Source organism: Leptodactylus fuscus, chromosome 4 (genome assembly GCF_031893055.1).
Source record: "Leptodactylus fuscus isolate aLepFus1 chromosome 4, aLepFus1.hap2, whole genome shotgun sequence".
Lineage (NCBI taxonomy): Eukaryota > Metazoa > Chordata > Amphibia > Anura > Leptodactylidae > Leptodactylus > Leptodactylus fuscus.
The window spans coordinates 207,667,721-207,796,839 of NC_134268.1; the positions used below are offsets into that span (position 1 = coordinate 207,667,721).

At 44.1% G+C, this 129,119-nt stretch overlaps 1 protein-coding gene across 1 annotated transcript; it reads right to left on the reverse strand.

The window, feature by feature from the left end:
* Positions 1-804: 804 nt before the first annotated feature.
* Positions 805-81,879, reverse strand: LOC142201184 (macrophage mannose receptor 1-like). Its single transcript, XM_075272012.1, is given in 31 exon segments — positions 805-1,034; positions 1,913-1,948; positions 3,315-3,500; positions 4,703-4,819; positions 5,165-5,314; positions 17,835-18,000; positions 20,501-20,730; positions 23,796-23,895; positions 24,773-24,927; positions 25,848-25,962; positions 30,185-30,327; positions 33,595-33,695; positions 35,036-35,103; positions 36,653-36,819; positions 39,822-39,854; positions 41,757-41,898; positions 43,033-43,112; positions 43,598-43,601; positions 45,885-45,924; positions 46,734-46,861; positions 47,077-47,270; positions 48,485-48,633; positions 48,840-48,955; positions 49,554-49,667; positions 52,189-52,346; positions 52,575-52,757; positions 60,216-60,359; positions 69,510-69,623; positions 78,812-78,973; positions 80,880-81,053; positions 81,378-81,879. Coding segments are annotated over 31 exon segments (4,401 nt in total).
* Positions 81,880-129,119: the final 47,240 nt, after the last annotated feature.

The window sequence follows — 129,119 nt, forward strand, 5'->3', positions numbered from 1 at the left end:
CTTATGTCCATGTGCCTCCTGCTATACCTGTTTGTCTTGTTCTGTTAATTGTTAGTTGTTTTGCCTGTTTACTTGTCTGTCTTGGTTTTACTCCGTGTACACATCATACATTTTTTATCCAATTCGGCCTGGCCAGCTGCTGCCAAATGGGGCCACCACAGGAAGTAGAAGCCTGACAGACTCCCCAAAACAAAGTCCAGATCCCCATACCAGGGAGTCTGATGGGATAACACCCTTAGAGGTGGCCACAAGCTAATCCGATTTGGCAGCACAGCCGATCCACCATCCCCTGCCCGTGACAGTCATCCATTTACATAGGGTTTAATAAAACTGATCTGTCACTGTCTTTATAATAACTTTGTAAAATATCTTGTCAATGAAAAATACTTCTTTCTCCTCTTATTCGGCTGTTTCTTCCTCTTCTCCTAAATTGACTTTACTGAAATGTCACCTGAAAATACAAGTAAATTCTAACCTTTTCTTGGATTATTTAGTACTAGATGAAAACAGTATTGTAAGGTATAGAACATTCATTGTGTATACAGGGTAATATCACACAAAAGCCATCAGAGGGATTTATCCCATACATTTACACAAAAATACTTAAGTAATATTTAATGTATTTATATTACAAGTGTCATCTATAAATGGAAAGGAGAACAGTCGAGTTCATTCCAACTATAACATTGTACATTCATTTGTATTCCTTCAGATCATTCAGTCTTATGTAACCCTTGTAGATGGGGAGGGTCCATGAGCTTGTTACAGGCCGGATATTATTGCACAGGCATGGTTGGGTTTTTATTAAACATCTGCATCTTCATTTCTCTCAATGTCATTTACCAAAACACATTTGTCATGTGCAGTATCTGCACGACTGCTGTCCATGTATAATCTATTGGGTAAACCATTCTCTGGTTGTGGCTTGTTCCCTTTTCTCTTATATATGAAGACAACCGCAGTGGCGACTCCAGCAATGCCAAGAATGACAAGTAGAACTATGCCAGTGGTCAGGCCAGGTGAGGACCTTTTTTCTGTAAAGGCAAATATGGATTAGAAAGTAGTTATAAATCCTACAGATAGAGGTCTTACTAAATGTTCTACAGATCGTTAATAATACATCACTTAGTATTTTTGTAGTAGGTTATACATTGGATATATACAGTCATACGCTCCAACAAACAGTACACAGGAGAAAAAAATATTAACATCTAATAAAAATCTTTATTAAATCCAGAAATGCTACCCCCCCCCCCCAAATAAGAAAAACTATACAATTTGTAATAAAAATCCAAGTCACACATAAAAGACGTGCTCCTGCATTTCTTATTCATATTGTTTGGCAGGGCAGGCCATTTTTTGTCTGTTTGTTGCACTTGCACTTTTGGGTCTGTGTGACTGACCTCCATTTTGGATTGTGCACACTACTTATCTGTCTAAGGTTTGGTGAACTACACTCCCCTATTCATACAGAGGCCACAGGCCCAGAAAAAGGAGGCTGCTTGTGGTGTATGCTAGGCATAATATGTCTGAAATACACTTGACCTTTAATCTTGGAAGGCCAAGGCCATAAGAAGTGAGTGATTTTAGTGGCGGGAACCATCTGAAATAAGTCACCTTGTTGACAGATGGGCTTAAATGCAGTTTGAACAAAGTGTAAAAACCAAGAACCTCATTTTCATGTATTTTTATACAGTCGGTATTTGCAGTCATGCAGCAGAGGGCTGTTGTAACTTGTTGTGTTTTTAGGATAGGGATTCAAGATCAATTTTGAGTCCAACATCTAGAACCTCCATCTATACATTGCTCTTATCTGATCTCAGCTATCAATATAAAAAAACAAAACAAAGAACCCTAGAAAATCCCTTATAATTTCCCTTTATAATATCAGAGTGAATAAGTGATACTGTACCTGGTGTCACTGTTGTCTTTACCGTGGGCAGTGGAGCTGTAAACACATCAAACAACAGGTCAGAAATCAGATTTTTGTGTATTTTCTATGTAAATCAGCTAAATTTTCGAATTTCATTGTGTTTCAATAACACAACGTCTTGATCTCAACATCATCCATCTTATTATCCATCTTATCCCAAATATTCCCGGCAGTCATACATTTCACCGGGTGCTGAGAACTGTCAGAGCTGCGGGGTCTTAGAGGATCCAGATCAGCTCTGCCTTGTATATGAGGAGGTTGTATTCCTCCTATAACTGAGGCTATAGTATCAGACCCAGTTACAGAGAAACTCAGCCATGAAAAAAGTGCCACCCAATGGTTTATGATGTAACGGATCTTATGGGGGCACAGAGTGTATATATAAGAGACAAAAATATACAAATTAAGTATCACTATCAAGTTCACATCACAGGTTCTAGCCCCTCCCCCAGCAACACAAAACTATGTGTCACGGAAAAATATGTTAAAAAGTATTTCAGCAGCATTTCAGCAGAAAAAAAAAAAAAATGTTTGTAATAATGTGAAAAAACAGCCGCACTTCACCCTACATTTTCCCAAATATTAAAAAAAAAAAATACACATGCCAAAGCAAAAATGACATAAAAATAAAGCCACGTGTATCACTGAAAAAGACAATGAAAAGTTTTATTTGAATAACCTGAATGAAAAAAATGTTTGTGCATTTACCATGAAACCCAAAAATGTGTGCGGTCATGAACCAGCTAAAAATGGATGAATTTCTTTCACAGACCGATTGACTTACTTTGATGCAATTCATCTATTAAAGGGGTTAAAGGTGACCTCCACCAACTCCATCCCTTCACATATTTTAACCCACTATTGCCAGCGCCGTTGAATTTTTCTTCTCTGGCTCTCACCATTCCTGAGCAATTGGTGCTGTTAGTTATAGCAACCAATAGGCTTATTTGGCTCTGTACCGTAAGGAGGGCAGTCCTGAGCTGGAACTGGCAGTCTAGAATCGCTGACAGTAGAGGATCTAACTAACATATTGGGTGTTAAAAATGACAGCATTGATTGCTGTGGAATGGTGGGGGCTATAGAAAAAGTACAACTGTACTGGGATTAGTGGAGTGACAACTGTTAAAGGATACAAAGAGTTAGAGTTTGTGAAGGTGAGGAAATGTCCTTTAAATGAGGATGTACATGGCTTTATAGGCTAAGATTAGATGGATATTCTATGCCATTCCAGTATGGAACCTGTACCCATATCCCAATAATTAAAATGATGCAGACAATGGTGACAATCCTGTGCGATTTCTGCTTCAGCAACATATTATTATTATTATTATTATTATTAATTTAAAAATATAAAAAAAGATGCAGGTTTATGATGACTTACTTTTTAAGGCCTTACATATGTACCCTTTGCTTCTATAGCACCTTTCGGTGCTCCATGTTCCTTTTATCGCATCCATCATCACACACATGGAAGATGTATCTATATAGGATCCACCACCTTCATTAGGTACATTATTGTTCCAGTTTACAAAGTCCATGGGTGTGTTGTCTAACCAAAGTACATTGCCTACAAAAAAAAAAGATTTTTTTATTTAAGAAAACTTGACATTTTCAGAAGTTATTTTTATTCTATGTTATAACATGTAATTCAGGCAAACTTTTCAAGATTTGTTTAGTATTCAGTATCTCGGGTTCCTTGTTTGTTTCAGTTCAAATGACACTTTAAATTGTGTTAAAATATGGTGTAAAACACTTTTAGGGTACCTAGGAACCTATCTATAAAACATAATGTATGACACTGTCAGGGCTCCTAGGAACCTATCTATAAAACAATGTATAACACTGTCAGGGCTACTAGGAACCTATCTATAATACATAGTGTATGACACTGTCAAGGCTCCTAGGAACCTATCTTTAAAACAAAGTGTATAACACTGTCAGGGCTCCTAGGAACCTATCTATAAAACATAGTGTATAACACTGTCAGGGCTCCTAGGAACCTATCTATAAAACATAGTGTATAACACTGTCAGGGCTCCTAGGAACCTATCTATAAAACATAGTATATAACACTGTCAGGGCTCCTAGGAACCTATCTATAAAACATAGTGTATAACACTGTCAGGGCTCCATAGACTATAATGGGGTCCGTGCGCTTTAACTGCACAGCACTCCTCCTAAACACTCTCCTCCTTCTACTCGTGGACTTGGTGACTCTCCTTTAGTCGAATAGTGGTTTCCCCTGAAACGAGCATTTTTTCCCATAGACTATAATGGGATTCGATATTCGATCGGGTAGTTGAATATTGCGGCTCTACTCGAAACGAATATGGAACCTTGAATAGTTCACCTTTCGCTCATCTCTAGCTGCAATGAATCACTGGTAAAATACACTGTTATGAACCATATTGTACGGTGTACTCCAGTGTATTATATTTGTGCTAGGCAACCTATTATTATTGTCTCTGGCAAAGCTTATTCGGTGTAGCAAGATGGCAGCCATAGGGGTCATTATTAGGCCCCTTCCTGCTATAGCAATCCAATTTCAATGGACTGTTACAAAAACAGTTGAATTTCATAGATTCATTTTCAGTGGATGTAACTGCAATGTTAATAAGTTTTTACGTCTATTAAAAATGGATCCATTGATTTCTATGGGGTCTTAGAGTCTGTTAAAAAATCAAGTAAAGCAAGTCTGATTTTTGCAACAGCCATTTCTCAGTGTTGTGTGAAGACGACGTTAGGTTCTGATACTATAAGATACTATACCTTCCACATTATGGTAAAGTCCAATCCAAAAGTTTTTTTCCTGGCTGCTGAGTAACTCAGTATGTCGGAGGAGGAAATTCAATTCAGTAGAGTCTTCAATTGAAGTTAAACTGGCACCTAGAAAATTGTCATAGTGAATTAGTGAATGTGTGTCTTGGAATCCTTTCCTCTAGGTACATGGTATTACACAACATAGTCAAGGATCTGATGCTTCTTAAATTGTAATTTACAACTAACCCTTTCAGGACCAATACCTTCAGAATATCCACAGCAAAAGTTTGCCTTTCGGAATGCCTCATTCTATGGTTGAAAAATGTTTTTGGTCTGTTTTTTTTGTGGCTAATTAACCTAAGTTAATGCAGCTACAATGTATCAATCAAAATGTCCATATTTAGATATATGAACGCTTGATACAACTCTAGAAAAATTCTACTTTTTCTAATAAGTATTTGTGTAACTTACCATACTGAAGACATTTTAGGGATGCCTCGTACCATGACCTGGTAGACGATGATTGAAAAATATAACAATGGCCACGGAAGGTAATCCAGGACTTTGAAGTTACGTTTGGGCAGGTTCCAGGTGTTTCAGGTGGGTCAGTGGGAGGGATGACTTTAAGACAAAAAATTATAAAACAACTTCAACTATAATATAGAGTATACAGTTTATTACATATATTATATTATTATACTTGATCACCCCAATGCATTTAAAATGAAAAATAATCAACTCTGACAATAGTTTTTCTATAGCCTTCTTTATCATTCCATACAGCTCCTGTGTAATCCTATGTGTCTTCATGGTAACAGACTACAATTAGTCGTGTATAATCTAATATTTCTTCTGTTTCCATCTATTTTGCTAATCTATTACATGGAGATCTTCTTCGTTTGTGGAGGAGAGGGATAGCATGATGAGTCATGTACATCTGACGGGAATCAATTTAATACATTTCTAGGAAACCAAGAAACCTAAAAACTGATCACAGAAAAAAACCACATGGTCCTTCAATCATCTTCTTCTTCCTCCTGGTTATACCTTTAGCTATACAGTCAAGCATTCAGCTAGTTATTCCTCTAGCTATATGTTGGAATAATGCATATTTGTTTATATGTAAGGCAACAACTACTACTGCTGTGTTACAGTATATGATGAGACAATCTGTGTTCATATTGTTAAGTTGTTAACAAAGTTCTGCTGAAAAAAAAACCCACTCACAGATAGGATGTTCCTCCCCTTCTTCCTGTGTGTCTCTCTCTCTCTCTCCATCCACATGTCATGGCTGCACAGGCTGCTGCAGTGTCTCTCTACAGAACTGGACTTTATAACAAGTTGTAAGCTGTTTGTTGTGCTAAATAAATACACATTGTTTGCTACTCAAGTGAGACTAAGTGCTGATTAATACTGCTGCTGACAGGTTATGGGCCCAGTCAGGGGTGAACCTGCCCCTTTCGCCGCCCGAGGCGAAGTGCAGAAAGCCCCCCCCCCCCCCCGGCCGGGGGAGGGGGCGGAGCGGGGGCGTGGCTTAGCGGAGGGGGCGTGGATTAACAGGGGGTGGGGCTTAGTGCCGTTCGCCGGCAGAGAGCAGGCCCGGAGACTGCCTGCGCTCTGCCTGAGCGTGCGGGGAGGCTGCCGGAGCAGCGCTGCTCCAGTGGCCTCCCCAAACCATCGCTCGGTGCTAAGCCAGTCCAGGACAGCTTGTCCTGGACTGGCTTAGATTAGCAAAAATGCCGCCCTCCCTCGCTCGCTTCAGGTCGCCTCATGGGAGGTGCAGCACTGGCAGTCTCACAGAATCCCAGCTCACCCAGAATCCTAGACTCTCACAGCTCGCCCAGAATCCTAGACTCTCTTCAGAGCGAGCACAAAGAAGGAAACAGCAAATTGACTCTAAGAAGAGATGGCGTCTAACAGTAACGCAATGAAGTTCACAGTGCCAAGCCTGACTAACCAGAACTATCAATCTTGGAAATTCAAGATAAAGATGCTGCTGCTAAGAGAACGTGGAAATATACACAGGAGCCTAGACCTGATCCGGTTCCACAAGACTGGGCAGAAATGGATCAGAAAGTACAGAGTACCATATCACTCAGCATAGATGATAATCAGATTGTGCATGTATGTAAATGTGAAACTTCAAAAGAGATGTGGGAGCAACTGCAAAAGGTACATGAGAGGATTAATCTAAGCAATAAGCTCTATCTAATGAGAAAACGGTACCAGTTTAGGCTACATGATGGTCAAGATATACAGGACTATATAAGGAACACTCTAAAGACTGTAGAGCACCTGCGAGGCATTGGGGAAAATCTGAAGGATTTCCATGTAGCCACATTACTTCTCAGCGGTCTGCCAGAAAGTTATGACACACTTGTAACTGCATTAGATGACATTGGAGTATGTCAGAGGAAAGTTAGTAGATGAATATAAGCGCAAGACAGAGAATGCAAGCAACAAGTCACATAACACAGAATCTGTCTTAAAGGCACAGGATCAATATGACAGTAGAAACCACCTAAAAGAAACACGTGAATGTTTTGTATGTAAAAAGCCGGGACATTTAAAGAAAGACTGCAGAGTTTGGAAAGCTAGAATGAAAAAGCAGAGCAGTCATCAAAGAGTTAAAACTGCTAAAGGTGTGCAAAATGTCTCTGAGAATACTGAAACTGTATTTGCTGTCGGTACATATACATCAAACCACGTGTGGTATATAGACTCTGGAGCAACTAGTCACATGACCAATAACAGACTTCTTTTCTAAGCTTGACCAAAGTAAGTCAGATAAACTGATTATGGCCAATGGTCAGCACATGAATTCAGAAGGCAGAGGAGATTGTTACATCGATTGTCAAATCTCTAACTCAAAGCAGAAAGATCCCAGTAAAGGACGTGCTGTATGTGCCTAACCTAGAAGGTAATTTATTATCTGTGAAGAAACTCACAAGACAAGGAAATGAAGTTTCTTTTAAACATGATAGCTGTATCATCTCAAAGCACGGTCGTATACTAGCAAAAGGGAAAGTCAAAGATGAACTGTATCAGCTGAATTATAAAGAGTGTGTGTACAGTGTTAAACAAGAGCAGCACAAGAACTGTATCTATGTGTGGCACAGGCGTCTTGCACATAGAGACCCGCAAGCAATAAGAATGGAAGATTATAAAGATAATCTGTTTTCCCTTAGCCCAAACAGCAGCACAAGATGGGGTATTCCTGCCCCTGTGTGCTGTTAGGACAGGTGGAACTTTTAATTAGCTAACAGTTTTTCCCCCTATAAGAGGCCAGAGCGACCTCCTCCCCCCTGTGTTAGTCAAAAAGTATAAAAGGCAATATAACAATACAAACATTACCATAAACAATGGGAGGGAGCCTTGTGCTGCGGTTTGGGCTAAGGGAAAACAGATTATCTTTATAATCTTCCATTCCCCCTACGCCAAACAGCAGCACAAGATGGGGATCTAGCAAGTAAAATCCCAACTAGGGTGGGAGATCTTGGCAAGCAGATGCCAAGACAGAATGTCCGAAGGCTGTGGCCTCTGAGCTGCGCCAGTCCAGTCTGCAGTATCTGGCGAACATCAGATGAAAACTCCAGGAAGCAGCGGAACATATCTGCTCTAAGGAGAGCGAGCGTCTCTCTGACCGGGAAGTTGGTCCAATTCCGGTACTGGTAGGTCTTGAGCGCGAAGAGAGCAAGCGATGGCCTCCCTGATCCATCTTGACAGGGTGGCTTTAACACCTTTGTTACGGCCGTAGGTATTGATGAGCAGGTTCTTCGAAAGGAAGCTGTACAATCCAAATATATGCGCAGATATATGCGACCCTAGGACAAAATCCCTGGATGAACCCAAGTTGAACCCTATCAGGGAAAAAGGTAATGAATGGCTCCGAGGCAGCCAAAGCTTGTAATTCTCCAATCCTTTTGGCAGAGGTAATTGCCAACAAGAAGGTTACCTTGTAGGAGAGATATCTCCAGTCCACTTCTGTTAAGAGTTCAAACGGGGGAGAACAAAGCCCCTGAAGAACCGCAGCCAAGTCCCATGGCGGGACAGGGGGCTGCATCTGAGGGCGGAGCCTAGAGGCCCCTTTAAGGAATTACTTTAATAGAGGATCTTGTTATAACCAGGTCCCTAGAAGAGCGGAAAGTGCTGAAACATGAACCTTCAGGGTAGCTGGAGTTAGCCCCTTATCCAGGTCACTCTGTAGGAACTCCAAGACCGATTCGATAGCAGAGTTATTAAGCTGCCTATCCAAGATCCTTTGGTAACTCCTGTTAGTTGAATCCGCTCTTGAATGGGCCAACGTTCTTAGAACGGCCTGGGATAATCGTCTATCTCCGTATACGATGCGGTCAACCTCCAGGCCATGAGGTTGAACCTGTCCAGGTCCTGGCAGAGCTGTCAGTTCAGAATTACCAGGTTTTGGACTTGTGGAAGCCTCCAGTAGGTCCCTTGACTCATTAGGATGAGGTGGGTAAACCATGCCCTTTTTTGGCCAGAACGGCATGATCACTATTGCCGAAGTCTGGTCCTGCCTGAGTTTCGCCAATACCTTCGGAATCATCAGAATAGGAGGAAAAACGTATGCCAGTTTGAACCTCCAAGGTATTGACAGGGCATCTACCGCCAAAGGATTGTCTTCCCGGTAGAGGGAGCAAAACATTGTCACTTTGGCGTTGTACTGGGTGGCCATCAGGTCCACCTCGGGGAGACCCCACATCTCAGTGAGATGATGAAAGATGTCCGGATTTAGGGACCATTCGCCTGTCATCACCAGGCCTCTGCTTAGCTGATCCGCAAGGATGTTCAGCCCACCTTGAATATGAACCGCTGATAGTTGTGAAAGATTCCTCTCCACCAGGAGAATATTAGATTTGTCACCTGCAGAAGCGAGGGGGATCTGGTTCCCCCCTTGTTTGCTGATATATCGGACTGCTGTTAAGTTGTCTGTTTCACTCTCACAGCTTTCCCTTGCAGGTGGGGTGCAAACATTAGAAGCACACGGTGCACCGCAGTGAGCTCTCGCCAGTTGGACAAATGAGCCTTCTCTAAGCTGGTTCCAGGTCCCACATACCGGGGTCTCCCCCAGAAGCACTCCCCATCTTGTGAGGGAGGCATCTGTGGTCAACAGGGTCCAGGATGTCTGGACCGTGGATTTCCCGTCTCTGAGCTGGGACCACCAAGCCAGTGATCGACGGGTTCTGATGGATAACTGGATAGGCTTCTGTAGCCCCGAAGGACTGTGGTTCCCGACTCTCAGGATCTCGCACTGTAAGGGGCGCATGTGCCATAGGGCCCACAGAACTGCCTTGATGGCTGCGGACATGAGACCTAGGACCTTCATGGCGGTCCTGATAGTAAGCTTCCGGGTTGTGGATAGGTGATGAGCCGCTTGACCAATCTTCTCCTTCCAAGGAGGAGGCAGGGAGATCATCATGCTGAGAGAATCCAAGATAAACCCAGAAATTGAATCGGGGTAGATGGAACCACTACTGACTTCTGCCAGTTTATTAGCCAGCCCAGCTCATTTAGGAAAGCCACAGTGGATTCCAACTGTGTGGCAAGCACCTCCTTTGACCGGGCTTTTAGGAGCCATTCGTCTAGTTATGGGACAATAAGATCCCTTGGAGGCGCAGGGCGGCTACGACCGGGGCCACTACCTTTGTGAAGGTGTGGGGGGCCAAGGATTTGCCGAATGGGAGAGCTGTCTGGATAAAGTTGCTTGATGCCCTGGAGAGGGAGGGTCCTTACGTATTTGTCTGGCTTGAACAAGTTGAAGGACCGATGGATCTTGGATAAGCCGTGATCAGGCGGACATATGATGAGACCAAATAGCCTACCCAGCCGATCTAGATGTGCTCTCCTCAGAGAGGGAGGCATAGGTAGTCAACAGGGTCTGGCATTAGATGGACCATGGCCACTCTCCACCAGAGAGGGATGCATCAGTGGTCAACAGGGTCCAGGTAAACTGGACCGTGGACTCTACATTCAATTTCATGTTCCTCCTATGGAACGCTTATCTGGATGTGCTCTCCACCAGAGAGGGAGACATAGGTAGTCAACAGGTTCCAGCCTTAGCTGGACCGTGGACACTCTCCACCAGAGAGGGATGCATCAGTGGGCAACAGGGTCCAGGTAAACTGGACCATGAACTCTTCATCCAATTCCACTTTATTCCTATGGAACTTTTCTCTAGATTCGCCCCACTAGTGAGAGAGGGGCGTTTATAGTCAACAGGGTCCAGCGCTAGCTGGACCCTGGACATCCCGTCCTTAAGATGGAACACCACCTGGATGAAAGACAAATTTTGAGGAATAACTAAATTGGCTTGACCCAGACTGCTGAGTTTTTTGTCAGCTGGATGACACAGCCTCCTCCATCCAATTCCTCATTGCCCGTATGGGAATCTCCTGTAGATGCGCTCTCTACCGGAGAGGGCTGTCTCTGTGGTTAACAGGGTCCAGACTATCTGGACATGGACATCCAGCCCTTAAAATGAAGCCCCTCCAGGCCCCACGGGTTGTGATTCCAGGCCTCAGACTTACCTTCTGCAGGCCGCATGCGCTATATGGCCCAAGGGACTGCAACTGCAGACCCTGACATAAGATCCAGTAACCTTTGGCAGTTAGGATGGAAACCCGCTGTATCACCTATAAATAATGCACTGCTGATATGATCTTTTCCCACCTAGAGGAGGGAGATTTTCAAGCAGACAGAGTCCAGCATGAAGTTTAGAGACTTTCTCTATGTGAATGGACCATGAGAACCACAAGTACCTTATTAACTTTTTTTTTTTTTTTTTATATCACAAATGCAAAGTGCAACTGGGATTGAACCCAGGATACTGTGGATTCAGGCATACAAGTCTGTAACCCTACAGCTTGAGCCACTAGGGCTTCTATTTCTAAGTAAGACCTCTTATGAAAACTGGGAGAGGGAACCTTACCAGAAATCTGCATGTACTCCTTCACCCAGGAGATGACAACAATAAATGAAGGGCTCCTAGCTGGAGGACCCCGTACTGACAGCAGTGCAGACATGCATAACCTTACAACAAAATGCCTTAGAGCATCCACCATCATGTGAGCAATAAGCAAATATGCACCTAATAAGTAATGACAGTACATAGGTATCTGAACCCTTCTTTTAGGTTCACAGCATATAGTCCCCGCTTAGGAATTAAATGCACATTGAAAAACCGCAAGAAATACAAAAATTTGGTTGGATCTTACCATAATGGCGGTGAATCGACTTCGATATTGTGAAGTTGACAGAGTGCCCATAGCAAATAGAAATTAGTGCTTTTAGTCTCTGCAGTGAACACAGAGGGAAAGCTGAAAGAGGACACGGCTTACCTTACTGCAGGCAGTAAATGAACTGCAGCTGAAAAAGTCAGTAACCTGCACAAGGCAGGTAAGACAAAAGACTGCAGTATAAACCTAGATCTTTCACTCAGAAAGAAGGGAAAGAGAAGAAAGGATCTAAGACACCTTATTCTAAACCATAGAGGAGGCCACAGCCTCCTCCACCTGTCCAGTCGCACAGGACAGAAAAAAACACAGGGGGGAGGAGGTCGCTCTGGCCTCTTATAGGGGGAAAAACTGTTAGCTAATTAAAAGTTCCACCTGTCCTAACAGCACACAGGGGCAGGAATACCCCATCTTGTGCTGCTGTTTGGCGTAGGGGGAAAGTTAGTTCAAGAACAACTAGCTGAAGGTATCGGCATTGATCTATGTAACCAGACAATGAAGTATGTGAGCTGAATTAAAGGGAAAATGTCCAGAAAGGCCTTTCCTAAGAAAAGTACCACAAGAACAGAAAAGCCAATAGATTTAATACACACAGATGTTTGTGGTCCAATGAATACTCAGACTCCTGGAAAGAAGAGATATTTTCTCACATTCATTGATGATCATTCAAGATACACAGTTGTCTATCTGCTTCACAGCAAGGATGAAGTCCCAGAGAAGCTTGAAACATATCTAGCTGAAGTATACAATAAATTTGGGAGAATGCCAAAAATCCTACATGCAGATAACGGGACTGAATATACAAGCAATGAAACACAGAGTATTTTAAAGAAAAATAGAATTATTTTTCAAACCACTGTACCATACAACCCTAAGCAAAATGGTGTGGCCGAAAGAAAGAACAGGACACTCTGTGAAAGTGCAAAAAGTATGTTATTTGATGCAAACTTGCCCACAACATACTGGGGTGAAGCCATCATGACAGCCTGTTATCTTCAGAACAGACTACCAAGCAAAGCTACAGAGAATACTCCATTTGAACAATGGAACGGCAGAAAGCCAAAAATACAACACATAAGAATATTTGGAAGTAAAGTGTTTGTACATGTTCCCAAAGAAAATCAAACTAAGGGTGCATTCAGACTACGTAACGCCGGGCGTGTATGAGAGCCGTACACGCCGGCATTACGGCAGACTGCCGAACACTTCCCATTCACTTCAATGGGAGCGCTCGTAAACGCCGCTGTTACGAGCGCTCCCATTGAAGTGAATGGGAAGTGTTCGGCAGTCTGCCGTAATGCCGACGTGTACGGCTCTCATACACGCCCGGCGTTACGTAGTCTGAATGCACCCTAAGTGGGAATCTCATGCTAAGGAAGGTATCCTAGTGGGCTACAGCCAAACCCAGAAAGGTTATAGAATTCTACACCCAGAGACAAACAAGGTCACAATAAGCTGGGATGTGGTGATTGATTAAAACTTTGTGTCGCCCAAGTTTTGTGACATCACACCAATAATGCAGATGAAGCAGCAACTACCACAGTCAGAAGACAGCAAAAAGGAGGATGTTGACATTTGGTTAGACTCTTCAAACACTGAAGGAACAACAGAAAGTACAGATGAACCTGAAGTTAGGAGATCATCAAGACCAAATAAAGGTATACCAGCCAAACGCCTATCCTATATTGTCAAGGAACTACCTGGGCCAGAACCACAGTCATGGGCTGAAATGCAAGGACTACCTGCTCATGAAAGAACAAAAGTGGATTATTGCCTGACAATGAGAAATATCAACAGGCAGTGGTGGCTCTTCTATACAGGACAACCAAGGACGCATTAAACTTGCATGCAGTGAGAAGATCAGTGCTAGGACCAAGCACATTGATGTCAAGCATCATCATTTGCGTGACTTGATAGAACGTGACGTGATTCAGTTAATCTATTGTGAAACTGATAAGATGATAGCTGATATTATGACGAAGCCACTGCCTAGAGTTAGGTTCCAAGAACTGAGGACCATGATGGGACTGACAGAATAAGGAGTTGTTGAATGGGGGTGTTGGAATAATGCATATTTGTTTATATGTAAGGCAACAACTAATACTGCTGTGTTATATGATGAGACATTCTGTCTGCGTTCATATTGTTAAGTTGTTAACAAAGTTCTGCTGAAAAGAAAAAAACAGTCACAGATAGGATGTTCTTCCCCTTCTTCCTGTGTCTCTCTGTGTGTGTGTCTCTCTCTCCATCCACATGTCATGGCTGCACAGGCTGCTGCAGTGTCTCCATAGAACTGGACTTTATAACAAGTTGTAAGCTGTTTGTTGTGCTAAATAAACGCACATTGTTTGCTACTCAAGTGAGACTAGGTGCTGATTAATACCGCTGCTGACACTATATAGCGAACATCCTACTAGTTATACCTCTAACTATATAGCCGAACATCCTACTAGTTATACCTCTAACTATATAGCCGAACATCCTACTAGTTATACCTCTAACTATATAGCCGAACATCCTACTAGTTATACAGTACATCTAACAATACAGATGAGCATCTTACTAGACAACTGAGTATCCTACTTGCTCCCCCTGCTGTTTGGCTGTACTATTGACTCATTGTGAAGCTGTAATATATTAGGATCCCTAAAGCCTTGTCTTCTGAAGTTTTGGCTAGCACAGCACTACCAATACAATACTTGGGGAGGAATAATTTTCACAATGTGCATTATTTTACATTGAACTTCTGCTTTCATTGTTTGGACCATTTACAGCGGAGGAAATAAGTATTTTATCCCTTGCTGATTTTGTAAGTTTGCCCATTGTTAAAGACAGGAACAGTCTATAATTTTAAGGGTAGGTTAATTTTAACAGTGAAAGATATAAAAATTAGAAAATCCAGAAAGTCACATTGTATAAAATTATTTGTATTTTGCAGAGAGAAATAAGTATTTGATCCCCTACCAACCATTAAGAGTTGTGGCTCCTACAGACCAGTCAGGGACAAGATCATAGACCTGCATAAGACTGGAATGGGCTACAAAACCATAAGTAAGATGCTGGGTGAGAAAGAGACAATTGTTGGTGCAATAGTAAGAAAATGGAAGAAATACAAAATGACTGTCAATCAACATCAATATGGGGCTCCATGCAAAATCTCACCTCGTGGGGTACCCTTGATCATGAGGAAGGTGACAGATCAGCCTAAAACTACATGGGGGGGGGACTTGTTAATGATCTTAAGGCAGCTGGGACCATAGTTACCAAGAAAACCATTGGTAACACATTACGCTGTAATGGATTAAAGTCGTGCAGTGCCTGCAAGGTTCCCCTGCTCAAGAAGGCCCATGCGCAGGCCTATCTGAAGTTTGCCAGTGAACAACTGGATGATTCTGAGAGTGATTGGGAGAAGGTGCTGTGGTCAGATGAGACAAAAATTGAGCTCTTTGGCATTAACTCAACTTGCCATATTTGGCAGAAGAGAAATGCTGCCTATGACCCAAAGAATATTGTCCCCATTGCCAAACATGGAGGTGGAAACATTATGTTTTGTGGGTTTTTCTACACTAAGGGTACAGGACCACTTCACTGCATCAATGGGAGAATGGATGGAGCCATGTACTGTAAAATCCTGAGTGACAACCTCCTTTCCTCCGCCAGGACATTAAAAATGAGTCGTGGGTCTTCCAGCAGGACAATGACCCAAAATATACAGCTAAGACAACAAAGGAGTGGCTCAAAAAGAAGCACATTAAGGTCATGGAGTGGCCTAGCTAGTCTCCAGATCTTAATCCCATAAGAAAATTTATGGAGGGAGCTGAAGCTCCGAGTTGCCAAGCGACAGCCTCAAAATCTTAATGATTTAGAGACAATATGCAAAGAGGAGTGGACCAAAATTCCTCCTGTGTGTAAACTAGGGTTGAGCCAATCTTGAGATTTCAGGATCGTTTTTAAAATCCGATTTTTCCATCTGAACCCTATCCCAATTCCGATCCTAATGCAATTCAATGGGATGTTTTTTAATGATTGAAGATTGGATTTTAAAAACGATCCTATTCACTACAAAGCATGGAGTCCAAAAATTGAACACTTCAATTTTTGGACTCCATGCTGTGTAGTGATTGAAACTCCCTTCCCCTCCGGCTACTTAGTCCCCCCCACTTACCTGCACAGAATCACTGCCGCTCCCCGTTCTTCTTGCTCCTCTTCTTTCTCCTTGACATGCCTTCAGAGTGTCGTGCGTGCCCCCGCCTCCCAGGCTAGTGTTAAAGATGCTGGGAATAGCTGGGGCTTGTTGTGCCGTAGGAGAGTGTGGGCGGGGAGATATGAGTGCATCACTCACGTCTCCCCTCCCAGTACTCACCCACACTCTCCTAAGCCACAAGCCCCGCCTTCTCCCAGCATCTCTAACACTAGCCTGGGAGGCGGGGGTGCCCACAAGACTCTGAAGGCATGTGAAGGAGTGCAGCGGGTGCGGCCATGATATGGACGTCGCTGCCTGTTCCTCTGCACAGTCCAGCGTTGCAAGGGTTAACCTACCTTGCAACAGCTGGGCGTGGTCGACTTTTTGACGGACTGGGGTGTCGTCCAATGACGTTTTGCGTGGGCAGCTGGGTTGTTTACTTGTGACTGCCCCTTGTCTATATAAGGGGGCTGGTCTGGACACCTGGCACTCAAAGATAATTTCTTAAACCCTAATAATGTGTGTGTGTGTGCATGGGTTCCAGCCTGAGCAATTATTAGTTGGACTAGTTAGCAAATAACCCCTGAGATAGCAATGCCACTGTTAGTTGGGCAGCATGCTGCCTTGTGTGTTGTGCGAAATATCTCAGTAGGCCATAGCTAGTGTTCTCCTTATTCAGTATTCACAATGACAGCTTGTTTGGCTGTAGCTGCCTTGGTGGTTGGGTGGAACTGGAAGTACATAGGGTTTAGGCGGGCTCTGTCTAGTCCAGGAGTTCTGGCTAGACAGTTTAAGTTTGTTGTAGCGGCTGCTCTGAGCTGCAAAAGTTGCTCTGTGATACTAAACAAGAGCACACCCAGTTACTTTAGGTTTCTGGCAGTGACACTAACTGCCAGACTGTATTCACACTTAGGTGTTAGCAGTCAGAGTCCAGTGGGCTCCGTAGGGTTTTCGTTTATTTCATGGTTTTTTAATAAACCCTGCTGACCGTAAAAAGGAGAAAGAAGGGGAGCGAAAAGAACGGGGAGCGGCAGTGGCAGCGGATCTGTACAGGTAAGTTGAGCGATCGGTGTCGGAATTCCATTCCCGGTCTTTTTTAGGCGGGATCGGAACCCGATCACGATCGTGAAATTTACTCGATCGCCGATCGAGATCCGATCTTTTCCAATCCCGATCGCTCAACCCTAGCGTAAACCTCACCGTCAACTACAAAAAAAACATCTGACTGCTGTGCGCATCAACAAGGGTTTTGCCACCAAGTATTAAGTCTTATAAATACTTATTTCTCTATGCAAAATGCAAATAAATTCATACAATTTATACAATGTGATTTTCTGGATTTTCTTTTTGATATTCTACCTCTCACTGTTAAAATTTACCTATCCTTAAAATTATAAACTGTTCACGTCTTTGTCAGTGGGCAAACTTACAAAACTCAGCAATGGATCAAATACTTTTTTTCAAACTACCATTTGCCCTTCTGGTGTTTCACACACTTTTGTGTGATATGACTTTATGTTTCTAGGATATGCCATAAATGGCCAAATATGAAAACCCCTTTATGCTAGTAATGGCCACAGTGAGCTTAAAAAATATCTCTATGCCTATGTATTAAGAATATGATCGGATCTGAATTTTTGAAGGATGGCATATCAAACAATGAAATAATACAACACACTTCATTTATTCCTGACAGTGATCATCTTACCAGTTGTATGTTTGCAGATAGAAGAATAACTCTCATTACAGGACGACGTCTTCCATTTTCCATCCGTATCCACATATACACAGGACTTGCTCATTCTTGGCTCCTCAGCAGCCCATTTAGTGTATCGAACTCTCCAGTTATCAACCCACTTGTATGTATTTCCAGTCTGAAAGAATTATAGTTGTAAACATCAAAAACATTACAAATGGGTGCAAATGCATAAAAATATCCTAAAATACAAATCACTGTAGGGTCTGATCACATATATTCAGCACCAATATCATTTTCCTGCCAGTGTGGTGCACACAAGTGATGCTAGAACAGACCCTTTGGTTTTCTATCGGATCTATGGTGCCTTGTGGCCCCTTTTTCTCCTTCTCTGGCCAACCTCTTCATGGCTTGGTGGGTGGAGTTTTTTATTTTTTGTTCACACAATCCTTTTTCTAATTTTTTTTACATTTACCAATGTTACACTGATGATATCCTAATTGTTGGATTGGAGATGTAGTGCCTGTACCAAAGTTTATTGATTATATTAATTATAATATTAATATAAAAATTAACTTTTTCCATGCATCCTACTACTATAGGTTTTATGGTACAAAATGATAATATGTCGCTTGTTGTGGATACTTCTTGATACAGGAAGCCGACAGCCATCGTCCAAAATATACGCTAAAGTCCATCCCCGTCGGAAATTACAGTAATAAGAACAAAGCGGGCTTCTTCCCAAAATGTAGATTCCAATGTTCAGAGTAAACTTACTATAGACAGACTAAGGAAGAGAGAGGTTAAATGCTTTTCAAAAGAGAATCAGTTTGGTTTTTACAACTCAATACCAGATCCCCTAATGCACTTCTTATTAAAACAGATCTCTCTTATACTGTATTTATTAATGAATGGGTTTATTTAATTAGATGCCTTTTTATAGGAATTCATGTATTTTTGTATCTATTTTTATGGATTAAGTGTTGTTACGCATTTTCTTGATGAATTCCTATTTTCTTAATTTTTTTTCATTATATATGTGTTATTATTTCTTATTTATGTGGACTACTGAGATGACTATGACCTTTGTATGTTGGGGCGGTGTATGCAGTCTTTTGTACGGTTTCACAAATACTGGCATCTTTCTATGTAGTACTCCTTTCCCGCTCTACTTTTTGAGTCTATCGTGTGATTTCATTATGTGATTTCTACATATTGTCCATGTTTTTGGTATTACATGACATCCTGGTTTACACCAACAGCTCTGGTTTAGTGCCACATGAATGTAAGTACTGTATATACTCGAGTATAAGCCGACTTTTTCAGCACATTTTTCATACTGAAAAAGCTTTCCTCGGCTTATACACGAGTTAGGGTCCACGGAGCACAGAAAACTGGAAGGGGGAGGTCCTTTAGTGCTACTACTCTGTGATTGGCTTGTCATGAGGTCACGTGACTGTGATGTCATCAAAGGTCCTGTAACCACTGGTATGTAACATCTGCAGATAAGGTGGAGTCTAAATCCTAGTAGCTCCGCCCACACCAGAGTCCGATCACATGGTCATGACGTCATCAGAGGTCCTTTAGCACACTAGGATTTAGCATCTACCCTGCAGATGAGTGGCCGGGATTCATTGTGTCTTATGGAAGATGTCTGTTGTATGGAGGAGAGGAAGCTCCAGTAACGTGACACACAGGGACCTTCCTTTAGTTACTCTGCCTATTAATGTCAGTCATTTGGGGTCTCGGCTTATATTCAGGTCGGCTTATACTCGAGTATATACGGTATGATGATTTAGTTATGTATTTTTGTCGCTTTTCTTTCTTTTTTTTGTTTTGTTTTTGTGGTTAGGCTAAGGCCCCACTGCGTGTAAACGCAGTGATAAAGCGCTGCGGGAGGAACCGCTGCGTGATCGCATTGTGGTTCTTTCCGCAGCACTTGGAAGAGAAAGTTCACGGAGTTTTCCACTGCGGAGTTTCTCTTAACATTATATCTACGGGAAAGCCGTTGGCGTTTCCGTAGATATAATTGACATGCTGAGATTTACAAATCCGCATTGCGTTTTTCATTACAAAGTGGGCAAGGGATTTGCATGAATCTCATCCCCTTTGCTTGCACTGTAAGACACCGCAATTTTTCCCACAGCGTTTCCGCCACTGTAGATAGTAGATAGACAAGTCAATGTATAGTAGTATCTATCTACTAGTGAACTTGCCTCGTCGTCCTCACAGTGATTTACCGCAGCCTGCCACTCTTCTGTTTCGTCCCTGTTTTACCGTATATTCAGCTGAGTATAAGGTAAAACAGGGACAAAGCAGACGAGTGGCAGGCTGCGGTAAATCCATAGGAATGAATGGACGCAGCCAGCACGTAGGGGGTTAAGCGGCCTGCCACTTCCATTCATTCCTATAGGTGATAAGCTTTTCCCACAATGATTGGCCAGTAGCCAAAGATTGTGGGAAATAAGCCCCGATCTCAATCCCGATCTTTTCTGATCCCGATCGCTCAACCCTAGTCCTGAGTCATCCAGAGCAAGAACCTTCACTTGTTATATTATTGTACTTATGTATGGTCTGGAGACTTTAACGTTGCGGCATCTTGCTTGTTTACACATCTCCACATTTCTATCCGTTAGCAAGTAATTAGTAATAATAAATGGCAATACAAATATTCCCACCTCGTTCCTACTATACAGGCCAATCCAGAAAGGCTCCTTATGTTTAGCCAGGTGCAGTTTTAGGAAAGATGCGGTGTACTCGTCCAAGATGCTGGCTAGTTGTGAATTACCCTTCAGACACTCCTGACCGGCCTCATCCCAGGTGCTTTTGGTTGTGTCAAACCAGTAGGTGGCGTCTCCATATTTATAGTAGTCTGAGGGACTGGTGGGGTTAACAGGTAGACTCGGATCTAAAGAAGAAATGAAAATAAAAGCGTCACTGTACATGTAGTGGAAGACGACAGACTATTACCTGGAGGGGAGTTTAATTTATGGTAGTTTTTAGAAAAGGTCACTGCAGTTTTTGATTCCCATTTTTGAGGCCAAAGACAAAGGTGGAGACCACGGGAAGGAGAAATATAAGATCTTCCTCTGTATTTACTAGAGATGAGCGAACACTAAAATGTTCGAGGTTCGAAATTCGATTCGAACAGCCGCTCACTGTTCGTGTGTTCGAATGGGTTTCGAACCCCATTATAGTCTATGGGGAACATAAACTCGTTAAGGGGGAAACCCAAATTCGTGTCTGGAGGGTCACCAAGTCCACTATGACACCCCAGGAAATGATGCCAACACCCTGGAATGACACTGGGACAGCAGGGGAAGCATGTCTGGGGGCATAAAAGTCAATTTATTTAATGGAAATCCCTGTCAGTTTGCGATTTTCGCAAGCTAACTTTTCCCCATAGAAATGCATTGGCCAGTGCTGATTGGCCAGAGTACGGAACTCGACCAATCAGCGCTGGCTCTGCTGGAGGAGGCGGAGTCTAAGATCGCTCCACACCAGTCTCCATTCAGGTCCGACCTTAGACTCCGCCTCCTCCGGCAGAGCCAGCGCTGATTGGCCGAAGGCTGGCCAATGCATTCCTATACGAATGCAGAGACTTAGCAGTGCTGAGCCATTTCTGCTCAACTACACATCTGATGCACACTCGGCACTGCTACATCAGATGTAGCAATCTGATGTAGCAGAGCCGAGGGTGCACTAGAACCCCTGTGCAAACTCAGTTCACGCTAATAGAATGCATTGGCCAGCGCTGATTGGCCAATGCATTCTATTAGCCCGATGAAGTAGAGCTGAATGTGTGTGCTAAGCACACACATTCAGCACTGCTTCATCACGCCAATACAATGCATTAGCCAGTGCTGATTGGCCAGAGTACGGAATTCGGCCAATCAGCGCTGGCTCTGCTGGAGGAGGCGGAGTCTAAGGTCGGACCTGAATGGAGACTGGTGTGGAGCGATCTTAGACTCCGCCTCCTCCAGCAGAGCCAGCGCTGATTGGCCGAATTCCGTACTCTGGCCAATCAGCACTGGCTAATGCATTGTATTGGCGTGATGAAGCAGTGCTGAATGTGTGTGCTTAGCACACACATTCAGCTCTACTTCATCGGGCTAATAGAATGCATTGGCCAATCAGCGCTGGCCAATGCATTCTATTAGCGTGAACTGAGTTTGCACAGGGGTTCTAGTGCACCCTCGGCTCTGCTACATCAGATTGCTACATCTGATGTAGCAGTGCCGAGTGTGCATCAGATGTGTAGTTGAGCAGAAATGGCTCAGCACTGCTAAGTCTGCATTCGTATAGGAATGCATTGGCCAGCCTTCGGCCAATCAGCGCTGGCTCTGCCGGAGGAGGTGGAGTCTAAGGTCGGACCTGAATGGAGACTGGTGTGGAGCGATCTTAGACTCCGCCTCCTCCAGCAGAGCCAGCGCTGATTGGCCGAATTCCGTACTCTGGCCAATCAGCACTGGCTAATGCATTGTATTGGCGTGATGAAGCAGTGCTGAATGTGTGTGCTTAGCACACACATTCAGCTCTACTTCATCGGGCTAATAGAATGCATTGGCCAATCAGCGCTGGCCAATGCATTCTATTAGCTTGATGAAGCAGAGTGTGCACAAGGGTTCAAGCGCACCCTCGGCTCTGATGTAGCAGAGCCGAGGGTGCGCTTGAACCCTTGTGCACACTCTGCTTCATCAAGCTAATAGAATGCATTGGCCAGCACTGATTGGCCAGAGTACGGAATTCGGCCAATCAGCGCTGGCCAATGCATCCCTATGGGAAAAAGTTTATCTCACAAAAATCACAATTACACACCCGATAGAGCCCCAAAAAGTTATTTTTAATAACATTCCCCCCTAAATAAAGGTTATCCCTAGCTATCCCTGCCTGTACAGCTATCCCTGTCTCATAGTCACAAAGTTCACATTCTCATATGACCCGGATTTGAAATCCACTATTCGTCTAAAATGGAGGTCACCTGATTTCGGCAGCCAATGACTTTTTCCAATTTTTTTCAATGCCCCCGGTGTCGTAGTTCCTGTCCCACCTCCCCTGCGCTGTTATTGGTGCAAAAAAGGCGCCAGGGAAGGTGGGAGGGGAATCGAATTTTGGCGCACTTTACCACGCGGTGTTCGATTCGATTCGAACATGGCGAACACCCTGATATCCGATCGAACATGTGTTCAATAGAACACTGTTCGCTCATCTCTAGTATTTACCATTTCTTTTGAAATCTCTTCTGACATTGGCTCAAAAAATTCAGTGTGTGAAACTGCCCTTAGGTTACCACTACACAATATTGTACATGTAAAATTAATATGCTGTGTTTAAATAAAATTTTATTGTCTTTGCTGGGATTATAACATGCAGCATTTTTTTCTGCTGGATTTCTTCAGTGTGATCTCAGGCTTATGCACATAAATGTAAAATCTATCTGAGGGTGAGTTCACACGGAAGAAACTGGCGCGCAATCTGGCACGTATACGCGTGTCAGCAGATTACGCGCTCAAAAAGCTCCCATTGATTTCAATGGGAGTTAGGAGCGTATAAGCCGCGTTATTTTGCGCCTGTGATTTTGCCAGATTACGCTCCACTTTCCTCCGTGTGAATGCACCCTGAGATGTGTGACCTGTTTTGTGCAGCTCCAGACTTACCAAAGCCAACTAGTATAGAAGAATCTATGAGACAGTCCTGTACCCTCATCGATACATTTACCTTGATAGGAGGAGGGTACGGCCACACGGGGCAGCACTGAGATAGGTGCTATTAAGTTGATTAAGTATACCTATAATATTTCTAAGAAACCTGTAAAACCTCCAGTGTACTTGCATTGTGTTCCCCAGTGTGACCTGCCCTAATAGATGACGTCTCTCTGATGGAATTCCTCACTGCTGATCTCTGACTATGGAGAAAAGTCTCCCCGATTAGAGCAGCAGATAAAAGAAATGTCTCCGCCATAACTGATCTTACCCTTATATCTCTGGCAGATGTATCCTCTCTCCAGACTACAATCCTTCACAATCCAGGTACCAGCGCTCAGTATAGTCCCACGTTGCAAAGCCACACAAGCCTGTTTAAAGGGAAGACATTAGAATGACAGATTTTCATGTACAGCAGGTCTTAGGTAGGAGTGGAAACATGCTGCAAAGTAAGAGCTAGGGATGAGTGAACTGATATGACGGAATCAGATTCAATCCATATATTTGAAAAGTTCCGGGTTACACCAGAAACTTTTTGGGTTTGTCACCCACAAAACACTATTATATCCTGTGGTCTCCTCAGACCCCAGAGTACAATAATACAGAGTACTGAGGACTTTTATAGGCCTCAGCAGATCAACCCAGAACATGTGATGTCAACCACAAGCCAGAAGAGGATATTGAACAGATTGCCCAGGAGAGGTGAGGGCAGGTGAGATTACCTGTTTATTATGTAGCTGCACCTCCCCTGGGTCTCCACATATTATACAGACCGCATATCCAAACCCCATATTCCCTTATCAATTCAGCCACCAGATTATATTAATAGCAGAAGGACGACCAGAACGAAGAGGCTCCGCGCTTACTCCAATAAATTTTCGATAAACACCAACACACGACGCTAAGACAGAGTTTTGGGGTACTCCCCTTTCTCAAGTGGGATACAATTGCACAAAAAAGTGCCTCTTCGTTCTGGTCGTCCTGCTATTCATCATCCCTCATGGGTGTAGAGCGCTCCAGCTGCTGAATGCCTCTCCATTTCATCACTATCCATGTTATCCAGTGCTCTAGAAGACCTTCTTAGCGGATAACAGACGTTTGCTCGGTACCTAACTTTGCAGATTATAATAATATCCCTCCTGGTTTGGCCAAAATGAACCAGAAGGGTCTGATCGCCCAACCCTACAGTGATGATGACAGAAGAATTGTTAATAATAATTCTATATACAAAGACAATAAATGACTTACAGATGAACTTCCATAATAGCCGGGTTCCCCTTTGGCCCAGTTTGTATAATACACTTCACGTTTGTCTTCCCAGAAAAACGTGTGAATCTTATTCTTGTCGTGTAATCCGATCCAGACATCAACCGTAATGTTTTTTAAATGTGACATCAGAAAAGCTGTAATAAAACATATGATATGTATGTATTATATATGTATCGCCATGTAGTGATATCTAATCCAATGCAGAGGGGCAAGAGGTAGGGATTGATGATTGGCGACTGGGATGAAATGAAACACAATTGAAAGAAATGTATCACCAAAATCTTTTTTTTTTTTTTTCTATAGAAACTTGTTTATATTTTCAGATTGTAGATTTTTTTCTTCTATTTCCTGTACATGATTATGGAGGCGGCCATCTTGCATTTAGTGATACACTTTAGAGCACTCTCATGGCCATAGGAAAAAATAAACTGTATAGTATAGATATGCTTTGAGGAGGAGAAGATAAGCTGTAATCTTCTCTTAAATGCTCCATGATATCACTGACTCAACTCTACTCCTGCTGATTGTACATGGAGTAGTGCAGGATTGGTCACATGACTGAGCCTTGGAGTCTTAGCAGGGGAAGCAGAGGAACTGCTGCTCTCTGCAATACTAATAATCAGTGCACCAGGGAACTCTCATGTATTGAGTAGCAGGTTTATCCACTACATGCAATGCACTGGTAAGCTTTATTTTTCACTGCACAATCCCTTTAAAATTTCACACATCATTACCTACATGTAAGGGTCCCTTTCCTGCGCTGTGAAGTACATATGTATGGCGGTGCAGCGCTAAGCATGGAAGATTTGTCATCCAACACTAATGACCATAACTGATAAATATAGATCAGGCTGGACAATATAGATCATGCATTGAAACTATTCAACTGGTCGCCATATTGGAAGATATTGATAGACCATTGATGTTCTATCCTAATGTTAAACTATCAATGTTTTAGTCCTGAAGAATCTCCACAATGGTTATAATAAAGGATATATACATTAGGAAAACAGTACAATATACAGTAAAATAAAAAATTCTGTCCATTACTTACATTGTAGCAAATCATCATATATAGTGGCCAGACTTCCTCCCGAGGACTGACAGGCACGTCTGGCATTATCCCAGTGAACCCCTTCATCTTCCCCTGTGCCAAATATCCTGTAACACTTAAACAGAATATCCGAATATGGTTATGACATAAAAACCATAAAATAATAATCATAATACAAATATATGGCAACAAAGCTGAGAGGTGCCATGTCAGATAGCAGTCTATCTTTGGTTACATTGTGTAACGTGTACAAAAATTAATCAACGTACCGTGGATAAACTCTGAATTGTTCCCTTTAAAGGAAGAACCCAGTATATCAACACAGAACTGAAGGAGCAGATGACACATATTCGTTTGTAGTCTGTTACTTTGGAGACACATAGGTCTGCTTAGGAATTTAGACATGAAATAGCATGGGGTTTTCCAAGGGAGTCTTTCACCAAAACCCAGTATATCAACCCAGCCCTGCAGATAGATAGGTTAGGTTAGTCACAGCCATCGAACATCCTGTGGAGTCAAACAGTGTGAATCGGCGCCTCCATTGCTGTTATTGTCAATATATAAATTAGATAATTGGAGCAATGAGGGTGTTGCCATTGCTCCAAAGACGTAAGCAGTAGAGATGGGCCAATCGGCTCGTACAGAGCCACGTTCGACTGAAGTATTCCAAACTGTTTGGTTTTTACCAAAACCGAACTAGTTGTAATTCCTCTAAAATTATTATGCTCTGAGGTCTCGTCATGATACTTGGCATGCCCATGTCAATGCTGAGGCCCAATCACAGGCCTCAGTGATAACCTTGGGCACATGATGTCAGAGAATAGTGTCAGACGTCGTGAGGAGGAAGACACAGAACGCCTTGTGGAGGCCCAGAGGAGCAAAAATGTTCTTTTTTTTAAATTTTTGTCTCCAGTCATTATACTCCTAAGTCTGAAGAGACCCCAGATTGTAATAATTTTTCTTCAGTTTATATTTGCACAAGTTTAGACCAAACAGGGAGTTCACTTCATTCGAACAAAGGGGACGAAACAGACCTTCTGGGGTTCTCCTATCTTTAGTAAGTAGTAATGCAAACAGAGATATACATCAGAATCTGCTTGTTTTAGGTGACCTTTTGGCATACCAGAGCCCCGCTCATCACAACTACCAGTGGTGGTAACGTGGGACAGCACCAGCGGCGTGCCCTCATGCCCAGAGACCATGACAAGTCTACGCTGTCTGCACCCCGCAATCCCAACCGCAGCGTTACCACCCATCTGGTCACCGCAACCCAACATATCTGTCAGTGGGGCTGGGTTGCTATGCTAGTCCGAGTGATAGACTTGTTAGACGTGAGTGTTACATATATTAACCCCTTCCTGACATCGTCAGTAATAGTACGGCGCAGCCGGGAAGGGCTTCCCGCAAACCGCCGTACTATTACTGCGGATGCATGGTGCGCACACAGAAACTGTGTGTGCACCATGCACTGCGAGTGTCAGCCGTAATACACGGCTGACAATGCTCCGTAACACCCGCGGTCGGAACCGGGTCCGATCGCGGGTGTTAACCCCTGATATGCTGGCGGTCAATATGACCGCCGGCACCTCCGGGGTTTCGTTCTAAAATGGTGCCGATCGGCACCCCCCGCGCCGGTTTCGGGGGGTGCCGGTGTTCGTAGGGGGCAGCCCGGGGTCTGATCAGTGACCCCGAGTCTGGCCCATCACTTACCGCCTTCACTGCGTGGTTGATCCTGCCTAAAAAGGAAGCTGTCAGCCTGTGCGTCCACACAGGCTGACAGCTTCCTATACAATGCAATACACGTGTAACACGTGTATTGCAGCGTATATGTAGTGAAGCGGTGATCAGCCGATCACTGCTTCAATCCCCCATGGGGACAGAAAAAAAAAGTTAGAAAAAAGTAAAAATAAAAAAGTTTAAATAAGTTTAAAATAAAATAGAAATAAATAAAGCCCCAAAAATCCCATTTTCCCCATATAAAATGTTTTATTATGTAAAATAAAGAAAAATAGAAAAAAACATTACATATTTGCTATCGCCGCGTCCGTAATAACCGGAACAATAAAATTAAAACATTATTTAACCCGAATGGCGAACGCCGTAAAAAAACCCGTAGAAAACCGCACAAAATAATGATTATTCAACATCTTTCCCTTACAAAATGTTCAATAAAAAGTAATCAAATGGTCAGATGAAAACCAAAATGGTACCAATAAAAAGAAGAGGTCTTCCCGCAAAAAATAAGCCCTCAACCAGCTCTGTCTAGTGAAAAATAAAAATGCTACGCCTTTCAGAAGATGGCGATGCAAAAATAATTGATTTTTTTTTTCCCTAAATTGAATTTATTCTGCTCAAATAGCAAAGCATTAAAAAATCATATTAATGAGGTATCGCCGTAATCGCACCAACCCGCAGAATAAAGGCAACATGTTACTTATGCTGTACGCTGCACGGGAAAAAAAAAAATGCTAAAAAGCAATGTCAGAATTGATGTTTCCTTTTACATCCCACCCAGAAAGAGTTAATGAAATGTAGTCAATAAGTTACAGGCCCCAAAATGGTGGCATTCAGAAGCACATCTAATACCGCAAACACCAAGCCCTCATATGGCCACATTGCTAGAAGATAAAAATAAAGATCTAGCTTGTACAATATGAAGACAAAAACCCCAAAAGTCGCCAAATCATTAGGACATAAGTGGCTGCGACTAGAAGGAAATGTATAAGCGGTGCGAGCGTTTTCAAGGGACCCCCCATATTTAGAGCTTATGAGAGATAATACACCAGCGCTGATCCCCCAGAATGCCCCTCTTCCCCGTCCGTGTCATAGGAGCTAGTGGGAAACTATAATGGGATTTGGTGTACCCAATTTACTCCGCACAGCTTACACATTCACGTCGGGGTTACTAATGCTCACTACATCACTTGATAAATTCTTTGAGGGGTGCGGTTTTCAAAACAGGGTCACTTTCTAGAGGTTTCCACTGTTTTGACTCCTCAAGGGCTTTGTAAATGCGACATGGTTCCTGAAACTGATCACAGCCAGATCTGCCCTCTAAAAGCTCTTTGGCGCGCCTTCCCTTCTGCGTCTTGCTGTGCGTTCATATATTAGTTTAACCCCACAAGCGGGGTACTATGGTAGTCGGGAGAACTTGCATAACAAATTGTGGGATGTGTTTTCTCCTTTAACCCCTTGTGAATGTGCAAATTCTAGGGCTAAACGAAAATATTAGTAAAATAAATTCAAATTTTAAAATTTCACCTCCATTTTGTATTAATTCCTGTTAAGCACTTATAGGGTTAAACTGCTAGGTATATGTTGTTTTGGCTTATTTAAGGGGTGCAGTTTTGAAAATGGGGTGATTTATGGGGGGCTTTAATACAAGGGACTTTCAAAACGCCTTCATAACTGGATTAGTCCCTTTAAAAAATGAGTTTTGGAAATTTCTTGAAAATTTTGAATATTGTTGTTTCACTTGTAAACCTTATAATGTCCGTAAAAATTAAAAGGGCACCTAAAGTTTGATGCCGACATAAAGCAGAGATCTGGGACATGAGATTTATGATATTATTTTGGCGGTCTGACTATCTGTATGTAATGTACATCATTTCAAACTTTATAAAATGCATATTTTTAAAAATTTCCACCAAATTTCCAATTTTTTCATAATTAAACACAAAATATATCAACCAAAATTTACAACTAACATGAAGTAAAATGTGTTACGAAAAAACAATCTTAAAATCACTTTGGTAAGTTAAAGTGTTCCAAAGTTATTGCCACATAAAGTGACACATGTTAGTTTTGAAAAATCGAGCTTGGTCAGGAAGTCAAAAAGTGCCATCGGCGGGAAGGGGTTAAACATCCTGTGGATAGACCATAAATGTTCTTAATGGGGTATTTCCCATCTTTGACCATAGCAATGTAATAATATAGACAGATAGAGCTACAGGGATAGGCCCGCATGACTGGGGTTTGGAGGAAGGGTCGCATGGCTACAGGTGGGCGAATGAAGTTATAGGACATGTAAGGTTTCATAGGAAGAGTCAAGAGTTAAGCCTCACCAATACCATCTAGATTGTCAATTTATAATAGGGGTGAAGAGGTAGCCCACTTGTGTCCTGGCCACTAATGGGGCTCAAATAAAAATAAATGGCCCTTGTAGGAGGGGGTGGGAGACTTTGCTCATGTTTGCCTGTTCATTGTAATATTTTATGTATATTTATATATTTATTTATATTTATTATATATTTAGGGCTGGATATACAAGTTACTATTGTAGTCCTGTATGTTCTATATTCTGTATCCTCTAGTAATATTAATATTGATGAAATTACCTTCTGTCTAAATGGCATCCAGTCTTCTGGACATCCACCTTCTGGGGCAGGAAGAGTTGGGGCAAATGTGGCATTAATGGAACTATTTGTCCTTTCACAGATAAATGGAAGATAATTCCCACAATATAAGTCATTCCAACGCCCTATAAAATAATAATAGAAAGAAATAGCAAATTAGTCATGGGTAACCATTAAGGAAAGGGGTCCCCTGAATGATGGGGACGAGCATGGTGGTTAAACACCTTTTCTTTGTGGGAGCTCCGTCATCCCCCTGTAGAGTATGGCTGGTGGTACTGTCCTCCTGTCTGTCTGTATTTTCCCTAAGACCATATAGTCGTCAGAAGATCGAGGCGGTGTCAGAACAGGATCTGGGTGAGGGTGAGGTGAGTAATGCTTTTTTCTCAGCCCCTTCAGCCCATTTGCTTTCAGAGTTTGTTCTGCTGGTAAATCCCTTAAACCTGGTGAAGGGTCTCCATGATCTATATTTATTGGACTTGCCCCCTTGATAGATTTTGACAATTAACTGAGAACACTGAGGCAAAGTTACTAATTCTGCCAACTCAGCAACCTAAAGTCCAGCCAGTCTAAGGATGTGCCAAATTTATTACAGTGGATCCTCCTGGATAATAAATTCAATAAATTATTATACACTTGTTTAACTTCTCAATTGTCCTAGTTTGCGCCAAAATTTTTGAAACATGTTGGCACCTAACGGGAGTCTGTTATTGAATAAATCGATTTTGAACTGATACCACAGTGGAATAGTCTTTATAAAATCTATTCATCTCATCCCTTTGCGTTCCAGGTCCTCGCTGCCATTTCCAAATGATGCCCGTTTTTGTGTTTATACAAATTATGCTCAGTAACCACAGGGGGCGCTTCCTATGCTCTGAGCACAGCCTCGTCATCCCCCGCAGTGCCGCCTCTGTCTCTTCTTCATGATGCCCCCTGCTTCTTTTCCCTCCCTCTTTGTTGTATGCTTGTGTAGTAATAAAATAAAGATGGCGGCTAGGGCATGCACAGTCAGCTCTGCCCGATCCCAAAGTGGCAGAGCCGACTGAGCATGTATGAGATTTCAATCACAAAGATAAGATGGTTGGTTGCTGATGAAGCAAAGAGGCAAGGAAAGGAAGCAGGCGGCATTATCAATAAGAGACAGTACACTCCTTACTGCCATGATGGGAGTAGTTGTTCTATGGTATAGGCTTTCTCACAATGTACCAGTACTGGGTGTCACTATGTCTATGGTATAATCTGTATTTCCTGTGTACTACACTGTGTTCATTGCCATGTACTACTCTGCTGCCACCTATGGTTCACTCTATGTAGCTGCATGTGATTCTAGGATCCCAATCACTCCATACACAGCACGAGCTTCTACAGAGAAGCTTCTAGCAAACTGTGGGCGGAGCCTTTAGCCCCGCCTTCCTCTTAACAGGTGACAGTAAACCAGTCCAGCCATGTCCTAGGGAGTCTGGTGTGTGAGGTAAACAGAAACTACTGCTAGGCCGACACCGAGCTGCATGGAGAACCTCACAGCCCATGTAAGGTACAGATTCTCCTGGTAGGACCCTTCCCCAGTCCATACAGAGGGGGTGACAGCCATATTTCTACTGTCTCCAAGAAGGAGAGAACCTGACAGAAAGCAGCAGCTAGAAAGGAGCCTTCATGTATTCCTGGACCTTAACATAGGCCTCTGGGCAAGTCCAGTGCTCTGTGGTCTCCAGGTCACGTGTCTGTTGGGTCTGTATTGCTATCAGATACCACGGCCCAGTAACCATAACTAAATTTACCTCAAATTAGTCACCCGCCCAGAGCCAACTGGTGATAATCCCTCTTCTGTAGCTATAACATGGACTGTATGTCCCCATAACCATAGACTACTGAATCTGAGGAAAGTTCTGTCAATATCAGCCCTCACCAGTCAGCTAACAGGGAATCCTCCTCACATGCACCCGCTGTATTGTACATGACAGACTATGGCGGTGATATATATATATATATATACACCATGCTAGTAACGGGTTGGACCCCCTTTTGCCTTCAGAACTGCCTCAATTCTTCGTGGCATAGATTCAACAAGGTGCTGGAAGCATTCCTCAGAGATTTTGGTCCATATTGACATGATGGCATCACACAGTTGCCGCAGATTTGTCGGCTGCACATCCATGATGCGAATCTCCCGTTCCACCACATCCCAAAGATGCTCCTCTATTGGATTGAGATCTGGTGACTGTGGAGGCCATTGGAGTACAGTGAACTCATTGTCATGTTCAAGAAACCAGTCTGAGATGATTCCAGCTTTATGACATGGCATTGCATTATCCTGCTGAAAGTAGCCATCAGATGTTGGGTACATTGTGGTCATAAAGGGATGGACATGGTCAGCAACAATACTCAGGTAGGCTTTGGCGTTGCAACGATGCTGAATTGGTACCAAGGGGCCCAAAGAGTGCCAAGAAAATATTCCCCACACCATGACACCACCACCACCAGCCTGAACCGTTGATACAAGGCAGGATGGATCCATGCTTTCATGTTGTTGACGCCAAATTCTGACCCTACCATCCGAATGTCGCAGCAGAAATCGAGACTCATCAGACCAGGCAACGTTTTTCCAATCTTCAATTGTCCAATTTCGATGAGCTTGTGCAAATTGTAGCCTCAGTTTCCTGTTCTTAGCTGAAACGAGTGGCACCCGGTGTGGTCTTCTGCTGCTGTAGCCCATCTGCCTCAAAGTTGGACGTACTGTGCGTTCAGAGATGCTCTTCTGGCTACCTTGGTTGTAACGGGTGGCTATTTGAGTCACTGTTGCCTTTCTATCAGCTCGAACCAGTCTGGCCATTCTCCTCTGACCTCTGGCATCAACAACGCATTTCCGCCCACAGAACTGCCGCTCACTGGATGTTTTTTCTTTTTCGGACCATTCTCTGTAAACCCTAGAGATGGTTGTGCGTGAAAATCCCAGTAGATCAGCAGTTTCTGAAATACTCAGACCAGCCCTTCTGGCACCAACAACCATGCCACGTTCAAAGGCACTCAAATCACCTTTCTTCCCCATACTGATGCTCGGTTTGAACTGCAGGAGATTGTCTTGACCATGTCTACATGCCTAAATGCACTGAGTTGCTGCCATGTGATTGACTGATTAGAAATTAAGTGTTAACGAGCAGTTGGACAGGTGTACCTATTAAAGTGGCCAGTGAGTGTATATATAGGTCTGTTAGTGCTATTAATGGGTTAAAAGTGCACCCATATACTTTTAGCAGTGTTTTGAGTGATTTCTAGGTGTCTATGGTATACATGTGTAGCTTCCTGCTATATACAAACCCTCTGTTGGCCCATAAATGCAAAATCTATCCTCATGATATTGTTTCACATAGAGAGGTCATTGTAGGTTTAAGCCTTACCCGTGCGTGTACGCATCTGTGTACAAAACTCATTATTATCGGCAAAGTTTGGCTCATATGCTTCCCAAGCGACAAAGTCAACTGGAGAACCGTCCATCCATCTAATAATAAAGAAATGGCGCTGTCAAGATGAAAGTGTAATACACATGCTTAAAGGAGATTGATCAGACAACATACAACAGCAGACACAGCCCACCGATAGGAGTGCGGTTTTTATAGAAAAAGAAGGCCCCATTTTTTGCTTGTTTTTATCATTCCGGACAACTCCTTTCCACAAACAATCCTTCATTAGAGATGGGCGATCCGATTTGTTCAAATATTTCAAATTATTTGTTTTTTAACAAAACTGGCCATTTGGCAATTTGTCTCGGACAAACTAAAATGGCCACCGCAATGTGCATTGGAGTAAATTATTATTCCTTGGGGTCTTTTTGGACATTTCCTTTTTTAGGTAAGAATTCCTACAGTAGTGGTATTACAAATATGGCATCTTTAGAAATATAGGGGCCCAATCTGTGTCTTTCTGTGTCCCAGTCACACAGTGCAGTGAATAAGACTGGTGATTTGCACAGATGTGTTTTTGGTTGTTGTTCTGACACAGACACTTGTGCAAACTGTGAGGGTAAGTTCACACCTGGTTTTTTGGTCAGGATTTTGAGGCCATATCCACCTCAAAATCCTGACCAAAAAGACAAAGGTCAGTTCTTTTTTCCAGGAGCTGTTTGTTCTGGCTCCCGGAAAAAAGAAGCGAAGTACTCCTTCTTCAGGGGGATTCTCCTCGCGAAATCCGCCTGAAGACACTCCCTCCCGACTGGGCTCATTCATTCGGGCCTAATCTGGAGCGAAGTGCGCGACTGGATGCCGAGGCACTGCACTGGTATATAGTCGCAGCTACCTTTATTTTGGACTGGAACCTGAGGCGTCCTCCCGCCTCAGTTTCCGGTCCAAAAAACCCTGTGTGAACATACCCTGATTGTTATAGTCCATTCCATTAGGTGTTGATAGCGGAAAAAGGAACCCATTGAAGTCATTTGGAGACTTTTTTTCCATATGGATTCTGACGTGGATTCAGCGTCAAAATCAACTTCCAAAAAGAGCCTCCCAATAGAGTTTTATTGGGAGGCTTTTTTTGGAGGCAGATTTTGAGGTGGATTCAGCGTCAAAATCCTCGCCAAGAAACTGTGTGCATTGACCCTTAAATGTGGCCCAACAATGTATGGCAACACCAAAGGAAAAAAAAACAAATATATTGCCCCACAATTAGATTGGTTATCACTTTAGTCTTCAATATTCTATGTACACAAACTATACAAACAACTGCTATATCCTTTATATAGTCCTTTATATAGTCCTGTATATAGTCCTGTATATAGTCCGGTATATAATGCATTCCAATCAATAACAAAAGTAATATCAGAGACTTTATCTATTAAGTACTTACTTAAATTCTTTATCCATTCCCAAAAGTAGGCCGATGTAAAAAGAGTTTTCTGTTCTTTTGTTAGAAATCTAAAATTGGAGAAAGTAAGATTGAAGGGGTTGTCCCATCACAAGGATCCTATCTATACTGCTTGTTAATGTGGATATAAGACTTTTCCTAAATACACTGCTTCAGTAAAACTGCTTTGTTTGTCCACTATCTTACTTTATTCAGTTCATTGTTGACACAGCCCTTGACTTATCTGCTCAAAAGTCAAGTGATGTATCTGCTGCTCTGAGGGGGGAGGGAGGAGGGGCTAAGTGCAGGGAGCGAGCCTGTGTTTCTAGCTATTCCTGTGTCTACACCACGTGACCTAGCTCCCTGCTCTCAGATAGGGGAGAGGAGCTGCTTTCATTTCTTCTGTTCTCCCAGTTATCAGGCTTGCTAATTCAACTGTGTTCATTATGGCAGAGACAGGCAGTCTCTGTATGTAACACAGAATGGAGTTGCTGCTGCCCGTACTTCATAGTCCAATATGGGTGGGCGGAGCTACATGCTGATTTGGGGCGGAGCTCAATGGCAGGTTGCATGTGAAACTCCGCCCACCAAATGATGCAAGAAACTAGGAAGAAAGAAGATTTTACAGCAGTGAAGACTGGTGAGTATGCGACGTGGGAATACCCCTTTAAAGGAAATAAGGCTCTGTTTACACTAGAATCATGGCATATACTATTAACCTCTTAAAGATAGCTTATAAAGAAAAATAGAGAACTGTAGATGGCACAGCTTATAATTCCAAATGAAATGTAAGGTCAGGACAAGCAATAAAGATCAGCTAAAGTCCTTGGAGTATAAAAGAGCCAAGGAAAACGATGGAGGTGCACAACTACCCGGAAAAAAGCTGAACAGGTGATAGAACAAAAAAGAGCAGTAATGGGTGGGCACTCACCAAACATTCTCCAAAGGACGACAGTCGTCTTCTCTTTTCTCTAAAACATATCCTTTTATTAGGTGCATAAGTAAAAGAAATCCAAAGGGAGGGAGTGATAGCACAATTGGCAAAAAAGAGGCAACAGCCGTTTCGCGTTCACAGTCACGCTTCTTCAAGCCTAAGGTGCAATAGTAATAGTATTGCACCTTAGGCTTGAAGAAGCGTGACTGTGAACGCGAAACGGCTGTTGCCTCTTTTTTGCCAATTGTGCTATCACTCCCTCCCTTTGGATTTCTTTTACTTATGCACCTAATAAAAGGATATGTTTTAGAGAAAAGAGAAGACGACTGTCGTCCTTTGGAGAATGTTTGGTGAGTGCCCACCCATTACTGCTCTTTTTTGTTCTATCACCTCTTAAAGATAGTCTGACAGCAGAACCCAGCCCCACCTGAATTGGCTAACCTTAGGTCCTCTTGGCCAAATGCCCCATAGACTACTGGGAATAGTGCCCAGGCCTGAGGTCACATTATATTCACAGTATTACCACTGGTGACCACGAATATTGTGTGACCTCAAAGTCTCCTTCATGGGGAAAAAGTTTGCCCAACAAGTGTAAGTCGATTGGCCACAATTGTTCGATAAATGTGTGATAAAAGTCCCTCTGACCATAGCCTAAAATGAGAAGAATATTCTTAATCAGAACTTACATATTTCCAGAGGAATCTCCGCTCAGATTCACTGTTAATGGTGACAAGATGGGAAGATTTGCGCCTACAAAATTCGTGAGCTTTTCCCAACCTCATTTGTTCTTTGCTAACATAGTATTGGCTGTCATTGTAGATCAACCAACCGTCACTTGTAAATGTGTATGATTCTATGATATAAAGGAGATACAAATATATTATTATAATATACAAGTGGGAAGGATTGACACCAGAAATCGTAGTGACACATGGAGCAATGGATTGTGCTACAGTACTACATTTGTTCTGCCATTTTTCAGTAGTCTCTCACTATGGACAAAAGCAACATGTTTGGAGAAATCACTTATTGCCAGATAGCCCTCTGTCGTGGGATTTTCTCTCTATAACAAAGAATATCAATCCAGCCCTGCAGATGGATAGGAAACATTTACATAACAGTACTGTATTTATGGGGTATGGTAGGGTATGAGGTCATTATCAGGGGATTTGGTGTGTATTAGTTTAGGAGGTCTACTATGGGATCTCTATTAGTTTAGGGGTATATTCTAAGGGTGCGTTCACAAGGAGTAATGTGCCGCGCCGTATACGCTCCCATTGATTTCAGTGGGAGCCAGGATTGTATACGCCGCGTTATTTTGCGGCCGTGATTTTGCGTATACGATCCCGGCTCCCATTGAACTCAATGGGAGCGTATACGGCACTCAAAATCTCACACGGCGTATACATGCCACATCATGCGGCACATTACTCCGTGTGAACGCACCCTAAAACAGTGATGGTGATCCTTTTAGAGAACGGGTGCCCAAACTGCAACCCAAAACCCACTAATTTATCGCAAAGTGCCAACACGGCATTTTAACCTTAATAATGTGCGGATCCACAATTGCACACAATTAAAGACCTGCAAAATATGGTCATACATATGGGGCTTTATAGAGCTTTCTGCTCCACTGTGACCCCCCCCCCCCACAGTACAATATGCTCCACATTGGCCCCATATAGTCCAATCAGCTCCACAGTGGCCCCCACACACACAGTTCAATTTGCTCCACAGTGGCCCCCACACAGTATAATCTGTTCCACAGATGGGTGCCCAAAGAGAGGGCCCGAGTGCCACCTCTGGCACCTGTGTCATAGGTTCGCCATCACGAGTCTAAGATCTCTATTAGTTTTGTAGGTCTAGAGTTGGGAACTGTTACTTTAGTGATCTAGTCTAGTGATCTGTATAAGTTAACCCTTTCGTGTGTCTGACAATTTTTGTTTTTGCATTTTTTTCCCTCTACCCATTCCAGGAGCCATAATTTTTTCACTTTTCAGTTCAGACTCACAAGATGGCTTAATGTTTGTGGGACAAATTGTACTTTGCACAGGATATTGAATGATGTCACTACAATGTACTGGGAAGCTGGAAAAAGAATTCTGAGTGATGTGGAGAAAAATAAGTTTGAGACAATTTCTTATCGGTTTAACTTTTACAGAATTCACTAATATGGTAAACATGATATGTTATCTGTATTCTGGGGGTCAGTACAAGCATGGCGATACCAGATTTATATAGTATTTGTAATGTAATGTAAATTTGTACCTTTTGAAAAATTTTAAACTGTGCAAAAAAAATTTTTGTGTCTATATGTTCTGGCACTGGTAACTTTTTTATATCTATGTGTATTGAGCTGGGTAAGGCATGTATTTATGTGGGACAAGATAGTGTTTTTAGGGTATGTTTACATGGCAGAAACCATTTTCGCCGTGTGAACTCTGTGCGGCTAGCGCGACGGGCTGCTGATACAGTGCATCGGCATCCCACTCCTGATTAGGCCCGAATGTATGGGCCTAATCGAGAGTGAGTCTTGTGCCGCGGAATCCACAGGAAGATAGGGCATGTCGCTTCTTTTTCCCGCTAGCTGAAAAAAATCGCTGGCGGGAAAAAGAAGCGAGCGGCTCCCGTTGAAATGAATGGGAGCCTTTTTTGCAGGTGGATTTTGAGGCGGATTCCACATCAAAACCTGCCTGCAAAAAAAACCTCTAGCCCTTATTGATACCATTTTAGGGAAGTTCTGATGTTGATCTCTTTTTATTCCATTTTTATAGGGGCAAAGTGTTTGAAAAAAAAAAAAAAAAATTGACCATTTTGATTTTTTTTCCCCACGGTCTTTCACCATATGGGATAAATATTTTTCTATTTCAATAGTTCGGACATTTTGGAGCACGGGGACAGCTAAAGTTTTAATGTTTTAATCATTTTTATATGTGATCTTGGGGAAGGGTGGGGAGGATTTGAACTTTTATATTTTTAGTATTTTTTGTATACTTTTAAAAACTTACCTCTGCCAGGTAAGTCCTCTCTGCGCCAAGCTGACGAGATGCAAAAACATTGAAACAGTTGTCCTTGGCTGAGAGACTACCTGGTAAAATCCCAATGTCATTGCAAACAAAGACCTCTAAGAAGGTCCACATGATGTTAAAGGGAGCGCCCTCTATTGGATTGCTTGACTGAGGCTCTGTCTTCCTAATTACATCATGGAAGATAGACTTGCACATTCTCAGTGAGCGCCCTCTATTGGTGTGCATGCCTGAGGCACCGACTTCCTAATTACATCATGGAAGTCAGATTTGCATATTCTTCCCATGTTCCTTTGCACAGTGGAGCGCTCATGGCTTAATAAGACTCCACACACCTAATTGGTGGTCTCTCCCTATGGAGTGACGATATCCCCCCAACTTTAGGGATCCAGTATGGTACATGTATTAGCTTAGAAGGTCTAGTCTGGGATCTCTATTAGTTTAGGGGTAAAGAATATGATTTATATTGGACGTTTGTATGTGTGTTTTGGATATCTACTGTGGGAACTGTATTAGTTTAGGAGAAAAAATCTCGGATGTGTATTAGTTAAGAAGGTCTAGTTTTAGATTTGCATTAGTTTATGAGGTATAGTCTAGGGTATGTATGAGTTTAGTAGGTCTACTCTGGTATCTATAATAGTTTAGAGGGTCTAGCTGGGATCTGTATTATGTTAGGGGTATAGTCTGGGATATGTTTTAGTTTAGGAGGTCTACCCTGGGATATGGTCTAATAAGTTTAGGCATATGGGCTCTTGTGTTATATATTTCTGCACTGATTCACTGACCAGGTTAGTCTACACTTTTAAAGAATGAGAAATACATGACTTACCAATAGTTTTTGGCTCTTCCTTTAATTCTGCTCCTAGAAAGAGTTTCAACAAAAAATTACACATGTATAAGAATCTGTATTAATATTTGCTCTGTGATATGGTGCAAGTTGCCAGTTAGTACTACAGCTCTTCATATCTATCTATCTATCTATCTATCTATCTATCTATCTATCTATCTATCTATCTATCTATCTATCTATCTATCTATCTCTCCTATCTATCTATCTATCTATCTATCTATCTATCTATCTATCTATCTATCTATCTATCTATCTCCTATCTATCTATCTATCATCTATCTATCTATCTATCTATCTATCTATCTATCATCTATCTATCTATCTATCTATCTATCTATCTATCTATCTCCTATCTATCTATCTATCTATCTATCTATCTATCTATCTATCTATCTATCTATCATCTATCTCCTATCTATCTATCTCTCTCCTATCTATCTATCTATCTATCTATCTATCTATCTATCTATCTATCTATCTCCTATCTATCTATCTATCTATCTCCTATCTATCTATCTATCTATCTATCTATCTATCTATCTATCTATCTATCTATCTATCTATTCATCTTCCTAAAAAATAGAAACTAGGGCAGCAGACAGTGCACTGGTGGTCTAATAAAGTCCTAGTTTTTTCACTTCATTTGTTGTGCTGGCCTAGTCTTATTTTTGCTCTCCGTAGTGGAAGTTTTTCACGTCGGACCAACTTTTTTTTATTTACATTTTTCTTTGTATGTCCCTAAGTCCATGAAAAAATGAATGACACACGGATGTCATCCATTTTCTCTTTTTTAAAAAAAAAAAAAAAAAAAAAAAAAGAGGTGCTTTCATTGTATGGACATTTGAATGAACACATGGAAATGTATTGGTACGTATAGCATATGTGAAAAATGGAAAAATGCAGAAGTCACACTTTTGTGAGAAGTGAATATATGAATAAGGGCTATAGAGGCCCGTTCACACGGAGTAAACGCACGTGTATTTTGGCAAAATACACGTGTAAAAATAAGACTCCCATTGACTTCAATGACATTTTACACGTGTATTTTGATGTGTATTTTGTAAAAAAAAATGTCATTGAAGTCAATGGGAGTCTTATTTTTACACGTGTATTTTGCGTTTACTCCGTGTGAACGGGCCCGATTGATAGGTCTGGTTTGCTCAATTACTGGAGTAGTAGGTATATGAAAGTGTTCCTCAAATTGGGTCATTGTAAACCTGCAATCAGTCGACCAATGGAGCACACTTGGATGAGAAACATCAATTTTCACGGTACGCTTGCATTTGAGTATATGGAGGGACCTGTGAAAAGGGACAAAAATAGAGCCCTGGATGGATGGTCTATTGTAAAATATAAATAGCCCCCATTTACATGAATGAATATTAATGCAGCCGTGTGACAGCCCTTAAAATAAATGTTGCCTTATATGAACAGTTTTTTAAGAGCTGTCACACGTCTGCCTTAATACATTACTATTCAATTATGTGAATAGGGGTTAGTCACATGACCAATATTTTACAATGGATCAAAACATAGGTCATGCTCTATTTTTGCCCATTTTCACGGATCCCTCCATACACTCAAATGCATTTTGGGTGCAAAACTGCTGACTTAGAAGTCATGATCGATTTGCCCTAGAGGGTGTAATGTGACTTCATTTACTGACATTGCAGAAGATGCCGAGGGCAGACCATACGTTTTGTAGTGTAACCCTGACCTTAAAGCCACTGAAGGATTTGGCCACAGTATGTAGACTTGGTAAATCTCATCCATTATGCTGTAGATGATGGAGGGTTAGATGCTGGGAAGTTCACAGTGATGAATCCCCCTGTGTCCCTGACCTTCATGACGCATTATGTTAGAGTGCCATATTGATATAGGTGGACATTCTCTTTACTATTAACATGTTTGTACCTTTCTTTAGCTCACAAATCCATTCCAATGCGCTGTCACAGTGTAGATCATTCCAATCTATTGTATACTCAAACAGCGACCCACAAGATTCCTCTTCCAAGAAGTTGTCAGGTTGCGAACTGCCCCAATTCTCATAACTTAACTAGTTAAAAGAGAAAAATATCATTAAATGGCTAATAATGAATTACTTTTCATAACATAAAAGGGGTTATCCAGTTTCTAATATTAATTTTACTAAGGATATCAATATTAGATCTGTAGGAGACCAACACCCAGGACCCTACAGATCAGCTGTACCTGGACCATGCGACTCCAAGTAATGTCTACATTCTGGGGTCTGCGCTACTCACTTATTATATGATTTGTAACAGCTGTTGTTGGTACTGCACCACTCCTCCATAGACTTCAGTGGGGCAGTACTTCCCTACCAAATCCCTACCAAACTGCTACAGTCTGTACGGCGAGTGAGCAGCGAGGACCCCAGAATGTAGACATTACCAATAGCTGTGTTGTCCTGGGACAGCTGATCTGTGGGAGTATAATTGTAGAAACCGGATAATACCTTTAAACCCCTAATTTTATTTTAGAGTTTTTTTACGGATGTAGTGATACCAATTGTGTTTTTTTTTGTTTTTTTGGGATAGGGGGGTTTATTAACAAGTGGGGAAAAAAGTCTATTTTTACTTTTTTTTTCAGTGAAACAACTTAGGGCGTTAAATCGCATTGCTAATGGGAGTGATATCTTTAAAAACTTGGCATCCACCGTTCTATTACAGTGGATGATGGGAAGGGTTTAAAGAGACTGTCCCAGAATCAGCTTAACACCTGTCCAACGGACAGATTATAAGTATCTGATCACAAGAGACCTCTGGACCCCCACCAATCACAAGAACAGGGGTCCCATTTCTCTCATTTCAATCATGCGCTATCATTCCATTCCATGATAATAATGGGATAACCGGGACTGCTCTGTTCCCCGACATATATTCCCAGACATATACAGGCATACATCGATATGTCTCCTAGTGACCAGAGGTCGGACAATCCGTAAATGTCCAATTTAATGGCAGCATGTTATAGAGCAGGAACAGCTGAGTAGATTGACAAGTAGTGTTGTAGAAAAATATTAGAATTTATCAATTAAAAACTTGGCCCTTGTATGACCCTACATACAATAAGAGATGTAAACCCCTGGGTAGGACCGTCCACTGGACTAAGGATAGAAAAATCTGAGCTTTAAAAATATTGTTTTAATAAAACACAAGACGTTACTTACAGGTGAGCCATCTGACCACGTGAAGCCTTCACCAGGATTCCCCTTCACTAGACCAATCCAGATTGATTTATGGTAGGGAGCTTTGGATCTTATGTAAAGATAAATGAATAGATGAACACACAGCAATGATATATCCTGTACGTGTTTGTAACTAACAGCAGACATTTCATGGTCTGTACAAAAATTCCATAATATTTTATTGTTGTTTTACTTTAAAGGGATCCTATCATTAAAATGACTTTTTTTTTCTGCCTACCACGTAGGAATAGCCTTAAGAAAGGCTAGTCTTCTCCTACCTTTAGATGTCTTCTCTGCGCTGCCATTCGGTATATAATCCGGTTTTCGTTGGTATGCAAATGAGTTCTCTCGCAGCACTGGGGGTGGGCCCCAGCGATCAAATAGCAATGGGAGCGTCCCCAATGCTGCGCGAGAACTCTCTAGCGACGCCTCCATCTTCTTCAGGAATGGGTCTTCTTTGTGTCTTCTTCCGGCGGTGGCTTCAAACTTGTAGGCCTCGAGTATTTGACTGCGTATGCCTGCCGGCCACAAGAAAATGGCCGCTTACAATACTGTGTAAGCGGCCATTTTCTTCTGGCCGGCGGGCATGCACAGTCAGCTTTGCCCTAGGCCCGAGGCCTAAAAGTTTGAAGCCACTGGAAGAAGACGCGAAGAAGACCCGTATTTTTGTCTATACTTTCACATTTTCTCAGGGCTGCTTTAACCATAGGGCCAAAAGTGCACTTGCATTGGGCCCTATTGTTGCAGGGGCCCCTTGGGACAGTCCTGCATTGCTGTCCAGCTGACTTTGAACACCGATGAGTCAAAGACAATGGTGAGGCAGGGAGTCATCTACTCTCTGCTACACCTTCCAGCCACTGTCTTTGCTGCCGGTGTCCTGGGATCAGGAGGCATGATGTAGTGATGTCATTTACATCGTACCTGTTGCTCCCTGAGAGAGAAGAGAACAGGGGATTGGGAAAGGTAACTATTAAGGTTTTGTATTATTTTTTTTCTTCATTTGATATTCACAGTGGGGGCAACTGAAAGAGGACTTGTAACTGTGGGGGCAACCTGGACAGCTACATGAAACTTTGCAGCAACCTGGGGAGGACATGACACTGTGGAAGAAACCTGAAGTGCTACTTGAAACTATGGGGTCAACCTGAAGGTTGGGGATATGAAACTGGGGGCATCCTGGCGGGGGGAGACATGATGCTGTAGAGGGCAACCTGGAGGGCTACATGAAACTATGGGGGCAACTTGGAGGGGGGCATTATAGTATAATGTCTGAGGAGCCAAATGGAGGTGGGACAGGTTAATGTCTGAGGGGTCACACGGAGGCAGGTTAAAGTATCATGTATGCAGGGGCATATGACTCGTATGACTATGTGATGGGCCACTGAGGAGCCTCATATTGTATGGGGCCACTAAGGAGGCATTATACTGTGTGAGGGCCACTAAGTGACATTATATTATGTGAAGGCTACTGAGAAGGTATTATAATTTGAATGGGTCTGATATTTCTAAATGGTGGTGATGGGGGCGAGCCCACTTATGAAACCTTTGCACTGGGCTCACCAATGTGTTAAATGGGCCAATTTACTTCCAAGGCACATGCTGTTTACAAGGTGGTCTCTGATATAAAGATGGGCATTTTTTAATTTTTATTGATTTTGGTGCATTTCTGATGCATCTAAGGCCATTCGGAATAAAGTGTCACATATTCCTGCATCATTTCTTTGGTAACTTAAGTTTTGCAACAATCTACCTTCAAATGTGAAATAAAGAAAACCTTTCTATAAACCTTCTTGAGGCTGGAGCCCCACGTAGTGTAATTGCCACAAATTGGCCACAGCGGAAACGCCACGGCAAAAACCACAGCTTTTTACATTTACAGCAAAGTATATGGGATTCTAGCTAATCCCATCCACGCATTGCAGAATATAATCTGCAGCGGAAATGCTGCAATTTCAAAAACTCATGCGTTTTTGCTAATTGCAGCATGTCAGTTATATCTATATATGCCTATAAGTATAACGGAAGCAAAATCTGTGGGCGTTGTATGAAAAGGGGCCTACCTGGGGCCTTAGCCTAACTGTTATTTATCTTATCTTTTTTTTGTTGTATTTGTTGTTTTACACCTTAGGCCACACTCACCTTCTGATGAGCCACACCTCCTTTTCCATATATATTGCATAGAAAGTGTCTAAAACGATTGATAAATATGGCGCTAGGCTGTTTTTTGGAGCAAATTTTACCAGAATATGGAAGGCAGAATTGTGTCAGTAAACACATTTCTTCAACTGACGTTACAGCAACATAAGTATGTAGCTCTTTTTATCATGGTATAACATATGCAATATATACACTGCTCAATATTGTCACTGCAACACCAAGAAGAAAAAGTCTTGGAATTTTGGGAATCACAGGATGGATAAATATGATAATACTATGCAAATCACATTTTAGGTTTATTTTGTACGTGCGGTTTTGAGGGCTGTAACATTTTTCTCGTATGTCTCAGTCAACTAATTTTTGCGTCTTTTTACGGGGACACATAGGGCTTTATTTTTATGTTGTTTTTATTTTCGAATGTGTTTTAACTTTTTTTATATCCGGGAAAATATAAACATAATAGGAGGGAAATGTTGGTATATACATATACATTAGATGGCGATGTTATTATTGTTATGTGCTGAATACATGTAATGATATGCTATGGAGACTTGTCTGTATCTCACATTGCTGCATCTTTCTATGGTTAGTTCTTTCCAGTGTGTTCCTTGTTGTATTGCTATGTAGACATGCTGATGATGTTACCTCATGTTCTGATAAGTAAATTGAAGATTAACCCATATAATCTACTCTGAAGCTTTCTTCTGCGACTGAACTCTGCAACAGGAAATTGTGTCTGGTTTTCACTTTATTATTTATTTTTTTATTTAATAACACAAAGTGTCACTGAAAAACTTTATAAAATAGTTTTTCCTCTCCGTTACGGTAATTTTTATTTTGTATGATGTTGTCAGGGGTGGGGCTATAATCTTTAATAATGTCGTTTTATTAGCGTATTATTTTATTTTTTATTATTTTATTTACATTTTTTAAAAACTTTTTTATTATATTTTTATTTTTTATTTTTTTCAGATAGTGTCCCCATAAAATCATAAGAGACCTTTGGGGACATCTGATCACTTTTTATTTGTACTGGAGGCTGATTTCCCCTATAACTGAGGCTGCTACATTTAGCCCCAGTTGCAGGAGGAATCCAGCCTCCTGCATGCTGTATCCTGTATACACAGCGATCGAGAAGGCAGGGAAAGGAATAAACCTTCCCTGCTTTCTCTTTGGGAGCTCCGGCTGAAGTTACAGCCGGCTCCCAGTGTCAGCAACTGCATGATCTCCGTGCAGCTGCTGTGTTCTGACTGGACGTACCGGTACGTCCTGTCAGAACTAGGCAACCACTAACCGGATGTTTATAGTCTATGGGCGGTCCGGAAGTGGTTAATGACATTTGATAATTGAATAGCCCCGCCCACTGGACTCTGAAACACAAATCTATATATCAATCTGTTCTGCTCCTCCTGCTCTATAACCTGCTGCTCACAGAGAAGACCCCATGGTCAGTGTGACAGGTTCACTGTAACAGATAGAACTCATTGTGTCTATGGTCTAACACTTGTAGCAAGATCACGTCTTACCTTATCAGTCCTTCCACTGCCTCCTCCTTGTTCTTGCTGGTGATACTAAGTAAGTCACCTCCTATAGTTATGCAAAAGTCTCTTGCTTCAAACCAGGTCCTTTTATCATAATTTTTAGCTGAGTAAAACTGTTGGAAAAAAACAATAAAATATTTTACTTCAGCCTAGTTAAACCAGTTCAGGGGTAGGAGTATACAACCTATGAGGAGCGGAAGCAGAAACGGCAGAAGAGGAGAAATAAGATGGAGGAGGAGGAGGTGCACGGTGGAACAGATTTATGTTAGCTGAGACCACCAGGAGGAATGAGATGCCAGTGACCACGAGCCGCCATCATCACACTTACCATGAAACATGAGTGGTCTGATGAAGTCCAGTTACTTGGACATGTTGGTTCTGGTGTTGTTGTTGGGATGGGCGGCGGTGTCACTCCTTGTGCCCACTTCTTGCACACATACTTTGTTTTCTCATCACAGTTTATAACATCCCATAATCCAGCTTGGTTTCCAGTTGCCATAGCAACACAGCCCCGTCTTCTGTCTATGAAATGTAATTAAAGGGATTGTCCACAGGAATCATTTTATATTGCGCCGACCCCCCCCCCCCCCCCCTAATAAAATAATTATTTAAAGGGGTTTTCAGGAAGGAATAAAATGGTGACAGTGGGCTAAAAAAAACAATGTTCACCTCAACAATCCCCTGCTGATCCCATTCTAATCATGCCTGGTCCCCGTCTAGACTGTATTTCCTGGGACACACAGATAATATCTACTCAGCCAATCACTGGCCACTGTAATAAAAAGCATTGGTATTATTCCGTTATTGGGCCAGCAGCAGCGCAGTTCAGCACTAGCATGGGGACAGCAGCGGTCAGCAGTTCAGCAGCGGGAATTACAATGACATCCAAGGACTAATGGCCTGATGCTTGTGCCCAGTAGCCATTACATCGATGCCCCCCATCCTCCTCCTCCCAGTACTGCCCCCCAGCTCTCCTTACATCTGCCCCGTACCCTCTCCCCGCCACACGACTAGCCCTCACCTCGGCACTGGTACCAAGACCGGAGACCAAAAGGAAATACATCGGGGCTCAAAGGTCTAGGGACGCGCTGACGCCGACCATAGGAACGGGGAGCTACGGCGAACCGGATGGACAAACTTTCTGCAGCGTCTGGCGACTAACTAGTAATGTTCGTTGCTCAGGATGTATGATCAGGCCTATTACGGGGAGAGGGTACGGAGCAGATGTAAGGAGAGCTGGGGGGCAGCACTGGGAGGAGGATGGGGGGCACGGATCGATGGGTACTATTCCGTTCTACTAGACACAAGCATCGGCCTCTATTATCGGGCCAGTATCAGCCTAGTCATGTGGCGGGGAGAGGGTACAGGGCAGATGTAAGGAGAGCTGGGGGGCAGCACTGGGAGGAGGAGGATAGGGGGGTGGGCGGGGGGGCATTGATGTTCCAACTACTGGCCACAAGCATCGGGCCAGCAGTCCTCGATGTCATTGTAATTCCGTCTGCTGAAATGAACTGCTGTCCGCTGCTGTCCCCATGCTAGTGCTGAACTGCGCTGCTTCTGGACCGATAACGGAATAGTACCAAAGCATTTTGTGTGTCAAGATGGGATCAAGAAGCAGGAGACCCGGACAGTACAATTTGGTTAACACCATTTTGGTTGCTAGAACAGCAGATGGAGGTGACATATGTTATATCTCCATGAGCATTGACCGTGATAAGAGTGGACAATGGACTTACCTGGCATGTCTGCGTTCCAGTGCGTGTATAAAACGTCTTGCCCGTTGGCCCATGTGAAAGTGTTCTTATCCTTGGTGTCTGAGAGCCCTGTCCAGAAATATTTCTCTGGTCTAAACCCGATCAGACTTGTTATATAGGCCTGTTCAAACCTGCAAGAAGCCAATATTAGTAGTAGAAGCCTTGTAGTTTGTGGAGCAGAGATCAGGATATTCAGGATTGCTGTTTGATTTCATTCCATAGGAGATTTCATTGTTTACTCCAGTATGGACATGTGGTGGACACAGAGGTGCCGATAACATGCCCCTGCTAACCACATGACCATAACTAGCCCGTACTATGTATAAGTAATAATCACCTGTCTTCTACAGTCAGCACGAAGGCTCCATTATTATTACATGTGCTGCTCGCTTCTGTAAATGTACCAGGAGATTCCCCTATTACATAGCAGTAGTAGCCGTGTCTCTTCCAGCCCTGGTGACAGAGAGATCAATAAGAAATCATTATTTACTTCTATTGACTCCCCTAATACTTAACCCCTTCCCACTGCAGGCATTTTTTTTTTTTTTCGTTTTTGACTCCCAAGTGGCCGCCATCCGCTGTACTAGTACAGTGGATGTCGGGAAGGGGTTAAAGAGAATTTTCCAACCTCTGATATAATATAATAGAAAATAATATGAAATATAATATACATATGTTATTGCCTATATTTATATAAATTGTATTTTAGACTATTTTATAGAATATAATATATGTTTTATAATATTTTTTTGCCATATAACATGTATATTATAATATATATAAAATATAGCTACATATGTCATTTTATTTAACTCCTCTGAGATTGGTGAAACCCAGTAATAGCGATCAGTAATACTGTGTAATGTTATTGCCGGGGGAAGCTCTGGTTTTACATTTTAATTGATGGTTGTCCATGTACTGGTAATTGATGACTGGGCCAAGTCTACCAAGGACAGACATGGTTTCTTATGATGCCCCTATACTCTAATAGGCCATATAGATTTTATATATAGAGTCCTGATATTATAACCCCACATATAATGTTCTTTACCTTATCACATCCAGGGTTGACATTGATATCTTGCTCTGGACCATTTGGCAATGAGTTTCTTTTGCAAATATATGGAAACTTTTTCTCACATATCTGGTCTGACCATTGTCCGTCCTGTGTAAGAATGTATTACAAGGTGAGAACGTTCCCATCATCTTCATCTTCATGATCTCCAGGTTCACTATCCAGTCTACTTTAATCAAACATTGACCATTGCTGTTGAATAATCCCCTACTAGCAAAATCCCTCCATAGACAAGCTGGGGTAAACTTTAGGAGAGTAAAAACCCTTAAAAATTATTTTGAACCAATTAAATGACATGTTATCCCCCCAAAAATGGATTTGACGAACGTCCTCCATTGTAACGATAATGTAGGATCTTTTTGTTGTAACCACAAAAAAAATGTAAATGTTGTTTCTCCATTTCATAGTGAACTAAGGTTGTAGCGAGCTGTGTTGTATGTGGCCTTCAGTATGCAGGTAGGACAATACAACACTTTAGAGACAGTGTCAATAAACACAAGTCTAATGTACAGAACGGAAACATTAAAGGGATTCTACCATTGAAATGATTTTTTGGCGATCACACGTCGGAATAGCCTTTAGAAAGGCTATTCGTCTTGCTTTCGTAGTTCAATACAGGAGCGGCCTCCTGAAAATGGCCGCCGGCCGGCATGTGCACTCGGCTCTGCTGGTGTCTCACTGGCAGAGCCAACTGCGCAGGCGTCGGAGGTGACGCAGAAGGAAGACGACGTAAGAAAGGGAGGATCCAGCCGAAGATAGAGGAGTCGCTGGAGCGTGTTCTCGAGCAGCAGTGGGGACGCCCCCATCGCATTTTCGCATCATCGCTGCGAGAGAACTAATTTGCATACCAGTAAAAAACGGTATTTCTAAGGAACAGCGCGGCGGAGACCACGTCTAAAGGTAAGAGACGAATAGCCTTTCTAAAGGCTATTCCGACGTGTGATCGCCAAAAAAATTCATTTCAATAGTAGTATCCCTTTAAACACAGTATCGTCCGGCACTCATGAGAGACATATGCTGAGTTTTAATGGTTTGAAGTTGACACCTACTGACCAGATCTCTGACAAGATATCACATAGATTGGAGGCACTCTGCAGGCATGAGATACTGGATCTATAAACTCAGTACACTCCATCTGGAGGATTCAATGAGGCATTGGAAAATATTGCAGATGCCACAAAAACCGATCCCACCCATACATTATACATTCATAGTAATTTATACCAATTAACTCTGATCTTATTCTATTCACTGTAATATTCTATTTGTAATCTTAGGTTTTATTTGATAATATGATATTAGAACATTATTGTGTGAATATCATAATCATTTATATGTTGTAATATTTCAGTTTTGATGTTTTTAAAACCAGAATAATATTGTGAGTGAGTCGCCCCGGCTCGGCCCCTATGGATTCACGGTGCAAGCAGGCCCGACACCGGGGGCGGCAGCGCCTTGAAAAAGGGGAGTTTTAACCAAAAATGGATTAAAAAAAAAATAATAAAGAAAAATAAAAGTTTGTCGTGACGCCAGTTGGGGTTTCGGCTTGGAGTGAAGTCGGGCACTGTAGACAGGGCCTCTGGGAATAGGTGGTGATGCAGTGCCAGATGTTATACCCTCTCCAACAAGGGCAGGTCCCAGGGCCAGATGATATAGGTGAGGAAGGGGAGATTTCCAGGAGGAGTAACAGGAGGGATGATCAATGAAGGAATACAGTCCAGACAGGGGTTAACCAAACACTTACGATTTACTTCTGTAGTCAGCAGGAGATAACAGATGTTACAGGAGGATTCACCTTGCTCCAGTATAGTGAGATGCCAGTCTTCCCTTTTACCACTAGTATGATTCAGCCTTCCACTGCTGCTCAAACTCTCTAATAGGTTTCCTCTGGTCCTGGGTTCCAGGAGCTCAGAGGTTAAGTACAACTGGGTAGATCCCCCTTCTGGACAACAGGTAATGCGAGTTTTCTGGGATGCTGGATGCAGACACTCACCCCAACTCTGTATGTTACTGAGCCTCCAGGAATCTTGCATTCACCAGGCCTGGGTCCAATGGGTTTCTCAATATTCTAAGAGTTTCACACACTAGTTAGGAATTGATGGTCCTATGACTGCAGCAACCGCACCTGCGAGGTCTCATCTCACCTCTGCAGAATCCCGGCCTACTCACTGCTGCTTCTCACACCATGCGGCTGCAGCACACACTGCACCTCCACACCTCCTGCTCTCCTTCAGACTCTCCTGCACTCTGACCTGAAACTCAAAGAGAGACTCACATCCAGTTTGTAGCCCCAGCCCTCTTCATAGAGAGGCAATGGCTGTGGAGCTTTGTGTATGCTAACAGGTTGTCTGGATCTCACTATACCTTCACAGTACACAGTGTAGATCACATAAGATGACATTTGTAGTGGCCCACTCTGTGGGGCGCTACATAAGTACAGAGAACTTAAGGTGGTGAGAGTCCAGTTTTTCTATATGTCGCTATAGATGCGTACTCTCCTTTCTTTTTTACCAGCATTTCCAGAGCACCATATATTGGTGTAATATTACACTATGTGCCGTCACGTTGTTTTCTGTTTCCTAGTATTACTTCCAGGTGCACAATGTCCTACCTTAGTGGATAAGGCCACACAATCCTCTTGTCTATTATTGAGTTGAGATGGTTCTCCTCTCTGCCATGTTGTATATGTCACCGGGGATCCATCACTCCACTCAAAATATAGCTGTGTCTTCAAGTCATTCAACCCAAGCCAAACATACTCGGCATCACCTAGAAGAAAATATCATGTATTTGTAATAGTTAAATGTGGTCATGTGACCTCCACCAGATGGCCATACTAGTACATTGGGGCCGTACTGAAAGAAGTTGTCTGGGATTAGAAAACAGCTTATTCCCCCCTCCCTTTAGAGAACACATGCACACTCAGCCATGTTGTATATGTATGGAGGGTCGGGAGGAATAGCTGTTGACCAAACATTGCCACCTTTAGATACTCACCAAATGTAAGCTGTGAGGTAACAGCACTCGCTTCTTCAATATTATGCAAACTTGCAAGATCTCCCTCCTTGCTTCTGCAAGATAACATGGCCTCCTCCCAAGTCCTAGCGTCCCTATCCAAGTAATAGCAGTGTCCATTATAAGGAATCCATGATGAAGGACAAAAGATGGGGTCACTGGTGCCTGTAACAGGACAGAAGAACTTCCTGACCATCATATATAAGTGACATGTTTATTGGAATTCTAGGGTTATTCTGGTCATTACGATTAATCACCTACCCGCACCGATCACGAGATTGGCAGTTCCCCCATATAAATAAAGCAGCAGGTTGTACATGGGGGTTGAGGTTCCATTTAATTCTATAGGATTCCTGAAGATAACACTTGGCTTCTCTTCAGCAGTCCCACAGAGATAAGTGAAGCAGCAGTGTGTATGGGCCCCATTGTTACCAGTTAGGGTGCATTCACACTGAGTAAACGCTAGCTTATTTTGTAGAGTAAAATTACACTTGTAAATTTTGCTATCCCATTGACTTCAATGATATTTTTTTACAAGTGTAAAAATACGCCTGTAAAAAATACGCCTGTAAAAATACGCCTGTAAAAATACACCTGTAAAATGTCATTGAAGTCAATGGGATAGCAAAATTTACAAGTGTAATTTTATTTTACAAAATAAGCTAGTGTTTACTCAGTGTGAATGCACCCTTACACGGGATCCTCATTCTCATGATAGGTTGGGGTGTCAAACACCCACCAATTGGTCGAGTCCACCAGGACAGAAGATATTACAGAATGATTTCCCTTTCTAGCCCATAGAGGAAAATTAGAGCTGTCCTTCTGGTACAGATGTGAATAAGTCCTTTATATTTATCCAAGATTTACCCCATTTAATTAATAAGACTAAAAGTTAAATCCTAACTATAACTGTATTGTATGGTAAGGTGCAAAGGTTTAAGCATATGTGAAAAATGCTGGAAAGTAAGAATTCTTTCAGAAATATAAGGGTTAATAGTTTATGTTTGTCAATTATCAAAATGAAGTGAATGAAGAAAAGAAAAATGGAAATTCTATCAATATTTGGTGTGACCTTTGCTCTTTGGAGGAGGAGTCCTGGAAGTGATGGTATGACCCCCACAGATATAGCCCTGATCTCATCATCATCCAGTCTGTCTGGGATTACATGAAGAGACAGAAGGGTTGGAGCAAACCTACATCCACAGAAGATCTGTGCTTAATTCTCCAAGATGGCGGGAACAACCTCCCTGCCGAGTTCTGCCAAAACCTGTCTGCTGTTGTCTGTAACTTGTCACTTGAGACTGTAGAGAGTCCGCTGGTTTTTGGTGATTCCACTACCAGAAATCCCCGAGATCTTCTGTCCCTTTATCACCACTTTCTATCTCCCCCATGACGTCCATTATTTCAAGACATCACCTCTTGAAAAATAGTAATGATTATTATGGTGAGTCCCTTTTTGAGTTGAATATATTTTTATTGGTTATTAACATAAAGTGTTTTTATACATATACAATCATTTTAATGAGTGGTAAATTTCATGTATCATTATTTTATGTATTATTGTTTAATAGAGGACTAGATGTGTCTATATTTGTAGTGCTCCATAACATCTGTTTTTTTGCTTGTTATGGGTTCAGATTTATAGGAGCCGGTATGTTCCGTGCACATGCGTGTTCTGGGTCTCGGCTGCTTTGACACCGCCTTTATGAATCGCTGAGAGTCCGTCGACACACATGCACACGTGACCCCGAATTGGGTTTTTAACATGTAGTCTATGCGGTTTACTATTTCTAACTACATCCGGTATATGGAACGCATGTGCGCTCCAAGAGTAGTTCCGGCATGTGAGACACATATGCGTCCCAAGCGATGGGCTATGACGCATAATTATACTTTAGGGCGGGCTTTTTATGAATACATGCGCAGGTAGATATGCCTGGATGCTGGAGAGATTTTCAATATACTGCATAAATGTTTGTAGTTTTTTATTGTATTGCTGACATAATGTTAGTCTTATTCTGTTTCTTAACTATTTATTGGTTGTCATTTGTCCATTTGATGTTTTTTTTGCTACAATTGTAAAATGATGAGGTCACTATGGGGGCGCATGTTCTATGCTCTCAGTATCTATGTCCTTTGTGCACCTGAAGAAGAAACCAGCTTCCGGTTTCGAAACGCGTTGTGTGTGAGGCTTTAATAAACGAATGCAACAAGAACTACGGTTGGTAAGCGCGGATCCTTTTATCCATTTGATACTTCTGTAGAAGTTGGTTGGATAGGTCCTTTTCTGTATAGTACCATGCATACGTGTTTTCACGGTTAAGATCTGCCAGCTACTAGCCATTTTGTCTATGAAGTGATATTTGAGTGCTGTGATCACTTCACAGCGCTTAAAGGTGATTATATGTTGAATAATACTTTGTGGAATCACTTTAAAAGGGTAATGCACAAGGTGCCGCGCGGTGCTCTCTCTTCTGTTTTCTTGTAGTTTTTACCATACGTTACGTTTGGCCCCGTGACTGTGGATTAAGAAGTATATCATCAGGACTCTATCTGTTTCTTGATACCTTCTTGAGTACCTGCTGCTGGCTTTGAACTGATTTCCTATTGGTTTGATAATCAGATCATTATGGAATTTATTAAGAAAAGGTTGATCACCAGAGATGATTTAATCGAACATTATACTATGGCTCCACCTACAACGACCAGTAGGTCTGAGATGGATGTAATTACAACTGATTGTGTGGATGTAATTGATCGTAAACAACTGGATGATTTATTTTGGGAATTGGAAGATGCCTTGTCTAAGGAAACAAGACATGCTATGGATTTTAAATATTTATGTATTTATTTGAAAGAAGGGATAGTCCCTAGAGGACTTAGATTGAAACACCAATCCCCCTTCCCAAATGACTCAGTGTTTTCCAAACAATGGGATTTACTTCTACATCAATGTGAAATGGAGCTAATGAAGGTCCTGTCACAAAAAAGACATAACCTTGCATCTGAGTGTAGCTCAATAGTGGATGTTTTGGTACAGAATTTAGATAAACACAGTCATCATACTGATTTTATCCGGCTATGCCGTTTGTTACAGACAAGAACCTTAAATTATGAAAGGGGTATTTTAGAAACAAAAACTGATAAATTAAACAGAGATAGAAATGACTATCAGAATAATAATATTAAATATTGGATGAAAGTGAATGACAGAACAACAGACCCCAATATGCAAACCAGGAATATACCTAGAGATAGGAACCCAATAATAAAGAAAGGTGGAACTAATACACCCAGTAGCAACAGGAAGAAATCCTCTTCTGATCTAAGAAAGAAAAATCCCCAGTCCTTGAGGAAACAAATTTTTACACGTAATTATCCGGCTAAAAACCATACTAATAAGATTCTAGGCCCTAACCGGCAAAGGTCAAAATATGACCATACTAATAGGTTTCAGAATCCGGAAAAACAACGATGGGAGGGGAGAGGTCGAAGGGAGGGTATGGTAAAAGATGTGATGAGTGCCCCAACAGCTGGGAGGCTCAAAGAGGGGGCCCTTTCGGATAAGAGTAATCTTAATAATAAAAGATCTATTTACAAATGGGATATGGTAGTCCCGGGAGCACAACAACCCATTTCACTATCCCTTCCTGCCACCTCCTTTGGTTTTACCACCCCTCTGGACAAATCCAAGAGGAGTAGCAGAACGATCACCACGATAGCACAAATACATGCTACTCAGTATTCCAACGAAAAGAAGGTGGAGACCTCTGAAATGAGGTCTACCGTGAATGTAGAAGACTCCATAGATTGTGAATTGGAGGATTCACTTTACGGAACCCCTCTCTCAACAACTCAAATCGATAGAGCTCTACAGAGCCCCACCCATGAAATTTCTAAACCTCAAAAGAGTCCTTTTTTAGCGCTACCCAGGTGCCTCACTCCAGATCTAGCAATACATGTCAAGGAGGCACCGCTTTATCAAAGAATAACAAAAATCTCGGACTATTACAGTCCAATACGACCAAAACGCAAAGAGCGGGAATCAATAGAGAGTATAAATTCAATACAAACGGATTCAATAATAGAATCCGACATAGAAACAGGAAAAGAGGATCAAGAGGAGGTAGATACAGACATAGAAGAACGAATGGCATCCCCCCAGAGTCCAAACCACAAGAGAAACAGGGTCTGAAGAGCGTAGTCTATAATCTTTCCAAATATTGTCTCACAACATCAGAACTAAGTCTATTATCACATGGCCTTTCCTTTTGTCCTAATCAGGAAATAAATGAAGTACAATTATATATTGATTTAAATCAATATATTAGGAAATTGACACTAGCTAGACACTTTGACATCGCCTCTAGAGGCTTAAAAAATGTAGAGGAGATAGCAATCGAAAAGGAGCAATATTCCCAGGATCTTAATCAGCAAATGTTAGAAGTTTCAGGAATAGTCCACACGGACTTAAGACCGAAATCAAAATTTTACCCCTTACATCACAGGGGCAGTGCACTTGAAACCTTCTTTGCATTGGTCTCAAAGGAATTTAGAAATATCAATGAATTGAGTGGTAAACGATATAAGAATCTTACTAGAGCAGAAAATGATGCATTACATTCTTTAATGAGAAATAAACAAATTGTTATTCGTAATGCGGACAAGGGTGGGGGGGTTGTGGTACAGGACCGTGTGGATTATGTAGGAGAAGCACAAAGGATTCTATCTGACAACACCTATTACAAACCCCTACCAAGTGATCCCACTAAGGAACATATGCTTCAATATAAACAGCTTGTTGATTCAGGTTTTCAGTCAGGAGTCCTCTCTTCTAAAGAACGAGATTATTTGATGGTAAGGGACCCCACACCAGGGGTCTTTTACCATCTTCCAAAAATTCATAAGAGCGTGGAGAACCCACCAGGCCGCCCCATAATATCTGGGTGTAATGCTCTGACACGAAATTTGTCAGAGTATGTAGACTTGCAGCTTCAAAAAATTGTTGTCAATCTTCCATCTTATTTGCGCGATTCCACGAGTCTACTCAATGATTTATTATCACACCAATGGAGTTCAACTTTTTCATGGGCAGTTTTGGATGTGACATCATTGTATTCAAATATTCCTCATGCGAAAGGTTTAGAAATTATTAAACTATCTCTTGATAGTAGATCAACATTACCAGAAATACAAAAAAAAGTTTATTCTTAACAGCATTAAGTTTATTTTAGAGCACAATGTATTTCAATTTCAGGATCAGCTGTTTCTACAGGTATGTGGAACAGCTATGGGGACAAAATTTGCCCCTAGTTATGCTAACCTTTATGTAGGGGAATTTGAACAGCAATTTATATTTGATCATCCAGTATGGTCAAATCATATTATATTTTTTAAGAGATATATTGACGACCTTCTTTTTATTTGGAGAGGTACGTCCGAAACTTTTAATAATTTTGTTATATATCTAAATGATAATGACTGGGGTTTAAAATTTTCAGGGAAAATTAATGATACTTCAATAGAATACCTGGATCTGATTCTTATGGGAACGGGTGACCACATTTCCACTAAAACATTCTTTAAGAGTGTTGACTGTAATAGTCTTTTAGATTACAACAGTTCACACTACAACAAATGGAAGAAAAACATTCCGTTTGGGCAGTTTAAACGCATACGTAGAAATTGCACCACTGAACTGGATTATCAATGCCAGAGTGAGATTCTGAGGAGTAGATTTAAGGCCAAAAAGTACCCTAGAGCTATTATCGATTTAGCCAAGGAGAGAACAGATCGACTCACTCAATCAGATTGTTTGAAACCTAGAATTAGGGATAATGTGGACTCGTTTAAATTTAATTTTTTAACTACATATAATGGAGCTCACATGACCATCCGTGACATCTTGCATAAGTACTGGTACATTCTACAAAATGACCAGTACTTAAAGAATCTTCTCCCTAAGAGACCGAAACTTATATTTAGAAGGGCTAAAAGTGTTAAAAATTTAATAGCCCCAAGTAGACTCAAATCCATAGCTCCCAAATCTGATACTAGTCCTACAACTGAAGGAAATGAAAAAGGAAGCTTTAGGTGTGGTAACAGGCGATGCAAGTGCTGTCAATGTATAGGTCACGAGGTCCAAGAGATCTCTAGTAGATCTACAGGTAGGACTTTCCAACTTGATTTCCGTATGGATTGCTCTACGCCCTATGTCATTTATTTAGCAGAATGCCCTTGTGGCATGCAATATGTAGGGAGAACGATCATGAACCTACATATTAGAATAAATAAACACAGGTCAAATATAGTAAATGGGTACTTAAAACATAGCGTCTCAAGACATTTTTTACATAAGCATAATAGTAATTTTGCAGGGTTTAATGTTGTCCCCATAGACCACATCCCTTCGAATATACCCAATAGATTCGAAGTCTTGAAACGGCGTGAAATCTACTGGATATACCAGCTGGATACTTTGAGTCCAGCTGGTTTGAATGAGACATTGGAAGACATCACCTCTTGAAAAATAGTAATGATTATTATGGTGAGTCCCTTTTTGAGTTGAATATATTTTTATTGGTTATTAACATAAAGTGTTTTTATACATATACAATCATTTTAATGAGTGGTAAATTTCATGTATCATTATTTTATGTATTATTGTTTAATAGAGGACTAGATGTGTCTATATTTGTAGTGCTCCATAACATCTGTTTTTTTGCTTGTTATGGGTTCAGATTTATAGGAGCCGGTATGTTCCGTGCACATGCGTGTTCTGGGTCTCGGCTGCTTTGACACCGCCTTTATGAATCGCTGAGAGTCCGTCGACACACATGCACACGTGACCCCAAATTGGGTTTTTAACATGTAGTCTATGCGGTTTACTATTTCTAACTACATCCGGTATATGGAACGCATGTGCGCTCCAAGAGTAGTTCCGGCATGTGAGACACATATGCGTCCCAAGCGATGGGCTATGACGCATAATTATACTTTAGGGCGGGCTTTTTATGAATACATGCGCAGGTAGATATGCCTGGATGCTGGAGAGATTTTCAATATACTGCATAAATGTTTGTAGTTTTTTATTATATTGCTGACATAATGTTAGTCTTATTCTGTTTCTTAACTATTTATTGGTTGTCATTTGTCCATTTGATGTTTTTATTGCTACAATTGTAAAATGATGAGGTCACTATGGGGGCGCATGTTCTATGCTCTCAGTATCTATGTCCTTTGTGCACCTGAAGAAGAAACCAGCTTCCGGTTTCGAAACGCGTTGTGTGTGAGGCTTTAATAAACGAATGCAACAAGAACTATGGTTGGTAAGCGCGGATCCTTTTATCCATTTGATACTTCTGTAGAAGTTGGTTGGATAGGTCCTTTTCTGTATAGTACCATGCATACGTGTTTTCACGGTTACGATCTGCCAGCTACTAGCCATTTTGTCTATGAAGTGATATTTGAGTGCTGTGATCACTTCACAGCGCTTAAAGGTGATTATATGTTGAATAATACTTTGTGGAATCACTTTAAAAGGGTAATGCACAAGGTGCCGCGCGGTGCTCTCTCTTCTGTTTTCTTATTTGCTTCTTTATCACACATATCTCTGTTTCCTACCTGGAGAGGGGACATCTCGGGACTTCTTGTCGCCTTTCTCACAGATATAGCCCAGTTTTTGCTCGCACTCTTTGCTTTCCCACTTTGTATTTTCTTCAGGATTTACCACTACACAGTTTACACCGGGGACATCTGATGGATTTCCTAAAATAAGCGACAAATTTAGGTAAAGAGAAAAGTCTTAGCTGCCCTGCAGTTATTGTGGTCATTTCCTCATACCCACCATGTTATAAAAGGAGAGGACCAGTCCAGCACTTTTAAGATACATTATATTTTGTGTATTTGAATTTTTTTTTTATTATACAGTCAGGTGACTACTCCAGTGTCCAAGAATGGCCACCCCTCATTGACATGTCCATGTACCTGGTAATCTCTGTTTTTATATCACATATTTTTAGTTTTATTTATTTAATTTAATTATTTTTAATTTGTATAAATTTATAATTTTTATATAATTTTTAAAATTGTACTGTAACTACAGACTCAATAGATTTTCCCTATTTATTAAATGGGTTTCTCGGCTAAAGGTAACGACAAAATATCCTAAGGATAGGTCATCATTATCAAAATGAGTAGAAATCCGAAACCCAGCACCCCCACTGATCAGCTGTTCTCAGCTGCTGATACACAGAGAATAGAGCAGGAAGCAGACAGCGCTGTTCTCTGTGCAGTGGCAGAACTGTGTCACTGCAGCTTAGTGAATGGAAGCTGATCTGCAGTACCTGGTCTGGCCACTGAACAGAGAGAAGTTTGGGCAGTTTCCTGCTCTGCTTTCTTTGAGTCAGCTGCTGAGAACAGCCGATCAATGGGGGTCCCGGGTGTCAGACCCTCACTGATCTGATATTAATGACTTTTGTTTTCCCAGGATTCACTGTAATACAGCTTACGCTGGAGGCTTGTGAAGGATTTCTCTAAAAATTTTACAAGGTTAGGTAAGAATGTCTAGGTTATCAATATTTTTAACCCAGATAGTCCTTTTAAGTGCAGGCTATATATATATCTCCCTATATTATAAAAATGAATTTCTGTCTGTCTGTCTGTCTGTCTGTGCTCTAATGCGAACCAAACGACTGGACCGATCTTCACCAAATTTGGTACAGAGATACTTCAGGTATCCGGGAAGGTTTAAGACGAGACTCCAACTCACTCGGATGTACCGTTGCTGAGATACAGCATTCCAAACACAGTGCCCCCCCCTTAGCCAATACAAACCTGCAAGTCTTTCACTCATATTCCAACTGCAATACACATGGTCACTCCACATGCACAATACAACACTGATATCCAAACTGAGATACACGCATCAGAGGATTAGATGCACAGATCAGGAAACAGTATCACACTCCAGAAGATTAGATACACGCGTCTGCACACAGTCCCACAAACCAGAGGATTAAATACGCACTTCTGCACACAGTTCCACACACTGAAGGATTTGATACGTGCGTCTGCACACAGTTCCACATGCCGAAGGATTAGATACACGTGTCTGCACAAAGTACCACACCCCGGGGGATTGGATACATGCGTCTGCACACAGTACTACATGACAAAGGATTGGATACACGCATCTGCACACAGTTTCACGCACCAGAGCATAAGATTTGCACGTCTGCACACAGTACCACATGTCGTCGGATTAGATACGCGCGTCTACACACAGTTCCACACGCCAGAGGATTAGATACGCACGTCTGCAGACAGTTGTACACGCCATAGGATTAGATACACGTGTCTACACACAGTTCCACACACCAGAGCATAAGATATGCACATCTGCACACAGTACCACATGCCACAGGATTAGATATGTGTGTCTACACACAGTTCCCCACGCCGTAGGATTAGATACGTGCCTCTTCACACAATACCACACAGGGGAGGATTAGATACGTGTGTCTGCACACAGTACCACACTTTGGAGGATTAGATACATGCCTCTGCACACAGTACCACAAGTCAGAGAATTAGATGTGCGTCTCAGCACACAGTACCACACGGGGGAGGATTAGATACGCTCATCTGCACATAGTACCACATGCCAGAGGATTAGATACGCGCATCTGCACACAGTACCACACAGGAGAGGATTAGATACGCACATCTGCACACAGTACCACATGCCAGAGGATTAGATACACACATCTGCACACAGTACCACACGCCAGAGGATTAGATACGCGCGTCTGCACCCAGTACCACATGCCGTAGGATTAGATACGCGCGTCTACACACAGTTCCACACGCAATAGGATTAGATACACGCCTCTTCACACAATACCACACAGGGGAGGATTAGATACGTGTGCCTGAATACAGTACCACACTTTGGAGGATTAGATACATGCCTCTGCACACAGTACCATAAGCCAGAGAATTAGATATGCGTCTCAGCACACAGTATCACACGGGGGAGGATTAGATACGTGCGTCTGCACACAGTACCCCACGCCAGAGGATTAGATATACGCGTCTGCACACAGTAACACATGCCGTAGGATTAGATACGCGCGTCTACACACAGTTCCACATGCCGCAGGATTAGATACGTGCCTCTTAACACAATACCACACAGGTGAGGATTAGATACGTGTGTCTGCACACAGTACCACAAGCCAGAGAATTAGATACGTATCTAAGCACACAGTACAACATGGGGAGGATTAGATACGCGCGTCTGCACAAAGTACCACATGCCTCAGGATTAGATATGTGCCTCTTCACACAATACCACACAGGGGAGGATTAGATACGTGTGTCTGCACACAGTACCACACTTTGGAGGATTAGATATATGCCTCTGCACACAGTACCACAAGCCAGAGAATTAGATACGCGTCTCAGCACTCAGTACCACACGCCAGAGGATTAGATACGCGCATCTGCACACAGTACCACATGCCATAGGATTAGATACACGCGTCTACACACAGTTACACATGCCATAGGATTAGATACGCGCCTTTTCACACAATACCACACAAGGGAGGATTAGATACACACATCTGCACACAGTTCCACACCCCATAGGATTAGATAAGCACGTCTGCACACAGTACCACATGCCGTAGGATTAGATACACGCGTCTGCTTACAGTTTCACATGCCAGACGATGAGATACGCACGTCTTCACACAGTTGTACACGCTATAGGATTAGATACATGCGTCTGCATACAGTACCACATGCTGTAGGATTAGATACGCGTGTCTACACACAGTTCCACACGCCGTAGGATTAGATACGCGCCTCTTCACACAGTACCACACTTTGGAGGATTAGATACATGTCTCTGCACACAGTACCACATGCCAGATAATTAGATACGGGTCTCAGCACACAGTACCACACTGGGGAGGATTAGATACGAGCATCTGCACCAAGTACCTCACGCCAGAGGATTAGATACACCTGTCTGCACACAGTACCACAACGCCAGAAGATTAGATACGCGCATCTGCACATAGTACCACATGCCGTAAGATTAGATATGCACGTCTGCACACAGTTTCACTTACCAGAGGATTAGATACGTGCGAAGCCGGGTCCTCCCTCTAGTATATATATATATATATATATATATATATATATATATATATATATATGTGCACTGCTCCAAAAAATAAAGGGAACACTGAGGGTAAGTTCACACGTAGTTTTTTGGTCATGGTTTGGAGGCCGTAATTGCCTCAAAACCCTGACCAAAAAGACAGCTCCCATTGAAATCAATGGGAGCCACTCAGGAGCTTTTTCCGGGAGCCGTTTATTCAGGCTCCTGGAAAAAAGAAGCGAGATGTTCATTCTTCAGGCCGAGTCGCGTCGCATGAAACTCCCTCCTCCAGACTATACCCATTCATTGGGCCTAATCCGCAGCGGAGTGCGCGGCTGGATGCCAATGTAGTGCACTGGCTTTCTGTCGTGGCGACCTGGACTTTGGATCTGAACCTGAGGCAGAGGTTGCCTCAGGTTCTGATCCAAAAAACTATGTGTGAACTTACCCTTAAGCAACACAATGTAACTCCAAGCAACACTGATTGACAATCAATTTCACCTGCTGTTGTGCGATTGGAATAGACAACAGATGGAAATGATCGAGACACACTTAATAAAGGAGCGATTTGCAGGTGAGGACCACAGACCACATCTCAGTACCAGTGCTTTCTAACTCATGTTTTCATCACTTTTGAATGTTGGTTGTGCTTTCACACTCGTGGTAGCATGAGACGGACTCAGGTAGTGCAGCTCATCCAGGATGGCACATCAATTTCAGCTGTGGCAAGAAGGTTTGCTGTGTCTGTCAGCGTAGTGTCCAGAGGCTGAAGGTGCTACCAGGAGACACGCTAGTACACCAGGAGATGTGAAGGGACCAGCAGCGGGACCACTACCTCAGCCTTTGTGCAAGGAGGAACAGGAGGAGCACTGCCAGAGCCCTGCAAAATGACCTCCACTAGGCTACACATGTGCATGTGTCTGTACAAACAGTTAGAAACCGACTCCATGAAGATGGTATGAGGTCCTGACGACCACAGATGGGGGGTTGTGCTCACAGCCCAACACAGTGCAGGATGTTTGGCATTTGCCACAGAACACCAGGATTGGCAACTTCGCCACTGGTGCCCTGTGCTCTTCACAAATGAAAGCAGGTTCACACTGGGCACGTGACAGATCTGTCAGAGTATGGAGACACTGCGGAGAGTGATCTGCTGCCTGCAACATCCTTTATCATGACCGGTTTGGCAATGGGCCAGTAATGGTGTGAGGTGGCATTTCTTTGGAGGGCTGCACAGCCCTCCATGTGCTCGTCAGAGGTAGCCTGACTGCCATTAGGTACCAAGATGAGATCCTCAGACCCCTATTGCGACCATATGCTGGTGCTGTTGGCCCTGAGTTCCTCTTAATGCAGGACAATACCAGACCTCATGTGGCTGGAGTGTGTCAGCAGTTCTTGCAATATGAAGGTATTGAAGCTATGGACTGGCCCGCCCGTTCCTCAGACCTGAATCCAAATGAGCACATCTGGGATATGTCTCGCTCCATCCAATGAGACGTTGCACCACAGACTGTCCAGGAGTTGGCAGATGCTTTAGTCCAGGTCTGGGTGGAGATCCCTCAGGAGACCATCCACAACCTCATTAGGAGCATGCCCAGGCGTTGTAGGGAGGTCATACAGACACGTGGAGGCCACACACACTACTGAACCTCATTGTGACATGTTTTAAGGACATTACATCAAAGTTGGATCAGCCTGTAGTGTGTTTTTTCAGTTTAATTTTGGGGGTGACTCTAAATCCAGGCCATCATTGGGTAATACATTTGATTTCCATTGATAATTTTTGTTGTCATCACATTCAACTTTGTACAAAACAAAATATTCAATGAGAAAATTTCATTCATTCAAATCTAGAATGTGTTATTTAAGTGTTCCCTTTATTTTTTTGAGTATATATATATATATATATATATATATATATATATATATATATATACCTCCCAACCGTCCTGATTTCCGCGGGACATTCACGATTTCGGTGACGTGTCCCGCGATCCTGGTTGGAGGGAGGTATGTTCCGATTTCAACTAAGATCTGCATCCGGAGGACGCAGATCTGAGTTGAATACAGACGCGGCTAAAGCAAGGAGCTGTTACAGCTCAGCTCCTTGCTTTGCCACTGCTAGTCGCTGTGTAGACTCAGTGTACACATTAAACTTACGTTCTCCTCGCTCCCCCGCCGCTCTCTCTCTCCGAAGTCTCGCTAACAGTTGTAGATGTGATGTGACGTCATCACATCACGTCTACAACTGTTAGCGAGACTGCGGAGAGAGAGAGAGAGCAGCGGGGGAATGAGGAGAACGTAAGTTTAATGTGTACACTGAGGTGGAATGTGAAACTGGGGGCAGAGATGGGGGGGGACATGATTCTGGGGGCAGAGATGAGGGGACATGATTCTGGGGGGCAGAGATGGGGGACATGATTCTGGGGGCAGAGATGAGGGGACATGATTCTGGGGGCAGAGATGAGGAGACATGAATCTGGGGGCAGAGATGAGGGGACATGAATCTGGGGGCAGAGATGAGGGGACATGAATCTGGGGGCAGAGATGGGGGGACATGATTCTGGGGGCAGAGATGGGGGACATGATTCTGGGGGTAGAGATGGGGGACATGATTCTGGGGGGCAGAGATGGGGGACATGATTCTGGGGGCAGAGATGGGGGGACATGATTCTGGGGGCAGAGATGGGGGGACATGATTCTGGGGGCAGAGATGAGGAGACATGATTCTGGGGGCAGAGATGAGGAGACATGATTCTGGGGGCAGAGATGAGGAGACATGATTCTGGGGCAGAGATGGGGAACATGTTTCTGGGGGCAGAGATGAGGGGACATGAATCTGGGGGCAGAGATGGGGGAACATGAATCTGGGGGCAGAGATGGGGAGTGTATATGAAACTGGGGGAGAGATAGAGGGGGGACATATAATTTATGGGGGACTGTAAGAGGATTATACTGTGTGGGAGCACGTGAGAAATGAATGAGAATGGGCGGACATAATTCTGGGGGCAGAGATGAGGGGACATGATTCTGGGGGCAGAGATGGGGGGACATGATTCTGGGGGCAGAGATGAGGGGACATGATTCTGGGGGCAGAGATGGGGGACATGATTCTGGGGGCAGAGATGGGGGGACATGATTCTGGGGGCAGAGATGAGGGGACATGAATCTGGGGGCAGAGATGAGGGGACATGAATCTGGGGGCAGAGATGGGGGGACATGATTCTGGGGCAGAGATGGGGGACATGATTCTGGGGGCAGAGATGGGGGGACATGATTCTTGGGGGCAGAGATGGGGGACATGATTCTGGGGGCAGAGATGGGGGGACATGATTCTGGGGGCAGAGATGAGGGGACATGATTCTGGGGGCAGAGATGAGGGGACATGAATCTGGGGCAGAGATGGGGGGACATGATTCTGGGGTCAGAGATGGGGGACATAATTCTGGGGGCAGAGATGAGGGGACATGAATCTGGGGGAAGAGATGGGGGGACATGATTCTGGTGGCAGAGATGGGGGACATGATTCTGGGGGCAGAGATGGGGGACATGATTCTGGGGGGCAGAGATGGGGGACATGATTCTGGGGGCAGAGATGGGGAACATGTTTCTGGGGGCAGAGATGGGGAGACATGATTCTGGGGGCAGAGATGGGGGGACATGATTCTGGGGGCAGAGATGAGGAGACATGATTCTGGGGGCAGAGATGAGGAGACATGATTCTGGGGGCAGAGATGAGGAGACATGATTCTGGGGCAGAGATGGGGAACATGTTTCTGGGGGCAGAGATGAGGGGACATGAATCTGGGGGCAGAGATGGGGGAACATGAATCTGGGGGCAGAGATGGGGAGTGTATATGAAACTGGGGGAGAGATAGAGGGGGGACATATAATTTATGGGGGACTGTAAGAGGATTATACTGTGTGGGAGCACGTGAGAAATGAATGAGAATGGGCGGACATAATTCTGGGGGCAGAGATGAGGGGACATGATTCTGGGGGCAGAGATGGGGGGACATGATTCTGGGGGCAGAGATGAGGGGACATGATTCTGGGGGCAGAGATGGGGGACATGATTCTGGGGGCAGAGATGGGGGGACATGATTCTGCGGGCAGAGATGAGGGGACATGAATCTGGGGGCAGAGATGAGGGGACATGAATCTGGGGGCAGAGATGGGGGGACATGATTCTGGGGCAGAGATGGGGGACATGATTCTGGGGGCAGAGATGGGGGGACATGATTCTTGGGGGCAGAGATGGGGGACATGATTCTGGGGGCAGAGATGGGGGGACATGATTCTGGGGGCAGAGATGAGGGGACATGATTCTGGGGGCAGAGATGAGGGGACATGAATCTGGGGCAGAGATGGGGGGACATGATTCTGGGGTCAGAGATGGGGGACATAATTCTGGGGGCAGAGATGAGGGGACATGAATCTGGGGGAAGAGATGGGGGGACATGATTCTGGTGGCAGAGATGGGGGACATGATTCTGGGGGCAGAGATGGGGGACATGATTCTGGGGGGCAGAGATGGGGGACATGATTCTGGGGGCAGAGATGGGGAACATGTTTCTGGGGGCAGAGATGAGGGGGCATGAATCTGGGGGAAGAGATGGGGGGACATGAATCTGGGGGCAGAGATGGGGAGTGTATATGAAACTGGGGGAGAGATAGAGGGGGACATATAATTTATGGGTGACTGTAGGAGGATTATACTGTGTGGGAGCACGTGAAAAATGAATGAGAATGGGCGGAGTCAACATAAAAGTGGGTGGAGACAAATTTGCCACGGCGAGCTGTGCACGCCGCACATTTTCTCCCTCTTTCTACTTTTCAAAACTACTTTTTACTAATGGTTATTTGGTCATACAAGTGCCTTATAAGTTATGGTTGATTGTATATGTTGTCATGTTCATACTGTACTCATTTGTGACATGTTCTCAAGCTATTGTTCTCTGGTTTAACTTGTCGTAGTGAGCTGTGGTCTCCATAGCAACACACACACAGTGGGTGGATCTGTAGCTGGAACAGGATATAGTCATAGAAGAGAAAAGAAGTAGAATCCTGTAAGCAGCAAGGGAAGAAGGAGCAAGGAGAAGTGTGGCAGTAGCCATCTTGTGTTTCAGACACTGTGTGCTGTGAGGATTGCCACAGCAGCAGCAGGGCAGAGAAGCTGTGTGACAGTGCCCTGCACCACCATCAGTAAGAGGACAGGATTATATCAGGCTAAGCAGAGCTATAACCCTGGCAGCCTGCACCTACCTCTACTAGGTAACTGAACTCCTGCAGAAGTTCCAGAAGCTGGACCTGCAGTATCTTAAACTCTCCTCTAATGCATGGGATTTTGTCAGCCAGCTACAAGCCACTGTGCCACAGCTCACTGCTACAAGGCCAGTAAATCAGCAGATGCCCATTACAATAAAGCAGTGAGTACTTCAACTGATCCTGGCCTGGACATTGCCTTCCTTGCAGCTAAGCCCAGGGCAAAAGCTCTTTGTTGGAGGGAGCACTGGCACCCACATCACCATCTCAGCCCAGGGACCAGCGGTTGTCTCAATACTCCAACTGGCATCACATCTAACTGAACTGACACTGCCTATTACCCTGTGCACCTCTCCTGGAAGTTCTGGTCCCTATAAGGTCACCGTGACAGTCCAGCTTCCTGCACAGTTCTCCTGGGGTGGTTGCATATATAATCATTATCAGTAAAATAGTACTCGAAGATCCTCCTTAGTAGTTACCTGGAAACCAGTTGAGATATCTAAAAGGGTCTCCACCGTCCCATCTCCAGCCAGCATTGAAGTCCAGACTATTGAGCCCAATCCACAAGGGTGTGGTGAGGCGGTTTGTTAACCCTATGAGATATAGACAAATAACATGATGAATTATATACAGTCCAGCCATAGAAAAGATCAATTTTAAGACATAGATATTAATCTATAATATGTGATTTGGTGAATACAAAGAAAGAGAAGTGGAACGCGCCTTTCTAGCTAATATATGTAGCAGGGTCATCTGAACATACCATATATACTCCAGTATAAGCAGACCCGAATATAATTTTACTACAAAAAAACTAGGAAAACTTATTGACTCGAGTATAAGATGGGGGGGGGGAGGGGAATGCAGCAGCTACTGGAAAATTTCAAAAATTAAAATGGTCGGAGTTTTTGGGTGCAGTAGATGCTGGGGAAGGGGAGGGGGTGTTCTGGTTGTCTGTCTGCCCCATCCCTGAGCTTGAGGACTGTTTTTTTTTTCCCCACTTGGAGTTCAGCCTGGCTGGCTATAGGGTATCTGCAGTGCTCCTATTAACCCATTCGCAACAGAATAGGAGCACTCCAGATACCCTATAGTCAGCCTGGCTGTAGTCAGGGTGAATTCCAAGTGGGGGAAAGAAAAAACAGTCTCAGGGAAGGAGCAGTTAGACAACTTATTTTTCCCACTACGGCGTTTACCGTACAAGAAATATATTTTTATAGATTTGTAGAGCGGGCGTTTTCGGACACAGGGATATCTAACATGTATGTGTTTCACTGTATTAACAGTATTAGTTTTATATGTGTTCTAGGGAAATGGGGATGATTTGAATTTTTAATACTTTAATACTGCATTTATTACACCCCCTAGGGGTCTTGAATCCCAGGGGGTCTGATAAGGTGATAAGAGACCTTTGGGGACATCTGATCACTTATTTTTTTGTACTGGAGGCTGATTTCTCCTATAACTGGGGCTGCTACATTTAACCCCAGTTGCAGGAGAAATCCAGCCTCCTCCACACTGTATATACAGCTTACAGAGCTGATCTGGTCCTGTAGGACCCAGCAGCTTTTGCAAGACTCTGCTCCCAGCGGATCACGTGTCCACCGGGTCAGAGGGCAGCTGAATTATGGCAGCGTCCATAGCTGTGTATACAGCGCTCATTGAACGCTGTATACACAGCGATTGAGAAGGCAGGGGAGGTAATAAATCTGCCTTGTCTTCTCTCTGGGAGCTCCGGCTGAAGTTACAGCCGGCTCCCAGATTCAGTAGCTCCACGATCTCCGTGCAGCTGCTGTGTTCTGACTGGACGTACAAGTACATCCTGTCAGAACTAGGCAACCACTTCCCGGATGTATATATTCTATGGGCGGTCCGGAAGTGGTTAAGAGGAATATTTATATTCAGTTTTGCTGGCTTTTGGATTGGCGCAATTTATGCCATATACCCATTTATAAGAATGATAAAAAAAATTTAGTGAAACTGTCACTCACTAATGAGGATATCTACAACTAGATTTTAGTGGAACCATTAAAATACTACACTGATATTCCTAAAGTCAAACTTGGCCTCTAATAGGGATAACAATATCTGTAGCTGAATAGCCCTATTATAGAGTATAGCTGTTTGCACCAATTGTAGTGTTCAAACACTCGGGAGAAAGGACATGAGCTGAATTTGGAAGGCTCAATGCCCTTCTGTAGTTTAGAAAGATAAATAAACTACTCCATAGTCTGAACTCCCATAGACTGATGTGCAAAACATGGCACCAAAGTTGAAGGAACAGGAGCTGAGATATACAAAAAAGCTCAATGCTCCTACGTAGCTCAATTGTGATGCAGGAGCCTAATCTGTAAAAATACTTCTCCTTAACTAATGTGCCAATAAAAGCACTGAAAAAATGAACAAACTCTCAACCTAACCAACTAACGTGTATCAAAAGTCAGAACCATAATAGGTCTGACTAAATTATCAGAGGTGAATCTCTAAGTACAGGAAAAGAGTTTTTACCAGAGCAGCATAGTACCGTATTTTCCGGACTATAAGGCGCACATAAAAACCTACAATTTCCTCAGAAATCGTAAGTGCGGCTTATAGTCCGGTGCGCCTTATATATGGATGGAAGCGGCGGCAAAGTCTGCGTGCTGCTTCCATACATACATAAAAGGCACCGTAAGGGGGCATTCACACTACGGAACGCCGGCGTGTATCACAGCCGTACACGCCGGCATTACAGCAGGGCTGCCGGACACTTCCTATTCATTTCAATGGGAGCCGGCATGCGAGCGCTCCCCATAGAAATGAATGGACAGACACTTCCCATTCATTTCTATGGGAGCCGGCATGCGAGCGCTCCCTATAGAAATGAATGGAAAAAAGCAGTCCATTCATTTCTATGGGGAGCGCTGGCATGCCGGCTCCCATAGAAATGAATGGGAAGTGTCCGGCAGCCCTGCTGTCACGCCGGCCTGAAACAGAACGTGAAACTTACCGAGCGGTGCAGGGCGGGCATTCAGGCCTCCTCTTCCTCCGATGTCCTGACCACTTCCTCCGGCGCTCGCGATCTGATAATGGCCTGGGCGCATGCGCAATATCATAATGCTTCTACTACGGCTACTGCGCATGCGCCTAGGCCATTATCAGTTAGCGAGCGGCGGAGGAGGAGGACGGAACATCGGAGGAAGAGGAGGCCTGAATGCCCGCCCGCCCTGCACCGCTCGGTAAGTTTCACATTCTGTTTCAGGCTTTTATTTTAAAATGGGGGGGTAGTTTAATCTAACTTTTACGGTTGGGCTCTATCAGCATGATTTTGCTGATAGAGCCCCTCCTCGCCTGCCGAGCGCTTCCAATAGAAGCAAAGTCTGCCTGCCGCCGCTTTCAATAACATATAATGCGCACCGGACTGCGGCTTATAGTCCGGTGCGCCTTATATATGAACCGAGACGAACTATAAGGCGCTCATGGGCCATGGGCCTTATAGTCCAGTGCGCCTTATAGTCCGTAAAATACGGTATCTCCTGCTCCCACCCGCAGCACTGATGTATAGTATCCCCCACTCCAATCTGCAGCACTGATGTATAGTATCCCCCACTTCCACCCGTGGCACTGATGCATAGTATCCCCCGCTCCCACCCGTGGCACTGATGTATAGTATCCCCTGCTCCCACCCGCAGCACTGATGTATAGTATCCCCCGCTCCCACCCGCAGTACTGATGTATAGTATCCCCCACTCCCACCCGCAGCACTGATGTATAGTATCCCCCGCTCCCACCCACAGCACTGATGTATAGTATCCCCCGCTCCCACCCGCAGCACTGATGTATAGTATCCCCCGCTCCCACCCGCAGCACTAATGTATAGTATCTCCCACTCCAATCTGCAGCACTGATGTATAGTATCCCCCACTTCCACCAGTGGCACTGATGTATAGTATCCCCCGCTCCCACCCGCGGCACTGATGTATAGTAACTCCCACTCCCACCCGCAGCACTGATGTATAGTATCTCCCACTCCTATCTGCAGCACTGATGTATAGTATCCTCCACTCCCACCCGCAGCACTGATGTATAGTATCCCCCGCTCCCACCCGCAGCACTGATGTATAGTATCCCCTGCTCCCACCTGCAGCACTAATGTATAGTATCTCCCACTCCAATCTGCAGCACTGATGTATAGTATCCCCCGCTCCCACCCGCAGCACTGATGTATAGTATCCCCCGCTCCCACCCGCAGCACTAATGTATAGTATCTCCCACTCCAATCTGCAGCACTGATGTATAGTATCCCCCACTTCCACCCGTGGCACTGATGTATAGTATCCCCCGCTCCCACCCGCGGCACTGATGTATAGTATCTCCCGCTCCCACCCGTGGCACTGATGTATAGTATCCCCCACTTCCACCAGTGGCACTGATGTATAGTATCCCCCACTCCCAACTGCAGCACTGATGTATAGTATCCCCCGCTCCCATCCGTGGCACTCATGCATAGTATCTCCTGCTACCACCCACAGCACTGATGTATGGCCGTGAGTGTAATGAGGTCAGGCACTTATTTAACACACCCAAACTCCTCCCACTAATTTTTTTTTGACCAATCAGAAGAGGTTGTAATAAGACAATGGCAGGTGAACACCAGTAATTTATCGGTTATAGTTACACAGACCAGAAGCGCTGATACCTCATGGCTCAGGCAAACAAAGCGCAAGGACCTTTTCAAATCTCATACAAAATCTTAAGGACCTTTATGACATCAGCACTAGCTTGCTGAGCATTCCCAAAGCCTTGTAATACGAAAGGATCTTTCTAACACCAATGGACTAATTAACATGAATCCCATGGACCATTAGCCAAACACTATGACAGGTACAGAGCCCCTCCCACTGCTGGTATAATGTAAACAAACTGCACTGTGGCTTTATTATTAGTGGTATAGTATTTTCATCATTCCAATAATATCTAGTTTTAGACATCATCACTAGTGAGTGACAGTTTCACTACATTATTTTGATCAAACCCAGGAAAGGATCCAAAAGGAAAGTAGGGAAAAAAAAGATATTTAAAAAAATCTGCCTCAAATCTGTATGTGTGTATTCAGCCCTATCTATCTATACCTTTTGTACTCTACCTGAAGACTGGATCTGCCTGCTGCCATATGCGGCGTCTGCCTGCCACTTGCCTACTGACATCTATTGTGTCTGCTTGACTACCTGAACTCATCTCATTGTTGGCGGCATCTGCCTGACTCGGCTACTGGCCTCCTAGGGGTGGCTACCTGCCTTGAGTACCTGCTACCTCTGCTCCTGTGGGGAGCATCATGAGCAGAAACATCTTGCAGGCACAAATTAAAGACCGTCCGCAAGGAGGTTGTTTGGTGAGTACTGATCCGGAATAAAAGTGGAAGTATCTTCCTCACTTTTCCACTGGGAAAGTTCACCTAGGCTGCTGAAGTCTATCCGGTCAAGAGGGGACCTGGATGTTGTGGGGGAAGACTCCGTGTCCACCTCTGGAGGCAAAGGACCTTCCAAGCAGACTCTGCTCTGACTGCGATCATGGAGCATGAGTGGAAACAGCCAGAAAGGGCACACTTGGCCAGTAGAGTTTCCAATTGTACCATCCCAACTGGATCGGTGGGAACCTCCCCCTGAAAGTGGATCTTGCGGTGATAAAATTGTGACGTAAAACGGTATGGAAGATGGTTCCAACTTGCCAGATCCCTTAGACTGTAGAGTGGATTCCACCTTGAAGAAGGTCTACTCAGCCACGTCAGCTCAGGCGTCAGTCACCATTGCTCGGCTGAAGTCTTGGGTGATTTACGATCCCGTCTAGTGCAATTAGAGAGGGACATTGACACAGGAGTTTCCCGGGAGGACATCTTGGTAGAGTCCATTCAGATGGTGGCTGATTTCGTGGAAGAAGCATTGAGGTAGCAGTTAAGGCTTGCCTATACGGTCAGGGCCCAATCGACCGCTGCCAGGAGACCCCTTTGGCTTAGGCCATGGAGGGCCGATACCGCCTCCAAGTACACCTTACGTGCCTTCCCTGTGAACCCGAGAAGGGTTTTGGCTGTGGGCTGGATGACCTAATGGAAGGGTTGGTAGGAGGTAGAATAGATCCCTGCCACAGTCTTTCCGAGGTAGAAGAGCTATCCATTATAGGGGAGGTTCCTCCTCCCAGGCTGCTCTCAGCCTCAAAGGCATAGGTATCGCTCTAGAAGAGCGGGGCATGGGCTCTCCTGTGAAGAGCAAAGAGGAGACCTAACTTTTGAAGGGCTCTCTTTGGCCAAAGGCCCTGTGGGAGGTCGTCTTTCCCACTTCACCACTGTGTGGCACCATCTGGTAGAAGATCCTTGGGTCTTGCGGGTTGTAGAGTATGGTTATCCCATAAAGTTCATCTACCCTCCCTGCAATCACTTCCTCCAGCAGAACGAAGTTATGATAACCCTGGATGTAAAGGACGCCCACCTTCACATCCCTATCTATCATTCACACAGGAAATATCTCAGGATTGCTATCCAAATTTCTGGCCACAGAGAACATTTTCAGTTTGCCGTACTTCCATTCGGCATCCCCTCCTTCCCATACGCCTTCTACAAGGTGGTCGCACCTGTCGCTGCCGCCCTCCGATTATGCGGTCTGTTTATTCTTCCCTATCTAGACAACTGGCTCATAAAAGCTCAGTCTATCCTGGGTCTCCAACATCATCTTCAGATAGCCATTTCCTTCCTACAGAGGTTAGGATGGCTCATCAATTGGTAGAAATCAGAAATAGTGGCATCTACCCAGAGAACATTCCTGGGATTTGTCTTGGATTCACAAAAGATGCAGGTCTCTCTCACCAGCCCAAGGAAATTACGGATAGAGGTGGCCACCCGTTATCTCTTCAGGACCCGGTAAGTTACCATCCGCACCGCCATGAGAGTCCTCGGACTGATGTCATCTTTGGTCAGAGCGGTCCCATGGGTTTTATGGCATTTGCATCTCCTCCAGATGGAAGTGTTGAGTGCCTGGAACAGGTCTCCACGGGGACTGCACAAGAGAACCTCCCTTTCTCCCAGTACCCGTCTTTCTCTCAGATGGTGGATACACCTGAAAGACGGAAGGTCCTTGGTCCCATAAGTGTGGACCCTGTTGACAACAGATGCATGCCATTGGGGATGGGGAGCACATCTAAAAGACAAGATCATCCAAGGACGATGGAAAAGACCAGAGGAGGGAACATCCAACCTGAAGGAGCTCAGGGCAGTGTACCTTCCATTGTGTCACTTCTCCCCTCTCCTCAGAAGGAAAGCGGTCAAAGTCCGGTTAGACAACATGACCGTGGTAATCTATATCAACAAACAAGGAGGTACCAGGCCTTCAGCCCTACTGAGAGAGGAAAACCTGATTTTTACTTGGGCAGAACAGAACCTGTCCCACTTATCTGCTGTCCACATCAAGGGCTCCTTGAACACAGTAGCGGATCAGTTGAATCGGTATTACCGTATCAGGAGAATGGTCTCTCCATCCAGATGTGTTTCCTGGAGGTCGATCTTATGGCAACCTGACTCAACGCCAAGGTGGAAATGTTCTGCTCACTGTACCAGGAGGACAACCCCTTGGCAGTGGATGTCCTGTCCATCCCATGTAGGTTCAGACTGGTTTACATATTCCCTCCAATTCCCATCATACACAGGGTATTGATGAGGATAAGACAGGACCAAGTCTCGGGAATTGCCATAATTCCGTTCTGGTCAAAAAGGACTTGGTTTACCGAACTCATGAGGATGAGTCAAGGTGTTTATTGTAGGCTCTCCCCCCCAGACCTGGTAACCTAAGGAGAGCTGAGCTGCCAGGATCTGAGGAGACTCAACCTGACAGCCTGGAGGTTGACCAGTCCCTGTTGAGGAATAGAGGACTGTCAAGAGCCGCCTTGAAGACTCTTGCTTGTTCCTGTGTGGACTCTGCCAATAAGAATTACCGCAGAATCGGTAACATCTTCAATTCCTGGTGGTGGGAACATGAAGTGGACTCCTCCGATCCCCCAATAGTGGCGATCCTGGATTTTCTTGAGGATGGGTTCGACAAAGGGCTCTCCGCTTCCACCTACAAGGTGCATGTAGCCACTTTGTCCACCTATCTGGGGAGGCGTCTGTCTCAAGGACCTTTAGTGAGCACCTTCATGAAAGGAGTAACTAGGTTGAGACCAGCAGTTGCTGCTCCTGTCCACCAGTGGGTCCTAGGTACAGTCCTAACGGCACTTTGTAACTCACCGTTTGAGCCTCTGGAGGAAACAGAATTAAAATTCCTCACCTAAAAATGGCATTCCTTCTGGCAATCACATCTGCCAAGAAGGTAGGGGAATTACAGGTACTCTCCTCTGAAGATCCATACATCATGTTCTCCGAGGATAGAGTTCAGCTCCAGTTCCTACCAGGATTCTGACCTAAATTGCCTTCACTATCCATGGGCCAGCTAATTTCATTGCCTGTATTTTATCCCTCTCCTTCCTCTCTGGAAGAACTCAGGATTCACACATTGGACCTGGTTAGATGTCTCAAAATTTATCTGAGACGTATAAGTGGTTTTAGAAAATAAGAGAATCTTCTCATCAATTTTACTGGTCAACACAAGGGCCTTAAAGCCTCAAGTCCTTCCATATCCCAGTAGGCAAAGGAAGCCATCAAAATTGCCTTCTCAACACAGGGCTTACCTACTCCTGCTTTACTCACAGCACACTCCACAAGATCGGTCTCTACCTCCTGGGCGGAGAAGAAGGCTTTGCCGCTGGACCAGATCTGTGCCACAGCCTTCTGGTCATCGGAGTCTACTTTCATCAAGCACTACAGAGTGTGCACTTGTGCCACAGAAGCCACTACTTTTGGGCGAACTGTGTTAGCCTCAGCGGAGTGAGGGTCCCTCCCTAGAGGGATTGCTTGCTATCTTCCCATATTGTGCCGCTGGTGGGATGACAGGGAATGAATGCTTATATAGATAATCTGTTTTCCCTTAGTCCCAACAGCAGCACAAGGCTGCCCTCCCTATATTATATTTGTCATTGTTAAAATATGATGTTTTATTATTACACTTGTATTTACACGCGAGGGGGAATTCCCTGTACCCTTTTATAGGGTTGTAGCCATGCATATGCTAATTTTGGCTTATTAAAAATTTTGCCTGTCCTACCAGCACACAGGGGCAGAAATACTCCGTATTGTGCCACTGTTGGGACTAAGGGAAAAGAGATTATCTACATAATCATGCATTATTTCTAGCTATACCTTTACCTTATCAGGATATGCTGGACATGATAATGTTGGTTCAGTCTATGGGTATAACTATAGGGGTGCAAAAGTAGCCACAAGTGAGTAATAGTGAATGGGCCTAAGGGCAGTCTGCCACATATGGAAGCAGCAGTTAATTTTTGCAAATAATCCCTAAAAGTCAGACTACTGTGCAATTAATTTTACAACAAAATTCAGCAGGATTATACATGGCACATTGTAGGTTGGGGCCTTGTTACTGTATTCACATTTGGGCCAAGATGCCTTTGACGGAGTCCATGTTTGTGATCACACAGATTGTAGTAAGGTCATGGGACACTTTATATCAATGGAAAAGTAGATAATTTGGGGGATAATAGCAGAGAAATGGAGGCTTCAGTGTATGAAGATAATCTGATCTCCTGTAAAGAATAGGTTTAGACAATCTGTGATTCCATGCAATTCATCATACATATCATACTATTGTCCTAATTCCTGTAGATCTCTGACGTGTCCCTTCTGATTCTTCTCTACCTTGGTTCTTACCTGCAATGAATGATTGTTCGTGTAGTTCGGTTATACTTAGCAGTTCTGCGCCTTGTTGCTGGCAGCTTTTTCTGGCTTGGTACCAAGTGAGGGCTGAATCAGAGTTAATCTCATAGAAGATGCCAGTAACAGGATCTGCTTTCCACAAGCCATCAGATGTAGCTGAGAAGAAAAATGAGCAATACAATATATTAAAGGGAATATAATCCGAAAATGGCAAATTATATAAATCAGGTTATTTCTTTACTATTGATTATCATTAGGGTTGAGTGATCGTGTTCAGAAAAGATCGGATTCCGATCGGCGATCGAGAAAATTTCACGATCGCGATCGGAATTCCGAACACGATCTTTTTAGGTGGGATCGAGATCGGTGATCTTTTCCCACAATGCTTTGCTTAGCCTTCACACTGACTATACGCTGCTTACTCAGTGTGAAGGCTCCGCTGCGGGTCCATAGGAATGAATGGAAGCAGCCGGCACACAGCCTTAACCCCCTGCGTGCCGGCTGCCTCCATTCATTCTAAAGGGAGACTAAACTAAACATCTTTAGGAGCTACTTACCTCCAGAGATGGCTGGTCCGGTGCCCAGTGTGTTCTCCTTCTTCTTCCTCTCGCTGCTGCTCCACGCTGCTCTTCTCGCTGCCTCGCCTCCTTAGTGTTTAAAGAGCTAGGAAGGCGGGGCTTGTGGCTTAGGAGAGTGTGGGCGGGTACAGGGCGGGAGACGTGACGTCTCTCCTCCCAGTACCTGCCCACACTCTCCTAACACGTCCACACTCTCCTAACCTGGCAGGGAGGGGGCAGCGAGGCCAGAAGAGCCTGCATGGAGCGGCAGCGAGAGGAAGAAGAAGGAGAACACACCGGGCACCGGAGCAGCCATCTCTGCAGGTAAGTGGACACCAGGGGAGACTAAGTAGCCAGAGGATTAAAAAAAAAAAAATCCTCTGGCTACTTTAGTGATTCAACAATTGTTAGATTCCATGCTGTATAGTGAATAGGATTGCTTTTAAAATCCGATCTCCGATTAATAAAAAAAATCCCATTGACTTGCATTGGTATCGGAATTGGGATCGAGATCGGGTTCGAATGAAAAATGATCAGAAATCGGATTTTAAAATCGATCCTGAAAAGTCAAGATCGGCTCAACCCTAATTATCATACAATTACAATCCTACAGTAATATTTCAGTTTTCACAATGCCTGTTAGAGGATTCACCATAGGTCAACACTTCCTGAGATCTACAGCTCACCTGTTAGCTTTACTGTGCAGACTAGGACAGCACAAGCAGGGGAAGGAGATTTAATGACAGTGCTATTGAACAGCTTGAGACCTTTAATTGCACACAGATAAGTGTCTTCTGTGCTGTCCATACCACCCCTTTTTCTGTGGGGCAGGGTCCTGTACTTTATTACCAATAAATTTCTATCAAACCATCAGATTACAGCGCAGGAACATGGGTCAGTCCCATTGTGTCTGAGTATAACCTGTGAGCTCTGCTTTGCTGTGGGATCCACAGGGCTGGTATTTGGAGAGGAATTTGTGGCAGAAGACTTCCTCTAATTCATCTGTGTGAACTTACCCTTATATTGCTGGTTATTATTAGTAAATGTAGCATGAGACAAGTAATGTTTCTACTCCATATGAGTTTTTGTCCTTTATGTCTAAAATTTGTACATTATATTGTCAGTCCATCTATGTCAGGAACTAATGTGAGTGGTTACAATGTGTGAACAGTGCTGTGTACTAGCAGATCTGAGGAACCATAATGGACAGGTGAGACCTCTCACAGACTGGTCCCAGCACTAGTTTAATGGGTGGCATCTGGTCAATTCCTCATAATATTCACTTCTGTCCTAGATTTACTGCAACTCACTTTACAACCACTGGGAGGCCGTAAATAGCCACTTATCGCATAGACATCTTGTTGTGACAGAGTATCAGAAAATCAGGCTGAAAAGTTTATCATCTTGTGAATCAAATATTTGAACACATCCAGCCTAGAGGAGAGGTAAGGAAGGACACATCTGTAATAGACAACGGCGTCAATGTAAATCACTATTACACTTACATTCAGATGGACAAAATCCAGACAGCTGGTCTGTGTCATAATCTGAGGTTGTAGAGCACCAGAGATATCCATCAGATTGTCCATCACTTGTACAGTCTACATAAACCTTGTTGTTGTACTTGAAAGGGAACTTGCAGGGCCGACCATTACTATTCCCCCTCAGAGTGTATATTTCTGTGGAAAAACAAATTATATCATTGTCCTCATGGTAGAATTATCATTAATTGTGATATATACAAGGAATGACGGATTTAGCACAGCTAGACATTTGATACTGGAATAATTGTGATTTTGTAAAGCTTATCTAAGGCAAGAGCTACTAGTAATAACAAAAGGGTGAAAAACTAAAATAAAAAACATAAATTTTGCTGCAGTGTGTGGGGGTTAAAATAAGGGGGAGAAGCTGAGCTCTGTGATATATAGGGTTATATGATATAAAGTGACCAATACAAGGGCAAACTAGATTGACCACATGGTCTTTGTCCATCTTCTCCTTACCTTCATAAGAATTACTACATAAATCCTCCTTTGTAGAATAGATTCTCCATTGGCTCCAGTCTCCTGTGCTATTGGAGATGATGATTTTCTTTCTATCTCTGCAGGTCATGTATAGATCACCATTGGTGACTCCAAACAAAGTCTCATTTTTACATTGCCATTTCTGGAGGTCACTGTTGGCGTCACATGTATGCAGCCCCACTGCTGACCCTTCTGTTATAGACGCTACAGACAGGCAGTGTGATGTCCCTACATTTATAAGCTGCTCCTCAGAAATCCATTGAAATTTCTGCATAATAGAATTCCCATTACATTCAGCCATGACGAGGGAAGAATCCTCTGCTTGTAGACATCGCTTGTCGGGGGCATTGTAGATTAATAATGTTTTGGCGCCTGAAAAGAAATATGGATTTATCAACACTTTTTTTGCAAATCTGACAGCTGTAGGCACAACGGGAGGTACTTTGCAGGTGGTGTTAGTTATTACATGTCTGTAATCCATATAAACCAGTATAAAGTATTGTAACACCCTCCAGACGTTCCAGTGACTATTACATCTCCTCCTGCTCTCAGTGCACTGGACATATCTATAGGTGTATGTAGGTGTCCGGCGTAAGGAGTGATAGATTATTATTTACTGTTACATAAACTCCATAACCTATTATATCACCACCAGTCTGTAAGATATGGGAGGTCAAGAACATGTGAAGTGATGATGTCTCTACTTACATTCTGTAGTCCTATAAATAAGAGGATATTACAGTCATACTCTGGCATTGTTTTAGCCATAAAAATAGATACATAATATACTATTGCTGTTTCTGTCACCCATGTCTAGCACCTGTATCCATGTCTAGCTCTTACACCTTATGGAATAAACTGAAAAACATGTGTTCATACAGTACAGACCAAAAGTTTGGACACACCTTCTCATTCAAAGATTTTTTTCTGTATTTTCATGGCATGTTCGTATAACGCGTGTCTTTTTGAAAAAAAGACACGCTTTATACGAACATGCCATTGAACTCAATGGCTAACTACATTTTACATGTGTATTTTTACACGTGTAAAATGTACAGAATACACGGAGCGTATACTCAGTGTGAAGGGGCCCTTACACTTATTAGAGCTCTTTCCTGTGACGAGTCCTGCACCTGTATGTCCATCACATGACCATTAAACTATGAAGGTTCCTACTGAATGGAAGCAAGCAGAGATTTCTAAACCCTGAGGAACTTACAGAAAGTATGATAGAAAACTTTGTAACTTTTATTTGCTAAAACCAGAACATCCCTTTAAGGAAGTATCTAAACTGGTCAGTTAATGCCTTGAAGAAGTAATTTTTTTAATGGCTTCTAAAAAACATCCTAATAAAAAACCCTGAAACACATATTACATTGTGGTCACCACTTCTATGTGTCCGACCTTTACACTGCATTGTGTCTGGTCTATTGGGTAATATTAGGTATGAAAGTCTCTTCCTCTAGTTGTGTCCTGCACCAGGTAGGAAAGGTAATGTGTAGTGCTTGATAAAAACCTGTTTACTTCATTAGATTGTCTCAGGATAGACATTGGACATTTCCTAGAGATACTGTATGTCACCAATGTCCCAATAATGGGGTCCTACTACTGTGAACTACTCCGAATACTAGAGCGAAGTAACTCTGCATGGGGGGTCCACCAAAAGTAGTCAGTCACCTACCTGTCAGACATTAGTGGGATACCCTAGTGACCTACACCCCCAATCAACTCCATAATGATCATATGGGTCATATATATATATAGAACATGTAGAAAGACGTGGAGTCCAGCAAAATCCTCATGAATAAAAACTCTTGACTTTATTTAGTTCATTTTAAAAATTGTACATACATCTCCATATAGAATGTGCATCTCCAAGGTGTAAGGATAGCTGGGAGACACAACAGATGTCAACGACAGACTTAGACTGACCAGCTGACGCGTTTCGAAACAGTTCGTTTCTTAGTCATAGCTTGGTTAATCTAACAAGCCCACACCCTTATATAGCGGAAGGGGTAGTACGTAATACCAGCCAAAGCCTAGGCTGGTTAAATGCAGACCACTGTCCATTAGGAAACGTGTATACACAAACAAACATAACATATAAGATAAAAATGAAATTAAAATTAAAAACAAACGAATAGTATGTCGTGACATAAATTACAGATGAAATACCGTTGTAACTAACAATGTGTTCATATATTGATATAACAATATAACAATACTATATTTGAATAGAAAAACACTCGAGTCAAAAAAGGACCCCTATATGATGGTGCCCAATCCGCCCCAAACCATAAATCATAATCGTCCTATAAAACTCACATGTATTCATATTAACTAGCCACTTTGATGTGTGATTAACACAAGAGAAGATAGAAAAACTCCTATGAGGGCACAAGATGTATAAAAGATAAGAAAACCCATTTCAGGATAATGAAAAAACTCTATATACAACTCACATGAACAAGAAATGTCCCGATCAGAAGGTCCAAACGCACAATGAGCCGCGTAAACAATATCCATGTAAACACAAACGATGCATACACACAAACTGCGCATGCGCGAGCAAAAAAACCCCCGAAACAAGATCTCGCGATAGGTTCACTACAACGCTAGGATTCAATAGATGTAAGCAAGATCATTGCGCCTGTTCAACCCTTTAGGATACCTAGTATCCAATTTTAGTATCCACCTAGCCTCCAAAATCTTTAATTGATGTTCACGGTCGCCTCCACGTATTGATCTTTTGATTTGGTCAACCGCTTTAAATGAAAAACTACTGATATCCCTTTCGTGTGACTGAATAAAATGTTGGGAAACTCCGGTCGTTTTTGTACAATAGGGGCTGGTGATACTGTACAAATGTTCTGCAATCCTGACCTTTAGTGAACGGGTCGTACATCCTACATAATCCAAGTCACACTTGTCGCACGTAATGACATAAACAACATGCGAACTTGAACAGTTGAAAAAAATTTTTATAGTGTAGACTTGATTTCTGTCTGAATTGCGGAATTGAGAGGTTTTAATTACATATTTACATACACTACAACGGTTTAAACCGCATTTGAAAAATCCCTTAAGATGTAACCATGTAGAAGTGGATGTCGTTGTTTGAGGAGTGTAAAGACTGGGTGATAATTGATTGCCCAATGTACAACCTCTTTTGGAAACAAAATGGCATCCATTGGATAAAATATTGCCCAATATGCCATCCTGATTGAGGATGGGTAAATTACGTTTAATAATACTCACAATCTGGGAATAGTTAGTACTATACCTGGTGGAAAAAACCACTCCACCCTCAGTAACTGCACCAGACCTGGCAGACTCCGAAAGTAGAGTCGCTCTGTCTCTCCTAGACACAATATTCTTTGCTCTTTTTAGGGTCCAAGGCGGATATCCGCGATCAAGAAATCTATTGGTGACCTCCTTGACACTCGTGTCAAATTTCTTGGGGTCTGTACATGCCCTTTTGACCCTAACCAGTTCTCCAACTGGGAGAGATTTAATTGTGTGCCTGGGATGTTGGCTGTGTGCATGTAAAACGGTATTACCCGACAGGGGCTTCCTATATAAACTGGTATGTACAAGATTGGTTTTTATATCTACCGAAAGGGTTAAATCCAAAAAATTAATGCTCGTTTTCTCCATGTGGTAAGTAAATTTGAGATTGAGGCCATTATTATTAAGATGTTCAACAAAATCAACTACCCCTTCTGGAGGACCCTGCCACACAAACAGCAGATCGTCGATGTATCGACCCATCCACACAATCGACTCCTTAAAAGGGTTGTCATCACCAAAAATAAAAGTGTTTTCCCAAAAAGCCATTACCAGGTTCGCCAAAGAGGGCGAAAATTTCGCCCCCATTGGCGAACCCAGCAACTGCAAAAAAAACTGATTGTTGAACATGAAAAAATTATGTGTGAGTAAATAATCAATGACCGACAAAACATATTCACAAAACTGGGAGGTAAATGCTGAAAACCTAGATAAATGAAAAGCAACAGCCCGTCGGGCCACATCGTGAGGTATGCAAGAATAAAGTGACATAACGTCGCAAGAAACCCACATGTAATTCCCCCTCCACTGAAACCCATCCATGATATTCAATAATTCCTTGGTATCTTTGATATAGCCAGGAATGCGAGTCACAAACGGTTGTAACACTTTATCGATCCATTGGCATAATCTTTCATTCATGGATCCCACACCAGAAATGATGGGTCTCAGCGGAGGGGGAAAGACATTTTTATGGACCTTCGGCAATCCATAAAAAATAGGAATGGAAGGAGATTCGGGTTTTAAAAATTTTAAATCCGATTCTGAAAAAAAACCCAATGAAAAACCCTCGTCTAAGATGTTGGTTAGGGTCTTGAAAAAAGATGCAGAAGGATCACCATTAAGACGTCTGTACGTCACAGAATCATTAAGGATAGAATACACAGATTCTTCATAATCAGAAGCATTGAGTACCACTATTAAACCCCCCTTATCAGCAGCTCTGATGATGATATTCTTGTTGTTTTTTAATCTGCTCAAACTGCATCTCTCACCTCTAGATAAATTATCCTTGATAGGAACAAGTGAGGATTCTTTATATAAGCTAGTTAACTGATTTTCGACTGCCTGTTGAAATTGGTCCAGAGCAGATGTCCTGGAGACAAGGGGATAATAGTGAGGATTTTTGGTATCCACTCCTACATCAATGTTAGAAATCAAATGACCTTCACTCAAATCATGCAACTCATTAAGGCAACATTGTTCATTGAATAACAGTGAACTAAACTCATTAACATGTGATTGATTAGTTGCCCTCTGTTCACTTTGACTGTCAAAAAAATGACGTTTGACAGTTAGGTTTCTAATAAACCTATTAAGGTCTAGAAGTGTATTAAACAAATCAAATTTGTTGACGGGAACGAAACCCAAGCCCTTAGATAGCAAAGAGATGTCATATTCATTTAATTGTACAGATGAAAGATTCAAAACATTCCCAACAACTTTGGACAGAAAATCGGACGAATCGGAAGAAAAATTCTCCCCATTGGCTCGATTACTATCAGACTCAGTACTGACACACTCAATAACAACACTGGACGCATTAGAGGAGTGACATTTGATCTGTGAAGAGCTAGTAAAAACATCAAGCTCCACGTTGGTTAATAGTCCCGTTTCCTGTAGAGACGATGTCTTGTTTTTCTTATGTTTACGTCCTGCTCTGTGTCTGCTGTGTCTGGTTGCCTTATTATTCGATTTCTGACCGAAGCCCTGTCCCTGGCTCCTAAAAAAGAGGACGATGTAGAGGCACCAGAAGCATTGGAAGATTCCTTTTTGGATTCTATGTCTGAATATTCAGAGTCCCGTTCAGACGAACTGAAAGATACCCTGCGATTAAATCTGTTGCGCTTGAAAAATCTTTTTCTACCGCCTTTAAGAATGGAACGAGGAGTAGAACCAAAAGAAGACTGTATTTGGTTATTGTCTGGCCATAAATATACCAAATTGTTCTCATAATCTTCTTTATCGCGTGAAAATTTGGATTTTTTTATTTCCGTAATTTTATTCTCCAGATCTTTGATATTTTGTTGGGTTTTTACGTACTACCCCTTCCGCTATATAAGGGTGTGGGCTTGTTAGATTAACCAAGCTATGACTAAGAAACGAACTGTTTCGAAACGCGTCAGCTGGTCAGTCTAAGTCTGTCGTTGACATCTGTTGTGTCTCCCAGCTATCCTTACACCTTGGAGATGCACATTCTATATGGAGATGTATGTACAATTTTTAAAATGAACTAAATAAAGTCAAGAGTTTTTATTCATGAGGATTTTGCTGGACTCCACGTCTTTCTACATGTTCTATGCACCTGTGTTCCAAGCCGGAGGAACCAAGGAGTTTCGTTGCAATTTCTCAGTACGCCTTTAATGAGTGAGTAACCCATATAACCTTTTTCCTTTGGACATTGTTATTCTATCTAAAATTATAGGACATTCGGATTTTTAAGCCTATATATTGTGCCAAACCACACCAGGGCTGTGATTGTTTTTGTGTTTGATTCTGTTTCCACCGGCTTCACGTGCCCTATGTTTTTGTGGTTTTTCCTATTTTTGATTACTTTTTGGTTACAATTTATAGTCACTCAGTAGGCGTTTTATTGTGCATTAAGAATTTTTGGTGTCATTATGGATTCTGAGGCTAACAATGTGTTCTCTGACGAACAAAGAAATCAAAAACTACTAGATGTATTTAGTGCATCGGCTTCTGTGGTTACAGAGACATTGTCCCTGGATTTTAAGTCCACACTATCCAAGCTTGCTAAATTACAAACTCAAGAGGCTAAGACGTGGTGGGACTACAAAACCCTCAAGACGTATGTTGAAAAAGATATGATCCCACGCGGTTTACGCCTAAAAAAATTTCCTACATTCATTTTTTGTGAAGAGTTTAAAACTGAATGGGAGAACACACTTACTATTTGTTCCCTAAATTTGATGAAGCTTATTGTCAAATATGAGGAAGAAAAATTAAATACCCTCAGGATTGACATCTCTTCCACCAAAGAAGAACTTGTTAAATTTCAGAAAGATAAAGATTTTGAAACTCATTTTCAAAAAACCCAACAAAATATCAAAGATCTGGAGAATAAAATTACGGAAATAAAAAAATCCAAATTTTCACGCGATAAAGAAGATTATGAGAACAATTTGGTATATTTATGGCCAGACAATAACCAAATACAGTCTTCTTTTGGTTCTACTCCTCGTTCCATTCTTAAAGGCGGTAGAAAAAGATTTTTCAAGCGCAACAGATTTAATCGCAGGGTATCTTTCAGTTCGTCTGAACGGGACTCTGAATATTCAGACATAGAATCCAAAAAGGAATCTTCCAATGCTTCTGGTGCCTCTACATCGTCCTCTTTTTTAGGAGCCAGGGACAGGGCTTCGGTCAGAAATCGAATAATAAGGCAACCAGACACAGCAGACACAGAGCAGGACGTAAACATAAGAAAAACAAGACATCGTCTCTACAGGAAACGGGACTATTAACCAACGTGGAGCTTGATGTTTTTACTAGCTCTTCACAGATCAAATGTCACTCCTCTAATGCGTCCAGTGTTGTTATTGAGTGTGTCAGTACTGAGTCTGATAGTAATCGAGCCAATGGGGAGAATTTTTCTTCCGATTCGTCCGATTTTCTGTCCAAAGTTGTTGGGAATGTTTTGAATCTTTCATCTGTACAATTAAATGAATATGACATCTCTTTGCTATCTAAGGGCTTGGGTTTCGTTCCCGTCAACAAATTTGATTTGTTTAATACACTTCTAGACCTTAATAGGTTTATTAGAAACCTAACTGTCAAACGTCATTTTTTTGACAGTCAAAGTGAACAGAGGGCAACTAATCAATCACATGTTAATGAGTTTAGTTCACTGTTATTCAATGAACAATGTTGCCTTAATGAGTTGCATGATTTGAGTGAAGGTCATTTGATTTCTAACATTGATGTAGGAGTGGATACCAAAAATCCTCACTATTATCCCCTTGTCTCCAGGACATCTGCTCTGGACCAATTTCAACAGGCAGTCGAAAATCAGTTAACTAGCTTATATAAAGAATCCTCACTTGTTCCTATCAAGGATAATTTATCTAGAGGTGAGAGATGCAGTTTGAGCAGATTAAAAAACAACAAGAATATCATCATCAGAGCTGCTGATAAGGGGGGTTTAATAGTGGTACTCAATGCTTCTGATTATGAAGAATCTGTGTATTCTATCCTTAATGATTCTGTGACGTACAGACGTCTTAATGGTGATCCTTCTGCATCTTTTTTCAAGACCCTAACCAACATCTTAGACGAGGGTTTTTCATTGGGTTTTTTTTTCAGAATCGGATTTAAAATTTTTAAAACCCGAATCTCCTTCCATTCCTATTTTTTATGGATTGCCGAAGGTCCATAAAAATGTCTTTCCCCCTCCGCTGAGACCCATCATTTCTGGTGTGGGATCCATGAATGAAAGATTATGCCAATGGATCGATAAAGTGTTACAACCGTTTGTGACTCGCATTCCTGGCTATATCAAAGATACCAAGGAATTATTGAATATCATGGATGGGTTTCAGTGGAGGGGGAATTACATGTGGGTTTCTTGCGACGTTATGTCACTTTATTCTTGCATACCTCACGATGTGGCCCGACGGGCTGTTGCTTTTCATTTATCTAGGTTTTCAGCATTTACCTCCCAGTTTTGTGAATATGTTTTGTCGGTCATTGATTATTTACTCACACATAATTTTTTCATGTTCAACAATCAGTTTTTTTTGCAGTTGCTGGGTTCGCCAATGGGGGCGAAATTTTCGCCCTCTTTGGCGAACCTGGTAATGGCTTTTTGGGAAAACACTTTTATTTTTGGTGATGACAACCCTTTTAAGGAGTCGATTGTGTGGATGGGTCGATACATCGACGATCTGCTGTTTGTGTGGCAGGGTCCTCCAGAAGGGGTAGTTGATTTTGTTGAACATCTTAATAATAATGGCCTCAATCTCAAATTTACTTACCACATGGAGAAAACGAGCATTAATTTTTTGGATTTAACCCTTTCGGTAGATATAAAAACCAATCTTGTACATACCAGTTTATATAGGAAGCCCCTGTCGGGTAATACCGTTTTACATGCACACAGCCAACATCCCAGGCACACAATTAAATCTCTCCCAGTTGGAGAACTGGTTAGGGTCAAAAGGGCATGTACAGACCCCAAGAAATTTGACACGAGTGTCAAGGAGGTCACCAATAGATTTCTTGATCGCGGATATCCGCCTTGGACCCTAAAAAGAGCAAAGAATATTGTGTCTAGGAGAGACAGAGCGACTCTACTTTCGGAGTCTGCCAGGTCTGGTGCAGTTACTGAGGGTGGAGTGGTTTTTTCCACCAGGTATAGTACTAACTATTCCCAGATTGTGAGTATTATTAAACGTAATTTACCCATCCTCAATCAGGATGGCATATTGGGCAATATTTTATCCAATGGATGCCATTTTGTTTCCAAAAGAGGTTGTACATTGGGCAATCAATTATCACCCAGTCTTTACACTCCTCAAACAACGACATCCACTTCTACATGGTTACATCTTAAGGGATTTTTCAAATGCGGTTTAAACCGTTGTAGTGTATGTAAATATGTAATTAAAACCTCTCAATTCCGCAATTCAGACAGAAATCAAGTCTACACTATAAAAATTTTTTTCAACTGTTCAAGTTCGCATGTTGTTTATGTCATTACGTGCGACAAGTGTGACTTGGATTATGTAGGATGTACGACCCGTTCACTAAAGGTCAGGATTGCAGAACATTTGTACAGTATCACCAGCCCCTATTGTACAAAAACGACCGGAGTTTCCCAACATTTTATTCAGTCACACGAAAGGGATATCAGTAGTTTTTCATTTAAAGCGGTTGACCAAATCAAAAGATCAATACGTGGAGGCGACCGTGAACATCAATTAAAGATTTTGGAGGCTAGGTGGATACTAAAATTGGATACTAGGTATCCTAAAGGGTTGAACAGGCGCAATGATCTTGCTTACATCTATTGAATCCTAGCGTTGTAGTGAACCTATCGCGAGATCTTGTTTCGGGGGTTTTTTTGCTCGCGCATGCGCAGTTTGTGTGTATGCATCGTTTGTGTTTACATGGATATTGTTTACGCGGCTCATTGTGCGTTTGGACCTTCTGATCGGGACATTTCTTGTTCATGTGAGTTGTATATAGAGTTTTTTCATTATCCTGAAATGGGTTTTCTTATCTTTTATACATCTTGTGCCCTCATAGGAGTTTTTCTATCTTCTCTTGTGTTAATCACACATCAAAGTGGCTAGTTAATATGAATACATGTGAGTTTATGCATATGTGATGGGACGATTATGATTTATGGTTTGGGGCGGATTGGGCACCATCATATAGGGGTCCTTTTTTGACTCGAGTGTTTTTCTATTCAAATATAGTATTGTTATATTGTTATATCAATATATGAACACATTGTTAGTTACAACGGTATTTCATCTGTAATTTATGTCACGACATACTATTCGTTTGTTTTTAATTTTAATTTCATTTTTATCTTATATGTTATGTTTGTTTGTGTATACACGTTTCCTAATGGACAGTGGTCTGCATTTAACCAGCCTAGGCTTTGGCTGGTATTACGTACTACCCCTTCCGCTATATAAGGGTGTGGGCTTGTTAGATTAACCAAGCTATGACTAAGAAACGAACTGTTTCGAAACGCGTCAGCTGGTCAGTCTAAGTCTGTCGTTGACATCTGTTGTGTCTCCCAGCTATCCTTACACCTTGGAGATGCACATTCTATATGGAGATGTATGTACAATTTTTAAAATGAACTAAATAAAGTCAAGAGTTTTTATTCATGAGGATTTTGCTGGACTCCACGTCTTTCTACATGTTCTATGCACCTGTGTTCCAAGCCGGAGGAACCAAGGAGTTTCGTTGCAATTTCTCAGTACGCCTTTAATGAGTGAGTAACCCATATAACCTTTTTCCTTTGGACATTGTTATTCTATCTAAAATTATAGGACATTCGGATTTTTAAGCCTATATATTGTGCCAAACCACACCAGGGCTGTGATTGTTTTTGTGTTTGATTATATATATATATATAGGCTGCCTATATGTCCAGACATATCTATAACCACCACCCTAGGACATGTAAGTACAGTGTAACTTACCCAGCAGACCAGGCGGCCACATAAGGTATAGAAGTGTGAGTAATATGGAGACAGTCATTGTATATATCGCATTATTCTGTCCAGGTCCCCAAGCAAGTCCTGTTACAGTTCCCAGTAGGAAGATTGTGACATCCAGAAATGTGATCTTTATATCATAAAGGACGTTATGGTCACATGGGACCTAACAGGACCTCCCAGTCCTAAGAGCCACATCATCTACTGTAACTTCTCTTCACTATTATTACATCATACCATCTGAAAGCCACAATCCTGCCAGTATGGGATACACCTGTTACTCACTACTTGATTTCTTTGGAATTATTTCATAATTTGATGTTTGAGTCAATTTTAAAACTAAATTCATGGTAACAAAATAGTCATAATTCTGTAAGCCGTGTACCGAGGTGGGCTCCCCAGGATACAGCGAAGTCACGAACAAAGGAAGTGAGTCCAATTCAATTTAACCAAGATAGGACTTTACTTAGTTTAGATAACCTCTTTTGTCCAAAAGAAGACTCCCAGGTATTACATTTACACAGCCTAGAGGCTGGGACCCTGGTGTTATACAGCACGGTGCCCACTAGTGTGGCCTTCAATATACTCCAAGCTTTTACCTACCTGCAGGCTGCGCCTATGCAGCTGCCTGTTACCTGTTATTACCCTATTACACAGGAACAATTCAGTGTGTGTGACACAGGCATCCGGCGGTGTAACACCAGGGTTTACAATCTTATCACAATACTACTAAATTCCCCCCAAACCAAGTACAACTAAGCAGGTATAATGGTTAGTTAGCTTGCAAGCCAAACAGTGTAAAGTTAAACTAAATGTTGCTCCCAGACTTCCTTACAAGTCCCTCTCTGGGAGATATAACTCTGTAGAAATCCTCTGTGACTTAGTCCTTTTACCAGACAGGTAGATAGTTCACCAGTATTGCAGCCTGGGGTGATGATTATACCTAACTAACTAACTACAGGCTTTTTACTCAGTCCCAGCAATATGGTGCAAAACTTGCAGTGTGGTGTGTGCACGCTTACTTCTGTTGGGTACCTTTTAGTCTCTGTTAGCATCAGGGTGAAGAGGAGCTCCTCGGACAGCATGCGGTCTCACTGACAGTCTCACTTCTCAGCCAAGTCTCTGACAGTAATCTTCTCCTTAGGATGGTGTCTGGACAGACTCTGAAAGTCTCAAATCCACAGCTATTCTTGCTGTGGCTTCTCCCTCCAAGGACCCTCTCTGCACAGTGATGTCTCCACAGCTCTCTCTTCTCTAGAGTCCAGCACACTCTGACTCAAAATGGCTCCTAGAACCTTCCTCCAACGATCAGGGTCTCCACATCAATCTTCCAGGGGCATACAGCCTTTTTCCTTTTACTTGTTATCTTGCAACAGCGACCTCTTGTGGTCAAACAACAAAATGTCAGGTTATGAAAACACCAACTCAATTACACATTGCACATTCACTACACAGGGGCTGTTTCACCCTCTTACATGCCACCCCACTAGAGGTTGACGTCCCCGGCAACCTTTCCCATATAAACTCATCTTGCGCATAGCGCTGTGGGGGTACCCCAGCATTGGACCTGGCTGTCCTACGCAGAGTTACAGAATCAGGGGCACCCGGCACACCCAATGATGGCTGTTCTGCAGGTTGTACAACTCCCTCCCTGGGCGGCAAACTAGACTCGACTTGGTTCCCTGGATCGGCTGGGGCAGGGACAACCCACCACTCATCGTCTAAGGGGGTTTCTCTTGTAACAATGCTAGGAGCCTGTACCACCTCGTCGGCCACCGAGTGTTCAAAATTGCAGCGTCTTAACATGTTACGGTGAAGGTTCCTTGAGGGTCCTCCAGTCCCTACTGGCTGTACCTCATACACTGGAATATCAGGGTCTACCTTTCGCTTCACAACATATGGTACCGCCTCCCACCGCCCATCCAATTTTCCCGTTGGCCTCTTGGCCCTGACAATCACACGATCACCTGGGGCGTACTCATCCCTCTGCACCGGCCCTGGGTTGGGGTGTACTATTTGTGTCATGCGTTCGCCCACAACCTTATGTACTGCTCTCAGTCAGCGACGGTGTTCTTGCGCCCATGCAGTAGTGCTCCTTGGAGGAGGCTGCATTGGATCTGGCATGTGGAGATCCTCAATCTCTTGACCTGCCCTCCCAAACATCAACATGTGTGGAGAGTAGAGATGAGCAAACACTAAAATGTTCGAGGTTCGAAATTCGATTCGAACAGCCGCTCAATGTTCGTGTGTTCGAATGGGTTTCGAACCCCATTATAGTCTATGGGGAACAGATACTCGTTAAGGGGGAAACCCAAATCCGTGTCTGGAGGGTCACCAAGTCCACTATGACACCCCAGGAAATGATGCCAACACCTCTGGAATGACACTGGGACAGCAGGGGAAGCATGTCTGGGGGCATCTAACACACCAAAGACCCTCTATTACCCCAACATCACAGCCTAACAACTACACACTTTACACACTCAATACCACATCTCTGACAGTAGGAAAACACCTTGAAACATGTGTATTTGGCACTTGCAGTGAGGAGAGCTTGTCACCAGCAGTGAATTTGGCCCTTGTAGTAAGTTGAGGTTGGCACCAACATTTGTTTTGAAAATCAGGGTGGATTGAGCCTCTAACCAGCAGAGTTTGGGCAAATTCATGGTGGAGGGAGCCTCTAAACACCCCAGTTTGGGCAAATTCATGGTGGAGGGAGCCTCTAAAAACCCCAGTTTGGACCAATTCATGGTGGAGGGAGCCTCTAACCAGCCCAGTGTGGGCAAATTCATGGTGGAGGGAGCCTCTAAAAAACCCAGTTTGGACCAATTCATGGTGGAGGGAGCCTCTAACCAGCCCAGTTTGGGCAAATTCATGGTGGAGGGAGCCTCTAACCAGCCCAGTTTGGGCAAATTCATGGTGGAGGGAGCCTCTAAAAAACCCAGTTTGGACCAATTCATGGTGGAGGGAGCCTCTAACCAGCCCAGTTTGGGCAAATTCATGGTGGAGGGAGCCTCTAACCAGCCCAGTTTGGACCAATTAATGGTGGAGGGAGCCTCTAACCAGCCCAGTTTGGACCAATTAATGGTGGAGGGAGCCTCTAACCAGCCCAGTTTGGACCAATTAATGGTGGAGGGAGCCTCTAACCAGCCCAGTTTGGACCAATTAATGGTGGAGGGAGCCTCTAACCACCCCAGTTTGGACCAATTCATGGTGGAGGGAGCCTCTAAACAGCCAAGTTTGGACCAATTCATGGTGGAGGGAGCCTCTAAAAACCCCAGTTTGGACCAATTCATGGTGGAGGGAGCCTCTAACCAGCCCAGTTTGGGCAAATTCATGGTGGAGGGAGCCTCTAAACAGCCCAGTTTGGGCAAATTCATGGTGGAGGGAGCCTCTAACCAGCCCAGTTTGGACCAATTAATGGTGGAGGGAGCCGCTAAACAGCCCAGTTTGGGCAAATTCATGGTGGAGGGAGCCTCTAAACAGCCCAGTTTGGACCAATTCATGGTGGAGGGAGCCTCTAAAAAACCCAGTTTGGACCAATTCATGGTGGAGGGAGCCTCTAAACAGCCCAGTTTGGGCAAATTCATGGTGGAGGGAGCCTCTAACCAGCCCAGTTTGGACCAATTAATGGTGGAGGGAGCCTCTAACCAGCCCAGTTTGGACCAATTAATGGTGGAGGGAGCCTCTAACCAGCCCAGTTTGGACCAATTAATGGTGGAGGGAGCCTCTAACCACCCCAGTTTGGACCAATTCATGGTGGAGGGAGCCTCTAAACAGCCAAGTTTGGACCAATTCATGGTGGAGGGAGCCTCTAAAAACCCCAGTTTGGACCAATTCATGGTGGAGGGAGCCTCTAACCAGCCCAGTTTGGGCAAATTCATGGTGGAGGGAGCCTCTAAACAGCCCAGTTTGGGCAAATTCATGGTGGAGGGAGCCTCTAACCAGCCCAGTTTGGACCAATTAATGGTGGAGGGAGCCTCTAAACAGCCCAGTTTGGGCAAATTCATGGTGGAGGGAGCCTCTAACCAGCCCAGTTTGGACCAATTAATGGTGGAGGGAGCCGCTAAACAGCCCAGTTTGGGCAAATTCATGGTGGAGGGAGCCTCTAAACAGCCCAGTTTGGACCAATTCATGGTGGAGGGAGCCTCTAAAAAACCCAGTTTGGACCAATTCATGGTGGAGGGAGCCTCTAAACAGCCCAGTTTGGGCAAATTCATGGTGGAGGGAGCCTCTAACCAGCCCAGTTTGGACCAATTAATGGTGGAGGGAGCCTCTAACCAGCCCAGTTTGGACCAATTAATGGTGGAGGGAGCCTCTAACCAGCCCAGTTTGGACCAATTAATGGTGGAGGGAGCCTCTAACCACCCCAGTTTGGACCAATTCATGGTGGAGGGAGCCTCTAAACAGCCAAGTTTGGACCAATTCATGGTGGAGGGAGCCTCTAAAAACCCCAGTTTGGACCAATTCATGGTGGAGGGAGCCTCTAACCAGCCCAGTTTGGGCAAATTCATGGTGGAGGGAGCCTCTAAACAGCCCAGTTTGGGCAAATTAATGGTGGAGGGAGCCTCTAACCACCCCAGTTTGGACCAAATTCATGGTGGAGGGAGCCTCTAAACAGCCAAGTTTGGACCAATTCATGGTGGAGGGAGCCTCTAAAAACCCCAGTTTGGACCAATTCATGGTGGAGGGAGCCTCTAACCAGCCCAGTTTGGGCAAATTCATGGTGGAGGGAGCCTCTAAACAGCCCAGTTTGGGCAAATTCATGGTGGAGGGAGCCTCTAAAAAACCCAGTTTGGACCAATTCATGGTGGAGGGAGCCTCTAACCAGCCCAGTTTGGGCAAATTCATGGTGGAGGGAGCCTCTAAACAGCCCAGTTTGGGCAAATTCATGGTGGAGGGAGCCTCTAACCAGCCCAGTTTGGACCAATTAATGGTGGAGGGAGCCGCTAAACAGCCCAGTTTGGGCAAATTCATGGTGGAGGGAGCCTCTAAACAGCCCAGTTTGGACCAATTCATGGTGGAGGGAGCCTCTAAAAAACCCAGTTTGGACCAATTCATGGTGGAGGGAGCCTCTAAAAAGCCAAGTTTTGGGAAATTCATGGTGGAGGGAGCCTCTAACCAGCCCAGTTTGGACCAATTCATGGTGGAGGGAGCCTCTAAACAGCCAAGTTTTGGGAAATTCATGGTGGAGGGAGCCTCTAACCAGCCCAGTTTGGACCAATTAATGGTGGAGGGAGCCTCTAAACAGCCAAGTTTTGGGAAATTCATGGTGGAGGGAGCCTCTAACCAGCCCAGTTTGGACCAATTAATGGTGGAGGGAGCCTCTAAACAGCCCAGTTTGGACCAATTCATGGTGGAGGGAGCCTCTAACCAGCCCAGTTTGGGCAAATTCATGGTGGAGGGAGCCTCTAAACAGCCCAGTTTGGGCAAATTCATGGTGGAGGGAGCCTCTAACCAGCCCAGTTTGGACCAATTAATGGTGGAGGGAGCCGCTAAACAGCCCAGTTTGGACCAATTCATGGTGGAGGGAGCCTCTAAAAACCCCAGTTTGGACCAATTCATGGTGGAGGGAGCCTCTAAAAAACCCAGTTTGGACCAATTCATGGTGGAGGGAGCCTCTAACCAGCCCAGTTTGGGCAAATTCATGGTGGAGGGAGCCTCTAACCAGCAGAGTTGTGGGAAAGCAGGGTGGAGGGAGCCTCTAACCAGCAGAGTTGGTGGAAATCAGGGTGGAGGGAGCCTCTAACCAGCAGAGTTGGGGGAAATCATGTTGGAGGGAGCCTAGTATTAGCAGAATTGTGCAACGCTTATGGTGGATGAGTATGAGGATGCGGAGGAATTGGAGAGGTTGAGTACAGACATGGAGTTTCATGTTGGGGTGCTTTACACAGGTGGGCACAAAAATGAAGGCTCTATCCAGTGGTGGTTCATTTTTATCAAAGTGAGCCGGTCGGCACTCTCAGCTGACAGACGGGTGCGCTTGTCAGTGATGATGCCACCGGCTGCACTGAACACCCTCTCAGATAGGACGCTGGCGGCAGGACAGGACAGCACCTCCAAGGCATATAGGGCAAGTTCAAGCCACAGGTCCAACTTCGACACCCAATACGTGTAGGGCGCAGAGGGGTCGGAGAGGACAGGGCTGTGGTCGGAAAGGTATTCCCGCAACATGCGCCTATACTTCTCACGCCTGGTGACACTAGGACCCTCCGTGGCGGCACTTTGGCGAGGGGGTGCCATCAAGGTGTCCCAGACCTTAGACAGTGTGCCCCTCGTTTGTGTGGACTGGTGAGAACTTGGTTGCCTACTGGAGGAACTGCCCTCCCTGCCGCCAACGTCACATGCTGGAAACATCTCCATCATATTCTGCACCAATTGCCTGTGGCAAGCATTGATGCGATTGGCCCTCCCCTCTACCGGAATAAAAGACGAGATGTTGTTTTTATACCGGGGGTCAAGGATAGCAAAGATCCAGTACTGGTTGTCCTCCATGATTTTGACAATACGCTTGTCGGTTGTAAAGCACCCCAACATGAACTCAGCCATGTCTGCCACAGTGTTAGTTGGCATGACTCCTCTGGCCCCACCGGAAAGTTCAATCTCCATTTCCTCCTCATCCTCCATGTCTACCCATCCGCGCTGCAACAATGGGACGATTCGAAGTTGCCCGGAAGCCTCCTGTATCACCATCACATCATCGGACAACTCTTCTTCCTCCTCCTCCTCCTCCTCCTCCTCCTCCATTAAACGCAGTGAAGCGGACAGATGTGTGGACCTACTCTCCAGCTGTGACGGATCGGATGCTATCCCTAACTCCTCTGTGTGATCTGAGTTATCCCTGATGTCAATCAGGGATTCTCTCAGAACACACAAGAGCGGGATTGTAAGGCTCACCATCGCATCCTCAGAGCTCACCCTCCTTGTGGACTCCTCAAAGACCCGTAGGATGTCACAAAGGTCTCTCATCCATGGCCACTCATGGATGTGAAACTGAGGCAGCTGACTTTGTGGCACCCTAGGGTTTTGTAGCTGGTATTCCATCAAAGGTCTCTGCTGCTCAACCACTCTATTCAACATCTGAAACGTTGAGTTCCAGCGTGTGGGGACGTCGCACAAAAGCCGGTGTTGTGGCACATGCAGGCGTTGCTGGAGAGATTTTAAGCTAGCAGCGGCTACTGTCGACTTGCGAAAGTGGGCGCACATGCGCCGCACTTTCACCAGTAGCTCTGGAACATTGGGGTAGCTCTTTAGGAAACGTTGCACCACTAGGTTGAAGACGTGGGCCAGGCATGGAACATGTTGGAGTCCGGCAAGCTCCAGAGCTGCTACCAGGTTCCGGCCGTTATCACAAACGACCATGCCTGGGCCCAGGTGCAGCGGCTCAAACCATATTGCCGTCTCATCGAGGAGGGCATCCCTCACCTCGGAGGCAGTGTGCTGTCTGTCCCCCAAGTTGATCAGCTTCAGCACAGCCTGCTGACGTCTACCAACGCCAGTGCTGCAACGTTTCCAACTCGTAGCTGGGGTCAATCTAACAGCGGAGGAGGAGGCGGTGGCAGAGGAGGAGGCGGTGGCGGAGGAGGAGGCGGTAGAGGAGGAGGAGGAGGGGGGTGTTCTTCTCGTGTCCCTGCCAGGAATGTTAGGCGGGGAGACGAGGTACACCGGGCCAGTTTGGGAAGCAGTCCCAGCCTCAACTACATTCACCCAGTGTGCCGTCAGTGAAATGTAGCGTCCCTGTCCGCATGCACTTGTCCACGCGTCGGTGGTCAAGTGGACCTTTGTGCAAAGCGCGGAACTAAGGGCCCGCCTGATGTTGAGTGACACGTGCTGGTGCAAGGCGGGGACGGCACACCGGGAGAAGTAGTGACGGCTAGGGACGGCATAGCGAGGTGCCGCAGTTGCCATCAGGTCCAGGAAGGCGGGAGTTTCAACAAGCCGGAACGCCAACATCTCCTGGGCCAGCAGTTTAGCGATGTTGGCGTTCAAGGCTTGCGCGTGTGGGTGGTTAGCAGTGTATTTCTGCCGCCGCTCCAATGTCTGAGAGATGGTGGGTTGTTGTAAAGAAACGCCTGATGGTGCCTTTGATGGTGCAGGAGAAGGAGATAAGACAGGACCAGGGGAGGATGAGGTAGAAGTCAACAAAGTGGCGGAGGCAGATGAAGTGGTGTCCTGGCTTGTCCTCTGGAGTGCATCGCCAGCACAGTCAGCAGTGGCAGTGGCAGAGGCAGAGGCAGTGGCAGTGGCAGTGGCGTGAACGGCAGGCGGCCTTTGTCCTGCCGTTGCTGCCTGCCACTGATTCCAGTGCTTGGATTCCAAATGACGGCGCATTGAAGTGGTGGACAGGTTGCTCTTCTCAGAGCCCCTAATCAATTTCGAGAGGCAAATTGTGCAGACAACACTATATCTGTCCTCGGCGCATTCCTTGAAAAAACTCCACACCTTCGAGAAACGTGCCCTCGAGGTGGGAGTTTTTCGGGGCTGGGTACGAACTGGAACATCTTGGGAGATTCCGGGTGTGGCCTGGCTTCGCCTAAGCTGCTGACCTCTGCCTCTGGCTACCCTTTTTGGTGCTGCACCTGCCTCAACATCCACACTACTTTCCCCGCTTGACATCCCCCCTGTCCAGGTCGGGTCAGTGTCCTCATCATCCACCACTTCCTCTTCCAACTCCTGTCTCATCTCCTCCTCCCGCACAATGCGCCGGTCAACTGGATGCCCTGACGGCAACTGCGTCACATCATCGTCGATGAGGGTGGGTTGCTGGTCATCCACCACCAAATCGAACGGAGATGGAGGAGACTCTAGTGTTTGAGCATCTGGACACAGATGCTCCTCTGTTAGGTTCGTGGAATCGTGACGTGGAGAGGCAGGTTGAGGGACAATGAAAGGAGCGGAGAACAGCTCTGGGGAGCAGGGACAGTTTGGGTTATTGTTCTGTAAAGCTTCGGAATTTTGGGAGGAAGGAAGACAAGACTGTTGGGTAATAGGAGGAGAGGAGGCAGAGTCTGACTGGCTGCTGGACAATGTGCTGTAAGCGTTCTCTGACAGCCATTGCAAGACCTGTTCCTGGTTCTCGGGCCTACTAAGGTTTGTACCCTGCAGTTTAGTTAATGTGGCAAGCAACCCTGGCACTGTGGAGTGGCGCAATGCTTGCTGCCCCACAGGAGTAGGCACGGGACGCCCTGTGGCTTCACTGCTACCTTGCTCCCCAGAACCATTCCCCCGACCTCGCCCACGGCCTCGTCCACGTCCCTTTCCGGGAGCCTTGCGCATTTTGAATTCCTAGTTAGAAATTGGCACTGTATACCAGTAGTAAAAATTGTGGGTGCACGTAACCCCAATATATTCTTTGAATTACCAGTCAGAAACTGGCACTATATGGCAGTAGCAAGAAATGAGGGTATTTATAACCCCAATATATTCTTTGAATTCCCAGTCAGACAATGGCACTGTATACCAGTAGTAAAAATTGTGGGTGCACGTAACCCCAATATATTCTTTGAATTCCCAGTCAGACACTGGCACTATATGGCAGTAGCAAGAAATGAGGGTATTTGTATTCCCAATATATTCTTTGAATTCCCAGTCAGACAATGGCACTGTATACCAGTAGTAAAAATTGTGGGTGCACGTAACCCCAATATATTCTTTGAATTCCCAGTCAGACACTGGCACTATATGGCAGTAGCAAGAAATGAGGGTATTTGTATTCCCAATATATTCTTTGAATTCCCAGTCAGACAATGGCACTGTATACCAGTAGTAAAAATTGTGGGTGCACGTAACCCCAATATATTCTTTGAATTACCAGTCAGACACTGGCACTATATGGCAGTAGCAAGAAATGAGGGTATTTGTATTCCCAATATATTCTTTGAATTCCCAGTCAGACAATGGCACTGTATACCAGTAGTAAAAATTGTGGGTGCACGTAACCCCAATATATTCTTTGAATTCCCAGTCAGACACTGGCACTATATGGCAGTAGCAAGAAATGAGGGTATTTGTATTCCCAATATATTCTTTGAATTCCCAGTCAGACAATGGCACTGTATACCAGTAGTAAAAATTGTGGGTGCACGTAACCCCAATATATTCTTTGAATTCCCAGTCAGACACTGGCACTATATGGCAGTAGCAAGAAATGAGGGTATTTGTATTCCCAATATATTCTTTGAATTCCCAGTCAGACAATGGCACTGTATACCAGTAGTAAAAATTGTGGGTGCACGTAACCCCAATATATTCTTTGAATTACCAGTCAGAAACTGGCACTATATGGCAGTAGCAAGAAATGAGGGTATTTGTATTCCCAATATATTCTTTGAATTCCCAGTCAGACAATGGCACTGTATACCAGTAGTAAAAATTGTGGGTGCACGTAACCCCAATATATTCTTTGAATTCCCAGTCAGACACTGGCACTATATGGCAGTAGCAAGAAATGAGGGTATTTGTATTCCCAATATATTCTTTGAATTCCCAGTCAGACAATGGCACTGTATACCAGTAGTAAAAATTGTGGGTGCACGTAACCCCAATATATTCTTTGAATTACCAGTCAGAAACTGGCACTATATGGCAGTAGCAAGAAATGAGGGTATTTATAACCCCAATATATTCTTTGAATTCCCAGTCAGACAATGGCACTGTATACCAGTAGTAAAAATTGTGGGTGCACGTAACCCCAATATATTCTTTGAATTCCCAGTCAGACACTGGCACTATATGGCAGTAGCAAGAAATGAGGGTATTTGTATTCCCAATATACTCTTTGAATTCCCAGTCAGACAATGGCACTGTATACCAGTAGTAAAAATTGTGGGTGCACGTAACCCCAATATATTCTTTGAATTCCCAGTCAGACACTGGCACTATATGGCAGTAGCAAGAAATGAGGGTATTTGTATTCCCAATATACTCTTTGAATTCCCAGTCAGACAATGGCACTGTATACCAGTAGTAAAAATTGTGGGTGTATATAGCCCCAATTCTATTGCTAGGGGACTTGCAGGGTATTTCTGGGGTGAAGGTGGGGGGGCACACCGTTGGAACGGGTATCGGGGTATATATCGGGTATACGGGAATACACTGACAGTGTATTCCATTCAGGATCCTGGGAAAGCTGGGTTGCGGCGATTGAGCCCGTCAGTGCCACGTTACACTGACAAGCTTCTCCCTGGAATTTAGCTCTTACAAGAGCTGTTGTGGTTGTCTTCTCCTTCCTATCCTAGCCTGTCCCTGCCTACCCAGAATCTAACCCCTAGCTAGCTGGACGGAAACCTCCGTCCTCGGTGAATTGCAAGCTCAGAATGACGCGAACCTGGGCGGCGCTGTTCTTTTAAATTAGAGGTCACATGTTTTCGGCAGCCAATGGGTTTTGCCTACTTTTCTCAACGTCACCGGTGTCGTAGTTCCTGTCCCACCTACCCTGCGCTGTTATTGGAGCAAAAAAGGCGCCAGGGAAGGTGGGAGGGGAATCGAGTAATGGCGCACTTTACCACGCGGTGTTCGATTCGATTCGAACATGCCGAACAGCCTAATATCCGATCGAACATGAGTTCGATAGAACACTGTTCGCTCATCTCTAGTGGAGAGTAACCAGTGGTGTTGTGTACTCTATTGTTATAGGCCCACATCAGTTCAGGTAGATACTCTGGCCACCGAGCTTTTTGACTATCCTCTAGCGTCCGCAACATCTGTATCAAGGTGCGGTTGAACCGCTCGCATGCCCCGTTCCCCTGTGGATGATATGGGGTCGTGCGAGAACGTTCGATCCCATAGAGTTGATACAATTCACTCATCAAAGCCCCCTGAAAGCACGCCCCCTGATCTGAATGGATTTTCTGTGGACACCCAAACACTTGTATAAAGTGTTTGCAGACCGCTTCGGCAGCGGATTCAGCCGTCTGATCTCTGGTGGGTACAGCTACTGCATACTTTGTAAAATGGTCCGTCATAACCAAACAGTAAGAATGTCCTGAGGTAGAGTACCCAATCTGTACATAATCAATCATTAGAATTTGCAGGGGGGCAGATGTTTGAATAGTTTGTACAGGGGCACGTTGTTCGGGACTTTTACTCAGCCCGCAGGACCGACATTGAAGACATGCCTTGGTCACCATCTTTCCCAAATCTGGACAATACACAAATCGTTGGAGCCATTGGTACGTTTTGGCACTCCCAAAATGGGCCCCACTCTCATGGGCTTCCTGAGCGGCTACTGGTCCCAATGACATCGGGATGACAATCTGTTGCCGGTGTTGCAGCTCTGACTGTATGTATATGGTCCGACACAGGAGTCCTTGGATGACAACCAGCTTATCCCACTGTCTCAGTAACTTCTGACCCTCTTGGGTTAAGCTAGCCCGCTCATTCGGCCGTGGCCAGATCTTAGTCCGGATCCACTCTTTCACTTTACATAGGTCCGGACAACTATTTTGAACCCTTTCCCAATCTTCCAATGTCTTCCCCAGCACCATCGGCATCCCTGAAGCCACCCCACTTGAATGGGTTATGTTCTGGAATGGCGGTATTCTGCCGAGGTGTGGGATTTCACTGTCTTCTAGCCCTTCCTCTCCACTCTTGGTTGGCAACCCCACAGGGACTCGGGAGAGGGCATCAGCGTTGCCATTCTCTCTCCCTGATCGGAACTGGATACGGTATTGATACTTGGAAAGGCGGGACATCCACCTCTGCTCAAGGGCACCTAACTTAGCCTTCTCTAAGTGTGCTAAAGGGTTATTGTCTGTCATCACAATCACTTCTGCACCCGTCAGATACTCTGTGAATCTTTCAGTCATGGCCCATACAAGTGCCAATAGCTCCAACTTAAAGGAGCTGTAGTTGTCGGGGTTACGCTCTGACTCCCTTAAGGACCGGCTGCCATAGGCAATCACCCTCTCACGTCCATCTTGAACTTGAGATAGCACAGCTCCCAAACCATGTAGACTTCCATCGGTGTACAACAGGAATGGCTTATCAAACTGTGCATAGGCCAGGATCGGGGTACTGGTCAGAGCTTTCTTTAACCCCTCAAAGGCTTCTTGCTGTCGTGGCCCCCACTCAATGGGGCGATTCTTGGGTCCACCAGCTGTGCCTCTCAGTAGTTCATTTAGGGGGCCAGCCCGATGAGAGAACTTGGGTATGAATCTCCTGTAATAACCGGCCAACCCTAGAAAGGCTTGTACTTCACGCAGGGTTCTTGGTTGGGGCCACTTCTGGACAGCCTCCACCTTGCTGGGCGCAGGTTGTACCCCTTCCGGAGTGACTACATGTCCCAAGTACTCTATTCGCTGCTGGAATAGTTGACACTTCTTGGGCTTGATTTTTAGCCCATGATCACGCATTCGCCCTAGGACCTGCCGCAGCTTTTCGAGATGATCTTCAAATGAGGACCCAAACACTACAACGTCATCCAAATATATCAATACCGACTCAAAGTTTAGGTCACCCAAACAGAGTTCCATCAACCGCTGAAGTGTCCCTGGGGCATTGGACAGACCGAAAGGCATTCTGTTAAACTCATAGAGTCCCATGGGTAAGATAAACGCTGTCTTGGCCTTGTCCTTTTCGGCCACTGGCACTTGCCAATATCCACTGGCCAAGTCAAGTGTTGAGAAATACTTGGCATGACCGAGGGAGGATAGTGACTCTTCAATCCGTGGAAGGGGGTATGCATCACGGACGGTCTTAGCATTTAGTTTCCGGTAATCTATGCAGAAACGGAGACTTCCGTCTTTCTTCCGCACCAAGACCACCGGAGCAGCCCATGGGCTCTTACTCTCCTGGATCACTTGATTCTCCAGCATGCTAGCCACCATTTCTTTCACCTCCTGATACATCTTGGGGGGAATCTGCCTATACCGCTCCCGAATAGGCGCAGCATCACCAGTGGGGATTTCGTGTTCAATGGCGGTAGCACACCCGAAGTCTTCATCGTGTCTTGAAAACGCCTCCTGGAATTCCCACAGAGTGTCCTCCAGAAGCTTCTGTTGTCCCGGGGTCAGAGACCGGCGATCTACTCCCATCAGAGACATGATCACTTGGCCATTCCACTCTGCCATTGGAGCCTGCCTTTGCTGGACCTTCACAGCATAGGTCCAAGACGACCTCCCATCAGGCTGCAACGTGAAGCTCTTCCGGCGAAGGATGTCACCCCCGGGCACGTGAACTTCAGCCAGCAGGGTATTCCCAGGCACGAACAACTCACTGTCCAGAACGTTGAGACAGCGTATAGGCACACACCCATCCTTCACAGTGGCAAGTGCTCGGGCTACCAGAGGGCGGGTCTGCGTTTCTCCCTGCAGGGCAGGCTCTATCAAGACCTCTAGTCCATTTAATGGTCGTCCAGCCCCCACCGGAAGCATCACAATATTTTCCTGTCGCGGTGGAATCTTCATTGGGGCACTCAGCGGCACCTTCACGTATCCAATGGAGCGCCCTGCCATGGTGCTCTTCTGCAAACTACAGCTCCTCACCATCTGCTGTAGGACCTTCTGAGTCGGCCGGTGTGTGGTGGCCCGCTGCCAGTATTTAGGTCCTTCCTTTGCATAAAGGTGATGATCTAGGTCTCTCAGCACGTTCATGCCCAGCGTCACATCGAGTCCTCTCCTGGACGGATGGTCTATCAGCACGATCCCCTTTTTGCCAATGTCTTGCCCAAACAGCCGGACCCGCATCCAGACGATCCCTTGTACGTCCATCGCACCATTGTTGGCAGCTATCAACCGGATGACACTTCCATCCTCTGGCTCCATCATATGTCCGAAGTGTCTCTCGAAGAACTCCAGGGGCATCAGGGTGCACTCCGATCCAGTATCAACTAAGCAGCGTACCTTCTGGCCCTCCAGCTCAGCTTCCATAACGGGGCTGCTAGCATATACACTCACCGGCCACTTTATTAGGTACACCATGCTAGTAACGGGTTGGACCCCCTTTTGCCTTCAGAACTGCCTCAATTCTTCATGGCATAGATTCAACAAGGTGCTGGAAGCATTCCTCAGAGATTTTGGTCCATATTGACAGGATGGCATCACACAGTTGCCGCAGATTTGTCGGCTGCACATCCATGATGCGAATCTCCCGTTCCACCACATCCCAAAGATGCTCTATTGGATTGAGATCTGGTGACTGTGGAGGCCATTGAAGTACAGTGAACTCATTGTCATGTTCAAGAAACCAGTCTGAGATGATTCCAGCTTTATGACATGGCGCATAATCCTGCTGAAAGTAGCCATCAGATGTTGGGTACATTGTGGTCATAAAGGGATGGACATGGTCAGCAACAATACTCAGGTAGGCTTTGGCGTTGCAACGATGCTCAATTGGTACCAAGGGGCCCAAAGAGTGCCAAGAAAATATTCCCCACACCATGACACCACCACCACCAGCCTGAACCGTTGATACAAGGCAGGATGGATCCATGCTTTCATGTTGTTGACGCCAAATTCTGACCCTACCATCCGAATGTCGCAGCAGAAATCGAGACTCATCAGACAAGGCAACGTTTTTCCAATCTTCAATTGTCCAATTTCGATGAGCTTGTGCAAATTGTAGCCTCAGTTTCCTGTTCTTAGCTGAAAGGAGTGGCACCCGGTGTGGTCTTCTGCTGCTGTAGCCCATCTGCCTCAAAGTTTGACGTACTGTGCGTTCAGAGATGCTCTTCTGGCTACCTTGGTTGTAACGGGTGGCTATTTGAGTCACTGTTGCCTTTCTATCAGCTCGAACCAGTCTGGCCATTCTCCTCTGACCTCTGGCATCAACAACGCATTTCCGCCCACAGAACTGCCGCTCACTGGATGTTTTTTCTTTTTCGGACCATTCTCTGTAAACCCTAGAGATGGTTGTGCGTGAAAATCCCAGTAGATCAGCAGTTTCTGAAATACTCAGACCAGCCCTTCTGGCACCAACAACCATGCCACGTTCAAAGGCACTCAAATCACCTTTCTTCCCCATACTGATGCTCGGTTTGAACTGCAGGAGATTGTCTTGACCATGTCTACATGCCTAAATGCACTGAGTTGCCGCCATGTGATTGGCTGATTAGAAATTAAGTGTTAACGAGCAGTTGGACAGGTGTACCTAATAAAGTGGCCGGGGAGTGTAGATCGCATTCATCACATACGGGGCTTGATTGTTGGTGAACCGCCACAGGACGCCCCGTTACTGCGGCGGTCGGGAGTTTAAAGCCGGCTCGGGTTCCACCTCCCCCTTACACTCTCTGGCGATATGGCCATACTGTCTGCAACTCCAGCAGAGGGGTCCCCTTGATCCCTGTCCAGCTGATGAGCCTCGGTTGGTGGGTCCTCGGCCACGGTGTACTCTCAGCGGGGGAGAGTAGGACGATGCGGTCATTTCTGGAACCATGGATTGACCTGCTCGCATCTGGGACACCTCCAGTCGGAGTTCTCTCATTTCTGCCCGTAGAGCCTGGACTACATCCTTTAAGGACCCTGGGTCTTCAGGACCTCCACGGGTCCCTGTCACTTGGGTGCTACTCACAGCCTTCACATTCACAGCCACGGGCGCTTCTTCCCTCTCTACAGCAGCCAGGTAAACATTATAGAATGTCAGGTTGGCATCTGCCTGGATCATCTCTTGCAGTTTATCCTGTAACAACTTATTGGATAACCCTAGGATGAATTGATCTCGTAGCAGCCGGTCCACTTCTTTGAAGGCTCCCATAGCCTCTGAGTCCCGTCGCTGCACTTCATTCAGCATCTCTTGTAAGGCGTTAGAGTATTGCGTTAAAGTCTCACCCTCCCTCTGTGACCGATTGAAGAAGTTGCTCCGCAACTGCGCTACCTTGGCACGCCCTCCCTGAGCTCCCTCTAGCAGAGAAAATATTTTTTCTAAAGTGTCTCTTTCCGATTCAGGCCGTACCATCACTGTCCGTCTAGCGTCACCTTCTAGGGCCCCTAATGCTATCTCTGCACGCAGTTCTGGTATCAGGTTGCTCAGTCTAACTATACTTCGTACCCTTTCAGTCCAGTCCTGCAACGTCATATTATTACCGTCAAACTTTGGCAGATGCTGCATTAGTGCCCCGGCCGATAAGTACCCCACTTGGGCCGGCATCCCCAGCGCTGGGGCTTGCTGTGCAGGGGCACCCTGGACCACCACAGCTGGTGCCAGGGGATTCTCTCCCGCCACATTCCCGTCCATGAGGGTCGCTGTATCCTGCCGACTACGCCAAGTTGTAAGCCGTGTACCGAGGTGGGCTCCCCAGGATACAGCGAAGTCACGAACAAAGGAAGTGAGTCCAATTCAATTTAACCAAGATAGGACTTTACTTAGTTTAGATAACCTCTTTTGTCCAAAAGAACACTCCCAGGTATTACATTTACACAGCCTAGAGGCTGGGACCCTGGTGTTATACAGCACGGTGCCCACTAGTGTGGCCTTCAATATACTCCAAGCTTTTACCTACATGCAGGCTGCGCCTATGCAGCTGCCTGTTACCTGTTATTACCCTATTACACAGGAACAATTCAGTGTGTGTGACACAGGCATCCGGCGGTGTAACACCAGGGTTTACAATCTTATCACAATACTACTAAATTCCCCCCAAACCAAGTACAACTAAGCAGGTATAATGGTTAGTTAGCTTGCAAGCCAAACAGTGTAAAGTTAAACTAAATGTTGCTCCCAGACTTCCTTACAAGTCCCTCTCTGGGAGATATAACTCTGTAGAAATCCTCTGTGACTTAGTCCTTTTACCAGACAGGTAGATAGTTCACCAGTATTGCAGCCTGGGGTGATGATTATACCTAACTAACTAACTACAGGCTTTTTACTCAGTCCCAGCAATATGGTGCAAAACTTGCAGTGTGGTGCGTGCACGCTTACTTCTGTTGGGTACCTTTTAGTCTCTGTTAGCATCCGGGTGAAGAGGAGCTCCTCGGACAGCATGCGGTCTCACTGACAGTCTCACTTCTCAGCCAAGTCTCTGACAGTAATCTTCTCCTTAGGATGGTGTCTGGACAGACTCTGAAAGTCTCAAATCCACAGCTATTCTTGCTGTGGCTTCTCCCTCCAAGGACCCTCTCTGCACAGTGATGTCTCCGCAGCTCTCTCTTCTCCTCTAGAGTCCAGCACACTCTGACTCAAAATGGCTCCTAGAACCTTCCTCCAACGATCAGGGTCTCCACATCAATCTTCCAGGGGCATACAGCCTTTTTCCTTTTACTTGTTATCTTGCAACAGCGACCTCTTGTGGTCAAACAACAAAATGTCAGGTTATGAAAACACCAACTCAATTACACATTGCACATTCACTACACAGGGGCTGTTTCACCCTCTTACAATTCGCTGACTTTACATATTTGTACCTACAGTGTTATTTATGAAGCTACAATTAGCAGAATCTAGGGGCTGCAGATATCCCTGACCCCAAATCCACCTAGTCACCTCATATGGGCATACATGAGGTGGTCTCCACTGATCAGATAGTATATACAGTTAGGGCCAGAAATATTCGGACAGTGACCCAATTTTCGCGAGTTGGGCTCTGCATGCCACCACATTGGTTTTGAAATGAAACCTCTACAACAGAATTCAAGTGCAGATTGTAATGTTTAATTTGAAGGGTTGAACAAAAATATCTGATAGAAAATGTAGGAATTGTACACATTTCTTTACAAACACTCCACATTTTAGGAGCTCAAAAGTAATTGGACAAATAAACATAACCCAAACAAAATATTTTTATTTTCAATATTTTGTTGTGAATCCTTTGGAGGCAATCACTGCTTTAAGTCTGGAACCCATGGACATCACCAAACGCTGGGTTTTCTCCTTCTTAATGCTTTGCCAGGCCTTTACAGCCGCAGCCTTCAGGTCTTGCTTGTTTGTGGGTCTTTCCGCCTTAAGTCTGGATTTGAGCAAGTGAAATGCATGCTCAATTGGGTTAAGATCTGGTGATTGACTTGGCCATTGCAGAACGTTCCACTTTTTTGCACTCATGAACTCCTGGGTAGCTTTGGCTGTATGCTTAGGGTCATTGTCCATCTGTACTATGAAGCGCCGTCCGATCAACTTGGCAGCATTTGGCTGAATCTGGGCTGAAAGTATATCCCAGTACACTTCAGAATTCATCCGGCTACTCTTGTCTGCTGTTATGTCATCAATAAACACAAGTGACCCAGTGCCATTGAAAGCCATGCATGCCCATGCCATCACGTTGCCTCCACCATGTTTTACAGAGGATGTGGTGTGCCTTGGATCATGTGCCGTTCCCTTTCTTCTTCCCATCATTCTGGTACAGGTTGATCTTTGTCTCATCTGTCCATAGAATACTTTTCCAGAACTGAGCTGGCTTCTTGAGGTGTTTTTCAGCAAATTTAACTCTGGCCTGCCTATTTTTGGAATTGATGAATGGTTTGCATCTAGATGTGAACCCTTTGTATTTACTTTCATGGAGTCTTCTCTTTACTGTTGACTTAGAGACAGATACACCTACTTCACTGAGAGTGTTCTGGACTTCAGTTGATGTTGTGAACGGGTTCTTCTTGACCAAAGAAAGTATGCAGCGATCATCCACCACTGTTGTCATCCGTGGACGCCCAGGCCTTTTTGAGTTCCCAAGCTCACCAGTCAATTCCTTTTTTCTTAGAATGTACCCGATTGTTGATTTCGCTACTCCAAGCATGTCTGCTATCTCTCTGATGGATTTTTTCTTTTTTTTCAGCCTCAGGATGTTCTGCTTCACCTCAATTGAGAGTTCCTTTGACCGCATGTTATCTGGTCACAGCAACAGCTTCCAAATGCAAAACCACACACCTGGAATCAACCCCAGACCTTTAAACTACTTCATTGATTACAGGTTTATGAGGGAGATGCCTTCAGAGTTAATTGCAGCCCTTAGAGTTCATTGTCCAATTACTTTTGGTCCCTTGAAAAAGAGGAGGCTATGCATTACAGAGCTATGATTCCTAAACCCTTTCTCCGATTTGGATGTGGAAACTCTCATATTGCAGCTGGGAGTGTGCACTTTCAGCCCATATTATATATATAATTGTATTTCTGAACATGTTTTAGTAAACAGCTAAAATAACAAAACTTGTGTCACTGTCCAAATATTTCTGGTCCTAACTGTAAGGTATTCAATCCCTTTTACAGCCACCCATTGACTATTAATGTCTGGGTGGTCAGGATATATCTCGGTAAGGATGTAATAGTACGTTCTTGCAGACTTAGCAGCTGCTGGTGACTGTCCAGCTGAAGGAACCGGGAGTCGGCTGTCAGAAAGAAAACCATACACACATCGGAAAAATTGTTGGTCACCCTCGATTGATGAAAGAAAACCCCACAATGGTCACAGAAATAACTTGAATCTGACAAAAGTAATAATGAATAAAAATTCTATGACAATGAACAAATGAAAGTCAGATATTGCTTTTCGCTTCAACAGAATTAAAAAAAAAAAAAGTCATGAAACAGGCCTGGACAAAAATGACAGTTCCCTTACCTTAATATTTTGCTGCACAACCTTCTGAGGCAATTGCTGCGATCAGACGATTCCTGTAACTGTCAATGAGACGTCTGCACCTCTCAGCAGGTATTTTGGGCCCCTCCTCATGAGCAAACTGCTCCAGTTGTCTCGGGTGTGAAGGGGCCTTTCCAGACAGCATGTTTCAGCTCCTTCCAAAGATTTTCAATAGGATTTAGGTCAGGGCTCATAGAAGGCCACTTCAGAATAGTCCAATGTTTTCCTCTTAGCCATTATTGGGTGTTTTTAGCTGTGTGTTTTGGGTCATTATCCTGTTGCAAGACCCATGACCTGTGACTGAGACCAAGCTTTCTGACACTGGGCAGCACATTTCTCTCTAGAATCCCTAGCCTTGAGATTTCATTGTACCCTGCACAGATTCAAGACACCCTGTTCCAGATGCAGCAAAGCAGCTCCAGAACATAACAGAGCCTCCGCCATGTTTCACAGTAGGGACAGTGTTCTTTTCATGACATGCTTCATTTTTCCATCTAACACAGAGCTGTTGTGCCTTGCCAAAAAGTTCGATTTTTGTCTCATCTGTCCATAGGACATTCTCCCAGAAGCTTTGTGGCTTGTCAACATGTAGTTTGGCAAATTCAGTTTGGCTTTTTATGATTTGTTTCCAACAATGGTGTCTTCCTTGGTCGCCTCTCATGAAGTCCACTTTGGCTCAAACAACAATGGATGGTGCGATCTGACAATGATGCTCCTTGAGCTTGAAATTCACCTTCAATCTATTTAGAAGTTTTTCTGGGCTCTTTTGTTACCATTCGTATTATCCATCTCTTTGTTTTGTCATCAATTTTCCTCCTGTGGCAATGTCCAGGGAGGCTGGTTACAGTCCCATGGACCTTAAATTTCAGAACAATATTTGCATCTTTAGTCACAGGAACATCAAGCTGCTTGGAGATGGTTTAATACGCTTTACCTTTAACATACTTGTCTATAATTTTCTTTCTAAGCTCCTGAGACAACTCTTTCCTTTGTTTCCTCTGGTCCATGTTGAGTGTGGTCCACACCATGTCACTAAAGCACCACAGAGAGTATCTGTAGCCCTATTGTCAGGATACGGAGTCGCCGCGGTCTCCTTGCTGCGCGGCGTCTCCCTGGGAGACGTGTTAGGAGTTCTATTGGGTGTGCTTAGGTCATTAAGGGTTAATCTTTTCCTTGCCTTCAGTCTCCATGTCATTAGCCATCAGGTGTGTTCGCTGCTGCTATTTAAACCCCACCCAGGCATGGATCCTTGCCAGCCATTCACTTTGGGTTTCCTGGTCCCCCTGCTCAGTCTGTTTCCCTGTCTGTTAATATTCGGTCTGTTTTCTTGGTTAATCTGCCCGGCTTTTATTTTTGACTATCCCTTGTCTTTTGATTTGGTACCTTTATTATATCTCCTGGCTCGACCTCTTGCTCGTCTGACCTCGCCTTCTCTTCTGTGTCTTGCTGGGACTTGTGGTCCTCCCTGGTTCCATGCTGTTTTAGTCTTTTGTTTTGCATTACAGTTACACTGTGCTTTCTGTTTAGGTGTGACCCCCGTGACTCCAGTCCCTAGGACTTTCAGGGCCTCCTCTCCCCTTATCCTAGCCGCCGGGATAGAAGCGTAAGGAGTCGTGGTAGGCGCACTTCAATTAGGAAGTGCATGGGTCTGCCTCATTTCAGATATTACAGCATAGTTATAGCTGCAGGGCCTGCGACCCCTTTTGTCATTAGTTGCACAGTGTTACTTTCCCAGCTGTGTCACTTTGCACTGCCTGCCCCTGACTCCAATCCTTACACCTATATACAGGTCACTGACTGATTTCACCTGTGATTAGAGATGAGCGAACGCCGTTCGATCTAATAGGTATTCGATCGAATATCATGGCGTTCAATGTATTCGTTCACAGTCGAATACAAGGCCTCATACGCAGTAAAAATTAGTGTCCCCTCCCACCTTCCCTGGCGCTTTTTTTGCACCAATAACTGCGCAGGGCAGGTGGGACAGGAACTACGACAACGGAGGCAATTAAAAAAATTGATAAAACCCATTGGCTGCCGAAAACATGTGACCTCCCATTCATAAGAATGGCCGCCGCCCTATTCGCCATTTTAGCGGTCAGAGGTAGGGAGAGAAAGACATCTGCTGAGGGCTAGATAGCGATTAGCTTCAGATAGGCAGGCAAGAACTAATGAAGAAAACCAACTGCTCTTCTCAGAGCTATACACTGTAGGGACATCAGTCCAGCTTTCCCCGGATGGTGGAAAACAGGGATACACAACAGATACAAGTTGATATATAGCGGAGAAACAGCTTTTATTGTTGGCTGTCCTCACACAGAATAGCTGGAATACACAGCAGTGACTAGATCATATAGAGCTGAAAAAAGCCTTGAATTTTGGTGGGGCCTGAAAAATTGAAGCAATCCACTGCATTTCCAAGTTCATATACCTGATAAAAACCTTGAATTATTTATGTTTTTTGACAAATTGCAGCAATCCACTGCATTTCCAAGTTCGTATACCTGATAAAAGCCTTGAATTTTGCTGTTTCTTGAAAAATAGCAGCAATCCGCTGCATTAACAAGTTCATATACCTGATAAAAACCTTGAATTTGGGGGGGGGGGGGGGGGGGGGGGCCTGAAAAACTGCAGCAATTCACTGCATTTCCAAGTTCATATAGCTGATAAAAATCTTGAATTTTGCTGTTTCTTGAAAAATAGCAGAAATCCACTGCATTAACAAGTTCATATAGAGCTGGAAAACAGCTTTTCTTTGTGGTGTATAGACCATAAAAAAGGGAATAATACATCCAAAATGCGCAAAGCTAATGCAAGGGGATGGGGACGAGGACGGGGGCGTGGAAATGCAGATGCTCAGCAAGGTTGCGCTCAACCAACAGCGTCTACTGCGCCTACAGCTCTGCGGCAGCAAGCATTATGCTTCACCACAGTCCCTGGCTTGATGACCACATTGAGTAGGCTGTAGGGTACAAACCTAAGTAGGCCTGAGCACCAGGAAGAGGTGTTACAATGGCTGGTGGACAATGCTTCCAGCACATTCTCCACCAGCCAGTCAGCCTCTACCTCAACTCCTCCTCCTACCCAACAGACTGCTCCTCCTTCCTCACAACATGCCCAATCTTCCCAGCAACCTAATCCCACCTCCCAGGAGCTGTTTTCGGCTCAATTCACTGTCCCTCTCTCTGTCCCACCACGTCCTTAATCACCAGAGGTAACAGATGAGTTCCCTAATGCACAAACACTGGAGCATCCGTTATCTCCGGTTGTTGTTGACCAGCAATCGTCCCTCAGTGACGATGATGACGAGACACAGTTGTCATCAGGGCAGCCTGTTGCCGTTGTCGTTGCGCAAGAGGAGGAGGAGCCGTTGGAGTATTTGGAAGAGGAGGTGGTGGACATTGAGGCCACTGACCTGACCTGGACAGGGCGGATGTCAAGCGGGGAGAGCAGTGGAGATGTGGAGGGAAGTGCAGCACCAAAGAGGGTGGCTAGAGGCAGAGGCATGTCGAAAGGCAGAGGACAGCTGCTTCACCGAAGCCAGGCCACAGCCAGCAGGGCCCAAAATGTTCCCTCTTGTAGCCAGCCTAGAAAAACTCCACCATCGAGGCCACGGTCTTCGGTGGTGTGGAATTTTTTTTAATGTCTGTGCTACGGACAAATATAATGCCGTTTGCACACTCTGCAACTCAAAACTGAGTAGGGGATCTGAAAAGAGCAACCTCACAACCACTGCCATGTGCCGTCATTTGGAAGGCAAGCACTGGGCTCAGTGGCAGAGAGAAAACGCTGTACTATCGTCGTCTGGTGTTGCCGCCACTGCCTCTCCCACTCTTGCCAGTGCTGGCGCTGCAGTCCAGACCAGTAGCCAGGAAAGCTCCACCACTTTGGGGACTTCTCCCTCATCCTCCCCTTTTCCTGCCTTAGCTACTTCTCCTGCCTTACGTCCTTCTCCTGCCTTAGCTCCTTCTCCTGTACCATCATGCGCCTCCTCAAAACAACCCACCATCTCCAAGACTTTTGAGCGCAGGCAAAAATAGAGCACTACCCACCCCCCATGCACAAGCCTTAAATGCGCACATCTCCAAACTGCTGGCCCAGGAGATGTTGCCATTCCGGCTTGTTGAAAGTCAGGCCTTCCGTGACCTGATGGCAAGTGCGGCACCTCACTATGCCGTCCCTAGCCGTCACTACTTCTTCCGGTGTACTGTCCCCGCCTTGCACCAGCACGTGTCACGCAACATCCGACGGGCCCTAAGTTCTGCGATTTGCACAAAGGTCCACTTGACCACTGATGCGTGGACAAGTGCATGCGGACAGGGACGCTACATTTCACTGACGGCACACTGGGTGAATGTAGTTGAGGCTGGGAGCGGGTCACAATCTGAGGCGGTCTACCTCATTTCCCCACCCAACATTCCTGGCAGGGGCTCTGAACCACCACCGTCCTCCTCCTCCTCCACCTCCTCCGCCATCACATTGACCCCAGCTACCAGCTGGAAACGCTGCAGAACTGGCGTGGGGAGATGTCAGCAGGCCGTGCTGAAGCTCATAAACTTGGGGGACAGACAGCACACTGCCTCAGAGGTAGGGGTTGCCCTCCTTGATGAGACGGCAACATGGCTTTCGCCGCTGCACCTGGGCCCAGGCATGGTTGTGTGTGATAACGGCCGCAACCTGGTAGTGGCTCTGGAGCTTGCCAACCTCCGACACGTTCCATGATGGGACCATGTGTTCAATTTAGTGGTGCAATGGTTTTTGAAAACGTACCCCAATGTAGCCGAGCTACTAGTGAAAGTGCGGCGCTTTTGCGCCCACTTTCACAAGTCCACAGTAGCCGCTGCTAGCCTCTGAAGCCTCCAGCAACACCTCCATCTGCCAGAACACCGGCTGATGTGCGACGTCCCCACATGCTGGAACTCGACGTACCACATGTTGAGTAGAGTGTGTGAGCAGCAGAGACCCTTGATGGAGTGCCATCTCCAAAACCCAAGGGTTCCTCAGAGTCAGCTTCCACAGTTTCTGCACCATGAGTGGCCATGGATGGCAGACTTATGCGAGATCTTGCGTGTCTTTGAGGAGTCAACCATGAGAGTTAGTTGTGATGACGCAATTGTGAGTGTCACAATCCCCCTCCTGTGTGTGATGCGAGAATCCCTCATCGCCATCAGGGATAACGCATTGGACGCTGAGGAGTCGGGCATAGGTGCTGAAACATCCCAGCAGGATAGTCATGGCACACTCCTGCCTGCTTCACAGCGCACATTGAGGGAGGAGGAGGAGGAGGACGAAGTGGCAGATCTCATTGTCACACAGGAGGCTAGCGGGGAAGTTCATTGCATCCCATTGCTGTAGCGTGGTTGTGGCGAAATGGAGAGTGAGCATTCCGGTGGGGGCAGCCAAGTGATGCCAAGTAACACTCTGGCACACATGGCTGAATACACGTTGGCGTGCTTTGCAACTGACAAACGCATTGCCAAAATCCCGGAGAGCAATGACTACTGGATTTTTGCAATCCTCGACCCCCGGTATAAAAATTTTGTTTGTAATTTTATTTTGGTAGAGGGGAGGGCCAGTCGCATGAGTGATTGCCACAAGCAACTGATGCAGAATATGATGGAGATGTTTCCATCAACTGTCATTGGCGGCACACAGTAGAGTTCCTCCAACAGGCGACAAACTGTCATCCGGTACACACCCGGCAGGGGCACACTCTCCAAGGTCTGCGACACGTTAATGGCACCCACTCACCAAAGTACCGCCACTGAGGGGCATAGTGTCACCAGGAGGGATAAGTATAGGCGCATGTTGTGGGAGTACCTTGCCGACACCAGCCCTGTTCTCTCCGATCCCTCTGCGGCCTATACTTATTGGGTCTCCAAGTTGGATTTGTGGCTGGAACTTGCGCTGTACGCATTGGAGGTCCTTTCCTGTCCTGCCGCCAGCATGCTTTCCGAAAGGGTCTTCAGGGCTGCCGGATTACGGATAAGCGCACCCGGCTGTCAGCTGACAGTGCTGACGCTGATAAAAATGAATAGCCACTGGATAGACCCATCATTTTCATGTCCACCGGTGTCAAGCACCCCAACATGAAGTTGCATGTGTGTGCTCACCCTCTCCAATTCCTCCTCTTCCTCATACTCCTCCACCGTCAGCGCTGCACAATTCTGATTCCACTAGGATCAATCCACCCTGATACCCCCAACTCTGCTGCTTACAGTGTCAATCCACCCTGATACCCCCAACTCTGCTGCTTACAGTGTCAATCCACCCTGATACCCTCAATTCTGCTGGTTAAAGTGTCTACTCACTCCAAGGGCCAAAAACACTGCTTTCTAAAGGCTCTACTCATGCCAAGGGCCAAAAGCACTGTATTTTAAAGGCTCAACTCACCCAAAGGGCCAACAAATCTCTGCTGGTGCAAGGCTGAACTAAGTTAAAGGGCCTAAAACTCTGCAGGTAGAAGGCTGAAGTCACCTGAAGGGCCTCAATCTCTGCTGGTTGCTCAGCTTAAGGTCCTGTAACTTAATTTGCAAGGGCTCATGTTAAGAGCCTTAAAAGTGAATTTTGGAAGGTCTTACCACATCACACACACACACACACACACAATGACAGTTCAGGGTGGGTACTGATGGATTTCCCATTGCCTGTTCCATCTGTGGTTGTCATGGGGAACGTGATTTAAAGGGGTGCTTGTTAATGTTTGTTGAGCTTAAATTGGGGTTTGTGTCCATCCATTTGGGGAGGAAAGAAGGTTTCCAGGTATTTTCCCACTTTGATAGAGGTTTTTTTGAATGTGGAAAGTGTGTAGTTGTTAGGCTGTGATGTTGGGGTAATAGAGGGACTTTGGTGTGTTAGATGCCCCCAGACATGCTTCCCCTGCTGTCCCAGCTGCATTTTAGAGGTGTTGGCATTATTTGCTGAGGTGTCATAGTGGACTTGGTGACCGCTCCTGAGTCGAATGGTGGGATCCCCTGAAACGAAGCATTTTCTCCCATAGACTATAATAGGATTCGATATTCGTTTGAATAGTCGAATATTGAGATGTTATTCGGAACAAATAACAAACATCGAATATTTTACTGTTCGCTCATCTCTACCTGTGATGCTAATTAATGGACACACCAAGATTTAAAGGGGTTGGCCACTTTCAGACCAATATTGACAAATATTGATACTTTTGTATCAATTCCTCATGGTTTTCTAGTTTTCCGCTTCTGGTCATTCATTCTGTTACTTCTAGAGGATAAACCTCTGACCATGGTCATGTGATTTACGGTCCATGGTCATGTGATGAGCACACAGGTGCACAGCTGATTACCAGGCAGCTGTCTGAATATTGTGATGTGACTGTAACAAACTGTACACCTGTGTGCTCATCACATGACCATGGACCGTAAATCACATGACCATGGTCAGAGGTTTATCCACTAGAAGTAACAGAATGAATGACAGCAAGCCGAAATCTAGAAAACCGTGAGGAATTGATACAGAAAGTATATTGGAAAATTGTATATCTTTTTATTGTACATTTGTTTGTAAATATTGGTCTGAAAGTGGCCAACCCCTTTAACATATCCCTTTGGGTACATTACTTTCAAAGGTAACGTAATTTTAGTCCAGGCCTGTTTCATGAGTCTTCTTTTTTTAAAAAATTCTGTTGAAGCAAAAAGCTATTTAATTTGTTCATTTTAATAGAATTTGTATTAATTATTACTTTTGGCAGATTCAGGTTATTTCTGTGACCAATGTAGGTTTTTCTTTCATTAAACAAGGGGGACCAACAATTTTTCCCACGTGTGTATAATTGTGGTGTATACAGCTATAGAAGCCACAATCTTGCGACTTCCTACTGGCCAGACAGTCATGTGGTGTCAGGTGTTGGAGAATGGCATGAGTTGCAGATGTCTTGAGGACTCAGATCAGCTCTGCAGCTGTGGCATACCTACCATTGCTGCTATGGGGCCTGTGACCTTAAGGGGCCCGATGAGCCCCTGCTGATTTTTGTCATTAGGCTGTTTTCTGCTGGAGTAAGCTGAGCAGGTAGTGGGTCCTATTTACATACTAATCCCTTTTCCTGCTAATAGGTGGCTCCGTGCATCAGCGACACGGCATAGGAGCCAATATTGCAAAAATTTCAAGTACGACAGAGTATAATAATAGTTAATAGGTGGTGAACCCCAAAAATTTCAGGTTCTGCCATATCTGAAATTTTAGCAATATTTGCATCAAACATTGTAAGGGCCATTACGGGACATTATACTGCGTAGAGGGGCCGCTCTGGGATAATACACTGTAGGGAGTATTATCAGTAGTTTTGCAGTCTATGCCACAAACAATCTGAAGAATGGGGTTCAAACCCCATAGGGAGAAATATATATATATACTTAAATCATATAAAATCATAGATAAAAGTAAAATAAATATGTAAGGGGCCCCTTCACACTACGGATACGCTGCCTGATTCTGAACGTTAAAACACGTTCAGAATCAGCGCGTATAAAGCAGATCCCATTCATTTCAATGGGAGCCGGCATAGGAGCGCTCCCCATTGAAATGAATGGGCTGCTTTTTACTCTACGAGTGCTCCCATTGAAGTGAATGGGAAGCGCTCACGTGTACAGCTCGGACTGAGTCGAGCGCCGGACCCCTTCACACGGCAAGCCGTACACGTGAGCGCTTCCCATTCACTTCAATGGGAGCGCTCGTAGAGTAAAAAGCAGCCCATTCATTTCAATGGGGAGCGCACGTATGCCGGCTCCCATAGAAAGCAATGGGACCTACTTTAAACGCTGCTGATTCGGAACGTTTACACGTTCCGAATCAGCCAGAGTATCCTCCGTGTGAAGGGGCCCTCAGAGTTGGCAGCGATTGCAGGTACATATAGATAATAATAATAATACATTTTATTTATATAGTGCCAACATATTCCGCAGCACTGTACAATTTATAGGGTTCAGATACAGACATACATAACAAAGAACGTCATTTCACACAATGGGACTGAGGGCCCTGCTCAAAAGAGCTTACAATCTATGAGGTAGAGGGGGTGACACAAGAGGTAGCAGGGGCGGCATTGCTTATACAGTGTTCAGACAATTTTGTGCATTAGGAATTGTGATAGGGTTGTCTGAAAAGATGCGTCTTTAGTTTGCGTTTGAAACTGTAGAAGTTGGGAGTTAATCTTATTGTCCGGGGTAGAGCATTCCAGAGAAGTGGTGCAGCTCGGGAGAAGTCTTGTATACGAGCGTGGGAGGTTCTGATAATAGAGGATGTAAGTGTTAGGTCATTGAGTGAGCGGAGAACACGGGTTGGGCGGTAGACAGAGATGAGAGAGGAAATGTATGGAGGTGCGGCATTATGGAGAGCCTTGTGGAGGAGGGGGAGAACTTTATATTTTATTCTATAATGAATAGGCAGCCAATGTAGTGACTGGCACAGACCAGAGGCATCGCTGTAGCGTCTAGCCTGATAGATGAGCCTGGCCGCTGCATTCAGAATAGATTGTAGAGGGGAGAGTTTAGTGAGGGGAAGACCGATTAGTAAGGAGTTACAGTAGTCAAGGCGAGAATGAATCAGAGAGACAATAAGTGTCTTTAGTGTATCTCTGGTAAGGAAAGGGCATATTCTGGAGATGTTTTTGAGGTGGAGGTGACATGAACGTGCGAGTGATTCAATATGAGGGGTGAAGGAAAGGTCTGCGTCAAATATGACCCCGAGGCAGCGGGCCTGCTGCCTAGGAGTTATAGTAAGGCCAGAGACTGCAATGGATATATCAGGGACAGATCTGTTAGATGGTGGAAACAGTAGTAGTTCAGTCTTAGAGAGATTTAGTTTCAGACAGAGCGAGGACATGAATTTAGAGACAGCAGAGAGACATTCACTGGTGTTCTGTATGAGTGCAGGGGTGATGTCACGGGAAGATGTGTATAATTGGGTGTCATCAGCATAAAGATGGTACCTGAAGCCAAATCTGGTGATGGTTTGTCCAATAGGGGCTGTGTAGAGAGAAAAGAGCAGGGGGCCGAGGACCGAGCCCTGAGGAACCCCAACAGCAAGGGAAAGAGGGGAGGAAACAGAGCCCGCAAATGATACACTGAAAGTGCGGTCTGAGAGATAAGAGGAGAACCAGGAGAGCGCAGTGTCATTGAGGCCGACTGAGCGGAGCATAGTGAGGAGAAGTTGATGGTCAACAGTGTCAAAAGCTGCAGAGAGGTGCAGAAGAATAAGAAGAGAGAAGCCACCATTGGATTTAGCCTTTAGTAGATCATTAGAGACTTTTGTGAGAGCTGTTTCAGTAGAGTGCAGAGCGCGGAAACCAGATTGTAAGGGGTCAAGCAGAGAGATAACGGATTAACCGAGAATAAACCAGGCGTTCCAAAAGTTTAGAGATGAAGGGGAGGTTAGAGACGGGTCGATAGTTAGCAGCACAGGATGGGTCCGGGGAGGGTTTTTTCAGTAGCGGGGTTATAACAGCATGCTGGAAAGAGGATGGGAAGATTCCAGAAGAGGGAGAGAGATTAAATATTTTAGTAAGGTGAGTGGTGACAGCAGGGGACAGAGATTGGAGAAGATGTGAGGGGAAGGGGTCACTACTGCAGGTTGTAGGGCGAGATGAAGAAAGTAGCTGGATATGCCAGCCATTTATGTTGTCACATTTTTCTGAGTATTGTGAAACTTTCCATTCATTTCATGTGAAAGAACTAATGATGAAATCTGTCTGGTCTACAAAGGAAATACAAATATTCCATCTGGGTTCTGTAGAAAATGATGAATCATTTTTAATTTCTTCAGATCTTTAAGTTTGGGGGGTTTAACAAAAACATCACATAACTACAACCAAATATATATGATAAAGAAAAACATTAAAGGGATTCAATCATTAAAATGCAATTTTTTTCTCACTAGCATGTAGGAATAGCCTTAAGAAAGACTATTCTTCTCATACCTTTAGATGTCTTCTCTGCTCCACCCTTCGGTAGATATCCCAGTTTTCTTCAATATGCTCTCGCAGCACTGGGGGTGGCCCCCAGCTCTCAAAAAGCACTGGGGGGATCGCCAATGCTGTGAGAGAACTATCCAGCGCCACCTCTATCTTCACTTAGAACGGCCTCTCCCTGTGTCTGATTCCGGCGCTGGCTTCAAAATTCTATGCATGCGCAGTCAGCTTTGCCATCGGGCCTTGGGCAGAGCCGACTGTACATGCCCATGGCAATTTTCCTGTGGTTGCTTACACAGTAAACTGGTGTTAGCGGCCATTTTCTTGTAGCTGCTTACACAGTCAAGAGAAGACACGTGCTCAAACTAATAAAATGCAAATTTTCATGAAAATGAAGCTGCAATGTAGAACAAGAAAGGAATCTTTGGAAAGTATATGAGTAGCCCTACAAGGTACTGACATTAGTTTGAAGCTGATTTTCCTGTTGATACACTCCTGTTAAACTTCATCAATAGAGAGAGACTGAATTAGTTATTTTTTTATTTTTTTCAATTCTGATTTTATTGAGTTTTTTAACATTTTTACAGCTTAAGCATTTGAACAATATCACAGAAGTGACAGTGTCCACAATCACAAAAAGGAGTCTTATAACATATTAAGGAACATAAAATGTGTACAATACAATGCCATAAAGTAGAGAACATTAATATCAAGTAATATGTCAGTAACTATTAATTATACTTCTGGTACATAAGGAACTGAGTACTTTACGCTTCCTAGAACCAAGGGAGATGAAATAAAAAAGATGGGGGGGGAAAGATGAGGGAGGGGATAGGGAAGGAGGGTGACAGGGGGGGAGGGGGGGGGGTAAAGTAGAATTCGGAATGCAAAAAGGAAGAAGGGAGAGATATGTAATGTCATTCTCATTGAACTACATTAATGTTTATCACCATGAAAAGACCACCATGGGGACCAGATCTCCAAGTATTTCTGGTGTTTGTGTTCACGCCAGCTGATAAGTTCCTCGAATCTTGCTATTTGAAAGGTTTTTTCGACCCATAGTTGGACAGTTGGTGTTTCTTCTTGAAGCCAGTACAATGGGATTAGGGACTTTGCTGCTTCAATTAGTAGTGTAACCAGGTTGGATTTCGTTGGTTTGTAGGAAATGGACGGTTTGGAGAGCAGAACTTCACTATGTGTGAGATTTGTTTTCTTGTGCATGACCTTAGAAATGTAACGTTGAATTTGACTCCAGTACTGAGCAATGGGTTCACAGGACCACCAGATGTGAACCTGAGTTCCAGGTTGTTTTTTACACCTCCAGCATAGATCAGTTTCTGCTAGCTTGTGGTGGGCAAGCCAGCTCGGGGTTTTATACCAGCGGGATAAAGTCTTATAATGAGCTTCTTGCATGCGGACACATGTAGAGAAACCATGTGAGTTTTTAAGGATGCTCTCTTTTTCTTGGTCAGTAAGAGAAACATTAAGATCTTTTTCCCATGAATAGAGGAAGGATGGAGTAGATTGTGCTCTTGTTTCCAGTAGTAAATTTTTGCAGGTTGAAATTTTCCTGGAAATAGGTAACTTTGATTTCAGATGTTGCTCAAAAGGAGTAAGCGGTCTGAGATGAGAGTATTTTTTGACAAAGACAGTCATTGTAGATTTGTACTGCAGTTCATGAAGGAAATTCGTTTTATCTGTAGAAAGGTTTAGTTTTAGGTCATGCCAGGAGATGGGGTTATTGTCTCTGAAGAGGTCCTTGACCAATAAGGGATCAAGATATGTCCAAGGTTCAGAACAAGGTTTCTTATGAGTGTGTATGAAGTTGGGAAGCAGAGCTGCTGGTCCTATTGGAGAAACATTCGGAGCTAGACTGGACTTGTATTTATTCCAGATTTCACATGGCCCTTTTAGGAGTGGGTCAAAGTCAGGTTGTTTCACCATGTAAGGGTTCGGGAACCATAATGTTCTGTGTAACAATTTACCATGAAAAATTGTAGCAAGTTTCGTTAGGGTAGAGTGAGTTGTCGGTTTAGTATACGTCATCCATCTGGATAATTGGATAGCTTGATAATACAATGCAATATCTGGTGCTGCAATGCCACCACTGCTTTTGCTTCTAGTAAGGAAAGCATAGCTTATTCTAGGGGATTTACCTCTCCATAGATATTTAGTGAAGCTTGATTTAAGTGCCGAGAAGAAGGAGGGGGGTATCGAAATGGGGAGCATTTGTAGGGTGTATAGTATTTTCGGAATTATGTACATCTGTAATAAGTTTCTTCTGCCTAACCATGAGATGAAGGGAAAATCATAGTCTGTAAGTAGCTTTTTAACGTCTTTTAATAGAGGTGTGAAATTGGCTGAGTAAATGTCATCAATTTTGGGAGTGATATGAACACCTAAGTACTTAATTGAGTCATTCTTCCATAGGAAGGGGGATTGTAGTTTGAGCCGAGACACTGTGTCGGGAGGGAATGAGATGTTAAGTATTTCCGATTTGGAGACATTCATTTTATAATTTGAGATCTTACTGTATTCTGCAATAACATTTAAGAGAGCTGGTAGACCTGAATCTGGGTTTGATATAAGAAATAAGATGTTGTCAGCAAAAGCTAATGACTGTACTTTAACATCTTTATGTTCAAAGCCTACAATCCGGGGGTTTTGCCGTACAGCTAGGAGAAGGGTTTCAAGAGTTAAAATGAAAAGTGACGGGGAAAGAGGGCAACCTTGGCGTGTCCCATTTGTAATGTTGAAATAGTCAGATAGGATATTATTAACTTTAAGTCTAGCGTGAGGTTGTGCGTATAATGTCATAACAGCGGATATAAATTGGGGGGGGGAAATTAAATTCTTTTAGAGTAGCTGCCATAAAATTCCAATTTACTCGGTCGAATGCCTTCTCAGCGTCTACACTGAGAAGGAGCAATGGGCATTTTAATTTCTTAGCTAGGGACATAACATGAAGCAGACGAGTGGTGTTTTCTTTGCCTTCTCTGGATTTTACAAATCCTACTTGTTCATCATTTAGGATGGTGGGGAGTATGTGGCGAATTCTTAATGCTAGTAATTTAGCCCAGATTTTAAGGTCTAAATTAAGTAATGAAATGGGTCTGTAGCTTGAGCATTCTAATGGATCTTTACCAGGTTTGTGTATAAGGGATATATATGCCTCTTGTGTCTGTCTATGCATTAAACCTCCAGAAAGGAGAAAATTGCAGAAAGATGTGAGATGTGGCAGAAGTTGAGTTTTGAATTTTAGAAAATATGTGAGGGGAAGACCGTCAGGTCCAGGGCATTTTCCAGAAGGGAAAGAATGAAGTACTTTAGAAACTTCATCTTGAGTAACTGGGAGTATGAGAGTCTGTGCTATGTCGTCTGGGATTTTAGGGATTGAAAGTTGAGTAAGAAATTTTTGTATGTTCAGGTTTTGCAGAGAGGATTTCATTGGAGAACACTGTGGGTTGAGGTTATATAATTGAGAGTAGAACGAATGAAAAGATTTGGCAATGTGTTCAGTTTCTCTATCTAATTTGCCCTCTGAATTCCTTATTGCTGCTATAAAGGATTTTGCTTTCTCCTTTTTTATTAATTTGGACATTATCTTACTGCCCTTATTTCCATGAGCATATAGACGTAGTTTAGAGTAGAGAATTTGTTTGCCTGCCGAGTAGTTTAAAGCAGATTTTAACTTTTCTCTAAGCATGAGAAGGTCTGCATGTGCAGATTTGAGCTTTTGAAATTTATGTAAACGTTCAAGAGTCGAAATTTGGGCTAGTAAGGAGTCAATGTCTTTTTGCCTTTCTTTTCTTAGTGCTGATGTTTTAGAAATCAAGAGTCCTCTTATAAAGGACTTGTGTGATTCCCACAATAAAGCTGGCGAGGTTTCAGGGGTGTCATTTCTGGTGAAGTAAGATGTGAGCTCATCTGCCAAATGTTCAGTGATATGTGGTTTGTCTAAAATTGTTTCATTGAGGCGCCAGAACCATTGTTTAGGTGAAAGATCAGGTAAAAGAAAGGTTGTAGTAACTGGGGCGTGGTCCGAAACACTAATAACACCTATTTCTGAGGATTTGATATTACTAGCTAATGTAGAAGAACATAAAATATGATCGAGGCGCTGATGTGACGAGTGAGGGGCAGAGTAAAAGGTGTAATCCTTTTCTTTAGGTTTCAGTAATCTCCAAGAGTCAATGAGCTTCATAGAGTGAAGCACATTGTGTATATGGCTCAATGATTTTTGGGAAGATGCTGATTTACCATTGGAAGTGTCAAGAATGGGGTCCATAACAATATTTAAGTCTCCACCTACTATGATATCACCTTCTGCAAAGTGAGCAAGATCTTGCAGGGCACTAGACAGCCAAGGTATTTGTTTCTGGTTAGGAGAGTAAAGTGTAGCTATAGTTAGGGATCTAGATTCTAACTTGCCTTTTAGGAAAAGATATCTTCCCTCTGGGTCAGATAATTTCGCTTTTATTTCAAATGGGACAGTGTCTCTTATGGCAATAGCCACCCCTTTTGTGGATGAGTCAGAGGTACAAGAGTAGTACCACTGAGAGAAACATGAACGAGGTGGTTTAGGAATGCGCCCTTCTTTGAAGTGGGTTTCTTGAAGCATTAATATGTCAGTTTGTAACTTTTTGGTAAGTTGAATAAGCCAGTGGCGTTTATGTGGAGAATTTAGACCTTTGGTGTTGAAGGAGGTGACTGTAAGCACCTGATTTTTATCATTGGTAATTTTAGGCATTTTCTCTCAGTGGTACGACCCTATTGTAGTCAGAAAGAGAAGAAGGTTTTAAGTATCTCTTTTAGGGGGGGGGGGGGAACGAAAAGAGAGGAGGGGAAGGAAGGGGATGAGAGCTAATACAAATATAGGTAGCTTTTGGTCACTAAGAAGCAGTAGTAACTGTAACTGTAGAGTACAAAACGAATAGAAAGGATTCCTGTAAAACGTAATTCAACAAGTGAATTTGTTGTTGTTGGAAGCGGAGATAACACCCTGATCGGTATACGACCCTCCGCTCTCCGCACTTAAGGAAGTATTACAAAACTATAAACGTTGAACATTGAGCATGGGCTCGGGAACAATACAACACAACTATATCAAAGAAATAAAGTGTCACAAAAGGTGGTCAAAATGAAATGTCCGTTAATCATGTGGAGTATTTGTGACAAAAAACTCACGGATTTCAGGTAGAGCAGGTAAGCAAATCAGATCAGGGCATGTCTCAGTCTGGCCAATGCTTTCTTGGCTTTAGGCGAGCGGTTCCTATAGTAGTGAGATTCCTCAGATGCAGGTAACGATGGCAACTCAGGCAGGGAGCTGCAATCTGCTGAGGGAAGCCATGATGGGATATCAAGTGGGTCTATATTGAGAAAAGACCAAACAGCACGTAGATCCTTAGGGGTGTGTACAACAAGTCTCTTGTTGCCAGCCAAGATGGCTATTCCAAAAGGATATAGCCAGGCATATTGGATGTTTCTTTGTTTAAGGATGTCCAGCAAAGGTTTTAACATCCTGCGTT